Source organism: Ischnura elegans, chromosome 2 (genome assembly GCF_921293095.1).
Source record: "Ischnura elegans chromosome 2, ioIscEleg1.1, whole genome shotgun sequence".
Lineage (NCBI taxonomy): Eukaryota > Metazoa > Arthropoda > Insecta > Odonata > Coenagrionidae > Ischnura > Ischnura elegans.
The window spans coordinates 31,523,430-31,644,760 of NC_060247.1; the positions used below are offsets into that span (position 1 = coordinate 31,523,430).

At 36.6% G+C, this 121,331-nt stretch overlaps 4 protein-coding genes across 9 annotated transcripts; 3 read left to right on the forward strand and 1 right to left on the reverse strand.

Annotated features, from left to right (window-relative positions):
• Positions 1 to 3,421: 3,421 nt before the first annotated feature.
• Positions 3,422 to 9,260, forward strand: LOC124153537 (sphingomyelin phosphodiesterase 1-like). Of its 2 annotated transcripts, XM_046526765.1 has the most exons (4): positions 3,422 to 3,547; positions 3,772 to 3,956; positions 4,564 to 4,749; positions 8,735 to 9,260. In XM_046526765.1, exons 2-4 carry the CDS (start codon positions 3,799 to 3,801, stop codon positions 8,802 to 8,804), a joined length of 414 nt encoding a protein of 137 aa, XP_046382721.1. In that variant the 5' UTR covers positions 3,422 to 3,547; positions 3,772 to 3,798; the 3' UTR covers positions 8,805 to 9,260. The 2 variants fall into 2 exon arrangements, with proteins under 2 accessions (XP_046382721.1, XP_046382720.1); XM_046526764.1 differs by lacking the exon at positions 8,735 to 9,260 and having other exon boundaries at positions 3,436 to 3,547; positions 4,564 to 7,005.
• Positions 9,261 to 9,665: 405 nt separating this feature from the next.
• On the reverse strand, positions 9,666 to 17,201 carry LOC124153534 (F-box only protein 43-like). 3 transcript variants are annotated; one of them, XM_046526760.1, is made up of 4 exons: positions 16,995 to 17,201; positions 15,668 to 16,495; positions 15,213 to 15,368; positions 9,666 to 10,685 (listed from the first exon to the last, which is right to left on the reverse strand). In XM_046526760.1, the coding sequence occupies exons 2-4, from the start codon at positions 16,472 to 16,474 to the stop codon at positions 10,359 to 10,361; spliced, it is 1,290 nt and encodes a 429-aa protein (XP_046382716.1). In that variant the 5' UTR covers positions 16,475 to 16,495; positions 16,995 to 17,201; the 3' UTR covers positions 9,666 to 10,358. The 3 variants fall into 3 exon arrangements, with proteins under 3 accessions (XP_046382716.1, XP_046382717.1, XP_046382715.1); XM_046526761.1 differs by lacking the exon at positions 16,995 to 17,201 and adding an exon at positions 16,569 to 16,962; XM_046526759.1 differs by lacking the exon at positions 16,995 to 17,201 and having other exon boundaries at positions 15,668 to 16,962.
• A 229-nt stretch (positions 17,202 to 17,430) lies between these two features.
• LOC124153538 (DNA-directed RNA polymerases I, II, and III subunit RPABC4) lies at positions 17,431 to 21,643 on the forward strand. The gene is made up of 3 exons (XM_046526766.1): positions 17,431 to 17,660; positions 17,733 to 17,825; positions 21,374 to 21,643. Exons 1-3 carry the CDS (start codon positions 17,603 to 17,605, stop codon positions 21,394 to 21,396), a joined length of 174 nt encoding a protein of 57 aa, XP_046382722.1. The 5' UTR covers positions 17,431 to 17,602; the 3' UTR covers positions 21,397 to 21,643.
• Positions 21,644 to 33,365: 11,722 nt separating this feature from the next.
• LOC124153539 (protein MLP1 homolog) lies at positions 33,366 to 113,512 on the forward strand. 3 transcript variants are annotated; one of them, XM_046526768.1, is made up of 41 exons: positions 33,366 to 33,623; positions 44,370 to 44,509; positions 54,552 to 54,665; positions 56,321 to 56,634; positions 58,565 to 58,806; positions 59,532 to 59,767; positions 60,280 to 60,510; positions 62,068 to 62,250; positions 63,791 to 63,980; positions 65,185 to 65,370; positions 66,477 to 66,605; positions 69,359 to 71,156; positions 74,178 to 74,299; positions 79,988 to 80,167; positions 82,527 to 82,651; positions 84,293 to 84,554; positions 85,324 to 85,576; positions 86,229 to 86,449; positions 87,909 to 88,059; positions 90,763 to 90,929; positions 92,253 to 92,378; positions 93,764 to 93,913; positions 94,614 to 94,766; positions 96,467 to 96,572; positions 97,759 to 97,885; positions 98,269 to 98,383; positions 99,086 to 99,259; positions 99,517 to 99,629; positions 103,886 to 104,123; positions 104,599 to 104,766; positions 104,867 to 105,022; positions 105,767 to 105,874; positions 106,307 to 106,606; positions 107,225 to 107,279; positions 107,527 to 107,701; positions 109,499 to 109,667; positions 109,766 to 109,863; positions 110,270 to 110,408; positions 110,926 to 111,056; positions 112,059 to 112,176; positions 113,020 to 113,512. In XM_046526768.1, the coding sequence occupies exons 2-41, from the start codon at positions 44,388 to 44,390 to the stop codon at positions 113,101 to 113,103; spliced, it is 8,229 nt and encodes a 2,742-aa protein (XP_046382724.1). In that variant the 5' UTR covers positions 33,366 to 33,623; positions 44,370 to 44,387; the 3' UTR covers positions 113,104 to 113,512. The 3 variants fall into 3 exon arrangements, with proteins under 3 accessions (XP_046382724.1, XP_046382726.1, XP_046382725.1); XM_046526770.1 differs by lacking the exon at positions 69,359 to 71,156 and adding an exon at positions 71,863 to 71,956 and having other exon boundaries at positions 33,372 to 33,623; positions 113,020 to 113,338; XM_046526769.1 differs by lacking the exon at positions 33,366 to 33,623 and adding an exon at positions 42,576 to 42,805.
• Positions 113,513 to 121,331: the final 7,819 nt, after the last annotated feature.

Below are 121,331 nucleotides of genomic sequence, written 5' to 3' on the forward strand. Positions count from 1 at the left end.
AATGCCAATGTATATTAATTAAGTGAGACACATATTATGCTGAATATTTTTGCTGCTATTTTGATAACTAATAATTATTTAGTGAATAACCGTATATTTGAATAACCTTGTATTTATTGTTTATATAAATTGGGATATATATTTTGTTGGTCGACCCTAACTTTCTCTTGGGTTGCAATATGAATTTTGGGTAGAAGTTAAAACCCATTTTTGTCAATCGTTGATTTTTGATAAGGTGGTTGAACCCAACTAATGGGACAACCCAGGGTTCTCATGAACCCAACTGCTTTACCAACCCAATCTTGCCCATTTACTAAGTGGTTGGTTATTGTATTGCCTTACTTGGTTTTAAAAACCACAAAATATCTCTGATGAGAGAAGGAACATTTGAGTTTGGTAAAGATATCCTGGTGTTATACCAATAAAAATCTTCCCAGTTCCTTCTAGTCGCTGATGATAATTATTTGTAATTTTGATTCACTGTACACCGAAACAAGCATCACATTATGACACGTTGATTATTAATTTTATTTTCTTGCTATGTAATACTAAATAATTTACTCTATATCATTAAGCATTATTTCTTGTCTCACTCTTGTAATTATTTCATGTTACTCACTTAAGAATTCTGTTGAATTCCAAACATCACTCCTGAGGTTATTATTTACAGAGTGATAAAAATGTATGTTCTTGTCAAAACTATTTTTTGAGTGATATTTCTTGAAAACTATTGTCTCAATCAATAAACTTTTTATATTCAGTTCAATTCTAACCACTGAATAATGGTTTTTGTGAAATTCATGGGGTTTAAACAGTGGGGGTTCATCCAGTGAAAACCAGTGGACCTGTGATGCCTCGATAAGTTTTCCTGGCATTAATCAGTTCTTGGTGGACGTGTCTTGTCCACAAGTTCAAGCAATTTTTGTGGTCATTTTCCCACAGAGGATGTGGCATTTTTTTAGTGTACCCCCCCCCCCCCAAAAATTTCTGGTACCCCTCCCCCCCAGAAATTCTTCGAACTTCCTCGAACTTCCTCCGAACTTATCCGCAGAACTTTTCCCGCTAAGGATTTTTCGCGCTAAGGTTTTTCGCGCAAAATCCTGTCTCGCAAAATCCTGTCTCTGGAAAATCCTGTCTCTGAAAACCCTGCCTCTGGAAACTCAGCCTCTGGAAACAGCCTCCGAAACAGCCTCCGAACCAGCCCCGAACCAGCCTACCTGCAATGCAAGACTTATATAGGACTACTGCGGAGAAATACTTCTCCTTGGCAAGCAAGGGGAAATCGGTGCTAAGGCCTTAGTATTGCACTTGGAGTGAGAAGTTTTACCATTGTCCTATCACAACTCTCTCTCCCTCCAACACCTCACCCCAGTATCTCCTTCCCCTCCATGTGTTCCAATGAACTATCCCTCTGATTCCTCTGATGTCTCCAACCCAGAAGTTGAGGGGAAAATTCTGGGTGCTGGCTGTTGTCTCAAAACCAGGGAATGGTGTTTTGCGGAGCGGCCGTTTCTGCAGGGGCAGTGACGCATCAGTGGGCGGTTGTTGAATTCGCCTGGCTACCCCTCCACTCCCTGGAAGAAGCCCTCCCCTCAAATGCTGTCTCGCCTTGCATAGGCAAGCTCTTTTCTGGTCGTGACCTGCTGGGAGTCACATGTCTTGTGAGGCATGAGATTTTTAGAGCAATTTTCTGCTGGTATTTAGCTGGTAATGTTTCCTTTGGGATCATGAATTTACTATCATTGTTTTCTGTAATACTTCTGATTTTTTGAATACTCTACTTTGAATAGATATCGTACGGTAATAACTCGTAAATTGTTTTTGGCTACCTTTTTCTTGTGAGCTGTTTTTCTTGTTTGTGGAGTCTTACCCTGATCCAGCATGTGACCGACGGTTGGAGTATTTCCCTTGTCTGGACTTACGTGAAAAATCAACCAGATTTTACAACGTAATGTTACAATGTTCATGAACTTATTGGGTCTGAAACAGAAGAACAATGTGGAAAACAGTTACGGAAAATTTCTTGATCTTGTTCTTACTAATGTGGTCGAGAGTAATATTGAGGTGATTCGCTGTACGTTGCCAGTGATTAAAGAAGATCACTATCACCCAGCAGTAACCGCTCATTATGTCTGTGGCATTACAAAAAAAACAAAAGATGATTTTGCCAATTCATATAACTTTAAAAGAGGTAACTACTTGAAATTATACGAGGAGCTGCGGAGTAAAGATTGGAACGCAATTTCATCTACTAATGATGTCAATATTGGTTTGGAAATGTTTTACAGTTACCTAAATGAAGCGATTGATATATCTATTCCAAAATGTAAAATATTAAAGTACAAGTATCCTTCGTGGTACAATTACGAGGTAATCAAAAAAATAAAGAAGAAAGATAGACATAGACTACTGTTCAAGAAAACTGGGTCAAGTTATCACAAATCAAAATACAATACTTTGAGAATAGAAGTTAGAGAAGATTTTAATAAAGCTTTAAGTGTTCACTTGGAAAATATCAAATATGAAGTTGTCAACGGGAACTATAGTAGTTTTTGGAAATTTGTGAGAAAAAATAAGGCTAGTGGTCATATCCCTGAAGTGCTTACACTAAATGGTTGTGAATTTGCCTCACCAAGAGAAATAGTTAATGCATTTAAAGAATATTTTATGTCTGTTTATGTTACTCAAGTAGATCCCTCTAAGATAAAGTATGCTAATGAAACCCTTGCCCAAAACAATGATAATATAATCATTATTAGTATTAGCATGGATGAAGTGCTTGAAGCAATCCAAAGTTTAGATACCAAAAAATCTATTGGTCCTGACAATATCCCTACGTATATTGTGAAAGGCTGTAAAGAGATCTTAGCTCAACCTTTATGTCAGTTGTTTAATAACTCTTTAAAAAGTGGAGTATTTCCCACAAAATGGAAAACTGCCAAGGTGTGTCCTATTTTTAAAAAGGGAGAACGAAACGACATAAAAAATTATAGGCCTATAAGTATATTGTCTGTTTTTTCAAAAATATTTGAGGGTATTTTATGTAAGCGTATTAACTTTCTATTAAAAAATCGGATAAGTGATACACAACACGGCTTTATAGCTAATAGGTCAGTAACGACCAACCTAGCTATCTTAACCGATTATGTTATGAATTCCATGGATAGCGGTTCTCAGGTGGATGCAGTCTACCTAGACTTTAAAAAAGCCTTTGATACTGTACAACATAACATATTGCTAAGCAAACTGAAAAGTATTGGCATTGCAGGCTCTTTGTTAACTCTTTTGAGTTCATTTCTAAATGAAAGAAAACAATACGTAGTGCATCGAAACGTGGTGTCTGACAAGTACTCTGTTGTGTCTGGTGTGCCTCAAGGCTCGAACCTGGGTCCACTGGGAGTTTGAAATCTTCTACGATGAGGCTGGTGCTGACCCTACTCGTCCCACAAGCATAGCATATGTAGGACCTTCTGTTACTCCATACTTTGATTTAAATCCAGGTTATAGGATATACTATGTTGATGGAGATCACAAGCAAACCACTCGTGTGAGTAATTGATAATTTATAATTTCTTGCATTCTTGTAGTTTAATTGAGAAACAGCTTATCATTATCTGTAGTGATAAATTTTTCTCCTAAAATCAATGGTGATTATTCTCATTGAATAGTTTCAGCTTTTTTCTTTTCCTGTTTTTTGAACTTCTCTCTTTTCAGTTTTCACTTATTAGGATTAATATTTGTGAAACATTTATTCATAATTTTCACTTGCAGAGTGTCTTGGACCATGAAACATGGGTGATGAACCTCAAAGAAGCCAACTTGTATAATTATCCCATTTGGTATAAGCTTTACTCAACAAGGGCAGCTTATGGTTTGCCATCTCTGTCTCCAGCAGATTGGGATTCCATGTTACAGAAACTTACTGAGGATTCTGATCTCTTTGACCTGTATTACAAGTAAGTAACTCAAATAAGTTGATTTTTCTGTCTAGTTTGTACTTGTAAAAGTTGAATTATATTGTCCTGACCAAGGTGCATAGTTGATTGAATTTTTACCAAATATATTTCAATGTGGCTAAGTTCTGTCTTCTTAGCAAGCTGAAGAATTAAAGAAAAGTACCTTATTTTTCAAGTATTACAAGCAATATTTGTTGTGCTTACTTTTGTAAAATAAATGTAATGATTCATTGTTACTGCATTACCTGTGGCTATAAATTTGTGGTGCTAACCTGTAAGCGGCAATTTTAACTGACTGAGCAAAGTGAAGCCAATCAGGGAAAATTTATGGCTATATTTTTCAGTTACTATTTACTAATGTCAAAGTTCAATGAGGGTTTTTTAGTTAACAATTTATACATAATGGAATAAAAGGTAATATGTACACCTGAAGTCCATAACATGAGATAAGAAACAAACGATGCGGTGCCTTACGTGAAATTTGTCTGAGAAGCAAAGAAAGAGGATAATTCTGAATTAAATATTGCCCTAGAATGAGTGATGTGTGGAGGTGTTTTAAGCTAATATTTGAACTTTAAATATTTTTCTAATGTTATTTCCCTTGCAGGCATTACTGGAAAAACTCACCAGTCCGCCCTGTTTGTGATGCCAATTGCCGGAAAAGGATGCTCTGTGACCTTCGTTCAGGAAGGTCTCATGAAAGACGTTCTCTTTGCCAGGAAATTGAGAGCCGTGTGGATGCTTCCACAAAAACTGGATGGCGCTCCTGGATATTGAACGGCCTGGCCTTATCGTATGTGGCAAATATATTGTCTGCCTTCACCTGGGTGCAGGACACAATGGGTTTTCGAATAATGAACCCATTTTCTAGTAGTGACTAATTTAACTGTAGATTCAATTTGTGCTGTGGACTCATGGTGGTGGTTGTAAAGGAACTATAATTTTCTCGGAGCTGTCAAAGCAGTCATATCTTTACATTTATTTTTAAACACTGTACATATTTTTGTAAATTTGCATTTCTTGTTTCTCTGTATTCTTGATTTACCTTAATTGTTATACTATTCCACAATTTTATGAAGCTTGGTTCCTTAAGTTTCATTTGGAATAAACAAAATGTGATCCTTGGGTCCCTTTTCTTCTCCTAAGCTAGCAGAATGAAAGGCAATGGTTCATAATGGTGGAATAGCGATAAGATGTGCATTTCTGATACCCATTGAATTTTCTTCTGAAGAAAATGACAAAAACTTTGTTGCCACTAATTTTCATATATGCTTCACTTTTAATTATTATAACATCATGTAAGATAAAATGGGACTGCTAAAATTGTACTCGGTTTGCCGATCCATTGCATTTCCCTGAAAAAATCTCTGGATGTGGAGTCATCTTATTAATTGGGGAAGAAGAGAAAAAGAAGATGAAGTGGATTTGGAACAAAGTTCATTAGCTCTGGGTTCTTTCAAGAGATAATGTTCCTTTGCATTCATTAGATTCAATAGAATTGAACATTGGCTTGTTTCACCACTTCTCTTGTATATCCTATACAGTTCAATGTTGTATACATTGTTGACATAACCTACTTGTATAATTCTATTTTATTGAGAACATATGCTGATCCCATCTCAATTAATAATTTAAAAAACTGGTAGTAGAAGAGAAGTTAAGCTCAGTGGCATTTCCTTTCTGCATCTTTTACTTTTTATTATGTGAGTATTTAAGGTGGTGGGCATTTTTTGTGATATTTATTGAAATGGATATCAACTTAATTTTTTATACACAAATTTGCTGAACCAGTTTGGTAAATGCTGAATAAAGCGTGTCTTGCTGTTTTCAAATTTGACCATATGAAGAAATTTTGCATTGAGATAAAATTCTTGAATGCATTTTATGAAGCTGAGGCATTATACAATTGTATTTATTGAATATTTCGGCCTATAAAATGACCAAAATTATATACTTTTCAACGTTATAACTTTTAGTTGTAAAATTGTAGTTTTCTTTTACAATGAAATATATGTTTATTTGTGTCTCTGAAGTAATATAGTGATAAGGCTTTTATCTCGTAAAGCTTGTATGAGAAGTAAAATTACCTATGTTATGCTATAAAATTTTTTTAAAAGATTTGCTTGCTAAAGAAAAACAGTTCCATATTTCCCTACTTGGGTCCAAAAAAATAACATTTATTCCTAAGTTTTGAAATCTAATAGGGTATGCCTGGATAGTTGTTAACATAATAACTATCATCTATCTTGATTATTCATCTTCTTAGTGCTTATCTTATCATCTATGGAAAAATTAGTATTATCAAATTGGATTGAGTTATTCCATGGGCGTTTCTTCTTGTATCTATTTCTTAGTGCTTATATCACATTGAATTAGACAGCGATAGAAGAAAAATTTCCCACTCAACATCTGTACAAATTTACATTTTTGCATATTGGATCTCTCGTAGGTCTCTAGTTCTTATTTGATAGTAATATATATTCAGGTACTAATTGAAAGCAGAGGGGGAAAAAACTGTGTACATAAGATAAATGTACAATTATTTTTAAAACTTGTCTTCTTTGTTCATTTCTTTGTACCTTACGTAGAAGATTAGAAACTGTATATGAAAGGGATCTTATTATATGCATATGACAGTGATGGACACTTCACATGGGATCTGACACATATTTTTGTTAGTTAGTTATAAGCCTCGTTTTTCTAATCAGGTCTTATTTGTTGTTGTGGCTGGTCTCCTGCAACAAAGAAGTAATTTATGCCACTTTTATCATTAAATGATGTATAAATCATTATAAAGATTACATTTGTAACTTTTGACAAACTTAATGCATTATACTTTATGATGTGTGTATATATGTGAAGTAATTGGTGCCTTTTTTATGTGATAAAAATAAGTTCCTCTTGGGAATGGATATTGTATTTTTGCATGCCTTCAAGCATTTCTCCTAGTGTATATCCTCAAAAATATGTTACCAATGTGAGAGAAGTCATTCTTGATATGGAAATATATCATTTACATATTAAAAAATAAATATTTATTTTAATACAACTTTGGGGGTGGTATATTTAATAACCGTAGCTAGAAAATCATTTCCTGCCTTATTGAAGCTATCTCCAGCATGCATTACTATATTCCATTCTTTATCAGCCTTTGCACAAAATTCTTCAATGTTCCTGCAATTTCTTTCACTAATCCTGAGGTGGGAGATCATCATGACAGCAAAATTTATGTTGGTATCTTCATTTGTTTTACACAAATGTGAAGCAACTCATCATATAAATTCCGACAACTAATAAATTATACTTATGCAACCCAGTATAGGCTATCTATAAATACCAGGAATTTAAATAGCTCACTTAAAAAAAGTGAACTAAACACCAGAAAAATCTGAATTTCCGAATATCCCGGGTCCTGTGTGCTCCGTATTGTCTATGGTACATGCTTTTTGGAAGGAGGTAACCAACAGCTGGGGTCTCTAGCACCATGAAGTAAGGGCTGGGGGGATAGGAACCCTTTTTGGCATTAGCCAGGTTGTAACGATAGGCTCAAAAGGGACCAGGACTTAACGTCCCATCTGCTGGACAGAGTGGTGCACTGGAAGTGCCCTCCACATTACACTCAAGTAGGGATAGGGCCATCTCTGATAAGTTTCTGCTACTGCCAGGACTTGAACCCAGGCTCCCAGGGTGTAAAGCTTTTGTGATGTATTAGCAAAATTTTGCTTTGTTAATTTGGATGATTGAAGAAATGAAATATCCTCAGATATCTCATTTCTTCAATCTCCAATCTTTGTTTGCCTGCAGGTGGTTAAATGGATTTACTGAAAACTGACTTTTAATGAGAATATTTTCAAAAATTAATTTCTCTGCAAGCATTAAGTATCACCATTCTGAAATTTCTCCCAGGTAACAGAAGTAATCTTAATGCCAGAAATGTTAGCAATTCAAGCATGTTGTTCAGCCATGGGAAACATTGTACAGGAATGCAACGTTGTTTTTCTTAAGGTAACACGTCATCTGTGATGTTGCTTGTGAGTAAATAAGATTATTAGGTGTCATTTCCTTGCCTCCATATGAGTAATTGAATCCAGGAAACATATATATCTGACGCGATTTAAAAGGATTTCATGCTTTTTTACCGTAAAACCTCACATATGAGATTTTCAGGCTATGGTTCTGGCTTAAATCAGAACTATACAAAAGTGTATGACTATAGCCCAGTAGATAGACCAGTCCAGTTCTGTTACAGACCAGTCACAGAACAAAAATTAGCCTTTCAGACAGGTTACAGACCAGATCCAGATTAATTACAGACCAAATGTTTTTACCTGGGTAAGCCTTCTAAAAATAATGAGCAAGTGTTATCCTGAAAACTATACTCCTCCTCAATACCAACTCTTGATTTTCCACAGTGCCCATATTTCGGTCCCACCAACTGCGTAAAATCAAAGTTTTACTGTAATAGGAATTATCGGTATTAAAAATCCTTTTACCTCAGAATAAGCAAAATCTGCTTGAAACCAGCTCATACAATGTTACATATATAAACAAGGTCACTTGTGTTTGAGGTACTCACCCAGGTGACAGAAACAACCTGGTTTTCAAGCAAGCATGCTGGCAAATCATATCTTTGTTATAAAGACATGCTGATTTGCGAAGGAATGCCATGTAATTATCTCTTAATACTTCTTATTTCTGTCATGTGAGAAAGGTTATTTTGGTTTGGCTTTCACATCATTCAGCCAAGGGGATTCATTTCACATGTTCTATCATTTCAGGGTATCCATATTCATGGCTATTCCTGCACTTACATATTCCATACCCAAACTGGTATTAGGGTTTGGATAAGTAGGTCATATGATTACCAACATAAGTGTTTTACTGCTGTGATCGGGACTAATGAAAAGCTCAGGGGCAAAGAAAAAATTTTAAAATGTGAACAAAGTGAATTTCAGTGGCATTCTTTGAATGAACTTGGTGTTCAAGTCTCATAGAATTAATCCAAGGAAATTTTAAGTGCCCTCATCCAGCATTTAGAAGGAATGTTAGCATCAAATGCAAGCACGAGAGGAGTAAGTCTTTCCATTGTGTATGCAAATGTTTGCACACATGAATATGTGAACTACAGAAGTGGCAGGATAAAAAATGAGTAGACTGCTGGACTAATCCTGTGGAAAATAGCAACTCGGCTTTGGAAAAAGAAAACGGATATTACCTAAGAAGTGTAAGTGTGATAGATTTATAATACTCGCTAGCATTACAAGTTATGAAGAAATGTTGGAATACTTGAAAAAATTGTGACCACGTGTCTAAGTGAAAAAGACCTCAGGAGTTCTTCATGCAACGAAAGTCATAACTTTTTCTGTAATTTGAGAAATTATTTCTCAAAAATAACGTGATACTAAAATTAGTATTAACAGAGAGTTAGGTTTCCTGGGAATATGAAAAGAACAATCCTGCTGCAACTTAAATTATTTCCCAGCCCTTTAAATTAATAAAGGATCTGTCCTGTACCATTGCTCATCTTCGGATGGATTTTTCCTGAGACTGTGACAATATGAACTGCTCTATAAAAATGAAGAATATACCTTTCAAAGGCCTTGATAAAAAGCTCCAACCTGCGACCACTTAAATTATACTTGTAAATATGATTGTTAGAATTTGTTTTAAGATATGTATTTATGAAATTATTTATAAGTAAATATAAGATTAAAATTTTAACAAATCTTGTAAAATTTATTCTTCTTTAAAAATAAATACAGTGCAATAATATATTTCATTTACAGCGAGCTGAAACTGGGAATGTTCATTTTGGAACTTGCTCTTAGGCACTGAAGTGAAAAATATTAAAAATATAAGGGTGGTTGAGCCCAAAGAAATGAAAGTAGTTTACTGTAAAACTTAAAAGATCAATATGAACCATTCAAGCAACTCAAATGCAATTTACAATTCTACCCATTTTTACATTTGACCGTATTACCACATGGAATTAATTCAACTCATGTTGTTATTTCAAAGCCATTTGAAACTCATAAAATACTTCATTTGATCTTTTTAAAGTTTAAATCATGAAATAAAACACTTCCATACTTAACCATCCACACAAATGGCAAAGTGCCATTCTACCTCTGGCACATTTACAACACACAATAAAAGGTAATTTATCATGAATAGTTAAAATTAAAATATCCCATTAAAAACAACAAATCACATACATACTAAGTAAAACATTTTCAATGTCACCACAACATGAAATTAAAATTGAAAGAAATGCATTAGCCATATAAAATTCAAATTGGGCTCCAGAATTTAAATGGTGAGCAACTCTTTCACATATACTACAAACAGTTCATCTAAAAATCACAAATTCTTTCACATACATTATCTTCAAAGAGGATGGCATCACAGTCTGCGAAGATTCCTTTTACTTCTCTTGCTAGCTGCTAAATTCAGCTGTCTTCTGGTGGCTAGAAGCATAGGCCGAGGGGGAGATGGAGGAGAGGCAGCCTTTGGAGCAAAAGGGCAAGCCATGTACCTTGGAGGCGAGGCCGAATGAGAGTTGATGGGCATAGTGTGCTCCAAACAGTGGCATAAAGTGCAAAACCTGAACTGACATCCAAGCCTCGAGCACACACCTACATTGAGTTTTGCATCAACCAGGGATGGGAAACTACAATGTGGGCATGGTTTCAAATGCTGAAATTCATTTCCATCCACCCGTAGCCCCTCCTGTAATTGTGAAGTAAGATAAAAAAAATTTTTAAGCAAGATTTTATTCCGAATCACAAATAGCAACAAGCATACAAAATAAAAACATATTATTTCATCAACAAACAGCAGGAATGTCATGGACCAGTTATTTAAGGAAGACAGTTCAGTCAATATGCATTCATTGATTCATTTTCCGTAACCACTTCATTTTGGCACACAAATATTCCTCGATCTGCTCCTTTCAGAAGCTGCATCAAGTAATTTAAAAGGAAATGGTCATTGACTCCTCAGCATTAAGTGATGTTCAAAGGATACTGTCCATAAAATTTAGTTTGCTTTTGGATTATTTTATGCTAATTTGATTTAAATTGATAAATAAGTACACACTAGTTTTATTCCTCTTGTAAAACTACTATCTATGCTGTGGGTTAATAATTCGAGATTTGCATGTTAATGCTGTTTTACACGGTACACGGAATTGCGCAATCTGACATACGTGCGAAGGTGCAATCTAAATTGCGTCGTGTAAATCGGTGAATTGCTAGAACACATGCGAGAATGCGTGGATGCGAGTTGGCAAAATAGCCCGTTCTAATTTCGTTCATGCATTCGCGCAATTCCACGCCATTTTAGAAATTAATGCAGCTCTAACCTGCGCAATTCCGTGCCCCGTGTAAAACGACCTTTACAATCTGCCCCTCCTGACCACAATGAGTTGTGACCAAGAATTATTGAACTAAGAATAAACTGAAGAAATCAGTAAGATTCCATTCCATAATCAATATGAAAAGGTATACCAAGTTTAAAATTTCTTCTATCTAATATACTTCTATCCCATGTGTACTATGGTTTTCACAAATAATCATTTTTTCAAGATCAATGATTACTACAGAAAAGTCATTTCAACCCTTCACCATCTGCTTCCCAGAGTCAAATCAGGCCATGCTACTCATTCAGTGTGGAGCATGTCCACTCATGTAGCCTAACCAAAGCTGATACACAGACCACATCAATAGAAAGACCCTTTTATTTCCACTTTCTAATAAAAATTGATTGGATTCCGATGACTTTCCTCATAATCAGTTCCACAATTTCAGAATTTGAATATGCATTACATATAAAAATTTGTTAAATCCGGATTACATTCTGAAAACAAAATTTCTAAGAATTATGCGTAAGTTTAAAAATTATGAAAATATTTTCCAAGTTGCAACAATGTAATTGAAACAGCACCTTTTGAAAAATTAATGTGGAGGAAGCTAGAATAGAGGAGAGGAAAAGAGTAATGAGACAGAGAAGTAAGGTGAATGTAGACATAGGTCTAACGACAACCATTACTGTCAAAAGTTTTAGGACAAGTTTATTTATTTATTTCCATTACCCCATAAACAGCACAACGGCCTTTACAATGGGGAATTAACAGTTAACAATGAAGGACATTCACACACGCCCATGCCCTGGATAAGAGCATCCTACCCAGGCGGGACTCGAACCCGCGACCTTCGGTTTGTCAGACGAGGACTTTACCCCGCCGCCACCGAGGCCGGCGAGTTAGTGGTGCCACTTCCACTTCTCAAGGGAATTTTGTTTCCCTTGCCCGTTTGTTGTCCTTGGTTACAAACTGACAAATATGTTAACCCTTGCCCAAATTCCTAACTTTGATGTCACTCATTGCCAATAAAATAAGTATACAAAGACACAATTATTTTCCTTCATATAAAAAAACAAAATATTGAAAAATCATGAATTTACCAAATATTTCTTTAGCAAATGAAGTATTTTTGATTATGAAAAGTGTTAAAATTAGTTTAAAACCCTCTGCTTAGTACCCTGTTTTTCAAAAATTTCCCCCCTGCTTATGGACCCCCCAAGGTTGGCCTGAATCCATTGTCTCAATATTCATTTCAGTTCTTACAGGAAAATGTTATATTAGAAAGGTAAGCTCAGATGCAAATTGAGTATATATTGTGCGAAAGATCCACAGAGAAAAAATCATTCGCCTTGACCGGGATTCGAACTCGGATCCCCCGATTTCCGGTCGAGTGCTTTAGCCAGTTAAGCTACCAAAGCGTCATTCTTCCCTGTGGATATTTTCGGACACTACCGGACAAGAGGTTGCTGGACTGCAGAGCATATGATGCCACAAGCAGTCCAATTCGTGCGCACAGCGCCACAGCCGGAGAGCAGGCCCGGACATAGAACACAAAGAGGTGTTCGCTCTAGACTGGTTCAAAGTATACCGGGACTAGCCGCGGCGATAACTTTTTATCTTTTTTATTAACTTTTAACGTGATTAACTTTTATTGTATATATCACAAAGAAAAAAAGGCGTTTGGGAAAGTAAATTTCTGTGAGAAGTTGAGGTAGTGCCACAAACTTTTTCCAAAATTTCTTGAAGTGACTGAGCATCTTGCAAGGTTAAATGGCAGAGGGAAGATAAGAATGACACTGAAAGAAAAGCAATGGAAAAGTAAAATTACATGGTAATAGATGGCAAGTACATATGCATAAATGACGTTGATCAGCTCTGCTATCCTAGAAATAAGAGAAAAGAATAACACAGAAATCTTAGGCCTGTAAAATATATCCTGAAACAGAGTTAAGTTCTCTGGAGAATGAAAGAGGTAGTAGAACTAGAAACTAGTTCTACTACCGTGTAACTAGAAAAAAACTTAAGAAAGCATTCGAAAAGAAACTTTTTGAGTTCAAATAAATTTTATTTCACAGGTAGCAAAGTCATTATTAGAAATGTAAATAGTAAATAGGTTTGGTCAAAAGAAAAGAAATTCCTTGGAGAAGGCCAACTTGAGTTAAGGAAAAGGAAGGCAACTAGATATCCCATTCCTGAGATAAATGCCAAGTAGAGAGGGATTTGGATTGTTATCATCAATTATTTCCATCATGGTTGAATAAATATTGTAAGTAGACCCTAGCTTCAAAGTAGTTTATTATTTGAATGAAACGTTCCAATCAAATTATGAGTAAAGAGAGTAAGTGGTACCTGAAGTACAGAAATAAGGAAGATAGTTACACTAGCAAAAGAAATGCTTGCAAGAAAGGGGAATCAATTATGAGTCCAATGCGTGTAAGTACGAGTAATAGAAAAGGAGTGGTTTAGAGCTTTAATTGAAATTGATGTATTTTACGAATTGCGAGGAAACATGGGCTACATGGCAGGAAGATGAGAGCAATCTTCAAGCATCCAAGGTGTAGGGGTAGGTGAATGAATATCACTCATTAAGTGGAGAACTTTGGCCACCACTTAGTGAAAGTCTATTATACTAGAAAAATGGCACTGAAAGGTTGAAACCAGTAGCATAAAAAATCATTGTGGAATAGAATTTTGCCTATTTTTTCAAAAAGAATAGTACTGGCTGGAGAAGATACTGAGAATGGGCGAGGCAAGAGAATGCTGTAAAATTTGGTAATAGAAGAAAGGATATTATGTACACAAAGATGGGGAAATGAGTTGATACCTTTCCAGAGGGCTGAAGAGACATACCAAAAAAACAATGAAATCATGTAAGGTAATACATAGTTGATAGTTATCTGTGCAAAGGTAGAAAAATAACACAGATTCAATGAAAACCTACCTTAATCTGTAAATTGCTTACAACGAAGTGCACAACTGACTCAGACTAAAATGCCATGTATGATTCCACTTAACTGTCCTAAATATTTGTTTCACAAAAACAAACAACCAAAAAAACTGGAGGTACTACTAAAAATGCATTATTATGAATCAAGGTACTACAGAGGGGATAAATCTTCCCAACATAGTTAATACTGCCATTATTTCCTCACTCACAGCATGCTGTTCTTTGGCTGGATTCTAACATGGGAAATTCAAACCCATGGCATGGAGAGTAGAGAGAATCAAATTTACCAGGCAAAAGAAGGTGCTAGGTGAAAAGAAAAAAGAGGGGGGAAGAGAAAGAATGAGATAAATTTTCATCAAGCATTACATAGAATGTTTCAAAGGAATTATTACATAAATCAAGGGCAAGACTTGCCATGAAAAAATCATTTGGCAAAGCTGGGATTGAAACCCAGATATCCTGATTGATGGTAAGGTATGCTCCGTTACAGCACCTTCTTCTTCCATGGTGAATCTCAGACTGGATTAAACGAACAAGACTTGCTTCAGGGCTATTAAATGTGCCATCATTAAACTGATAAGAGGGTATTCACTCATGGCATGCAAATTGTGTGTTCTCCATCACTAACTTGTATGGTCAAAATATCAAGACAATGTAATGTGTTGGTATATAAGTCGCCCTTAATTAAGCCTTAGAATAAAATTCCATCACAAAGGAAATCAATTATCTTTCAGACTGACACTGGCAACCCTAACTTCCTCAGGAAACTTTTTCTTCTATAGTATGTACACATTTACATTCCAGTCATGCATAAATTTCTAAGGGTTGGTCAAACTAAGATGCATTACATAAAGGCTATTAGTTGCTCTTAATCAAAATCTGAGATTGAGAAAAACAAGGATATAAATTAATTTCTTCAAAATAGAAAATAAAACCAATAACTTACTTTCATGTAGAGCTCAAACTTGAGTGTTTTTGGACTCATTTTTGGTGGTGGAGTTTTCAGAATTGAGCCTTCAGGAGGAAATAACCTCTCCTTCTGGATGACACCCAATACAGAACGGTTTTCTTTGAGGAAAGCCACTCTATCTTTTGATGGAATCTGCAAGAATAAGATACAAATACTGTTTAAATAATTAATTTTTATAACGTTAATAAAAAGATGTGCAGGAAGGGCACAGACGCATGAGAGCTTTAAAGAAACGTTACTGGGAACCAAATAGGGATAAAACTGATTTCTATAAAGCGTAGAAAAGTGACAACCCCTACCATTGAAGTAAGGCTCACCCAACATTGGAAAAATTAGAAATACATATTTCACAAAATATAAGGACAACTGATTTTAAAGAAATCATTTAAATTAACCATTTCTCACGCACACAATTATGAATATCAGCTTACCTGAGACATATTCTCTTTTCTCAGTTTTCTTTTCTCGATAGCTGCCAACCTCCTTGAATTGGCAGTTCTATCACTCATAATAAGTGTTCGCCATGTCTTGCTCACGGCACTGCATGCCATCAGATCTTCACCGCTCAAACTCGATAGAACAAGGGACAATGCCGGAGCCATCATCCTCTCCTTGCCCAAGCACCAAAGAAAGTCTACATGCTGAGCACCGTATCTAGGGCGACGAGGATTACGATACTCGGGAAGTTCAGAAAATGATGGAAACTTTGTGATGGGAGAGGAATGGAGGGAGCCTTTCCGGGGAGGTGTGCGAGTTTTTTGACTGAGGGCTTGGGCAGCATTATGGCATAACTTTCCTCGGCTAAAATCCCTTGAATAGGGATGATGCTTTTTCGGACTTGGAGTGCTGGAAAGTTTCCACGGAAGAGACTTCGTTGAAGTTGAGAATCCATGCACAAATTCTTCATTTTCGTGAGTCTGCTCGCTACCCCGAGAATCTACCTCTTCTTCCACGATAATGGTAGGAATGAGACACCTGCCAGATACACGACGGGACGATCGCTCCTTACGGGTAACGTCTGGAGTCGATGAGTTGACTCCAGAATCGAAAAGCCTCTTCCGAACATCCTTCGGTGACAATGAAGTATCCCGGAGAGACCTCAAAGATATCCCTGATGAAGGTATACTGGAGTAACCACTATCCTCCGCGGACGAAGAAATCAAGGAGTAACGAGATGAGCATTCCGGGGTGACACATTGCATTTCTTCGGAACGGCCGGGTGGGCTCATGGATTTCATTTTGAAACTGGCTTATTCGATCTGCAAAATCAATCACGAAAAGGCACGACTAGAGACACGATAAATCTGAGAGCACAATCATACTAATGGGTACCACTGAGTGTTTGCAGCACGGACGGTCTGGCATCATCCCATCGTTTGCTAATGCTTTCGGGGCTGCTTTTTATAAAAAGTTGACGGGACTGAGACGGCATTTTACGGTTCATAAAGGGGCCGTCTCAGGCCGTGGTCCTTAGGCTATCGCCAAAAACTATAGTCAGCCAGACTGCCCCTGTTCTGCAGCGTTCAAAGATTTTATGCAAACAGTTAAGTACAAAACAACGTTTTAACAGGACGAATCAATATACTTTAAGTCAATATCTCCGCACACTCAAATAACATTAACATCAACTACACCCATTGCCTTGGCTACGAATAAGTTCACCTCGGCTAATGGCTTTAATACAAAAGTGTCAAAACGGCAAGTAGACTAACTCATGATTAATGATTAGAGTTAATTTGAGCAAGTAAATTTGTTTACCTATGCCACGGATAAATGCCGCGAAACTTAACAGACACGTAATCGTTTCCAGCGTTTCAAATCAGCTGTAGAGTCATTGTTCCTCAGCGCACCTTACCACCATATCCCACACATTCTCCCAACAACAACAAAACGCATTTTATGAAGCATGAAATTTCAAATTCTTCATCGAAAACCTGATTACCTATGGTTACCACGAGTTACACAACCGAAAACGTTATTATCCAATGAGATCAAACACCGGTGAAAATACCCCAACCCACCACAGTTTCGTGGTTTCGTTTTGAATAATCTAGTTTTATGAAAAACGTACGAGCAAAATTTTTGCCGCCTTGAATGGAAATCGCGAAACGTAGCCTTTTCGTTTCGAGGAATTATATTGTGTGGCTTATAATATTCTCATATTACATTTCCTAGCCTATCAGACTTCAAGTTTTTCAGAACAAACGAACATCGTATTCCGGCGTTTAACTGCACATTTGCTCCGTGCGAGAAATCTGGTGGTAGTTATTTTACATTAAGATTTTATTATCAAACTGTCTAATTGGAAATAAAATTTCATTTTGAGTTGAAATCACGAAAAGGCTATATATATAAACGTTCGAGCCATGGAATCCACCAAAGAGCAAACTCAACCTAAAACACCAATGGTTTACATCTGTGGTGGTGAGTACATTAGGGACTTAGTGTAATCGATTTCAATAGTATCACTCTTAACTACACTGCAATTATTTGCAGAGTGCCACCACGAGAATGAAATACGGCCTCGTGATCCTGTTCGTTGCCGAGAATGTGGATATCGTATTATGTATAAGAAGCGAACCAAGAGATGTATCCTTTCCATTCATATTATCTAGCTATGTGCTAAAGTGTGTTTATTTTGATATGGGATATTTATGTCTATATTAATCATCTTTATCGATGTCGAACATTTTCTGTTGGCCTATTTCGGATAGCGATGATCGAAAATTCCTTATGTAGACTAAAAACTTAACATCTTTGCTTAATGAGGTGAGTGCACTAGCTAAAATATTTCATCTGAAATTATCAAACTATTGCTCTCAGTAGAATCGGAATGAATCACTTATTCCACTACATTTTTTCTATTCATTTCTATTTATTAATATCTTCCCTCTAAAGTTCAGTATTTGATGTTGTGTTCAGTTCAGATATCAAGGAATATAATGGTGATGTATACCTCATATATATTGTGGACCAATACTGAACTTCAACAATGAAAGCTTCCACAGGAAAAGAAAATTAGCTTTTTAATATGTCTCATGTCATCCAATCCCAGAGATGCCATTGTTATGCTCTCAATATCTAAACCTGCCACATTCCAATTTCTGGGACTATAACCCTGCTTAGGGTGCCTCTTAAATACGAAACTTAATGTTGGATTTGAGGTTTCTGCTATGGCCAGTTGGCTGTTCCGTGCTACTTTTGGAATTGCTGTAGTTGTTATTCAGAAAACCTTTATTTTCCCCCGCTGAAGACATCTCCAGGTCGAAGGTAAATACCCAGCATTCTCACTGATATTTATGCTTGAGCTGGCTGACTGATGGGTATTGCCTTTTTTGTTTCCACCATTCATCTTCAAGGCATTATTACATGCCACCATAAGCTTTTAACTGTCATCTTTGTTGAAGTTACTTTATATTTTGTAACATTGATTGCCTCCTGAATTTGGCTAGGGAAGTATCTACTCTACCAGTTCTAAACCTTTCTCTGCAAAAAACATATGTAATGGTTGGTAGCAGACCAGGCAAGTTTGACCTGTACAATTTTGGATTCGGCTATCCCAAATGCTTATTGGAAAATGTGAAACTTAAATAATACTATTCATTATTTGAGAGATGAAAATTATTTTAACTGGAATTTGTTTGAAATGGGAGCATTCATACACCTGCAAACATGCACTTGTTAAATTTTAACCCACTTGGTCTCACAGATCAGAATTTGTTAAGTCATATTTTTATTCCAGATTGTCGTCACTTCATTAAGCCCTGAAGGAACAAGTGACTTTGTACGCAGTCACGCGCACGGGTGCAAAGTTAAATACACCAAAGGATGAAGTTCGCCATGAAAAAATATTTGACTTAGCCGGGATTCGAACCCGGATCTCCCGATTGCCGGTCAGGCGTGCTACCAGTTACACCACCAAGCCATCTTCTCAGAGCGAACTTCGGGATGGGTTTTACTGAACAAGATGTTGACGTCACAAGTCCACACTGTGGCACATGTGGCGAGGGTCGTGCTTACTAAGCCACTGTCGGGGAGAAAAACCCTTATTTTCCGCTGGTCTGCGGCGACGAATTTCAAAGCACTGAAGGAACAAGTGACTTTGTACGCAGTCACGCGCACGGGTGCAAAGTTAAATACACCAAAGGATGAAGTTCGCCATGAAAAAATATTTGACTTAGCCGGGCAATCGGGAGATCCGGGTTCGAATCCCGGCTAAGTCAAATATTTTTTCATGGCGAACTTCATCCTTTGGTGTATTTAACTTTGCACCCGTGCGCGTGACTGCGTACAAAGTCACTTGTTCCTTCAGTGCTTTGAAATTCGTCGCCGCAGACCAGCGGAAAATAAGGGTTTTTCTCCCCGACAGTGGCTTAGTAAGCACGACCCTCGCCACATGTGCCACAGTGTGGAGTTGTGACGTCAACATCTTGTTCGGTAAAACCCATCCCGAAGTTCGCTCTGAGAAGATGGCTTGGTGGTGTAACTGGTAGCACGCCTGACCGGCAATCGGGAGATCCGGGTTCGAATCCCGGCTAAGTCAAATATTTTTTCATGGCGAACTTCATCCTTTGGTGTATTTAACTTCATTAAGCTTTGATTTCTGTTATTGATAGGCTCACCAATCAACTATTTTACTTGAAAATCACTTTTGATAGTCAACATGTATTTCTGATCAGGACTTATCTAGATTGTAGAGTATGTACTGTGTATATGAAGAATAGTTCTCTGGCTAGTTGTAGAGCAATACATACATGTATTCATGGGAAAAGTTTAAGTTATTGCTTTGGTAGCTTCAAAGATTTACAGAGAAACATGTTTGTCTCAAATATTTGCTGAATGGACTTGCACTGTTATAGAATTCTTAGCTTTGATTAATCAAATACTTTATATGGATCTTTCGTAAAAAAATGTATGATTTGCGCTAAACCATGTAAAATATTATTGGTTATCACAAAAAATATTCTAATACATATAACCTAAACATGTTTAAAACTTGACCCTTGTAAACCTGGTATTCACTTGTGAAGGATTGTGAGAGTTGAGTGAGACTATTTTTTTCCTCACCCTGTTTGCGCACCCTGTGTTATTCGTCGAGATTCACAAGTGTTCAAAAAAATGAGGCTAGTTGCTCGGAGCTCAGGAATCACAAAATGTCCGAAAAGAAATGCACCAGGTAAAAATTTAGGTAGCATGTAGTTTTTCCCTGCTTACGTGAACAAGTGTAAATGTAAAATACTTGAACAAGGTTTTTTTTTAATGAAATTCTTGATCTGATTATTCTCAGTCTCACAGAATACCCCTTAGCTTTGCCACTCCTGGAATTAATCTTAAATTTTATATCTAGGCTTATGTTGACACCCTTTTTGAAAATGTTCCAAGTGAGGCCTGATTATTAGAACCCCAGTTTATTTATCCCTTGATGTTTAACCAGAATGTAGGGGAAGTAAATTTGTCATCTCTCATTAAGTGCTTCATCTTGATGGTTTGTGTAGGTAAGAGAAATTAGAAGTCACATTGCACCAAGCAACAGAAACCATGGACAGAAAAATACCAGTTTGGCGGTTCAAAGAGGTGCGCTAGGGCAAAACTGATTTGGAGAAGAAACAAGTGCAGCAATTTTTTTGCTAAAGTAAGCTGGCCGAATGGTTTTGAACGTAACTGAACTGGTGCACCAAGCCCTTGTCAGAAGCGCTCAAAAGAAAATACATACCAGGGTATTTTTGCTGATAATTGGTGTTGAGCTCTATAATTCAACTGTAAAGCCAAGTATGTATATCACAAGTAATTAATTAATAAAAAGTTAATTCACTTGCTTTGAACAAAACCAGTTTTATAATTACTTTTACATATACTCCCCCACCGAACACCATACACTAAAATGATTCTTTCCAAATGCTTGCGATTTAATTATTGAACATCTACTCGGAAATGAACTATTTCTATGTATTTCATGTAACTAATAATGCATTTCTATGATTTCAAAGGAATGACATTGGTATTCCAGTATGTGAATTTGGAGTTGCATACACCGTATGGTCCTTGCAATTAGTTTTCTTCCACTTGTTATGTATGAAGCCATTTTTTTACTATTTTATTGTATGTGTTAAATGAATTATTCCTTAACTTTTAAACAGTGGTTGTGTTTGATGCTCGATGATGGGAAGAGATTCTCGACAATCTGTGAAAAGTTAAGTACTGGTTCGCTTGGCATCATGTTCTGAGACTGTTGTTAGACATGTCCAAATGTGCTGTGCTTTGGCAGTAAACATGGAGAGAAACTTTGTGGATTGTGAATTTGTGTACAAAGAAGATAAGTGTGGTTTATTCCTCTTTCATTTGTCATAAAATATTCAAGTATAGTGACATGAGTGTTTTTTTTTAATAAATTGATTAATGTGATGAAATTGAGTGACTTAAATTTTTTTCATTGAAATCTGTTGTTTTTACATCTAGGGGTTAACCCCCATATGATGATTTTATTTTTAATAAAATGCTAGATTGGCTTGGAGTTTTGGAGTGAATTCACACTTAAGAAAATGTTAGATCGATGTACACATTGGGAAAGGAACTGAAAAATTATTTTACTTATGTTTGCAAGCTGTTTTAATTGAGGTAGTATTATGAAATGCTACTTTGTGTGTTGTCAATAGCCTATTGATATGTATCCCCTTGGCTGAAAGAGATAGTGGCTGTATGGATGGCTTAACTTTGCCTTCTGTCGAGGTGCAGGCAAATCGTGGGGTCTTTCTAGTTATAGAATTACTATTTTCTATTTATCACTTAAGGTTTTTTCCTCCTTTTTATTATCAAGGAATAATTTATATTTTTTTCTTCCAAAAAATCTGTAGAAAGTGTACTAATTTTTGTTTAACCAAAAAAGAATGTTTTAATATGGGTTCATCAAGAAGATTAAAATAAGCAGCAGACAAGGAGAGAACAACACCAAGCCAATGAGTTATTTTTAATTATTATATTTTGAATGGTGCATAAGGAAATGGAGTCGTTTCCTGTGGTTGAAATATGAACAGATTGCCCAAGCAATCCTAAGTATCAAGGAACAACTGTAGTCATGTGCAGAGCTATTGGCGGTCAAAACTTCACCTTACCTCGTGAGCTATTTGGGAATGAGATGAAAATTTACTTAACCTAAGTAGCCTTTGAAACCTAAGCCATCTTTTGGCCCTAAAAACTCATCTTTATTCACCAAGGTCCTGTATTGGCTCTGTATTTAATCTTCGCATTTACTTCAACAGGTGCTCTCCCTGGTGAAATGTAGGTCTCCATGTAAAATTTCTTTTTCAAAATCACTCCTATTCCAATCAGGTAAGTAGCCAGAAATTCACTCTGTGGAGGGCTTGCCAGCCTGGCCAGGAGGTCTGATTATGTTAGAAATCTTTTCCTTAAATTTTCAACTGTCAGTGCTTGATAATGCTGTCCTGGTTACCATTCCTGTCTCTTCTTCTCCATAAAACCCACCAGTTACCTCATTATGATGCTGTTAATTATCGCAACCCCAAAGAGAAGTTGAGGATATTGATGTGAATCAGGTAGGATAGAATGATAACTATTCTCACCCATGCATTTCATTTATCATTCAAATATGAAAGGAAAAACTGAATGTGGCAGACAGTCACCAACTTGAGAAAGGGGGGAAATGAAACCTCTTATGGAAATCTCCTCCCCCAACTATATGACTGATAACCTTGTGAATACTTGGACTGAGAATTGATTAATGGACTTTCGGCAGTCTGAGCCATTTCACAGAGCACAATGCTCTTTAGGATCCTACCATAGGTACCTATGATGGTAAAGCAAGCAGCAGATATCCACATTGTCACAGCATATATGCTACGGCTTTTTAAATATTAGGTTACTGTGTTATCTCATTATGCCGTGTTCGAGGAATGGAACTTTTAAGATACAGTGAAATGTCTAACTTTCAATCCCTCTGTTTCATGTTTTCTGTGAATTTCATAAAACTTTATCTGGTCCTTGTTAATGCCTCTCTTTCATTTTACACTCCTAAATTTTATTTTTTTTAGGTGGTCCATTCAAAAGAGAAGTATAAAGTGAATGTTCTCTGTTTTAAAGGGGCTATGTACACAATTGCTCTGTTGTCTTTTATATTTAGTGTAAGATTTTTATTATGCTTATTGAAGAATTGCATATTTTCATGGAACAGTTTTTCGAAGTAAAAAAATATTTACCTTACTCATTAACCATGCATATGCTAACCCTTTCTCATGAGAAGTGAATTTGGTTACTCACTTCCCACCCCTACACCATGGTGCCTATACACTTGCGATGTAAAGATCATTTGTGGATGAGAAATTTCCTACAAATCCCCTCTTCCTTCATTACTAGCTCTTTTGATGGAATAACAAGAAATCATGTTGATATTATATTTTGATTCAAAATTTTGCTTTTGTAGAACTTATCATGTAATAAATCATGCCTCTCGTAGTATATTCTTGCTGTTATTCGAATTAAACTATCCATTTTATTACTCTTATTTAGAATCAACTTAAATACAGTTTCATGAGCCCTTCCTAAACTTTCAGCAGCTCATTCTGTTCCATGAAACCCTCTCAGGCTTCCCTGCATTAAGCAAGTGGTCAACAACCTTGCATCATTTTAAAATGTATATACCACCCTGATTTCACTTCCAGAAAAATGATTTGATTAAATAGTCGTTTGACTTAATATTAGTTATTAGAAGAACTAAACAAAACAATTCAAGTGCATGTGGGGTCAATGAGTTATGTGTATGCAAAATCCATTGTTAAGAATCTTCCATCTGGTCCTGGACTTGTTCCTAGTTCGTATTTTTTTAAATATGAGTGATATGACCATTTTAAGGGTAATTTTTTTACTTATTTTTGCTATATGAAAGTATCTCTCTTATACCCTCTGAGTTATATATGGCTAATGTTTTATTGTGAAACTTTTGTGAGGGAAGTTTATAGTTTAAGGTGATGGGTATGTCATTTTAATTCACTCTACATATTTCATCTTTCCTCAGAAAGAAAAACGACCACTTTTTTGAGCTGCCTTAGCTTCAAAAAAATTATAGGTAGTTTTCCCAATAAATGAGGCCCAAGAATTACTCTTAGCCATTAGCATTGAGACACGCAATTGGACTGCAGTGTAGATTCTTTTTCATATTGAACAACACTGGGCAGAACATTGCTGGTTGCAGCGTCAACTTTCATCATCTATAACTTATCTAATATGAATTATATCATAGGCTGATGAAGGCTCTATATATCAAGAATAATTTAAATGACTTAATGACATACTTAGGTACTAATGAAATCATTGACTAAAACTTCAGTGGATGCAAAAATTTGTAACCTTTTGGTCCAGCCAGGGGCGTAGCCAGGAATTTCGTTCGCGGGGGTCCAAAACCAGGGGGGAAATTTTTTGAGAAACGGGGTACTAAGTATTGGGTTTTAAACTAATTTTAACACTTTTCATAGCCAAAAGAACTTCATTTGTTAAAGAAGTATTTTTTAAATTCATGATTTTTCAATATTTTGTTTTCTTTTATGAGGAAAAATGATTGAGTTTTTATATTTCAGGGGAGGTCCAGACCCCCTCCCCTCCCTGGCTACGCCACAGGGACCAGCATAGGAACAGAGTAAGCATTGCAACTGTCCCTGGAGCTGCCAACGTTTTATTATCATTATTTATCATCTCTATATTCAACTAAGAAAGTTTTTCAATGTTTTCTGTTTGAGAAATTATCAAGACTAAATTTTACTGAGTACTTTACATTATTGCTGTGAATTAATGGTATCACAATAGATTACAACTATATTTTACAATGGAACAAAGGAGGGAGTCATGGAGGACTCTGAACAATAACAAGCTCCATGGCATCAAGGACGTAATAGCAGCGTGGCCCTCCTCTTCCCGTAGCAATTAGAGAGAGGAGTTAGTACGAGGGTTGTACCAAAAGTAAGGTTCCCATATTTTTTACAAATACAAAACTATGTTTATTTATATTAATTTTCACATCGTTGAAAAGCTTATACTTTTGCCTATTTTCAATATAGTCTCCATTTTTTTCGACTCATTTTTAAAGACAGTGGTCCAGCTTTTTTATCCTTAAGTTGAAGAAGTCTCCCGCCAACCTGTTTAGGAAGTGTGCGACCTCTGCTCGGACTTCATCGTCGCTCTTGAAGCGTTTGCCACCTAAGAGTTTTGTTTCGGGGATATAATGAAACACCCACGCTTCATCTCCGGTGACGATGGAGACCAACAACTCCTCCCCCCCCCCCTAAAATTGTTGAAGAAATTTGCGAGCACAGTCAAGGCATTGCTGCATGTGTCCGTCAGTCAGCATACGGGGGACCCAGCAAGCACACATCTTGCAATAACCCATCGTTTCTGTTAAAATTCTTTCAATTGTGCCGTGGGAAGCTGCAGGAATGTGTTCAACAAGTTCACGGACAGTGACCCTCCGATCTTTGAGCAGCTCACTATTGATCTTCTGGACAATCCAAAACCGGCGGTCTTCCACTCCGTTCTTTATTGTGAACTTCCGTGCGACCCTCGGCAAAAGCCCTGCAACATTTGCGGACGAGCTGAAAGGACGTGCACTCTTCACCATAAAGTTCAGTCAGGTGCTGATGAATCTCCAATGGCGGTAACTTCCTTGCAAGGAAAAATTGGATTAGTGCTCGATCCTCACACTTGGCGGTAACGGGCATCATCACTTTCATTGTTGACGGTTGCTAAGCCAATAATGAGCGACACAGTGAATCGCTGGCTGGCAGACTCGAGAGTAGGGGAACCACTGCACACGGCAATGTTGTGGGATTTAGCGTTGCACCTTTGCTCAACATTGTAGCTCATTGGGAACCTTACTTTTGGTACAACCCTCGTACTCACACGGCTGAGGATAGGGCCCTTTGACCCATGCGTATCTCTTTACTGAAGAGAAAGAACATCCCCAATGTGATGATTGTAGGTGCCCGTTAAATATTAGACATATCCTGATAGATTGTGTTAAGTACCGCGACGCACGAAGACAGATTAATCTGGGGGAGACCTAGGAGCCCTTTTAGGAGACCACCCTACCAAATTATATTATACATTTCAGTTCCTCAAAGAAGTAAATATTTTTAATAAACGAAATTATGCTCACTCTTTGTACGAAGACACCATATGCAGTGGCTCTCTTTCTACATAAGTTTTGGAAATAAATGATACAGTAATGGTGCGAAATGACCTAGCCATCGATGCACCCTAAATTTAAATATTACTACTACTAAGTACTACCAGATTACAACTGATATGTAGAAAGAATAAGAAACAAATTAATGATTTATAATATGCATTGAAGAGATGCAATCACCCATAGAAGAGACCCTTGGATCAGGCTATTTATTGTGCATACGGACTGAATTGTACAAGCGACCGAAAACAAACCGACTTTTGCCTACCTCATATAGGCACTTCAAAGAAAAACATCAAATGACTTTACCACGTAGTTTCCTGGTAAATGATCATTACCTTTAGCAGTTATTTTGATGGATAATGTATAAAAGCACTTGACTCTATTGTGCTTAAAAAAAGAGCATTTTGGGCTGTAGGTTCTTGCAATTAATTCAGATTCTGCCAACGTTACCTAAGTAATCTCAGCTCTTGCAAGTAAAATTGCAACTGGAGCACTAAATCGCGAATTAAATTGCACTATCCTTGCGTTTAGGCAACCTGTGAGATTTTCCTGTATTTAGGCAACAAGAGTGACAGGAATCGTGGATGAAGTAGAATTGCATGCCAATGATAAATCAATGAAGGTAAGCAAGCTTTTAATGCTCCAAATTCTGTACAAAGTCAAGAATAGGGTGGTTTCCTGTTATTTTTTATTGCCTTAATCATAAGATTATTACTTCTGGAGTACATGCTTTTTTTCATGCATGAGTACATTTCATTCTTTTAGATTTTTAAATGACGATATCTATTTTTCGCGATTAAATGAAAAGTGAAAAATTTCAACCGCTCAAAAACGTGACGGCTAAGTATGAATGCTGGGAAAAGCCTGTGTGACGTCTGGCTGCTGTCATGGTAGGCCACCTGGGTGTGGGGCAATGAACGCTGCTACAATGCAGGCTGCTTGCTGCCGAGCATGGCAGTAGCATAGGGTATCCTGCTAGCGGGTAGCGCTTGGCTTAAATAAGGATTATTAATACCCTATCAAAATGAAGGAAACTTTCCGACCATTGGCAATTTTAATTGGTAATCATTAAGAAATGTTTCTCTGAGCTCTGTGCTTCATGTATGCATTGGTAATCTCAGACGATGTAAAACTCCTATCTACTCGTATAGAATCTAGGTCCCTGTGACGTCATGTGGAGTGGCATCGCATGGGTGCCAATCTGGCCTTTTTCAAATGAGGTTAAAATTGACCATTAACATTCGTCTAAACTGGGATTTCTAAAACCAAATTATTTGTATATTATGAATATGTACTTTAATGGTGGGTAACGAATCGCAATCAATGCCTTTCATTTTCTTTGATGAAGGAAACTACCCTATTTTTTTTAAATCTATTTTTTACTGGAATACTAGTGAGTGAAAATTCACTTCCTTTGCATTTGCAGAATGTAACAATACTACCGGAATTATTCTTATTATCTATATTATGGAAATTAGTTTGCTCCCCATTTCTCCACACTCCTGTTAAACATCTCATGCTGCTTTTGAATTGTCCCGTTATTTTTCATGATAAATGTGAAAAGGTTGACTTCCTGTTCAATGAATTGAGTTTCAAGTTTTCATTCCTTCAGGCAGCAATGCATATTTTTACTTTTTGTCTTGGGAAATATATCATTAAAAATAATTATAGTTATTTTTTACAATTGAATGCATGTATATATCATCTATATAAGTTGCACAATCAGCACTTGCAAAAAAATTACTCAGGTTACTTTTTTCATCTGTAACTTACTACTTATTTTAAAATTTTCTCTTGTATTTGAAAAATATTAGAATTTAATTTTTATTTCAATGAACTCTTTCATTTCTAATAGGGCCAGAATGTTAAAATATTTTCACCTTCATCATGTTTCATTCATTTATATTCCAGATGATTTTGGAGGCCTTTTTGCTGTGTTCATTTCCAAAAGTGACCATGTAGTTCATTTTATGTCTGAACAAATTTTACTCGATTGTATAAGGAACTTCTTATTGAAGTTCATCTCAGGTGAAGGCATGCTAGTTATTGACAAGGATTAGGAGAATGTTGTAATCTTTGTGACATTGGTAATAGTGTTATGGAAATGCTAGCCTCCAACTCCATCAGCTAGTCTTTCATCAATCAAGGTAAATTGAAAAATATGGAATTATGGCTTTTGATTTTCTGTACTTAATTAAATTGAACTAATTTTCATTATGATGTTTAAATTGAATAGTTCAGGCCAGGCTAAGTGTAAAATTTCATTTTTTCTCTACTCAGGAGAACCCTCTAAAAACATGCAGAAGAATCATTTGAATTGACCCTTTTATCTTAGACTACCCTGCAGGATTTCCTGAGCTCTTGATCATGGACAACAGAAGGTGAGTTTCTAATGCGATTTTTCTGTGTGGTCAGTTCTTCATTCTATTGTATTTTTTAAAATTGATTGATGATCTTGTAAAATATGATTTGCTTGCTTGTTTTTTTTTAGATTTTTTTGTATTTGCCGAGAAATTGCAGATTTTTTTTTGTTTGTGCTTAATGATAAAAATTTTAAAGGCATAAATGTTTCACAGAAGGAATTGAGAATATTGAGCCATAAATTTAGCACTGTGAAATGCATGAAAAGGAATCAGCAGTAACTCCCATTGAATACAATTATCCATTCACATTTTAAAAATGATTTGCTTAATTACATGCTGCTTATATTTATTGAACTCAAATATCTTGCAAAAGACATGCATGGGAAATTTATGATCTGTGTGCTTAGTTCTTCTGCTATCAGGATTATTTTGAAATTCCTTTTTAAATACATTTTTCATTAGTAATTAATTATTATCTTATTTTATACTTAAAATTTTCACAATCCATAATATAGTCAAGCCTAAAGTATATATTTTCATTAAGTTGATTGGGAGTCTAGCAAAATATCAGTCTGATTTGGATATGGTGGAAGTTTAATATTGTCATCTTCCCTGGACCACTCTGATTCTCAGTGGTGCTGACTCCATGGGGCCTGAGGGGGCCCGAGCCCCCCCAAAAATTCGTTATACAGATGTGAGGAAAAAATGTGTCAGGCTTGTCAATTTTCCCCAGAGTGTCCAGATATCAAGATTCGAGTGATCAGGGTTCTAATGTTGATCATTTGACTCTTCTAAAATGCTTAAAAAAACTTAAAATTCATTACTTACAAAATTTACCACCTGGGCAAGGTCCCCGGTTTGGGCCCCCCCAATATTTTTTGTAAGTCGGCACCCCTGCTGCTTGTTCATATTTACTAATTATAAAATTAAGGTCTTTCTCTGATTAATATTTTCAAAGTGGATGCCCTGGATTTAAAACTTAAGTGGCAATTTTATTTGTGCACCTCTTTTTTCAGCACTTGGTTCTGGGCCAAATAGGTATGTCTTAGGTCTCAGTCTTTCTTCAGATAATTGTGGGAACCTTAAATTTGCCTCTGAAGTAATTTTCTTCTACCACATCTTTAGAATCGTATTAGCATCATCCAAGAGGTATTTTGTTATCATTATATTCAAGATGACAGGTTTAGGTTTAAACAATTACCCGTGAGGAAAAGAAGACAGACTTAATCAAGTTGATTGTTTCTTCCTCAGAAATGATTATTAATGATAAATAGTCTCCTCACGTTGGTGATAGGGATTTAGCGAAAATTTTATACGACCCAATACATTCACAATTGTGGGAAACGTAAAAATGGTGTGTGATTAGTAGCTGCAGATTATTTTTAGGTCTTTCTAGATATGCCCGTAGTAATTGGCTCTACATATAATTCGACAGATACCTCATAGATGAAAGCAATTCAAAAGAACTTTATTTGCCCCCTAAGTTATGGCGTATAAGTAAATTATTGCAGTGGAACTGTTTCAAAAGAACAGCAAACCGTGAAGTGCTTGCCAGTACTTTTTTTCTGGCCAAGGGCAAAATTCCAAGGACTCTTTGATGAACAGCCCTTCAGAACTGTTTTTCTTGGATCTTTTCTGAATGTTTTCCGATTCCTAAGAGCATTCGTTTCTACCTTTAGTGTAAGTTGAATTGAATTCAGCTGTCTTTATTCTCGGATAAAGTTAAGTATGCACCCCTTTTTCCCTAATTTGGCTTCATTCTATATGACTGACAATATTGACTTATATGATTAACTCGCTGCATTGGCTTTCTTTTTCTTAGAAGATTCTGTTAAATTAATCTCTTAATTATACGACCATTCTCCGTGAAATAAAAGAAGATTGATTCGGGAATGGTTCGCGAAGCCTCAATGAAACTCAGCGTCGCGGTCCTCTCATTTGTTCACTTCGTATTTTAATTTTTTTGGTCCTGTCGCCGATGTTGAAAGAAATCTGGCACAAGCTATCCAGTCTCAGACCTTCGGAAACGTCGCGATTTTTTCCCTTAGGCCTCCCCTTCAAAACATCTCGGTGAGTCAATGTGCTAACAAAAGCGAGTGCTCGCAATAACCGTTTCAGGCTTGACTTTGTTGGGAGTTTCCAGCGTACAGAGTTTTAGAGCTCTTACAGCTGAAACATCACCCTTGCATCTTTATGAAGTCGAATGGAAAGGGGTTATCATAGTGTCATCCGTGTAGAATCGACATAGGAATTTCTCTCGCTTGCGTACTTGAGTGCCCGCTATAGGTTTCTCCTATTTATTTTTTAACTGTCATGACTGAATTTCATTTTAAGAAATATTTGGAGTCGAAAGTCATTGTTCAACCGTAACTCACCAGGGAATTGGCAAATTAGTATGTGTCAGCATCGCGTTTGGGGGAGTGCATGCGGTTTACGACACCCTTTATTTTCGTCGGAGGCCAGATTCTTGAGCCCTCCCCAACGTGCTTGCTGTTTAACTATTACTTATTCTCGTTTTTTAAGATAATGAAAAGAATTTTGTTTTACAATGTTCACGTTGACATGAGACAATAATAAAACCACTCTTTTCCTTTACTACGCTAATGACTGCTCGCGCGCTCGTAAAAAATGGAGCAGTCCCGGTCAAATGTAGCAACCGTATTTTCTGACATAACTTATGTACGTGCCTAAGCCTTATGTAATGTTAATCATAATGTAAGATAAAGAGACGATGAGCTTCATCTGTACAACTAGGCCTCGTAGTAAGTAAAAACTTTCCATCCGAGTGATTTTATGTTTTTATTACATCACGACCCGCATTTATTTTCTACCGTGAAGTTCATATTTTCCCTTTAACTCGCAGAAAAATAATCGGACCTCATTGCTTTTGGTCGATCCTTATTTTACATCAGACGCATGTAAAAAATCGTAATGACCGATGTTAAAATCGAATGAGATAAGATAGAAGAAGATAATTTTCGCTAATCGAGCAGTTATTAAAGTCATTAAAGAAAGTGGACGCCCATGGATCCAATCGATTTCAGGGAAATTGATTAAAAGTGAGGAAATAGGAAAAAGGATTTGTATTATTATATCATTTTATTATTTGTTTTTTAGGTTTAGCAAGATTAGAACGGCGTTCCTGGTGGACAGGTGGGGATGCTCTAGCGTTTTTATGCGACAGAGTTGTTGATTAAATTCGAGATGCGGCAGTCTATGTGATTATGGATCGAACGGAGACATGTCATCAACATGAGGACATGGACAAAAAAATAAAGGATTGATCTCGGACAGTGGCGTAGCCCCCCCCCCCCCCCCCCCCCCCCCCCGAAATATAAAAACACAATCATTTTCCTTCGTAAAAGAAAACAAAATATTGAAAAATCATAGATTAAAAAATATTTTTTTTAACAAAGTTGTGTTGTTTTGCGATTTTGAAAGTTTTGCGATTCTGAAAATTGTTAAAATTAGTTTAAAACCCATTACTTAGCACTCTGTTTTTCAAAAATCCCCCCCCCCCCCCCAAAAAAGAAATTCCTGGCTACGCCACTGATCTCGGACGAGAATGGCGAAGGGCGTATGATTGACACTGTATGAAGGAAGGAATTACGTTTGAAGACTTTTGTGAAATTCGGCGCTAAAAAGATTTTTTTTATGCGCTAACTCAAGACAGACGAGTGTGAGGTCCTCAGGAATTGTACGAGATATTCATCTATTAATCACGCAAAATCCTGAACGGAATATATCCCTCTTGTGCATTCAAGAAGTTGGCCTTGTCAGGAGCGGATTAAGGCTGTTGTTTTGGGCAGGGGGGCGGTTCATTACTTTCCGCGGCGCTTTGATGGCATACCTGTCAGCGATAATGAGTGTGAGGTCTGATGTGCGTTTACAAGGGGCTTTTTTATATTTATCAATATTTTTAAATATTGTTTATTTAGCTGGTGATTTAAACACTTATGAGGGAACCACCAAGGATAATGAATAATCTTCAAAATGTCGTGAAATTTAGGGATGGCTACCGCCCATAGGACACTTTTATTTCTTTCTCCGATGTATTTTTTATCTTACGCGGGGGAATTTCCTCGTAAGGAAGTTATTTTGTGTACGTGAATGTACTGAACTTGCGTAGCAATGTAGTGAGCCCTAAATTTTTACCTTATTTTAATTCACCTTTTATAGGTCGGTAACAATTTTTAAGTATTTATATGCAGAAAAGTTAATTTAGATTTTTCCATACTTTCTCAAAATGTGATATGTTTATCAGCAAACCTGCTGGCTTTCACATTGAACCTAATTATCAATTATTTCGCAAGCAAGAGTAGAGATGGCATACGGTTCAGTTCCGTTTTAATTAGGCACTCTCCCTGATATCAACGCGAGTAATAAACAGTCACCGGGTCTTTTTTTGCAAAATATAAATTTCTATGTCCCCCTTGTGTTCTCAGTCGCTCAACTTGTTTACGTGGACTCGCTTATGCAATAATTAAAGCAGCGCGCAGCCTTGAGTTTTGAATCCTTTCATGGAAGTAATTCTCTCGTTCGCCACCGGCTACGCCACTTGAAACATCAGAGCCACCCGTCGAATCGCACGTAAACTTAGTTTTCGAAAAGTATTACTGACAATGGCCATCGGAGTTGGAGTTCTGAAGTTTTGTGTCCTCGTATTCGCTCTTAACTCTTGTTAAGTGACTTGAGGATATCATTAGAGCAATATGTGATTGTCCTTAAAGCTGCAATTGTGTTATTTTAAATGATTGTTCACCTTTGGTGTGTAACCAGCCCTTGGTCTCTGCCCCTGATATAATCGACAGACCTTTTGCGGATTTCGTTGTGAAGGTAAGCTTCGAAGAATTAACTTGTATGAAGAAGACTTTGGAATGCTAAATAGTTTAGCTTTGCTCGTTTCTTGCATTTTGTTATTATTTTTGTTACGGGTAGATTCTCATGCCTGATTAAATTTGTAGGCTAATGGATATGTTTTCGCCTGCTGCGAGACAAAGGTTCCTGATTTGTGTCGAAGGACTTATTGTTTTTCCAAATATCGGAGTTCTCTTTTGGCGACCGCCCATTCCACGACGAATATCCCATGCCTCCCGTCTATTTATAAACTACCCGCGCGACGGAACCGGAGTTCACACGCACGCGCCCGTGTAGTAGGTAGCATTCGGGGACGGGAAAAAATTTTTTTTACCGCTGCCGTTTGGACAACATTGTGTTTTTAAAATTAGCTCCGGTTGGCTTTCGTGAATACTTATCGCCGGCAATCCGAAAAGGAACATTACTTTGTATTGAATAAATTAATACTTGATATTTCCATTGGTAAAACTTTTCCGACATGAATGTGGCCCTTGTGTTCAAGGGTTGCAATCGGTCGGTGAGAACGATGAATGTGTGGAAGATGTATTTATTTGTTGAACATAATGAGATTCTACCACGTATCGTCCGAATCAATTAGCATCGCTTTACGTGGGTATTTTCGCGTCTGGTCCGCCCGCTTTTGATGCAGGCATTGCGCCGGCGTATTCCGCGACAGGTATTCAATTTAACCGCAGTGGGTCACCGTACCATTTATCACGAGTTCACCGATTGAACCCCCCTGTATCGGATAGTTCATTACTCCCAAATCCGATTCTGCCTATTCCTTCCTCCCACCCCGTCCTAAGAGCTGGCCCCTAGCAGCTCCGCAAGGGAGGAAGGTGAGTTTATTCCTGGACCGGAACAACTGAGTGGCCTATATGCCAACATCCTCCTCTCCCCTCAGCCGGCGGCAATCCCCAACGCTCCTCCCCGCAGCCCCAATCTCTCCCTGCTTCCGATGTCGTGCTCCAATCATCTCTACGAGAACTCCGCGCGAATGTGAAATAAAAACGTACCGTGAGCTGCCTGTGATAAAGAATCCTCTGTGATCTCGCGATAACTTCAGAAATCAAAAGAGTTACAATATTTTTGTCAGCATAGGAGAGTTGAAAACCTATTACTTTTAGCGGGGCACATTGTTCTTTTGTACCTTTGCTTTGTAATATGTGGCCATTCAGGATTTAATTTGAATTTACGATACAGAACCCCTCAGCACGGTATGACCTCGCGGATTACTTCAGAAATCCTTAGGTTACATTGCTGTTGCCAGCGTAGAAGTGAATATACACCACTTTTTCAGGGAGTCATATTTTACTGTATTTTATGTGGCTCCTTATTAATTTTCTTCGTTGTTAAAATGGAGAATACTTCAGCGCGATATGATGTCGCCCATATTTCATAAATCAGAGGGTTATAATTTTTTTCCAGCGGAAGAAAGGTGAAAACTATGAGGGAGTACTTATAGCAGGAAGTCCAATAATTCTCCATTTGTAGGGCTCCTCTTTTTATTTGATGTTTTAATGGAAAACCACTCAACACGATGTTTCCTCGCTGATAATTTCATGACTAAGGTGTGGCAATATTTTTGACGGAAGAAGATGAATGAAAACCCAATATTTTTTACAAGAAATCTTATTTTAGTGTACCATGTTGGTTTTATTATCTTCATTTTACCACGTAAAGTATAATCTCACAATGGGATTACTTTTCAACCTTTCTGGTGAATGATGCACTTTTTTTTTGACGATTTTACGCCTTGTAGAAGTACAAGCAGTGTTGTAGCCATGAAACATCATCTGGCCGACATTTAAAAAACAGAACTGCCTAAAAATCCATTCCTTTAAAATTTATGGATTTTTTATTTTACCCTGCTCAGTGTCAGTATTTTCCGCCGAATCTTTCTAGTCATTGGTTTTCTCAAATATTCTGTGTCAAAATAAGGAATTTTATGTCAAAAAACTTTACTATCGAATTGCAATGGCTTCCATGTGACGTCGAAATGCAGAATACTCATATAAAAGCAGAGGGAACAAGCTCTTTATTTTATTTAAACCACGTTATGAACTTTTGAAATGAAATTCAACCAATTCAGGCGTGATGTAGTGGAAGTTCGACCAATTGAAATATAATGTAGTTGCTCTTTTCCTCAATAATATGGTTGCATAATAGTATTTCCACAACTTCATTGTGAAAAAGTTCAGTTACCTTTTCTTTCAATATGGTATGAACTTCCTCTAAACATTTTTTGGTAACTGTCAATGATACTACTTTCATTTTCGTGAAGCTGTTGGTACCTTCTCAATTCTTCGAAGGAAAAACTCTAATTTAATATTCGTCGTAAAATCTCGTTTTACTGGTCGATGAGATGTTGCGATAGCTGCGGATACCTCGTTTCGGTGGTGTTTTCTCGCGTAGAGTGATATAATCTCAATAAAAACAGTGTTCCTAAATTGCTTAAGACGACATAAAATTACGTCCAAGTTTGAAGGTGATATAGCACCTACCTTCCTATATTCATGAGGTCAATCAGATTTACGCTATTTTTTATTTTTTGCCTGAGCTATCAATGAAATGTCTGTGTCTGAAGTATTATAATTCTTTGGTTATTAACATTTTTCGAGGTTGTGTAACCCTTTATTCAGCATTTTTCACGTTAACCGACTTTTGCCTCTCATCTAGCCCATGCAATAGGATTCTGTCGTCATTCATTCTTATCTGAAAACCTAGGATTTTTCTTGCTGTTTATATTCTAGCGATATATACATTTAGAAGCATATGCAATTTTCCGCATTATTCAGTTGGTAGCGTAAAATTATTTTTTATGTGCATGTGCTTTCTTTATTCTTGCCGAAAATCATAACATATTTAAAGAAATAAATATGACCCATTTTTTTTAATTCACGGTGGCAATGATCAATGTACCGAGTGTATCGTTTCTGTGATTCATCCCCTACCTTCATTCATGAAATACGACTCTTGAGCAATCAGGTGCGGCAGTATGTTGCAATTATTGTTCATCTTGGACGGGAAAGCTATGGCGGTGTACGTAAATATCACCGAGAACTCGACTTCATAGGTGACAGTTGTTTTCACCCACACAGCTGTAAACTCTTATGGCTGAAGTCTCTCCAAGTCTATAGTTAAACTCTTGTGCGCCAAGATAGGTTTGACTGAATTCCACGTAGATTCCGTTCCTACCATCTCGTGTATTGTATGCTTGTGCATACGTTTTCCTAATCCTCTCAGCATTCGACCTAAATATTGTTCATTTCTCCTCGCTTTTGTGTTAAAATCATGTTTCTTTTATTAATCATGGTACGTAATTACCCTCTTATTGCTCACGGTGATTTTTCGTTCAATTATACTACATTTGTGCTCCAGTCAGGGACGAATGAATTAAGCATGAAAGTCATACGATTGAAAGTTATCAAGTTTGGTCCTTACTGGAAAGTTAATTAACCTAAACTTAAATTCATATTTGCTCCGCATTAATGTGACTTACATTCATCACTGGCTGTAGTGAAGTTTGAAATTCATTTAAAATAATTAACTTTCATTTTTCATAACCCCGCTGCATTTTAATGTCCGCGAGGATCTCGTGAGGTCGTAGTTTCCACGTGAACAGATATTGTTTAGAAAGACCGAGGATCATTAGCAAGTTTCTCTTCGAAGAATTTTCCTTGCACCGTGCCAAATAAATCCTAAAGTAGGGACTTTTATTTTTTTTCTTGCTTAACCCTTTCCGATCGCCTCGTTAACGCCTCGTAAGTGTTGCACAGCACTCCGTTCCTTGGAATTGTCGTGTAACTTCGTGTAAAAGAATAAACGGCTGTTGCAAATGAGCATTGCGAAATTTCATGGGCCGTAATGAAAGAGAATGTTCTGTAGAGTGATGCGAAACAGGAGGGAGCATATATCATAGGATGTTCGAAGGTCGGTATAGTACTTTTTTCCATCCAGATCCTATCTTCGGTCTCTGGTTACGCGTGGAAATGTAATTTAAATTGGCATTTCCTTCGTATTAATTAGAGAAAAAATTAGACTTTCACGACATAGCCTATTGTTCGGATTATCTTTTTCTGAGACAATAAGCGAGAACTCTAAGAAAAGAATCATCCTTTCACGTTTTTAGTGATGATTATAAAGCTTTATATGAGGGCGAAATTATGAAGAGATTTGGCAGAACCCTATTCCGTGAAATAGTACTTCGAACGTTTCCCAAAACATCCGGAAAACTATTGAAAGGGTCTATGCATTTGGTGCAATTTTTTCAGTCTAACCTTATACCTTCACTTCCGAGGAATGTATTTTTTACTACCATCATTTTAGGATTTGGTGTTAAAAACATGCTTTAATCAGATATCTTTGAACTCTTGTTTTAAAAGTCATATTAGCTATAAGTAAAGATTGAATAATTCAATCACTTGACAATGAATAATGGCGGAGATATTGATTGGTGACAAAGACAGAAGCTTCATATCTTCTACAAAAACTGATAATATTTGAGATCTCTCATCGTATACGTGTTTGATATCTTCCGCTGATTTCTATTTATTTTTTTCCCGTCAGATTTGTACATGTCTACGTTTAACATGGTTTCCAGACAAGAATTTTTGTTTAGCAGTGATGTCCAGATTCTTTAAGAGAATTTCTATTTCAATATACGCTTTTATGTAAATACATATAAAGAGATTGTATATTTCAAAATTATTCATCAGATAAAAATCAAGCATTATTGTTACGGAAATTTAATAAATGCTGAATTTCGTGCGTGGGTTAATTGGGGCATAATATCTTAATAAGTAGAATTCGTTTATTATTTGATTTTATATTATGGAAGATATTTGGAAAGTTCTATTTGATTATTGATATTGACCTTATTAGCAGTGCTGGTTTTTTGCTAGGTACTCAGTTAATCAATAAACAAACCCATGTTCAATTTGCAATTCCGTCATTTCGCTTGTATTTGTGTTTTTGTATTGACGAATTACTGATTTTATGGTTTAAAATATGATGTTGATTCATCGATGACCGAATGATCTTTTATGATTTCGATGACATCATGGTACTAATAGGATTATAATGCAGTAGAACTTAAGATGGATGATTTTGCTTCAGTACAACTATTTCCATTGAATAGGCGTAATTTCATTTCAAAAACTGGTATATGCATCCTACGTATCCATTTGAAATGAACGTGCGGCCCGAAGGTACGAAAAGGTTGATGACAAATAGGGTAGGCTTTCAATAGAATGGGACCTCAAGCCCTAACAAGTTTTCTACGTTACTGGATACGTTTTTCTGTTGTTTTAGTATCTATTATGGCGTAAAGTTTTTCATCCGCGCCCTTCTCAGACAGACTTGTGCTGTACAGTGTACAGCTTGGCAGAAGGGAGGTGCACTATTCGGGGCTGTAACCTACAGAATGCATTCTCGGGATGATGTGGAAAAAGTTGTGAAATAATATCCACAAAGCGAAACGCTGTAAATATGAGGAGGTTTTTCAGCTTATTAAAACAACTTGTCTGCTTCCACACTAATGTTTTAATTAGCTGAATATCAAATATTTCCACCGCATCACGCCGGACACTGTATCTTTTATTCAAAGGAGGTTTTTGTTATATTTAATTCTTAGATTTCGTCACCAAACACGGAATTGTAGATTTGTGAATCAGGTTTCTCACGGCTGTCGTGAAATTTCTCGCAAATTTGGTCTGTAATTGAAAATTTACTCTCCTTATTTCAGTTGAGAATTTTGTTAAATGAAACGCATATATTTCAGCATCGTAATGACTAATTAAATCCCTTCGGTTCCATCAAATGATAATAATGATTGTCATCATACTTATTTTGAACCATTTTTTTTTAGTTTCTTCATTGTATATTTTATATTATTTTTCTGAAACATGTACTCCCAATCAACATTTGTCAAGTTTTTCACGTATAATTTTGATTAATTTACAAATTAATTTACTGTTTCTATTGCATGGGTCTACTTAAATCCTATTCTCGGCCATATACCTGGTTTCTTGTTGCTGGAATGTGCTAGATTGCGAGCATTTCTCTCCCTCTTTCACCAGGGAAGAAAAAATACCAGATAATCCATTATGTCTCTTTGGGTAGTGCTAGTTGAAAAAGCTAATTCTGTCCTTCCTTCGGAAATGGCATCAATTTTTCGTTATAATGGCACCAAAACCGTTTGAAGATTTGATGTGAGGCATCGTATTGTAGTACATATTTACATACGTTTGAGCCGCATTGAAAATTTAGCTATGTCGAGTGACAAAGTTGGGCAGCGAAAGCCATAAATACGAGCCGGCAAAATTTCCAGTTGAAAATTTTATCTGGCACGCTGAACTGCTGGTTGAGTGCGCGCATTCGGGTGTGCATGCAATTTCTGCGTAAGCCACCGGTTTTTCTACTCCCTTCATCGCCTGCTAGGCAACGGCACCAACGTCATCTACATATCAATCGCCTGAACTCAGTTCTAAACCTGTCTAACAATTGATTATATTAACCTTGCGATGAACTGAACGTGGTAAGAAAATGGGTAATAGGGTCAATTGAATTATGAATGCATTAACTTTGATTATTACCGTAGATATGTTGAATGCAGACTTTCGCGGGGTGGTGCAGCATGCGAAGTAAGGTTTTCGGGTTGACCTCCATGTCAATTCATCTTCATGACGACAGCTACTGTCGTCATGGAGATGAATCGACGCAGAGGTCAACCCGAAAACCTTGCTACGCATTACCGTAGATATAATGTTCCCTTGTGATGTTATTATCTGGCAAATCCGTTCATTGCCCTTGGCAAAAATAAGACCCCTTTTTTAGTATTACTATAATAGTAAATCAGTTAATTTAATTAAGTCATTACGAGCGTGCTGCGCCCGCTCCCAGCGGGCTTCCCCCGCTCTTTTCAATGCAGGTCCAACAGAGGGATAGGCGCGTTTCTAATTTTAAAATGTAGAAAAAAAGGCAGGGTCTTTTGTACAAATTTAATTGGAATGATCATATACAAATTGAGGTCAGAGGACCTCTTTAAACACAACATTGGAAGTAATTACACTATCCTCTGTTAAACGCACATGATTACTCATACTTACGTATCAACAGGAGACTTGAATGTAGAATCAGTTGCATTTTGATAAAAGTTATTTAAAGAATGCGAGATATTGTTGCAAATGAACAAATGATCAGTTTGTGCGCCGTTAACGTCAGGAATATTTACCGGTTTTTGTTTTTTTTGTTTTTGTTTTTTTTTTTATTTAAAAACCAATTTTAAGAAACAATAGCAGTATTTAGGGAGTAAGATCTGCCGTCGCATATTCTCTGATAAATTCTGTGCATTTTGGTACCTCATTTGTAGAGTTTGGTTGCGTATATGTTGAGAAAAAGGTATCTACACAGTGGAAATAATATAGAAGATTTTAGTTAATTTATTAGTATAGTTGATGTTTGTAATATTTTACAACAGGTAATCTCTATCAGGGATTTTTGTAGGCTAGTGAATGAGTAGTTGAGGCCTTGAAATTTGTCTGAATGGGATCATGGATTAAGAAAAGAAAACGAGAGTTCTTTGTATATGTCCTTGGGCAGAGAATAAATAAATTTTCTGTCTGCTAAGGGTAATGCGAAACTTTTCGAGAAACGTTGGGAAATACGGTGAGAACAGTAAAATAAAAAGGGGATAGCCTTAATCGAGAGAGCTCATTGGTAGGATTACATCTTTCAGGAAAACGTGACGACATAAGTCCCAGGGATAAGAAAAGCTCATTAGGATCTGGTAAAAGATTGATCAAAGCATATGGGATAGGAAAACAGTGGTGAAGTGAAGAAATTATCTCTGAATAGAAAATGTGAAAGGACAAAGAACTTGGGGGGGATGAACAGTACGAGCGAGCCAAGGCAATAACGTGGCTTGGCGGAAAAAGGAAAAAGAGAGAGCTTGCGAAAGTGATGGAAGTTATATAATTGTATTTCGAGGATCTTCCAAAACGAAATTAATTTTAGGAATAGGACGTTATATTGTTTTTATATCAAGGGCGAAAAAGACTCCGAGATGTGTTGCGAAATAAATTTCTTTGCACAAACATGAAAATATTTGCATGCATTGAAAGACAAAAGTCGAGACTTAAAAGCGCTAATTTTAAGTGGGTTGATTATGATGCCTCAGAAAATTCTGGGGAAAAACACTACGTTGAGATGGATCAAGGCCGTTGCGGTCGGGAGTGAGGGCGTTCAAACCCACCCGCCCCCCCGAATGTTTGGAAAACACTTTTTTAGGTGCACCCCAGTGAATTAACCCCCCCTCCCCGAAATACATTCCTTCTTCAAGTAAACCCTGATTTTTCCATCTACGACCTTCAAATAGATTTAGCCCGAGATGTGAAAGGACGAAGGGTTTTCTGCTTAGTAAGGTATAATATGGCATCGAGAAATTTACGTTAATTAGTGATGGAGGTTTTAGGGTGGGTCGAGGGCCGTAAGCGGGGGCTTTCTTTTGCTTTGGGTCCGACCCCTTCGAGTGTAACAACAGAGGAGGTCCCCAAAGTATCGAAAGATCCCCACCCACATCCCTCAATCTTCCCCTGCGATGCGGCCTCACCAGATTCCCTTAAACCGTGATATGTGCCCCTAATCTCCAGTTTTATTTCTTTATTGTCCTATGTTTGGTGGGAAAACTTAAGTTATAAGTTACTGCTCTTTATTCGTTCGCATCCAATATGGATAGAGAGCTGCGATATGAGATTGGAGTATTATTATTGAATCAAATAATTTGCAGCGGTAGGGCGGCTTCAGGAATCTTGTGGAGGGCTTGGGATACGACATCGAACTGTTTCTTTTTTGCTTGGGCGGGGAAGGACGCCGGCCGAGAATACCGCCAGCCCAGAAACTCAGCGAGAGTTTTCCCGACTCACGGTCGAATCCCATATTGTCACCTTAGCATTCAGTGTGCGAAGAACTCATTTACGACGCCCGAGAATCATTCCGTCTTCCCTGGATTACGCGATTTCGTTTTTCGAAAAACGTGCCAGTGATAAAAACGACGTAAGTCGTTAGTATTTTTTGTGAGTGGTGCCCAACGAAAGGATATCAATACTGGGAATCGTCAATACTCCTGCCTACTGCCTGCTACCATGGAGCGAGCGAGCAAAGTAATTATTCTCAGTGTTCTCAGTCTTTCTTTAAGGTTATGTATCATTTGCACAGTAAAAAATTGCACCATATAGCTCTAAAAATGGTTCAATATAATTTTCTGCAATTGGTAACTTAACGCTATGTTTTTAAAATAATGTTTCATCAATGATCTGATACTTGCTCATAATATGATGAGTGAATGGTTATTCAGAAAATTTCCGTAGGAGACTGCTATCAATGCGTTTGCAAAGTCGTTGATACAATCAGTTTACAAAACTATCCAACTAAGCTGGCAAAGTGAATTGATTTTTATCGTGTTCAAATTTAAGTATATTCTTCGCTTATTTGACCGGATTCAATCCAATGCGTATTGGGTTTTGTGAAAGGCTGGAAAATGAATAAGGCGATGTTTGCATTGGATAATTGGAACTGGAGGTTAAATCATGAAAATACTAATAATAATTCATAAGATTTTCGTGATTCTGGAAATAGATTTTTCGTGGGGATTGCTAAATACCCTGTCTAATACCGTTAAAGCGGCCTGCATTTTTCCTGAACTGGTAGGAAGCTATAATCTTTGTACCATTGACTTTTTCAATTCATTTTTATCAATTCACTCGTTGAGAGCTACTTAGTATATTAAATTATTGAATTCGTTATTTTGTGTCCAAGACTGAAAGCAATTAGCAAAATTGAAGTTTAGGGTTTTGAATCGTCCTCATGGATGATTTTATTTCATTTGAATCGAACTAAAATGTTTTTATTCCTGAAAACAGTTACTTGAGATACCTCAAGTTAATATAGACCAAAACTTGCAAGTCTTTATTTGTTAGCGAGTTTAATCTACTTTATTTTTATTTCTTGTCAAGCGAGTACTAGTGCAACAAATGCTTGTTGGCCTACATTATCGTATAATTGTCATCCTGGGCTGTAAGGCACTGTAACGACTCTGTGGGTTGTGGTCTAATGGTCACCGTGATGCGTAAAATAATTTGTGCAAAATTAAGCTGCCGGCAGGCCTCAAGTTATGACTATGTGAACGAGGAAGTGGTGATGATGGATTGTTATCTTGGTTAGTTTTAATGTGAATGCGCCCTTTAAAAATTTTCTCCTCAGTTACAGTTTATACCTATAAGTGCAGTTCTCTTTGCTGCCAAGTAAAGCTATAATAAGCCGGATAAAGTTCATGCAATATCCATATTACTAACATTTTCCTCAATCATCCGGAATTTTTAAGTACTTTCCAAAATCATGGTTATTTTCAACTGATGGTAAGGTTTCAGGTATATTATTGTGATTTTTTTTCTCTTCTAGAAAAGACAGCGTATGGTAATTTCGCATTGTTTTTTGTATTAACGGAAATAAGGACATTTCATTTAAGTGTTTCTTAGTATAATTACGTGGGATTTGAAAATCTGTACTTTGCAGAATACTTACACCCTTACTTCCCTTCGTTCATCAACGCTTGTGTGCTGTAAATATTTCCTGTGAAACCCAATTGTCCCCCGGTTGTAATCTATAGCGTTATTTATTGTCAGTGATCCAATATTCCTTACTAATTTCGATCTTCTTGTGTTGCAGGGTTCTTATTAGTTCAGGATGTCGGGGGGTGGAACCAGGGGTATGCAACATTTGTACACTGGGGCGAAGGGAGACCCATTGTGTCCCCTTGGGTTCCACCCCCAAGTAAGATGGCCCACAAGATGCAAGCGGTGTTTCAGGCAAGTCTTCGTTGTGCTTTAATACTACTTTAGTTCTATCCTAATACCTGGCCCCATAATGCATTAACAGGCATGAGTTAATGTGTTAATGCATGCGCATGAGAAGGGATGCCAAGATGCGACATAACCACCCACCTTGTACGAATTGAAACCATGTTATGACAAAGGTTTCCGCGGTGATAATTAGATCTCTGCATTTTTCTCGGGTTTTCCTCCGCAAAGGTTGGCTTATGGATAACAATTTCACTGTCAATCCTGCCAGCGTCAGGTCTACCTTTGACCTGAAGATGTTGGCAGGATAGCCAGCGAAACTGTTGTACGCAAATCAACTGACGCGGAAGAAAACCCGAGAAAATCCAGAGATCAACTGAAGCTATGATTACATGATTTCCAATACGGCACAAATCAACTTGCCTGCAATGGGTTCTTCACCAAATTATCACTCGTCACTTAAATCAGTTTTTTTCAATTTGAAATGGCATTTCACCATCGTTAAATTTTGGTCACTGTCAGTATCTGCCCATAGGTAGCTTTCGGAGTCCACCTGATTCCTTTATCTCGGCTTCACCAAAATGCTATTGGTCCAAAATATTCACTCTTTTGCACATGTACCTTTTCCGAAGATGATTATTAATCATTTATTGCAAGCGGTCACTTATGTTGTGTTCAGACTCAACTCGTATTTTTTTGTTATTGTCGATTTTGATTTGGTTTGAATAATAAGAGACCCGTATCTTTCCGTTTACTGATCCTCGGGTTACTTCTCAAGCTATTTATGGTGAAAAATCGACAGTCTTAACCTTCCTCAGATAAGTTGATGACGTCATGATCTTGTGCTCAGAGGGCCACCGCTTTTTCTTCACTCGTCATCCTCGCTCATTTGCCTCTCGTGGTTCGTTGTTCTTTGCAATTTTGAGAGCGATTCATTTCCTCAATTAGTAGTTCTCCCTGATCGAGTGTATGAACCAAAATTCCAATGAAGTCACAAACTATCTTAGTCTTGAAAGTCACAAACTATCTTAGTCTTAGTCTTACACTAGTCTTGAAAATGGTGCAGTGTAACCGAAACTAGTCGGTAATAAAGTGTGTGTTTTTGTGTAGAAAAGCTAAGTAATTTCCTTCCAACCATAAAATATGGAATTCTACAAAGTAAAGGCCTCAACAATTCAGTGCATCAAGTCACAAACTCATGGAAAGTGGGTTGCAACTTTCGCGTGTTTTCATTTAAAATTTATGACTGAATGAGTAGGATTTTTTCTTCATAAATATTCTTTCCCTTTATTAAGTGGATTCTTATAATGAACTGCGATTTCGGATCTTAGTGGTCGACCCCATTTTGGATGAATACTTACTGAGCCTATCTTTAGGGCGTCCTTAGCTCTTTCAACGATTTTCTCTGTATTGCTCGGTGCTTCGTATGGTAATATTTCTATTCATGGGTAGAGATAAAAGCTTTGGCAACCTTTGAAGATGCACAGTTTGTCTCAAAACTTTTCTGAATGGATTTGTACACTCATGGAATAAAAATTTGTTTCGATCATTACTACCCTCTGAAACCGTTCATGCAAGCGTACTTGAGCTCGTACGAAAAAAGTGTGAAAATTCCGCTGAGGGAAAATCATTTGCCTTGATCGGTAGTCAAACCTTGATCTTCCCCAGTGGCACAGCGAGAGGGAGTTTTGGGGGATAACCCCCCCCCCCCCAGAGCTCAGAGAAATTTTATGTTTAATCCATTTTACTTAATTGGGTTGGTATTACTATATAATAGTGTAAAGATTAATAAAATATCACTCAGAAAGCCGTAAAACTCACGATTTTGAACCATTTATCTTAAAATTCCGCAATTTATTAATCTCGCACCTACCGCTTATCCTGGTGGGTATTCCATACCCCCACAAACCCCGGTATTAGTTGCACCTAAGCCCCCCCCCCCCCAGCCTTAATTCCTAGCTGTGCCCCTGATCTTCTCTATTTGCTTTCGGTGAAAGTGAACGATTTTTCCTCCGTATAATTATAGCACTTATGTGCGCTTGCGGGTGACTCGGTAAAGTTACGTCGCTGTCTGCTCCGCGGTTAATTTCTTCACTAATGTACTTGAAGTCGTACAAATTAATGTATGGCTTTCCCCGTTAAGGACTGAAAATTGAATGTTTCACCGGTAATTCCCAACCTGCAGTATCTTTTGAGCTCGCGCATCTAGGCAGGCTCGTGGTTCTCTGGCGGTGGTTACCTTTCACCTTCCATTCCATTAATATCTCCTGGAAGATATGATTTTAATTGGTTCTTGACCATACTTGCCATCTCCGCCCAAATCTGTTCTGCGCGTGTTTTCTTTTTTTTTTTTAATTTTCAGTTGCCGCTGTCAGTCATATGCGTGTACTTAGAGCTCTCTGACTGTAATGCCATTTAACAGTTGTGGTTAGATAGTAAAAGCGGTGCGTACCATTTCTTCTTTCCATAAATTAGGCGATGTCGCTTCTTTCAACCATTAATGTGATAGTATGTTTATTCGTCTAACTTAGGTGTTTAGTTTTCTTTATCTTCCATAATTTGTGCATTTTTAAAGATTTAATTTAATGTTTTAGTATTTACAGGCGATTTTCCCATATTTTCCACGATTACATAATTAGATACACGTATTGTTATGAAATAAAATAAACAATATCCGCAGAGTTGCTTTTTGTTAATTTTAATTTACTTTATCTCGAAAGCGCAGTTATTTATGTTTTTTGTATCACATGATTTAGGGTTTTGCACATATTTTTAATGTTTATACATTATCAAGTCTTGCATTAATTTTTGGGAAACCTTTGACGGTCAGAGTCTGACTTACTCTTTTTACGCGTGTGTTTACTATACAATATTTTTCTTCGTAGACACTACTGAAAAATTTCTGTTTTCATGAATTTACGGCCGGAGGAAATTGACCTTTTAGAAAAAGTCTTAGAAAAGGATTACCTTGTGCTTTATAAACATAGTTTTAGGCTTTTAGGTAATATTGGTCCCATATAAATTGAATAGTGATGAAATTTCGCACACAAGCAGTAGCCTTTCATTCTTTTTTTTAAATCTTTTAGGGACAGCTAGACCGGAATAACAACGGTAAAGAAAGACCTCTAAATCCCTTATTTAGGGTAATTTATGGAGAGTGGAATAGAAAATGGATATGAAAATATGGATATAATAACGTCAGTGGATTTTATGAGTTGAGTGGAAGCGTCATCCAACCAATCTCAGAGTTTTTGATTGACGATGATAATGAGTTATGAAAAATCCGGCCGAAAGTAGATCATTTATGTAACTACTATCGAAGTCGTTGTGGGAAAGGCTTTTTACGCCACAATTATGTTAAATTCTTCCTTACTCGGTCATTAAATTACCAAACAGTGCACATCTTATTGATAAACTTTTCAGTATGTTTTATTCGTGGCTGTCGGGAAATTATTTGGGACGAAGGCTCTTAATGTAGCTCGTGAAAAACATTTTCGTTTCTCGCTGGCTGTAAATCACTGCGAGAATGGAAGTAGGTTCTTGTTTCCGTTCCAAGATTATAGCTTCTGTGTCGGTGATTATCGCGACGGGAGTCACCGATTCTTGTGGACACGGCTGTGGACTTCGGGAAAGCGGGGCTGTACCCATTTGATTCTCTTTCTTGATGAGTATTAATGCATAACCTTCTTGCTTGGGGACGATTTGGGGCTGGTAATTTATGATTATACTTCGCAAGGGGCCTACAAAAATGAAAAAGGTCCCATAAAGTATAATTTTAAGTTTAAAAGGCTATATACGTATGTATTATATTAAAGAAATTATTATTATTATTGTTTTTGTTATACATTTAGAAATTTCTAGGGTATTATGTTACTGTATTTTCAACTATGATTAGGAGTTTTATAGCAAAATCCTCTAGATAGTACAAATGAACTTCCGGCACAAAAATATAACAAATATTGGAAAAAGAAATCGAAGACGAAATAATTTAATTAGTGATAAATTGGCGAAACAGTTCTCAAGTTTTCAGGAATTGTTATGCTTAGAATCCTATCCACTCAGAAAATGTTGAATCCTTTCCGTGAAGCTATTTTACTGATTATGTGTATCTTTATATTAAAATGTATGGGAGTATTATGTGGTGCTTTGTTTCTGTAAACGAAATCTTTTCCCCGAAGTTACGCGGGGAATGGATTAAAGACTTTTCAATTTAAAACATCATTTACTGTGCGGGAGTAATTCAGAACAGTACTCATTCTTTCATTGACATAATTTTGCTTCGTAGGTGACTAGGGAATGGGCGTGAGATGAAAATTATCCGCAAAATGTGATATTATTGCAAGTATAAAAACTCTTCTCTACAGTCACTCTGACCTTACTCACTTAACCTTATCCTAAAAGGTCAGCGTGGCCTATAACACAAGCGTGGTCTACACGGCTAAATTTGACATAGAGTATGATGGAGGAGACATTTTCATTTTATTGACCACCACCGATATCAAGAGGCTCCCTAAACCTCCTTAAGGGGTATTACTCCCAGACCCCGTTTTTACCCAGTTGGTTTAAGCCTACATCCTTCACTGGAGGCTTTCATGATTATTTGCCGAATAATTTGAAAAAAAATTCAAGATTAAATTTTCAGAAGTTAATTTTTATATATCTCAACAGTTTCTACGCAAAACAAGTAAATATTTCAATTCCATTGTATAAATAAATTGCTGTACTATCTCCAAAAGCAATCCCTTTCTCTGTTCGATAACTTGCTTACATTAGTTCATTACCAGAACCAGCGTACTTGCGGGCCGCCGCATGTCCGAAACGGCATGGCTTCTATGGGCACGAGTACTTTTCTTTTCTCGAAATATTTTTAATTAAGAAATACTTTTGTGCTGAACTCAAGCGAAGTACTATAACCAAGTACTTATATAATCATAAACGTAAAATTCATAATTACTGTTGATTGTAGTCGCATTCGGGGTGGGTGTAGTCCTGCAAGTCTCTAGTCTCTACAAGAAAATGAAAGTAGATACACTGATTGTAGTTTTTATCAATTCCTAAGGACCTCGATAATGACTGGCTTGCACTCAAGACCGGGAATCTGTTTCCTAAATAATTTAATGGGATATCAAAGTTTTTTATTCCACTCTTTTAAATCGATTTTGAGTGAAAACATCATTTTTTATAGTTGAATTTCCTGATGAATCCGGAATTGTAATCGAAGCTCACCTTTTCTAATGTTATGCACCACTATAATTCGAGATACACGGCAAGGTCGGTAAAGGACCTTTACGGACCTTGATACACGGTTGCCCTAGCACTTGTTTTCTGTGTGGTTGAAGCGGTCTGATAGGTGTTATGCAAGCAAAACAATGCTATCAGTAGCTTTGGGGATGGCAATGCATTTATGATACCCCGTCTCTTTTAACCTCCTAGTCACTTCAAGGCTTCCCTTCCGCCGCTTTATTTTTGAGTTAATAGCCCGCAGAGAGGTTGTCGAGAGCGCTACCAAAATACCTACCGGCAGATATCGCAATCCACTGTTCGAGGATTTTGATCTTGTTCAAAGAATCAGGGCCCCCCACTGCGGTAGTGAATGGCTTGCGCATAAAATCGTTCCAGGCTTGACTAGGTGGAAGTTTGATGTATCCATGACAAAAACTACAAATGGCAATTTCCACTCCGTAAATCACAACTCTACTACCGACCATGTTTTCAGCACTTTAAAAAAGACATAATATGTTGAAACCAAGGTCAGCAGTAGAGTTGTGAATTAAAGCGTGGGAATTACCATTTGCATTTTTTATCATGGCTATGGCTTGCATTGGACCATCGAGAAAAGTTTTTGGAGAATCACTCTGTCTCTTTGAAAGTTAAAAAAATCCCTAAGTGCGATTTTAAAAATCTTATGAAGAAATATTCACTAAACCAACTAAGCCATCATTGGACAGGGGTGTATGTAATGGGGGAGCCCAGCCACCCCGTTTGAGCGTTTTATTTGACTGGTGCCCGCCGCATAGAGTTATCCTGGTAATTCCATTCATTCTTCTAGTATCATCCTTCTTCCATTTTTTTTTTATTTCACATTTATTTCTTATGCAAAATTTCCGAGCGTGTCTTTATTTAAAATCGCTGAACTTGAACTTACATTGACATCGCATCCCCCCGAACTCTCAGGGATATAATCCGCATACTAATAATTACCAAGTGCTGCTAAAAATTATAACCCCCTTTACTGTAATTATAGAAGTGTGGCATTTCAAATGTTACAATGAATGTCAGACGTTCGGTGGAGCGTAGAAAATCAGGTCTTCTGTTGTTCATACAATAAAAAATTAGCCCGAGGATGCAGCGGTATGGCGGAAGGGTTGTTTTTGTTGACGATTTTTAGTTTTGGGGAAATGCGCCATCATCATTGGGATGCCCCCCCCCCTGCAAAGGATTGCCAAGGGATATTTTTCCTGCGGGCATTTTAGGGTTTCAGTAGTGTCACCAGCATCTAAGGTTTCCTCTTGTTGACAGAGCACAGCGTAAAATCCCTAATAAAATGACCTCAGCGGGTGTGTCTCGGACCTTATTCTTTGAATCAGCTTTTTCGGTTAATTTTATCCTTACGGATATTCAACAGATTTAATTTAAGACGTATAAGCTTTTATGACCATTGTTGTTTCTTTCGTGGACAAAATTAGGTGACAGATAGAGTATCCTTCTCGGTAATACGCGTTGGTATTGTCAGTGGGGTTAAAGGTTCCATGATAACTGTGAACCTTAGCGGAAAAGGTCATGTTTTTGCGTTAACGTGTGGACTTGTTTTTCTCTTGCAACTCCTTCCTAAACTTCGTTAACTTTGATTCATTTTTGATGCATCAGTCTATCACCATGTTTCTCTTTGAAAGTTCAATAACTCATCCTAAGCGTATATCTCACCTTAACTTCAATGTTATTTTATTCTTTTTCACTCATGTATTTATGCGTTCTATAAGATGCCAGTGATTTTATATTCATGATCTTATGGTTTATTCTCAGTATTCAATTTTATTTTAAATTATTATTTAATATTTTTTTTTTAATTAATGACTCTTTTAATTTTACAATGAAATCGCACCACTACATGTTTATAAGGTTACTGAGTGGGAGAGAGGCTAATTTAGAAACCGAAGGTTTCGTGGGGAAAAATACATTTTGGACACAAAGTCAACGCCCGAAAATGTCATGAAAGTAAAAAGATGATGTGTACTGTTAATGTCTTGCCAAATAACTACCATCCGTTGTTAAGCGTATCATATCAATAAAGGAGTTTCTTGTAGAAAGCGTAAAGCCGATATCTTTCGACCTTTTTGCCCCAGAAACGTTTAGCAATGAAACATTGTAAAAATGCCGTAATCATGCGAATGCTTTCGTATCTTCTCTCCTCCTTGAGGACGACAATCTACTTCGATGCCCCTTTTTTCATGTGCAAGTTTTTTTCACGAAATGAATCGGAACCATCATTGACAAGATTGAAGTAAAATTAATGATAAATTTTCGTGATGATATATATTTTGCTGTGCAGTGCTTTTTTAACTTTCTTGCTGAGATAGCCCCCTAGCGCGACCATTCATTTAAATTAATGTAGAATAAAACAAGATATAATTTAATAGGCTTCTTATGTACTACGACGAAGTGAAGCCTAAAGGCATGAGATATATTTTTGTTGATAAAAGTTATTGCAGAGCTACCATTAATGGTGATTATGTATGTAGCCGTGGTGATTATGTATGAGCTGTTTTTTTAGTTTAGTGCCAACGAAATTGGCACATTGGTCGAACTCGAATTGAAAGTTCTCGTTCGCAATAAAATATACTAAATTGTATTCATTAAATTGAAACACGCTGGCGTATTTATAATTATAATACGATTGATTTTCCGATATTTTCTTTCGATGTATTTTAATATTCGTGTTCAATCTGAATCAAGTCATCATTTTCCCGATAGTGGGCAAAATATTTCCCGTCTGAAGCCATGATCGGCAGTCGCCGAAATTTCGCGGCCTAACGTTCGGGAAGATTCCCGAGTGCTATACCTGCACTTCGACTTCCTCTGGCTGGTTAACGCGGTTCTTATGGACCGAAACACCAGAACTTGGCAAAAACACCCATCCCTTTGTTTAAGTCTACGATTTTTGAGGAAACTGCGATCTTACCGCGGTATTATGCTGACGACAATACCCCAAAGCGCACGGAAGTACGAAAATTCCGCGAGGGCAAAAAACGTCAGCTTTAACTTCCATCCTGCGTTTACTGAAAGCTCATTTATCGCATCAAATGCCACTAAAACCTCTTGAAATGAGGATTTTCTTGTAAATAGGTTGATCGCTTGGAGCGAATGGAGTGCTCTGGTTCGATTGCAGGTGAAGGCACATTTTTAATTCCATGTGGAGTTTTTTCACGGTGAAACTAACTGAAACTAGGCCGCCCTGGATTTGCAGGCAAGTAAGCTACCCCAAGTATTATATTTTATTTCTTACAAAATATCAATTTCTAATGCATTATCTATGACCCTGAATGCATACTTTCCGAGCTGTCTTGAGCTGTGCAGGTGTAAATGCAGGCCCTCCCAGAGGGGTGGGGAAATTAAATTTGGGCATGTGCTTCACTCATTGTTGGGAGCGTTTGATGCATAAAGGGCCTGATTTTGAGTACCGATAGTGCTTTTCCCTGGGGCCTGACATGGCTCTTGGTGTCTGAGGTTCAATATACAATGCTTTTTGTCTCATTTTGGTCCCCATTTATTGATTTGTGGTATTTATCAAGGCCTCTTCTCTTAATTGTATTTTTTGTCCATCTGGCACCCTCTTTATAACCCCTTCTCTTTTCCTATTCATCATAGCAATCAATTGTAAGATTAACTTTGGCAACCTCGTATATTCCATTTGCAGGATATGGCTGTGCCATTGCTGTTATTCCTTTAATGTGATGCTGTGCATCATTTCTTGTATTATTTCATTCCTTAAATTGCTTAATGGGGATATTCATGCAGCTTATCTTGTACAAATATCATTCTCCACCCGTCAATGAATGATCCCTGACTTGATGTTTAATTACCAATTTTAGTGATAGTATATTTTTATTGGTTTATGAATTTGTAGATTGCATGTTTATAAATTGTATGGTATCATTGCATGCTTGCTTTGATATTTTCCTCCAACTTAATTGTTCTGAGTAGCTTTTTAGAGTACATAGTTCATTTGTAGGATTTAGTCAAAAGTATTTATATTCATGTATATAGGCAAGTTTTGACAATAAGGTCTTCATCTGTCTCTCCTATTCACTTTTTTTAATCATATTGACTTTAACTTTTAAATTCCATGTATATTAATATTATATTAAGTTTTAGGTCACAAATTCATGAATGTAATAATCCTCCAATAGAGGTATTTTCATGTTTAAAACAGGGTATATTTAATCTTGATCTCTAAGTTCCATATCAGGCTGGATGCAACTCTTAAACAGCATTGGTAACAGACTACACTCCTGTTTTCACCCCTTGTTTGCTCAAATTGTTTTGATAATTTATTAATAACCCCTATTTGTGCTTTACTTTTCTTATATTTGTACTGGAGCAAGCAAGGTTTCCACTGTCTGTCCGCAGTCCACTGTTTATCAATGGGATCCACTCAAGATGAATTCATTCATTGCTTAACCTGTGTGAAGAGTTTTAAAGAGTTCATGACCCCTAAAATTTAATCTGCTCCTCTTGCTGAATTTCTTGTTTCTGTGTTCTCAGAACTCTCATGTCTGGATGTCTCTCTCCCATGACTGTGACCTTGAGTCAGCTCCCCTCTTTAGCTGTGTATGTTTCATTTTGGATCTGAGGTTAGACTAAAAAAAAGTTGGATTTGAACACATGATAAGTTCAAAAACAGATCAGACATTGAATGTATGCATTAGAAATGTAAAACATTCTACATGTTTGTTTTCTTGAGAGATTACAATGTCTCTTTTTCAAGATATTGATTGTCCTAAGAGTGCCCCAGTATTTGAGAAGTCTTCAGTAATGCTGTACTTTATTATAGGGACTACAAGGACCATGGAGGGGGTGGCAGAAAGGAAGATACCTCATTGAGGAAGGATGAGATGACCTCATCCACACCTTTACTTTCCTCAAATTCATCCACATCCTCATCTCGGTGAGTAGGCGGGTCTTGTGCGAATGAGCTACTTGCATAATCATTTCATGTATGCTGTCATGGTTTCAATATTATTGAGACTTGTGAGTGTGGAAGTTAAAAGGATTAGAAGGAAAATTTCAATGCCATTGTTATTTCCATTATCAAATACTGCTTATAGTGGGGTATGACTTCTCATGTATTGCCATTTAATAAATTTCAACAATATGAGAATGGCATTGCAAAATTTTTTAAATTTTAATGGCACCATGATCTCTCCTGAGCCTTCATAAATGAGAGAAATAATGCATAACTTCCACCACTTTTTGATTTGTAGAGAATTCTATGTATACAATCCATTTTAAGGTACATATATTGTGTGTTGATGGTGCATACATGCATTTTTAATAGACTGTGTGATGTGCAGTGTGGATATCACCTATGAGGAAGCTAAGGACCTTGGTGCGTATTGATCCTGATGTAATAAATTGTGGATGTGGTAGAGTTGCAGTAGATATAGAAACTTATGCTTGAAATCCTTGAGGTGAGGGCATCGATCAACTGTCTTATTGTCTAAACACTTTTGCCTAGGGACACCAGCAAATATTTTAGAGTTGTTGCATGCAATTTTCAGAGATATGTCACAGTTAATAAAAAATCGATCTTAAGCACGGCATGTGGGGAAATATCTAGGTAGGGAAATACATATGTAGCCATACCCATGTTCAGCAGGCTGGCCACAACATGATCAGCTCTATGGCTCTTGGCCACCATGTAAATGTGGGTGAAAATATATTTTAGATCCCTCGTTTTATTCTAAACTTATCACCGCATGAATTTATCCTATTGTTTATATTTGAAAAAATCATACCGAGAATGTATGTCTGAAAAAAAAATCATCTGGCAGTCTCCTGTGGGGTTATGCCATTTTCATTGCAAATAAGTATGTAAAAATTACATATACTTTCAGGATACATATTTTATCTAATGCTGCTCTGATTCTGTTATTCTACTATCTGCCCCCATTAATTTGTGCAATTGAGGAAAGGTTTTCAAATTCATGCATCACACATTGAGGTGCATGTGCTGTTATCAATTTTCTTGGGCTTGTTGAATTAGAAATGGGATTTGATGACTTTTTTGACAGATAGGTGACGCATACTTCTTGATTTAAAATGCTAGTAGAAGTTAAGTACATTTTTAAAATTTCCTTGTAAGTCAAATTTCTTTTTCTGTCTTGAATTCAAAAATAAAAACAATGAAATAATTTTTCTAATTTTTTACCTGGACCACAAATTCATGTGGAAACACATATTTCATATCTTATGAACCCACTTGACGAAGTCCTCAGCTACTGCTACCGACCAGTGTTTTTAATTTTATGCTTTATGATTTTTAAATCTTAGAGTTTGTATCGTTTTAATTTTTAGTAAGTTTTGAGTTAGTAGTTATTATTAGCTATAAACTTTAATGGCTTCAACATTAAAATCCAACTCAAATTATGTACTGAATTTGTGTTCAAGAATCCATTGTGCAAAGCAAAATTATTTCTTGAGATGCTATTTTATGGTGACCATCATTTTAATAGAGAGAGATTTCTTTTTATAACCACTTGATCTTTATTTTTTTCCATAAAAAAGTGTGCAATCTTGAAATTTTTTTCTTTTCTGCTCCAGGTTTAGAGATGGCCAATCAAGTGATGCTGGTGGCAGTCGAGGTTGGAATTCACCTTCCTATTCATCGCGGTTACCTCCAGGCCGTTCATCTGCTTCCTCATGGACTTCAACGCCTGATTTGCAGTCTCTTTCCTCAGACACAACTAGTAAAGACTCAACATCGGCAACTATAAGGCTGCGGGCACCTTCCTCGTCAACATCGTCGTCCACTCAAACTTATTCCTCATCAAAACCTCCCATTCCACCATTGTCATCATCATCGTCGTCTTCTTCAAACACATCATCATCAACATCCACCACTTCAGAGGAAGATGGTGATTCATTTTCTGAATTTAATTCTTCCACTCTCATTTGAAAAAATATGAATACATGTTAATTGAGCTGATTCTGAGTGGTACATATCTATTTGTGGTCACTTCATGATGCAATGAAGGACAGCTGCTAAAATGGCCGATATAGGACCAAATTAAGGGAAGGGGCAATAAGTGCAATGAAATATTTATAACTATTTATTGAGGTATTTCAGGGAGAGATAATATCCTATCATATGAGGGTGTTCCTTTCTCAGGGCCATGGTGCCCTTTATCCAGGATTTGACTTAGACTTCTTCTAGGGAACGGCAATTGAATCATTGATGTCTAAGTCAGCATCTGAATATCAAACTTCTGGACCAATGAGGAAATTTTATTTATAGAGAGACTATTAAAAATCAGTTCCAGTGGTGGTTCTTGGATCATGTGAAAGGGAGGCTACAGAGCAGTCCATGGGGTAGGGTTCACCTGCAAGAAAATGGAGAATACAGAATAATATGGATTTCAATTCTTCCTGTTATAATCATAATGCTACATTAATCAAACTATCAAAACCCCCACCCCCTATTGCCACCGCCACTGAGCAGTTCTATATATATTAATTTCTCTCCACAAATTTTGTGTATTGTTGCTTTATTTTAATATTTGATTTTATTTGCTCAGATAGGCTATTTAGTCAATATGGAAGGTAAATATCAAGCCAATATGTTTTAATAAATTTAATTGGAATTTGAAACTTTGGACACTACCTCTGAAATTTGTTCAATTGTCAAATTGGTGAAGATTTTGAGATATGCATCAGTAAGATACAACATAATTTGTTCAGGTTAATATTTTAAGTGGCACTTAATAAGTTATTTTTTATCTACCGTGAATGTTTTACAATGATTCGGAAAGCTCATTGTGAAAATAATTATTCAGTATCATGAATCATATAAGTATAGGAAAAAATATTTGCCTTGAAAAAAATTACATTTTTTAATCATTTATCATTAGCTTTTACTTAAATATTTAGGGAGAATGAAGAAGTAACTTCTTTGAGGCATAATGAATTAATTATGTAGCTATAATTTGGTCATAATGAAATAATATAATCGAGAGTCAGTGGCGTAGCCAGGAATTTTGTTCAGGGGGGGTCCAAAACCAGGGGGGAAATTTTTGAAAAATAGGGTACTAAGTAATGGGTTTTAAACTAATTTAAGCTAATGATAAATGATTAAAAAATGTAATTTTTTTCAAGGCAAATATTTTTTCCTATACTTATATGATTCATGATACTGAATAATTATTTTCACAATGAGCTTTCCGAATCATTGTAAAACATTCACGGTAGATAAAAAATAACTTATTAAGTGCCACTTAAAATATTAACCTGAACAAATTATGTTGTATCTTACTGATGCATATCTCAAAATCTTCACCAATTTGACAATTGAACAAATTTCAGTTTAATTTTAACACTTTACATAATCTAAAAAACTTCATTTGTTAAAGAAATATTTTTTAAATTCATGATTTTTCAATATTTTGTTTTCTTTTATGAAGAAAAATGTTTGTGTTTTTATATTTTGGAGATTTTATTGTGTTTAGATATTGTGTTTTTATATTTTTATATCTTCCGGACCCCCCCCCCCCCCCCCCCCCAGGGCTACGCCACTGTCAAGAGTATGCTTGATATGGTAACCTACTGGTGAATACTGTTTTTAAACCTGTGTTCACCTGATTGCAATATCCAATTTACCCCCAGAAGTTGCTTTTCATGACACAATGACAATTATTCATTTATGGACCATGATTTTATGCCTTTATTTTTTTAATTTTATGTTTATTCATCATAAAATCATATGCTAAATTTTATGAAATATTCCTGCACGTGATAATTTTTCCATAGCAGTTTTTGTCACATGTCCTCTTAATTTTGTGTTGGCCTCAGGTTGGCTCAAAAGATATCACGAACGGCGGCGTGCTGGGGAGACAGCTCAGGCTGCCTTAAACTCAACTTCTTCATCACCATCCAAAACTAGTGAAAGTAGTACTCCATTAAGGTCAAGAAGATTGCTGGTTCAGGAAGTAAAGACTGTAGACCACACTCCAAAGGATTCCACGACCAAATCATCTGCCCCTGTTAATCCTGATGTGGAGTTCATTATTCGTGTAAAGTCATCTACCCCTAAGGTGAATATGCAATTTTATTGAATAGCTCTCCTCATAAACTTTTCCTCCTAATTCCTAATTTGACGTTTTCTGGTTTAATTTTAATTGTAAATTTCAATATTGGCAGAGTATTTAACCTTTGGAAATATTACATCTTATGAAAATCTCGAAGATGTGAAATGGTTTGCAATGAATGAACAGCTATAGTGGCTAAGTATAGATCGAAAGCAATTGCAAGCATCAATGAGCCAGGTGTTCATTTCAACTTCACAAAATATTCCTGTCCCTGGTAATACCCAGGAGTATCTGTGCACTTTTCCCTATAAAATGTCTAACCCAAATGTGTTTACTGATTTTAAAGGCACCATTGAGAGTATAGTTATAATGGATTCTATCACTATTCCAAAATTTGACATTTAATTAGTCTGCTTGTAATTGAAGATATTTATTTAGGAAATGCCTTTTTTTGTGCTGACTTTGAACTGTCTTACAAAGAGGCTAATGATTCAGAAATGTATTTTTTCTCAGAGATGTGAAACATAATGTGCTCAATTTTTCTTCCTAGCATCAGCAATTTTTGAGCCATGTTAGAGGGAAATTAAGTTTGTTAGGTTTGAAAATAATTATTTTTTTGTAGTTGAATTATGTAATAATGAATTTAATGAAATAGAAAATCATCGTGTAAATTGTTTCATATGATTTCTTATGTTTTGGTAAATTTTTCATTGATAAATTTGTTGTGGCAGGCAAAAGAAAAGGAGAAAGCCTCTGAGAAAGAAAGTGAAAGTGAAGATGATGATAGTAGTGTTGCGGCCACAGACACTACAGATACCACTTTGGTGGGTGGTCAAGGAGAAAAATCATTTACAGAAGAAGAAGTCGAAAGTCTTAGGCAAGAGTTGGCTGAATTAAGGACTAGATGTGAAAAGGCTGAACGAGAGAAGAATGATATTCTTTTAAGGAGGGTTACAACAGCTTCCAGGTAATTTAATGTCCAGTTGAGATCCCTTTGTGTCTTCTTCTTTAAATATTTATACCTTAAGTCTACCTTTAAAATCGAATCAGTGTTATTTGTTTCATGAAAATTAGCTGTGCATTTTATTGTTATAATTCAGGTGATAATGGCACGTAAAACATAACCCTTTCTTGGTTTTATCATTTACCATTTCCATTTTCAATGGCTCCACATATTAGCATTGTCATATAATCCAGGAAAGTGTGTTTAATGGCTGATAAATCTCTCTTTGGTGGGTGGATTGCTTCAGGTTTATGAAGTTGAACCTTTCAGTTATTTCCATCATTTAGTTACAACTATTCTACAACATACAACAGCTTTGTTCAAAGGCTTGTTAGAATACAGGGTTAACTGGATGAATATGATTTTAAAAAGTGGAATATTTCAATGAAATATTTATGGGTCTCTGGGGTACAATGGTGCAAAGTTATGATTTCTGGCTTTCCACAATACCTCTATATATATTTTGCTTAACTCAGGACTTCATCATCAGAGTTACTGAGGTTGCAGCAGAAAGTGAATGAACTTAGTTCTGCTAAAGAGAAACTTGAAGAAGAAAAGCGAAGTTTAAGTGTTAAAGTGACGGAACTAACTGATGAAGTGGAAAAGAGTAAAGTGAAGAAGAAAAAGAAGAAAAAATTATCCGAGACAAGTGCTGCAGCAGTAGCTATCAGAAGAAGGCGTGCCCTGCTTGCTGGACGAACATTTAGGTCTGTGATATTTGATTTTTGGCTAATTTTGCCATTTATTGTGTGTGCAATGCTTGCCATGTTTTATTAGCTGTGTCAACCCTTAAAATGCTGTGTAAACCTTAACCTCCTGATAATTTTTGCTAGTGTAAATGCATACTCTGCTTTTAACCCATCCACTGTGGTTTGAAAGTGGTGAACTTATCCTTATTACAAATTTTTTAATGTCAATATTAATAGTCATCCTGTCGAGTGGCAGATCCCGTTTTTGATTGTCCCACGCAACCCCGCCACTTAGCAGGGTCCACAGTAAATGAGTTAAAATATTTTCTCTCCTATTCTATATTTTCTCTATCATTCCTATAAGAAAATGAATGATGACTGCTTGCTCTTTCGTATAACAGTCTAGTGTAATGATTTCAATGGAAACTGTCCTAATGAAAAGGAAGCTTCTTGGGTTATGAATACCATTGTCCCCTTTTTAAGAGCCAGATTGACTGAGAGTTCACTAGGGTTGTTACAGGTCAGGGTATACCAGTAATCATATCATAATCATATCATAACATTATAATCAGGGAATACTGAGGAAATATGAGATGAGTGTGGGAAATAACGGAAATATCAGGGAATCTTGTCCTTGGCGTTGGGGAAAATTTTGTTTAAACAGGTAGATTGAAAGAACCTGTCAGCTGGCTTTGGCTTTGAGCTTTAACTGTAAATAGGTTAGAAAAGTAGATAAATTTAATGTTTTTTATATCATTGTTGTTTTAAAGATTTAATTTGGTGTGCAAGTTTAAATTTGAATCCATATTTTTACTGAAATCTACTTAACAAGTTTCTGTTTTTCTACACTCTTATTGTGAAGAAGGACTTTTGAAAAATTATCTGTGTATATTTTAATATTTTTTTTATAAAATTTTATTGACTCTTAATCGTCAAAATGTCATGTAATTATTGAAAGGGTAGCATGAAAAAGTGAGGAAAATGAAGATTTATATCAGAAATGTGTCAGGAAAAGGTTGGGGACTTTAGGTTCATGAATTTTGTGATAGCCCAGTTCATGTACCTACTCTTCTTTCAATATTGCATTTAATGTTGATTGTTGGCTTTGAATATATATTATGGTGAGTATTTCTATCAAATTTTAACTCCATTAGCTGTATAAAAAAATAGTTTCAGGGCCTGCCAAGCATTTATTCAGAATAGGTATAGGAATTTCCTAGAAACATTAAGAGCTTGGAAAAAATGTCTAGTTTTAAATTTAAGGCGAAGGAGTTCTTTTTGATACATTTTTTTTTCTATTGACAAATATTTAACCATGTAAATATGTTCTGTATGGGTAATGTTTATTATTATTTCCTTAAATGTCTTTTTTTGTAACTAAACATTGACGTGCCGTATATCATGGAACATGTATGTACCAAGATCTCCAGGCAAATAAATATTATTATTATTATCTGGTATGAGATAAAATCGGGGCTTTCCTCGCATGCATGGAGAAGAGGCTAACAAATCAGCTATGTATTTTTTCTCCAAGATGTAAAACTTAACTGTTGAGGTATTTTTTTCTGCTTATAGTGAGGAAGATGAAGAAGAGGATGATGATGATGATGAGGAAACTAAACGAAACATTGAGGATCTCAAGAATAAACTCACTGCAGCTGAGCAGCTATGTGAGGAGCTGATGGATGAAAATTCTGAGATGAAGAAGGAAATACGGGAGCTGGAGGAAGAGATGGAAGAAATGCAGGATAATTTCAGGTACTGATGCTACATTTACATGCAGATGGTATGCCATAATGGACTATAAGTAGTTCTGCTTCTTTAAATTAAAGTATAATACAAGGAAAGTGTTTCCTATTCTTAGTTGGTAAGTTGATCTCAGATTGATCTGAACTCTTTCAAATCTGACTGTCTATATATTCTGGATTCTCCAGCCATTTTTTTTTTGGAATGACCACAGGTTCAATTGTCGTCTTGATTTTTTCTTTGGGTTGAGAGAAGTTCAAATGTATGCATATATGCCACCTTTTTATAGTGATGGCTATCCATTCGTTGAGCATTGAGTAGTTGGAACTCTCTTCCACAATTGCTGTTTGAATGGCCTCGTCTCTGGCAAAGTTCTTCTCATTATGGATCTCTTAAGTCTTCCCTCATTTTACTTGGATGGTTGTTAATATCATCACTGCAAATACCTTTTCAAGAACCTACTTCAGACCTAAAACATGTCGAGCATACTGGCTGGGAAAATGTTTCACCAAGCATAAATAGACATGTGTATTTGAACTTTAGTTTTGTCAGTCTAAGCCTGCTCTAGCATGAAAATCAGGACTTGTCTGCTAATCCATGAAGTTATTGTGTCCTATATGATGCAGTCTTCTTGTTGCGTGGGTTCTTTTTTCATGGTCAGTAGTTTGTTCAATTTTTGAAGTAATTTCATAGCAATGGTTATGTCTGTTAGTGAAATCAACTGTGCCCATTTTTTACCGCTAGCTTGCAAAATAAGACTGGGCCGTGTTACTTAGGCTAATCAATGCATGCGAGAAACATAGAGGCTGAGATTCAACTTGTTCAATTGATTTATCAGAGAAGTCTGTAATTAGTGTTTATGATACTGATGTGAGCTTGTTAATTCAATGGGTTGTTTTTGAAGTGCCTTAAATTACAGCCTTCTTTACCTACTCCTTATTTTAAAACTAATTGTCTGTATTTTGCTGTAGAGTTTCAATTATATTTCAAAGCAATGCCTGATACAGTATTCTAATACATTCTATTAATCAAACAACTGAACCAGTAGGAGAAAGTTGTCCTCTTTCTTACCTGTGATGTATCATGCATTTACCTGTGGCACCAATAATTTGTGTTGCTGATATTATTGTCATTCAGATTTCGAAAAGTGATGCATATTTTTTATATATGTACCTTATTTTTTGTTACCGTAAGGTTAATGGATAGTGTCCAAATACCTCCCACCTCACACCTATCTTGACAACTTGGGAGTTAGTACATATGTAGATACATATTAGCATAACACACCAGAGGAAGTTTTGGGTGCAGCCACCAATGATCCAATGTTCTTCCTTATTTGCCCAAAGATCTCATCTGTGGACTACCTTGAGGGTCGTTTTTCTTTTTCTCCTCCATTGTATTTCTTACACTAATTCTGTGTCTTATGATTTTGTCTATCCATTGGGTTGTCCTCCACTGACATGGTAGTCCACAGTTCATTTCTTTTTCCTATTTGTCTGTACTTATTCTTGGTCTTTGACATTGTATTTAAGAATATGATTTTTTTTCTAAGGGAAGATCAAGTGGATGAGTATACAACTTTGAAAAAAGAGCTTGAGCAGACAGCTAAAAATTGCCGAATTCTCCAGTTCAAATTAAGGAAAGCTGAAAGAAGGGCAGAAACTCTTGAAACAGAGCGGAATGAGGCTGTCACTAATCTTGCAGCCCATTCCGGTACTGGATCCACTGAGAAGCAGAAGAAGGTAGGTGTTGTTGGTTAAATCTTCCATAAGGATTTTTTATTCATTTACTGCTTCATTGCGGAGAATTGCCTAGTTTTTAGAGTCAAGAAAATTATTATGCTTTTGCAAAAATAACTTTCTATGCAAAAGTGTTGAATTATGTCAAACTAGTCAAAGCTTAAGAATACATGTTATGTATTTACCATTCAGCTTTATGTGCAAATTTAGTATATGCAGTGTATTCTATAGGCAGTTACAAACATTTTTGTACATTGGCTCTCTTAGACTAGATGCACTTAATCATTTATAGTTGGAGCTAAAAATTTTAATGGAAGCTTTTGTCCTCTGAATCATTGCATAGATTGCTTGAGCTTTGATCTTCGTTATAAAACCTTAAATGCTTCTTGATTATTCATGGTAAAGCTGCAATGCCAGAAATTCCCTAGTACTGCAAATGTGCTTTTTCATCAAACTCCTTTGAGTTATGATAATAAAAAATTTGAATTTTGGATTAACTTAAAAATTTTTGAATACTCCGGTATTAAACATTAACAATAACAAATGAACATGAAGTTAAATATTTTCTAAATTAAATATAATATGATGACACATTCACATTCCCTTGTGCTCATCTATATATATGAAAAGGCCAAAAAACCTAAACACAAGAAAGTGTAACTATAATTTTTGATGTTTCTCATCAAACATTTTGTGGAGAGAGTTTTTAGATATTCTGAAGTGATGCTGGGTTGAAGTACCTACATATTTAGTGAGTTTTTGTATTTCATTGTGGAGCCTTGTCTTACCCTCACTCACTCAGTACATGGGTTTTGTTTCGATAGTTGAGGGTAGACCTCACCCATGATTAAGTCTCAGGTGAGTGGATTTAACTGCAGAACCTTTACCTGGGCCATCTTAAAATACAGGGATTTTTGCAAGGCATGTCCAAAGGCTTCTTTCTGGATGTGAACCTATGACTATATGATAAGTAATGCTGTGCTCTGTCCAAAAGGCTTCCCTACTCCCCATAATCTCACCTGAGAGATGCCATTTTATCATCTGAATGTGAGCTGTACTTTGTTTCTGGCTGCTTTTACCGTGGATAATTGAGCAATTGTACCAAATACAGTGCATAGTCGTCAGTGCTCAATACTCTAGTGGAATGGAAAAATTTGTTTTTTACTCATGATTTAACACACTTGCTCTTTATAAACTACTGCTGTAGCTGGAGCATGATCTTTCTCTGGCCAATCAAGTGGCATTGAGACTTCAGTCAGAGGTTGAGACTTTACAAGAAAAATTAAAGGCAGCGGAGGAAGGAAAGAAGAAACCTGGAGTGAAAACGGAGAAGGAGGAAGTTTACAAGAAAGCGCCAAAGCTTGCTGTTATTGCAAAGTCATCTTCTGGAGAGGTTGGCTATTGCCTTGGTTTTTGTGTGTCCATTGAATCATCTACTATGCATTTCATCGAACGACTAAATATTCATAAAGAATGCATAACTACATTGCATCATTAAAATAAACATGTTTTTTTAGAATATCCAAAATTTATTATGCATTGTATTGTGCTAGTGATCATTTCCTATAACATCTACCGTTTAAAACCTGGAATTGCTGTATTGTGTAGAGTATTTTCTTGCTATTTTCTCTGAAACCTCTATTAATGCAAAATTAAATGTTTGTTCGTAATTAAAATTTGATCCACCATTAGCATGTTACTTTGCATTGCGTTGTGTCTGTTTGTTTAATATAATATTAATAATTCATGCTTAAGTAATCCCTTTCAATTTTTCTATTTGGTTATTGAAGTTGCCCATCCTTTGCCCTATCATTTGTGCCTATTTCTGTATTGAAAGGAAGGCATTTCAAAGCAGTATGTAATACACAATATTTTGGTGCACATACTGAGGCTAATATGGGACATATCTTGCATTAACTTGTCTATTCATGAGTATTTGTCTTAATCACTTCTCTACTGCGAGTTTGTATTTTTTTCGTGCATTATTTTTGCATTAATTTTCATTTAAAATACCAATGAAATAGACCCTAATTTTAAGAAAAATTTGTTTGTGAGAATTAACTGGTGATCATAGCTTTATTTGCTATTTACATGCTGAGCTCTCTTATTATTTTGAATCCATAAGCCTTGACTTGTGTCGTGATATGACAGGAAGAAATGAAATTGATTATTTTTGGTTTGAAAGGTATTCTTGAATTGAATATATTGAATATGTCTCAGGATATCATAACTTTTGTCATAAATATTTTTCATGGATTATCTTTGCATTAATTTTCATTTAAAATTTGATTTATTCTTTGGTAGTATTTAATTGGTTTTCAATCAAAAATTTACCTTGCTCTATGATGCATCTGCCCATGCAAATTAATGGTTTCCTACACCATTCATTAAACGTGCTAATTTTTAAGTGTTTGCCTTTCATTTGATTTCCAAGTTGTCTGTAATTGATGAATGAAAACATTTTTGATCAAATTGACTTTGATGATAATATTTTTATAGCGTCCAACCAGAGAAAGTTTAACGAGAGGTGGATCTCAGGAGGATCCCGTACAACTTCTAAGGGATCTTCAAGATTCAATGGAAAGAGAAGCTGACCTTCGTGAGCAGCTGAGATTTGCTGAAGAGGAGGTAAATTATAAATTTATTTTATGCTTATCTTCATCCATATTTGTAAAATTTTAGCACTTAGTTATATAATTACTGTGGACTCTTATTTTATCTTGTCATATCCATAGCCTTTAATCTTTTTTCTATTATTCTACATCATCTGAGTCTTGAAGGATAACTAGGTATATATCGCAGAATTTTGTGTGCCTAATGGTGTGATAATATATGTATGATATTTTCATGAATCACTCCTGTGAAAATCTTAATCACCTTGAGCATATTGAAAATAGGTAAATATTTTCAAGTATTTTGCACTATTAAATTGGTATATGTTACAATGCCCTTGTTATCAGCTTTAAGACGTTTTAAAATTCTAAAAGACAATTTCTTGCCAATAATTCCTGACCTCAATTTATTTTATAGCATCAATGCTCAGATATTTTTTCTATTTTAAAATCAAAGACTTTTTGCTTCTGTTGTCACTAATGTTAAACTTAAGGTGCTTAGGATATGATATTCTGTATTTTCCCTTAAGCTGGAGAGATGTATGTGTATGCATACAAGGGCAGTAATGTGAGAATTGTGTTGAATATTTCATCCTTTATTCCTACCTGCTCCATCAGTCCATGCTTATTATTATTGCTTTGAGTACATTTATTATTTCCAGAGGTCATAAACACGAATTCTCCCATATTGTCCTAAATAGTCCATTTCTCAGAGTAAATATGAACGTATTAACAAGGGAATTTTTTACTTCTGTATTTGTAACCAAGATTGTACAAATATAATCACATGGTATGTATTTTGATTGAAAATTTTATTTTAATTACATTTAGCACTCACAGAAAAAGATTGGCATCAAGGTTATAATTACATAAATCCATTGGGAGGTTTACATACCCTTTCCATTTCAATTATGATATTTAGGTTAAGAATTTTTTCCTCAGCTTTTGGAAAATGGACAGGTACCTTGAGTGATCAGTTTATATTTACTCTGAGATGCATTTATGACTCTTTTTGAGTCATATTTCATAGCCATGAGCTCTTGCCCTTTCTTTCTCTAATTTCCATAATTTGTTTCTCAAGGCATTTAATTTTGGTAGTCCTCAGTGATTTACATTTTTGGCCATTTGCATCAATAAATGGCAGTGGATTTGGGAGTCTTTAATAGGTATAAATTTAATTAGAAAATTGAAAAAATTTCATTAATTGTTATCCTTATTTAAAAAATTTATAAATGATGATTGATTAGAGACACAACGTCATCCACTTGCCAGTGGTGAACTTTTGTCAATTCATATTGCAAGTGCACTTTGAATTAAAAATTCCTATTAGGAAAAATCATTCACCCTGATGCAAATCCAGGTAGTGGCAAAGAAATTTTCCCGTAAGAGAAGTTTTTTGCATTATTATGTAGTACTTTTTCTTTTGAAGCTATTTGTTTGAGCAGTTTTTTTCTGAAGCTAGTAATCACTTTCAAGGACACATTTTATGTTGAAATATCTCTAATAGACTTCGATTTTTTAGTCACAACAAAGGAATTCATAATCTACATATGAAGTGCCATTTTTACAAATATTGATTGTAATCACTGAAACATGTATAAAATACTAATTGGAGCATGGGTGTGCTTATTTTTTCTTGAATTTAAATTGCTTAGAAAGAATTTAAAAGTAGAAGCATTACTTCTTACGGTATTGACATTCAGTTGCTTTTTGAAGTATGCGTATGCCATTTTATTAATGCATTTTTGTTAGAGTAGATTCAATGCAAGTACATAGAAAGCAGTAAGCAATAGTTTAATGTATGTATTTATTTGTGCAATTGTCTCTAGGTTAATAAAACGTCATTAGCATGAATTCCAAAATTTTCTATTCATACTTTAAAGAAGTGAGTCTTATAAGCTATAATAGATGTATTTCAAAAGGCCCATACCCGATTTATAATTTTTATGTTTGTGAATATTCCTAATTTTCAATTCGATAGCTGAATTTTGCTATGAAACGTGCTGTTTAATTTTCCAGCAACATGTGGTACCAGAAATATGTACTCGTCTACTGCTTGATATCCAACCGATTAATTTGAATCATTCATTATTTTTTCTTCTGTTGAATGTATTATTGCCCTAGTTACACCTGTGGTTTTAAAATTTTACTATCTAAAATCTACTCCGTTTGAAACATTAAGTCACAAATATGGCTTTGCCTTAGTATTTTAAATTAATCATACGTAATTGAGGTTTTAAATCTTGTGCAATGTGTAATGCAACTTTATAAAATTATTATCTATGTCAGTGGTTCTAACCCATAGAATTCTGCAGACACTGCACAATTCTCTCACTTTCCACTTTTATTTTTTTCCTTGTTGTTGACCAATGGATCTCCTTTGCAGACCACCATTGAAACCTCTGGTCTCTGTACAGGATAGAATTACTTATGTATTTCATTGATAGGCATTTTGTATTATTTAATTTATAGGTATTTTTCTTTGTTCTGGATGAAGCCTCTTCTTTTGAAAAATGTTATTTTTAATGCAATATACCATGAAATTGATAACAGTTTTTTTTCTATCTATATCACTGTTTTCATTATATTCAAGGGTTATGAGGGTTTTTGTCTCCAATTGATGCAGTGAATTTCTGAGCAGGAACATGTATTTAATTACTTTTAGTCATAGATGAATAACTTTGTCTTACAGCTCTGTATTATTTTATCATTTTTATCCCATTGTGGGATTTTCTAATGCATATATCTGTGAATGAATTGCCAAAACAGCTTCGAAGAAGACGAAGTTTTGTGGCTCCACGACTCAGCTGCTGTTCCCGAGCTATTCAAGTTGTGGGGAGTGAGCTGGAGTCCATATCATCCTCTTGGGAGCCTGATTCCCCACCTCCCCCTCTTCCTCCGAGACAGAATCAAATGCCTGTCCCTCCTCTACCCCCTTTTCCTTCCTCGCCCAAGTTAAAACCCAAAGTCATTGGCACAAAGTACTCGCAGATGATGGGAAGGGAAAAATTAGACACTTTGATTCCCACTCTCTCAGCAGACCATGGAATGTTTTCCAGTTTGAAGCACCCATCTGTCGATTTACTTCCACCTGATGCTTCTCAACTTAAGCATCTCAATGAGCTTAATTTAGGATCACTAGACTCCAAATTTAAAAAGATCCTATTAGATGACTCTAGTGTGCAAACAGATGATAAAATTTCGAAAGAAATCCATACAGTAAAGGACTCAGGCATTCAAGTTGGTTCTGCTGTACAATTGCACAAATCTGAACAAGTTGGTGGTAAAGACTTTGGTACTCAATCTATTATTACATTTTGTGAGATGGATAGACTTTGTTCATTGATCAATAGGGCAACTTATCATGCCGAAGTCCAAACATCTCTCACACTTGTCAATCTCAATCTTAGCTCTGCTATCTTGGGTGTCCCAACATGTGAATTTGGAGTGCAAATTTCACCTTCAGATTTTGACCTGAAAAGGTCAGAAAATTCTCAAATGGCAGGTACTAATGTTAGCCTCGGGATACAGACTACTCCAAGTAATGTTGTAACCAGTGAAGTTGCTGTACTTACTGATAAAATATTGAATGCTGAGTTTGGAACTCAGACTCCTTTGATCATGAATGATACCAAGGACCTCATCTCCCCAGTTCATGTTGACGTTACTAATGGGATGAGTTCTCAGACATGTTCAGTTTTGAACAGTTCTGAATCGAACAGTTATGAGTCAGCAGTGATTGTTGCTCCTACCATTTGCTCTGTAAATGGCCTGGATGTATCACAATCTCAACCTGATGTATGCTCTCAGAATGAGTCTCTAGTATCCATTGACACAGCTGACAAACTGTTGGCTCATGAGTCTCATGATAATTTATTACCAGAGCAGACTTTTGTTACTGAAGCAGTTGATGATCCCTCGGCTCAGTCAAATCTTGATAATTCATCACCAGAACAGAGTTCTGCTACTGAGACTGTAGATAAAGTCTTGGCCGAGGTACCTCTTGGAAATTCATCACCCAATCAGACATCATCGGAAGCATCCCACCCATCTAATTGCCTCTACCTGTCTGAATGTCAGCCATCCCCACCTCTGTCTGAGCGAAGCCAATCTCCATCGGTGACCATACCATCATTGCCATCATCAGGAAAGACCACACCAGAGCTGGACTCACATTTCACTTCCCGTCATTCTCATTACTCACCTGCAAGCAGCTATTCAACTTCTCCCCCTTCACTCATACGATTCCGTTCACCAACTCCTCCATCGACACCTAGTTTTTATTCTTCAATGAGCTGTTCAATCGGTGTGCAGTTCCCTCTTGATGGAGAACACGAAGGCTTTGCTTCTAATGACGCTTCTGAGGAAGCATTTCCCCTTCCTTCAAAGACCTACACTTCTATTGGTGTACAATGCTCTCAGAGTCCTTCATCACGTCCGTCTTCCCCAATGGCTTCTGTCTTGCCATCCTCCATCCTGGCTCCTCTACAGCAAATATCCCTGTCCTCCATGTTCCCATCTCTATTAGCCTCAACTTCACCAATGGCTGCTTTTCTATTGCCGTTAGGTAATGAAGTCTCTCATTATCCCAATAGCTTCATAGAGTGATGCCTTTACCATTAGCTTCTCAAAAGGTGTCTGTGTGTTTTTTATATCTCAGATGTGAGCCAAAATCTTTGCTTCTTCCTATATGCTATGTGGGTGAACTAAATATCTGTTCAATGTTCATATAAACATCTCCTTTTTCCATCTTCAAAATGTGTTTGTATCCAAAAAGGCTTTGGTGATCAATGGAGTCAATATGTGCTTATAACATTTGAAAAATTTCCTTTGTGAAATAATATGACTTCAGTATTCTTTATTGCTTGATTAAGTTTTTTATTACCTAACTACCAGATTATTTGCTCTTATGTATAAAATAAATATTGCCTACTATGCATATGAGCAATAGTCTCACTACTTTCTCTATTTTTATTTTTGATGCACTGCATCTCGTTGATGCAGTCAACATGTTTACGAGAAAGATTTTTTAATTCTACATAATGAAGGGCTTACTGTGCTTGAGTTTTTTTTTTACCATTTTGTTCTTTTAGCAGTGTTGCTTTCCATAGCTGTGGATGCTTCCTGTAGCTAGCAGTTAAAAAATTGCCATCAAGCAGTGTATTTTCAGAAATGGAGAGAGTTATGAATGTGAAATTCAAGCGTTTGGGCATCTCTAATCAGTAAAAAAAATATCCAAGAATATTATCAGTTTTATTGTTGTATACTTACAGGCACAGAACTTGCGCAAGACGTTGTCTCGGGTGGAAGACGACAATGAGTCCTTGGTGGCACAACTGAAGAGAATGGCTGCTAAGTCGAGGAGTAGTATGTCCCCTTCAATTTCATCACGTTTGAATGACTCACAAACACTTTTTTCAATCACTAACAAAAGTATTTGGAAAGTATTCAAATTACGACTACATTCTCCAGAGTATTTTGCAGAACAAAATACATAATATGCCTACTATGGTTCTATGTATTACTTTCTGCATTATGTTATAGAGGATGAAATTTTTCTTGTTACCCTCCATACCAGCCATATCTCTTCATTCTAACTGTCAAGTACTCATTTATAGTGGCATATCTTTTGAAAGTTCATGTTGATTTCAGTAGACATTTTCTTGTACCATTGCTAGCAGTTTTGGCAGACCTAGGGTAGTTGGCCAGTGTAACGAGTAAACAGGAATTATATGATGTGTTATGAAGCTCTTATGTTTTGATGTTTAATTTTATTATGTGCAGATATCCACTAAATGCTTTGCATCTGCCGTCTTGCTAATAACAAAGTTAAGCTTTGTCACTAAGTAATTTTTTCTCTAATGGCAGGGACTTTGTTTCACAACTGAGCATGAGTACACACAGGCAGTGATGTAACCCTGTTGATAGTTGCACTATTGCACATCCTATTTTGTAGCATGCTTGTTTTACTGTTTAAAATCAGAATTATAGAATCACAACTAACTATTGAATGTCCTTGTTAATGTTCAAATCCTTAGGTTAGGGTCACATTCATTTTTCTTTTGCTGTGTGTTCTCCTGTTCAATCCTTTTAAAATATTATCTATTGAATTCTATTCCCTTGACTATTCCTTGTCAGGAGTAGTCAGCTTTACTCTGCATGTTACTTTCCATGGCTACCCTACAAATTTCTGTTGATGAATTTCAACTATGTTCAGTAAATATACTCAGCCTTAAGAATGTTATGTGTTTTGAATGGTTTTGTGAGTGATTGCTGTCATTTTTCCATAAATTAGTTCATATCAGTTGTTATTTATATCCCTAATGATATTTTTTTTGAAGAGATCGTGGACATCAACTTTTGTTTGGCTTTATTTTTGCATACATATATATTTACTTACATGGGGTTTTTGTATAAACCCCATTTCTTACAAAGACTTTACAGTAGAGTGATGATTACATGAAATTTGAATTTTACCAACTATGAATTTGATTATCCATCTTTCAGTCTTTATCTAGCGTTCACATTGCCTCCTTCATAATCCCCCAGTCTGCCTTTCCTTTCCTATCCTCTTTTTGCATCTTCTAGAGGTTCAGTTGGTTCCTACACTTTTGAATAAGTCCAATTCTACTAAAATAGATATATTGTGCCCACACACTAGGTTTTTCCCCTATTTTATCCCCATAATATGTTTTATGCAACCAAATGTGAGAGAAAATGGCTAAATTGTGTAAATGAGCATTTACTTTTTCAATACAGTCAGCACAGGGGACAAAGTGAAAGTTGAAACAGGAACTTTTCAGAAAATGATTGTGAATGGATTATATATTTTTTTTCAAGTTTTCATTTTGGCTTTCTTGGCCATTATCATGGATAATTCAATTCATTGTGATGTTCGATCATATTCATTTTTACACCAAAACGAGAATGATTTTTTGTTTGGCTGGTAATACGTGTGATTGAAGTAATTTTTTTTAAATTTGCTCAGGAAATAGATGTTTAAATTATTATTTTTGTTGATCAGTGGTCAATAAATTTTGTATGACTATTTAATAGATTAACACAACAAGGGGCTGTATGTTTGACTATTTTTGTCTATTATTTAAATTGTTGGATATATAATGGTTTGAAGTTTCTAATTTTTCTAACACATGTCGTTTCATTATTCCATTTTGTCTGTTTTATTAGCTCATTCGATGTGGCAAAACTATATGTGAAGTGGCTTGAAGAAAGGTTTTTTCTCTAATTTCACTCTTTTAAATGCGTGTGAAAAAATACACTTCTAATGTATTTATAAGGAAATCTGATTCAATAAGTTCATAAAATAAAACATTACTAATAATATTTTTTGTGACATGCTGTGGACCAAATTTTTGATGCGAGCAATATATTTATTGAAAAAATATTTTTCAAATTATCTGGCACCTACATATCTTGCGTGCTCTGAAATGGTGTTAAGTGATTCTTCATTTGGCTCATAGTAATTTCTAATTTTATTGTTGCAGCAGATTATTCGAAGGAATTATTCTTTTTATTTGGAGATTTAGAGTTAGTGAATATACTTACTGATCGAAAGTAAATTTTACAGCACGAAAACAAAGCCCCAGTCCAGCTCGACTCACTCCAGAACCTTCTCTGGAAAAAGATGAAGGAATATCCGAAGATGATGACCCTGCTGAGCTGCGTTTACAACTTGAGCTGAATGAACAGGTGTGTGAAATAATAAAGTTAATAATCATTATTTTTTCTTTTCTGTGTATCATTTTTGTTGTAATAAATCACTCACCTACTCCAAGAATCATTATGTATGGTTAGTATTATGTACTGCTTTTCAGTGGCAGTATTAAATAATAGTTTTTGATTCTACAGAGTGGAAAATGATGATTCAAATGTAATACTTACAAACATCTGCAGCTTTTGACATTTTTGTTTTACTTTTGAGTAGATAGAAAGTGTTTCTATGAAAGGAAGACTTGATTTTATGAATCCATTTATAACATTCAGTCGCCTCATTAAAATGTATAGAAGGGTACTGAAATCTCTCATCTCCATCATCATGAATTTTATGGAATAAATTCATCTTGATAGGAAATGGAATCATGAATCATAGTATTTCAGATCACCCTGTTATCCAGTGTCCTAAATTTGCATGGAACCATTTTGGCAGTTCAAGGTGCAATAAACTTTGCCCTTTTGATTTACCAAGAATGACAGCACAAAGGATATAGGTCCTCAGAAAAGGCACAACTAGTGATGAATCCCTCCCCAGCTCCAAAGCTATGCTTGGCTGTAAACATGGTTGTATGTAGATGGGTACTTCTTTGCACTACTCCTTGCACGCTGATCTTCTTTAAATTGTAACAAATTAAGTATGTACTCTAGATATCTCAGTGGTATGTGCAGTGGTGCAAAATACCAAAAGTTCCATTCATGGTTCAAGGTGAATTTTTCCTCTTGGCGATTGATATGCATTTCATTGTCTTTTATGTGGTTGGCATTATGTAACCACATTTACAACCATGGCTTACCCTCCAGCTGTGTACCTGATGATTTTCATGGGTTAGGCTACCATCTGTCCATTTTCTATGTATCCAATGATTCCCATGGTCTCTGGGTGTAATGTGAAAATTAATATTTTGTAGGGTTTTGCATTTTTACGTTCAAGTTGATGATGAATGTTTGTTTTGTTATTTTTATTTACGTTGCCAATATCAAAGTGATTGTTGTACGGCCTTGGGATATAGAAGACGAATAAAATAGTTTTTTGTAACGAAGACTTTTTTTCGTTTTTGACAGATTATGAGACTTAAACACTAAGTGTTGATGCGAAGCAAAGTTTTCTTTTGATGGTGTGAATGGCAAATACGTTTGAGGTTAGAAGAAGTGAACCCCATAATTGTTCTTTGTAAGTTCGGAATCATCAAAAATGGCGGAAGAAAAGAAGACGTGTATCCCAATACTCGACAGCGATAATTACGATGTATGGGCTGTAAGAATTGAAGCTTTTTTAATGAAGAAAGATTGTTGGGAAGCGGTAAAAGGTTTCCATCCATACATAGCATTCGGCAGTGATGGAAACGAGATAGAAATGGAAGACGAAAGCCAACTCCCACCACAAGAGGTTAGGCGCCGTCAGCGACAAAATCAACAGGCCAGAGCCATTATCATACAATACGTAGATGATTCATTTTTGGATGATATCGTGGGACTGGACCTAGCGAAGGATATGTGGGAGGCATTAAGAGACATGTGCACCACTTACGACGTGTTCCAGGAGATAATGTTCCTAAAGGAAATGGTAAATACCGAAAAAACGGAAGACCTTTCCATGATGGAGTACATGAGCAAGATCCAGAATTACAACCGTAAAATTACTAAGTGTGGCATTTATCTCCCGGATAGAGCACTGGCTGCGTTCTACCTCATGGGTCTGCCTCGAGAAAAATATGCTGGGTTTATACGAAGTATTTACAGAACAAATGAAGGAGACATAACATCCAAATATGTTAAGTCCCAACTCCTGCTAGAAGAGAAGAGAATGAAAAATGAGGATTACGCGAAGACAGAAGAACACAAGGTTCTCAAGGTAAAGAAGAAGCCAAACAGACCTAAAGTAAGCAGTGAAAATAAATCACAAAATGCTCCAAAGAAACCTATTGGGAGGAGATACATTTGTTTCACATGTGGAAAGGAGGGGCATACTGCAAGATTTTGTCCTGCCATACAGAAGCAAGATGAAGAAGAGAAGAAGTCATCAGCATCAGTAGTATCAAGAGGCTATAAAGTACTCTGCATGCAAAGAAATCCAAACCATGCAAACAACGGCATATGGATACTGGATTCAGCAGCATCGGATCACATGAGCCCTAGGAAAGATTTGTTTGTTGATTTCAAACCCCTCTCTGAAGAAGTAACTGTGGGTGATGGTACATCACTAAAAATAGAAGGTCAAGGATCAGTGACCATCCAGATGTCGAATGAATGTGGTGGATGGAAAATAAAGTTAACTAATGTGTTATATATTCCTTGCCTCCAAGACAATTTGATTTCGGAAGGGAAATTAGAAGAGAAGGGCTTGACCATTGTGAGGAGAGACGGAAAGACTACTGTTAGCGACGAAGAAGCTACTCTGTTCCAGGGGTATCGCGTTGGTTTCCTGTATTACCTCACTACTGAAGGGAGTGCTTCTATTTCACAAATAAGAAAAGAAGCTGAAGAACATGAAGGTATGAAAGCATGTAAAATTGCAGCAACAACATGGCACAACCGTTTGGGACACCTGCACCATGAAGGGATGATGAAGATAGAACCATTGTGGAACTTAATGAGTAAGAAGACAGAAGAAGAATGTGAAGCATGTATACAGGGAAAGTTTAAGAGACTGAAATTTTCCTACAATGGAGAAAAAGACAGTAAGACTACACATATCCTCCAAAGGGTCCACTCTGATGTCGTGGGGCCTATGCCCTGTGCCTCTTTGAGTGGCTGCAGATTTTTTGTCACTTTTATTGATGAATTTTCTCATTTCACTGTTGTAGTTCCCTTGAAGGCCAAAAGTGAAGTCACTGAGCAGTTCATAAAATATCAGAAAATGGTGGAAGTCACACATGGAACTAAAATACAGGAGTTCCAGAGTGATAACGGTGGGGAATACTCATCAAATGAATTCAAGAAACACCTTGAGAAGAGTGGAGTCCTACATCGTCTCTCTGTACCATATGTCCCTCAGCAGAATGGTCTGGCCGAGCGGTACAACCAGACAATTTTGAATACCATCCGTGCTATGCTGCAACAATCTGGTATGCCAAAACATTTTTGGGCTGAGGCCCTAAAAACCGCATGTCATTTAAGAAATCATTGTCCATCAACAGCAATAGATTCTGAAATTCCACTAAAGAGGTGGCTTGGAAGAGAGCTTGAAGAGAAGGATTTTCAGTACCTAAGGGTGTTTGGTTGTCAGGCTTGGTATCGAGTAGTCCATGGTGACAAGCTAGATGCCAGAGCAAAGGAAGCAGTGATGCTGGGGTACCCAGAGGGCACCAAAGGCTACAGATTGTGGGACCTCAATACAAGGAAAGTCATTATTAGTCGAGATGTCATATTCAATGAGACTGTGTTCCCATTCCATAGAAAGGTAAACAGTGAGAAAGGCGACCAGACAGAAGACACATCGAGTGAAGAAGAAGAAGTTGATGCAGCCCTCCCGACACATATGCCACAAGCCATAGCCCAGAGGCCAGGAGAGGAAAATGCAGAAATAGAGGCCCAGGTCCAGAATGAGGAACAAGAGCAGGAAAATCCTCAAGTCCTGAGGAGGTCAAATCGGCAGCGGGTGCCCAAAGGACCGTGTGAATGCTGCAACGTCACCCGTTCTGTCCTTGGAAAGGATGATGTCCCAACCAGTTACCGCCAAGCCATAGAAGGATCTCAAGCCGACAACTGGAGGTTAGCCATTGAAGAAGAATTACGGAACATCGAAGGCCAAGAGACCTGGGACATCGTGAGAAGACGACCGGATATGAAAGTAGTGGGCTGTAAATGGGTTTTTGCTCTTAAAAGGAATAACGAAGGTAACATTGTAAGATTTAAGGCAAGACTTGTGGCTCAGGGTTTTACTCAAACATACGGTGTGAATTATCATGACACTTCCAGTCCAGTTGTTGAAAGGAAATCAGTTCGTCTGTTAGCCTATATTGCTGTGGAAAATAATTGGGAAATAGATCACCTAGACGTGGTGGGGGCTTATTTAAACAGCAAGCTGGATGAGACCATATATATGTCTGTTCCTGAAGGGGTGGGTGTAAACAGAGATTATTTTGTTTGTAGGTTGAAGAAGAGCCTTTATGAAGCCTCCGTAATAATTTTAAGAGCCTTTATGGTTTAAAACAGTCAGGGAGAAATTGGTATGAGTTTCTCAGTAAGATTTTGGTGGAGTTAGGGTTTGTGAAATGTATCAGTGACCCTTGTGTGTACTTAAGGAGCAATGTAATTGTGGGAACATATGTTGATGATTTCTTGATTATAGGTGAGAAGGAAGAAGTAGGTGTGTTCAAAAATGAAATTGCATCCTTAATTCAGGTGAAGGACTTGGGTATGGTGAACACATTTTTGTCCATCCAATTCACCAGACCAAACAGGGGAACTGTCATTTTGAGTCAGAAGAAGTATGTCATGTCTTTTCTCAGAGATTTTTATATGTTAGAAGGTAAAGGTGTTTCTTGTTCACTACAAGCAGGTGCAAATTTTGAGAGTAAAGGAGAAGGAGAAATCTTTTGCAAGGAGAAATACCAGAGTGCAATAGGCAGCTTGTTATACTTGAGTACCAATACTCGTCCAGATATTGCAAACGCAGTGTGCAAACTTAGTCAATGCTGTAGCAACCCCACTGTAACAAATTGGAATGGAGTTCAACATGTAATGAGATATTTAAAGAGTACATGTGATTATCAACTTGTTTTCAGGAAAGTTGAAGGTTTTGCATGCTATTGTGATTCAGATTGGGCAGGGGATAGAGATGATCGAAAGTCTGTCACTGGGTATGTTATCATGCTGGGAGGTGGAGCAATAATTTGGAAAAGTAGGAAGCAGAGAAGCATAGCCACCTCAAGCACGCATGCTGAGTATATTGCTATTTATGAATGTGTGTGTGAAATCCAGTGGATGAGGCTGTTTTTTGGTGAATTGAAGCAAAGCAGCCTCATTCCAAAGACCTGCACCATTTTTTGTGATAACCAAGATGCCATATACATTGCCAATAATGACATTGTAAATGAGAGGAGTAAACATTTCGTGGTAAAATACAACTATGTCCGAGAGGCTGTGAAGGAGGGAGAGATTTCATTGAAATATGTGAAATCTGATAGTAACATTGCAGACTGTTTGACAAAGAGTTTGTCTGGACCTAAGACATTATTGTTTGCCAAAGAAATGGGCATAATTAAGTTGGAGTAAGAAACTCGCAACTAAATTTACAAAGTTATGTATGATGTTTTTGTGTTCCTTTCCATCATCCTCGAACGAGGGGAGGTGTTGTAATGTGAAAATTAATATTTTGTAGGGTTTTGCATTTTTACGTTCAAGGTGATGATGAATGTTTGTTTTGTTATTTTTATTTACGTTGCCAATATCAAAGTGATTGTTGTACGGCCTTGGGATATAGAAGACGAATAAAATAGTTTTTTGTAACGAAGACGTAAAGAAGACTTTTTTTCGTTTTTGACAAGGCTACCATCTGTCCATTTTCTATGTATCCAATGATTCCCATGGTCTCTGGGTTGCCCTTTTACCGCATAACATAAGTGTTACCCATCCAATAACATACCCTCGGCTATGCGTTCATGGTGATGTTGCAGTATAAATAGCAAATTCAAGCTAGATTTCTTTGCTTTGTACTCTCAGGAAACAGCTGTTCTGCGGCGTAAAGTTGAAGAGCTTGAGAAAGAAGGTGAAACTACCAAAAAAAAGATGAAGGAATTACAAGATAAGTTGGCTGAGAAGAAACCAATTCCAACCAAAACTGCTATCTCCACTGACTTAGGTTCTGGGAAAGGAAGTGCAATATCTGAGCAAAAAATAAAGGTAGGTACAAGTTTTTGAGAGCATATACTGAATCAATGTTAATAGATAATATTCACTATTTCCCTACTTGATGTCCACCCCACAGTATGTAAGTGTATGTGTCAATGAAGTCAGGGCTGTAACATTTTTTGTGAAAACTAAATTTAAATCAGATTGATTTAAATTGATAATATCTCTTTTGTAAGTTGTAATCCACTGTCTTCAAAATTACTCTTGAAAAGCATTTATAGATATTTTGTTTCAATGGTGTTGGCATGAATGGCATGCATGATTATGAAGTATTTAAGGCTCCCCTGGCTATTTGGTTGCAGGAAGAGTTTTTAGGTTTCTCTTTGGAATTCAGTCGGGAGAAGCTCTTCAAATGTTATAAGTTTTACTGCCACTACTTTACTTTATAAATTTTTCCCAATTGGGTGCCTGCACCCTACAGTGGGAGTGTCAGTAAATGAGATATTTGATCCCAATGCAAATGCATATCCTTTTTCCAAAGAATGGAATAATGTTCTTACGTCAGAGGTGTCTGTGAACAGAGGTTTCAGAGAGGAGGAACGGAGGAACAGAGGAGAAACATTTTGATTTTATACTATGCCCTTGTTTAAGTTCCTCAAATATGTAAATGAAGTTTTTACTATCTAATCCATAAATCTAATCAATTTAAGTATGGGGGAAGTTTTTGGTGTATATATTGTAGTGGTCCCGATCCACCCCCTCCCTCTCTTTGGTTCGCGCCAATTTGCCTTCCCAACAGGATTTAACCGGGGATGGTGAGTCGGGGTCCTACTAGATTAAGGTAATGCTGCTTGGCCATGACGGACAATGGCACCGTACGGTCGAAGAGCGATTGATGCCCCTCCACAACCAGACTTTTGTCGCGTCAATGAAATAAGGGCACAGTTTTGGTTCCCCGTAGTTACTCCGAGAAGCGATCGGATGAGGGATGTTTCGATGACTTTGGCAAGATAAACGAAATACGTCCTTTTTACAACACTTTTAATAAAAAAAATAAAATGACAGAACAAAATAACCCTCCAAAATACACACGGCGTCACCTTCCAAGACATTAAAAAAAAATGATTAACCCTCCAGAACACACACGGCGTCACCTTCAAATGCACGAAAAAAATGATTAACCCTCCAGAACACACGCCGTCACCTTTAAATAGATAGAATAATGAACCCTTCGAAATACACACGGCGTCACCTTCAAATACACAGAAAAATGATAGGAAGACCAGATTGTGGGCAGGGCGCATGACATCATCCCAAATGAATGACCGTGATTAACACAATTTCTGAAATGGATAATTTCTTTTAAAGTTCATTGTCTTTGTCTTCTCTTTCTGAGGATTTTACTAACAAAGGGAGAGCAAAACACTGAGGCAAATTATGAGGGTTTGCAATTCGAAGGAATATGCAGGGAGTCAATGGAAAATGAAGCAGCGGGAACTTTCGGAACATGTTGCGACGAGAATTCTTACGACGTTTTTGTTGAGCGAGGAATGGATCCTGCAGGAACCTTGGGCGTTGGATGGCGGGTCAATGAGACGGCGATTTCCGCACTAAAAATTTGCCTGGCACACCACTGTTGTGCAGGTTCAACTCGCTGCTTCCTTGGGTCGCGTTCTCGTGCCTTTTCCTCTCTCGGCTCCACACCGATGGCAGACTCCCTGCTGCGACTGCTTCGACCTCGACTCAGGTTGCTCTCTCCTTCTCAAAACCTTCACTTTCTTATCCTCAATCATCTATCTCTCTTTTTCTATCCTCTGGGAAAGCATTATATAGGTCGCATTGCCTCCCATAATGCACCACACACTCGGTTGTCTGCACTTTCGATACTCATATTTTTTTTTTCAGCAGGTATTTCGAATGCAGACGACCAACATCACTGCACTGATTTTGCACTTCATAACACAAAACAAAAATAAACCCAGTGATTTTTACATGTAACAAATAATGTACAATTTTTGACAAAGATCAGAAAAAAAATAAACCCCTCTTGCCAAAATCATGAACATCTCCCACGATCGGCTCTCAAGAGTACATATCAAAAATTAAAAAGACTGTGATGTCGTCGGACCATCACAATATAATCTTTGAAAAATATCTTCATTGGATATCTTATTATAAATTTTATGTTATGTGGGGCTGGGGATTATTTTTAGTAGGTACTGTACTGTTTCGATACCTCAACTGCAAAAACGCTCAACAATCGCCCACCGAATCAAATCCGCTCATCTAATAGCCATAGTAGTACTAGATGAGTGGATTTCATTCGGTGGGCGATTGTTGAGCATTTGTGCAGTGGAGATATCGGTTTGCTGTGGATCTTTAGTTTATCTTATTATTATATCCCATTTAGGTCCTTGAAGAAGAAGCCAATGAACTGAGAAGGAAGTTAATTGAAAAAGAAAGGGATTATGAGAGACTCAATGCTGAGCTGACCCTGACCCAGAAAAGATCAAAGGGAGTCCTACAGAGGAGCAGGTATGGCAATTACTGATGTAATTACATATCCAAATTTTGCATTTCTCTCTCCTGCAGATATTTCATAAAGGAAGAAAATTTCTCAGTTTAATTTAGAGATCTCAGATCCAGCATTGGGCAGATCCACATACATATGTGCAGCCAAATCTGCCTAAACCCTCAGCTCCATTCAGCGTTGCATTTTAATAGCCAGGGATGCTAAAAATAGAGGGGGATGGAGGAGAGTGGTAAATGTACAAAGCACACCTTTGTATGTGGGTGGGGCGGGGCTCATGGGGTTATGTTTGAGGAATTTCAAAAATACAAGTTACGTGAGAAATTACTGACATTATCAGTAAAAATGTGTGGAGAGTGACTCCCACTACAATTTGTAGCCTAGGGAAATATGCATAGAAAGTTTTTGCAATTGAGGTGAGGATGAATTATATGTTTTTAAAGGGATGAGCCAACAAGCCAGGGTGGGTTGGCAGCCTCCTTAATTGCAGTTTTTTTCCTGATCAAGGCTTATTTATTTCTCTTGTAGAAAGTGTAAATTTCCGCTTCTTTTAGCAGCCGTTTTCATGCCAGAAGTGGCTAGCAAATACAGAGTATGATTTACTTCAAACATCCTCGGAAATACTTAATCATAAATTTTATTGAATATTTAGATTGTCTTCTTGTTGAAGCTTTCAGGTGTGCTTGTCACAGCAATAAATAATTTAGGGCTATGTCATTGCACCAATTTTGGGTTGATTCCATCATTTCCCGACCAATGATAGTCACTTTGTGAGCATTGATGTGGTGACATAGCCCATAAATCTATTATATCATACAGATTGGGTTTATAATAGGGATATACGGATGAATGATTTTTTTATCCATATACGGATCAGATCCTTGATTTCAGCTGTCGAACCTTTGGATATTATTGAATACAAGTGTATTTTTTATTGCATGCTAAAATATGAAGCTATTGAAGTTATAAAGTACCTTTCATACTATATTCATCTCATGTATGAATTAAAATTGTAAATATATTATCGAATAATATACTTGTTAGCTCATCAGAATAGCTTCTCACTCAAGAGTGGGCATAGGGCAGAGTAGGACCATAGCTGCATGCAAAGAGAGAATTGGATCTCATTTCTTCCTTTTACTGGATGCTTCTTCCAATGCCGGCCTCGGTGGCGGCGGGGTAACGTTCTCGCCTGCCAAGCAAGAGGTCGCGGGTTCGAGTCCCGCCTGGGTAGATTTCCCCGATCCAGGGCATGGTCGTTTGTGTACGTTTAATTGTTACATTTGTTGAACACCCCGGTGTAAAATGGCCAATACGAGCTGTAACCCGGTGGTTTGAGAATAAAATAAAAATAAGATTTTAACGTAAAATGCCAGTGATTTCTTCAGTGAATTTGGATTTGATCTCATTATTCGGTGAGATGTAATACCTGTGGTTATTTGGATACATCATATCTTATCCAACAATTGAAAATACATACATTAGTTATTTTCACTTCTCCTGCACTTTCGCTTTCATTCATATTGACATCTTTTGATAATTGCTGTACTGTGCCATATCATTCTATGGTATATGGTAATAATTTACGAATAAGTGCTGTGCATTTAGCCTCGAGGTGATGTAATTATCTCTTCTCAAACTTTTAGATCTTTAGATAGTGGTGGGGGTGGTCCAATCGATCAAGCAACGTTGGACCTTAAGCGGCAGCTACAAGTTGTTGAACAGGAGGCCAACATCCTGCGCTCCAAAACACAGGAACTGGAGGCTGAATGTGAGCGTGTGACTGCAGAGAACAAGAAGCTTTCACTTTCCAAGGCTGCAGCAGGGAAACGAACGGCTGAAATAAAGACTTTGCGAGAACGAGTGAAGGAGTTGGAAGCTCAACTGGGAAATACTGAGGGAACCAAAGTAAGTATTGAAAATTTTATGCCCAAATTTTTAAAAAAAAGTTTCAAACACTCATTAAGAATTTTTAAAAGATTTCAAACAAATAATAAAAATAGAGCACCGATAAAAACCATTTTAGTGTGTACTGCTTCATGGAATGATCTTTAAATTCTCAATGCTTCATTCCTCCTGCCAGTATTGGCATCAGGAAACTGAATGAAATGTACCTGTTTTTATCTGGATGTACCATTGGAATCCCAACCATTGTTATCTTTGATTTGAAAAGTAAATAAAACCCGATGTATAAAATTTGTTTATACAAAAAGGAATAAAATCTGTCAAGGATATATTGACTCACCAAGGTGGTCTAAAAATAATGAAAGTCCTCAATTTTGCATAGCAACCCCTAATTCCAGGATAAATGGCCAGAAAAATATTTTTGCAAAATTTCAATACAACTACTAGATGCCTGAACCATCCACTATATTGTTTTGCCGTGAGCTGAGTTCAGGATTGAAAGCGAGTTCACTTAATTCTATAGGGTTGGTAATGTGGATTGGTAGAATTTTTTTCCCTTTCTGCAAATACTCAAGGTGTGATCTAGGACTGGGTTTCATGCATATCAAGTTACACCTCTGCATTGACTTTCATTAAAATAATAAACTTCAATAATTCAAGTAAGGCTGAGAACTTCATAATATTTGCCATTTTTGAACCATTATAGTATCAGATTTGATCAATTTTTTAAAATTACACTCTTTCAAAATTCATTCTTTTCTGTGAATTTTAGACGACTGAAGAAGAATCAAAGGGAAAAACATCTGAGTCCGGTAAAAAAGACTCTGAGAGTTCATCAGATGTTGAAGCATTGAAGATTAAGCTTGAGAAGGCAGAGGCTGAAGTGGAGCAGCTAACAACTGAACTGAAGAAAGCAAAGGATCCAAAGAGTGCCCTCTTACGTAAGAGGACTGCCAAGAGACCAACTGACTTAACTCCAAGGTTGCAGCTGAAGAAGATGGTTGAAGAACTGGAAATTGAAATCGGTGATTAGCTAGAGGAGCATTTGCTCTATCTCATATCTATCTACTGAGGGAATTGTCAATATTGATTCTGGGTTCCCTTAACACGTTGCGTACGGATGGCGAGAATTCTCATCATTGTTTTCCCGAATGTTACGGACGGATGACGAAGATTCTCGTCATTTAGGCACGTCAACCTAAACAATTTTAAAGCGTACAATACGTATTCGTTAGTACATTTTCTGTTGTTGTTCGTTATTCATAATGAATTGATACATCATGATGTTTGATTGGGTAAAGTTATATTCTAAACATTAGCTTTTTAACCACGTTTAAACCAAAGGCATTACGCCCTAATAGGCACATATTTCCAAATCGGCGTTCCTAGGAATTTAAATACCCCGGTACGCAACGTGTTAATAAATAGACATTTCACTCCTATTTTTACATTGCCATTTTATTATTGATTCAAGATGTACCAATTAAGGCATTTTTAAATAATTTTAATTTGTAACATCTTATAACTAGCGATTAGAGGGGGTAAATTTACTGCTATAATCTTGTGAAAAATCTTATCTTATGGCTCAACCAGTATTTTGGTACTGCTGATAGCAATTTGTTGTTTTGTTACATCATTCAATAACTAAAATTCTATGATTTGATATTTTCATTACAGCTGAGTTGCTTGTTGTTCTGAAGAATGCTGACGCCGAAAAGGAAAAATTATCAGAAGAGCTGAAGAAATCACCTGGTGTAGACAAAGAGGCTTCTGCTAAGGAGAAAGAAGAACTGGAAAAGGAGAAGGCTGAAAAAGATAAATTGGCCAAAGAACTTGAAGCCACAAAGACTAAGTTATCTACTGTTGAGAAAGAGATGAAGAAAGTACAAGGGGAAAAGGTTAGATTATTCTCTTCAGAGCAAAACCCATAAATTTGATTGAAAATTCTGGTGGTGTAGGGTTGGTTGATACATCGAATTTAGGGAGTGGATGGAAATTTTTTATACTGTGGAAGTTGCTCTCCAATTAATCATAAGAGTTAGCCGAGTTAAAAAGATATATTCTTGAGATTCCAAATTTTTTATTGTTGACACTTTTTACATGGAGATTTTTACATGATATTGTAATAGATCACGGGTCTATTATAATAATATCGTGGAAGTTCTGCGGCGCGCGTTCGCGATAAAGGTATCTAAATACTGGGGATGGATTGACCTTAGTGCAGAGCACAGCACAAGATAGAAACGACCTCTTACAGAATGATCGGGTTTACACATTTATTTTCAGAATTGACTATACAAACACAAAAATCAAAGAAATACCCTTTCTTAGTTCTAATGAGGGATGAATGATTTGACTTTTATGGTGATACATAAATGAATCAAAAAGACGAAGAACACTACCCCACCAAAATTACCTAATTCTAATACAAAACAAATCAATAGGATGAATGGATGAATGATGAATTTACAAATGCCAAAGAATGTACAGGGTCCTCGTCCAGTTGTGCGAAATGTCCAGCACAATCGCTTTGAATATGCAAACCTCGTGGACGGGAGATTAGTGATACAACTTTTCTTATTGAATGTTGAAAAAACTTGGCAAAGGGTTGCATGATATTGTTCCACAAATCACTAATTTCGAGTGAACAGCACTCGGGGTCTCTTCTTGAGGAATTATGTTGGGTCGAGCAGGGAGAGTGGATAATGCACTATCCAGGGAGAGGAGCTGTTGAGTATATTACTGCGTCAATGGTGTGGTTCTCTGTCGAATCACCGCTTCGGCCGTTGAGCCCAACAGGCTTCTCTCTGCCTGCGGCTTCGAAGAACAGCGGGTGATTCCCACGATGAGTCGCGTACTCCGACTGAATCCTTATCTCCCGTTGACTCTCGCTCACCGTGCGCTGGCCTTATCTCGGCTCGGAAGGTCTCTCTGCTTCCGCGCACTTCCAAACACAAATTATCCTCCGTTCTCCTCGTGAACACCCGTTATATAGCGGCGTTCACGTGACATACCAAAAAAAATGACACTCGAAAAACCCTTGAACTTGATGGGGACGCCGCTCTAACAGTGCTGTGCCGCTTAATTTAAATGAGCGATGGCTCAAACCAAGGACCGACCGCGATGATAACATTGAAAAAACGACGGTGCAAGTCGTACCGTCACAATATAGAACTCTAAAATGTGATATGCTTTGGGAATTCAGTCATGTCTTCCACTTAAAATTTACGTGACACTAGCTGCAACAAATGTGAATGAGGATGTTGCCTGATGTTGCAAAACATGATTATTATGAGGCTGAAGTCTTTTTAAATCTCAAAAAAATCATTCCTTTCATGATTATTCATTTTCTTTTAGGCGGGTGCTGAAGAAGAGGCAAAGAAAAAGAAGGATGAAGAAATCCGCAAGCTCAAAGAGAGTAAAGCTAAGGTAGAGGCAGATCTCAAGAAGACAGAGAAGGAAAGAACAGACCTTCAGAGTGAGCTTCAGAAATTGAAGACAGATAAAGGTAAATATTTAAATTACATACAGTGAGTCCTCGTTCTACGTCACCCCGTTTAACGTCATTTCGCAGTAACGTCACGAAAATTTTACGACCGTGATTCGTTTATCGTCCCTTCGCTTCGCGATAACGTCACGTATTTTAAATTTCGCGCGAGAAAAAAGGCGAAGAGGCAGGCGTTACAGGTTGTTTGTTTCGTGGGCGGTAATACGGTCAGTCTATTCAAAGTGTAAAACGGTGTGTATATTGTTGATTGCGATTACGGTTTTGGCAAATTTTAGCATCAGAGACATTTCTACGAAAATGTCCAAGAGAACAATGTTCACAATAATTTTGGTTCCTGTTACTGCGACGATGTTTCAGCGATGATGATGCCCAGGCGACGCCCGCCCGCCTAAATTCGCAATTAAAACCATCTCTTCGATTTCATAATCCCAGTTTGCCCGCCCTCGCTCATTTCCGCCATTTTGATTTCGCTCCTGACCGGTCCGAAAAGAAATTCTCGTAGCGAGGGTAGGGCCTATGGACCGGAGCACCGGATCCCTGGTCTGTAGCGTCTGGTAGCATTCATTGGACTGCACTATAGCAAAGCCGAAAAGCAAATGCGGGAAGATACAAAAATGGAGAAGGATTTACGTCACTGCTGCTATTGTCGTCGATGAAGACAGGAACTCGTATTTATGCCATAGTTTGACATTCCCATCGTAAAAAATGTCCCAGATATGATACGCTAAAATTTTTTCGCATAGGAATTGTGAGGTCTAGGAACCGATATTCAATTTTTACATTGTTTTTATGGGATATTATGCTTCGATTAACGTCATTTCGTCATCGTCACATTTTTCAGGAACGGTAGGTGACGTTAAACAAGGACTCACTGCATATATGTACTAGGAAATTTAATAATGCATATCCCTTTGTTTCAAGGGATACAGCCACTTCCTAAGGGTAGTATCCCATTTTGTATTTCCATTCATCAATTCTATGTGCAAAAGACATCAGAATCATTGAAGTTTTTAGAAATACAAGAAACAAAATTTCCATGAGTCTTAGTACGTCTATCTTTGATTTCTAAGTACATTAAATTAGGGTGATTTTCTGGGTGAGTTGCTAGCAATAAGGCTAATCGTTTGTACATAAGTAAGAAAATTTTTTAAAGTCATTATTAGATTATTTTCAGCTAACAGCCATTATGTATTCTGGGACCCCTGAGAATTATTGGTAGGTCATTCAGTTCTTTTAAATTAATAAATCGGTAATAATTAATTTAGTCGAATAACTATTGACTCAAATTTTTGGATTTGGTTCTCTAATTGTAGTGTCTTTTCATCTTCGCATAGGCTTAAACGAAAATGTCATAAAAGTTTCCGTGTCTTCTTCTCAAACCCATTGCTGAGGATACTTCTCTTACATTTATAATGCATGTAGTGGTTATAAATTAAGTCTGGCTATCACTGGTTTCTGGTTAACCTTCAGCAGTGGGGAAAATACATTTGCTTGCAACTTTGGAAGAAATGTACGTGTACTTGGTGGGAAAAATGTATCCCAACAAATTTGTTCCGCCACTACTACTCAGCAGAAAAATTGGCTTCTTCTGCAGAGGGTTATTATTTTTTATAGACGAGGGAAATTCAAACAAATCAAACCATATCCATTTTTTCGTCATCCAAATAGCAGATAAACAGGCTGTATAGGAGCTTGTCTTGGGACAGCCCCAACTCTGTGAAAAGATTGTGCAAGACTTGTGATTTACTGAGCAGCTGAAGATATCAGACACACTAAACAACGGAGTAAGGATCACGAATGCAAATATGCAACCAGCAATGCACATTGGCGTTGAAGTTAGCTTGTCTGTAAGGATGCATAAAAATTATAATTTGTTATTTTACTATTTATTCCAAATGTGTTGACTGATGAATGATTTTGGGTAGCCGCATTATTATATAATTCATTTTATGCATTTCCATAAAAAGGTATCTATTCTCTCTGGTACTAAGTAAATTAAATCAGATTTGAATTTTTTTTAATTAGTCAGCAAAAAAGATAGCTATGGATATACATATGTATTTAGAAGCGTTGAAGTTCTGGAAGATTTTACATTCTGAAAGGTAAAATTAGTTTCAACCTTCAAACAAAACTACTAATACATTTTCTTTTTGCAGATTTTTAAAATCGCTTACCGACATAAATTTATTAAATCTTAATTCTAGTAAGTGAATTGAGACTGTGAATTTTTAAGGTGAATTTATACTTTTAAAATAGATAGAAAATTTTGTTGCTGCATCAAATAAATCGCCAGAGTGTTAGTGGAAATCCTAGCCTTTATCATTAGTAAAATTACACAAAAGAAAAAGGAAGGGAACATTATAGGGGAAGTTATTAAAGTTTTCATATATCTGAATCGATGTACCTACTCATTGTTTTCTGATCCTTTGGCAAATAAAGGATTCTATTCTATTCTATTCCACCTGACACAACACAATTTGTTTTTCTTTGACTGATTTCAGGTACTTATCACTATTAATAAGAGGTTAAAATCTTCAATTTTTGAAAATTATCTGTGTTTTGCCCTGTGGATAACTACTGACTTTTTTTACCTTCCACACCAATGAAAAGTTCCACCCAGTCAGCCTGTCGATGATTAATTTAATCAAGGTAAATGAACCGTGCATGGTGAAGAATCAAAAAATCATAAAATTATTTTCTTAGATTCAGCATCTTCAAAGTGGGAAGATGAGCTGAAAGAAATGACTGAAAGGATGGATCAGCTGCGGAAAGAAGTTGAAACTGAGAGGACCTCAAGTGAAGAAGCCAACACCAAGTTGAATGCAATGAAGGCTACAGCTGAACAGGAGAAGAGCAAGATTGAAAAAGAGGTTGGTTTCACACAAAAATTCAACTGTAGGAGTTATTGCTAAGCCACAGTTTAAAACTCTACATGAATGTAATTCTTCGTAAAAACTTTCGCGGGTGCTCGTCATTATGATTAAAAACTTTTGGGCTATGTCGCCGCATCAAATCTTGGATGGTCCCAACGTTTCCCGACCGATGCTGGTCGCTTTTTCAAGGTATTATGAAGAGATGGGAATTTAAGATCTTTTATATAGTTATCTGCATCAGGTGGTGGGGGGAGGGGAGCCGGAGGTTGGGGGAGTGGGTAGCTGCTTGTTTTTTCTTATTACGGGTTGCCAAGTACGGCTAATTTTAATGCCGGTGTCTATACTGAAATTATTCTTATCTTCTTTGGATATTTCAGAGAAGCCATTGTAATATCCAAATAAGATAAGAATAATTTCAACAGAGACACTGGCATTAAAATTAGCCGTACTTGGCAACCCGTAATAAGAAAAAACAAGCAGCAACCCACTCCCCCAACCTCCGGCTCCCCTCCCCCCACCACCTGACGCAGATAACTGTATTAAAGATCCTTAATTCCCATCTCTTCATAATCCCTTGAAAAAGCGACCAGCATCGGTCGGGAAACGTTGGGATCACCCAAGATTTGACGCGGCGACATAGCCCAAAAGTTTTTAATCTACATGAATGGTTTGATTGGGGATGTCTTGGAATTTTGGACACACTAGTTTTGCCCAAGTTTTAATGGTGTTTTGGACATCATGTGCTGCTGTTGCTTATTTTGGTTGATATCTTTGGGTGAGGCCAAGATGAATGTAAGTTAAGTTCAAGAAGTGCTAAATGGGAACACCCCATGGTATTGTTTAGAGTAAATGCAAAATTAAAATAAATTAAAGAAGTAAAATGTTACTAGTAGCTGTAAAGCAAATGATAAGCTATCACTAAGTGTTTGGTGGTTGACAGTTCCAATGCTAGAAATATTTCCTCTCTTCAGGGAGGGGGGTTGTGTGCAGGCCCTCTCAGCTCCCCCCTTTGATGTTATTTGTATCAAAGCATGATTTTTTTGTTAATTCCCTGTGCTTAGATTAGTATTAGCAAGTTTCTAAGTTCAATTGAAGGGATGCAAAAAGGAAATTTTCTGAGGAATAAATTGAATATATGTAGAGAATCGCCCCAGTAATAAATAGGCTGAGCATGTGATGGCAAATTCTTGGTGCAGTGATGAAAATAAGCATTTGGCCTTATTTTCTGTCATTAAAAGTTTTGCTGCAATCCACTTTACTCTTTCAACGTGTAAATTGAGGGCCATAATCATTTTCTTTTCAAATTGTTTGTTTCATCAGGTTGCTGATAAAATAAAGAAACTTTCAGAGAGTGAGAAGAAGACCAAAGAAATTGAAGAGAAACTCAAGAAGGCTGAAAGGATTGGGGCCACCAGGAAGGAGAAACTTTCAAAACTTGAAAAGGAGGTATGAAGAACACATTCTAAGAATATTTCCTTACATGTGTAGTATTTTTTGTCAAATGTCAGTTGATGTTAATGTCATATATAATTTTAGATGATAATAGTCCCCTATTCTTCTTGTACTCTACGTAAGTTACTTTTTTGTAGATCATTATGCATCACTTAAACCAAGCTTCCAAGATTAATACCTACTGCTTATTGTTCTTCTTTCTCAAAGCCACACACTTAGAACCTTTTCATGTTTTAAAAATGATACTAGAATGACAGGAATGTTTCGACAAAAATCTGCTGACTTCAAGGTGATCAAAATGTTTGTGCATTCCTGAAATTCTGCCACTGGCAGAAAATAAATTTTTTATATTCAGTACCTATCACCTCATTCATAAAGTGGATAGTCCCTTCAGTACAGTACTGTATTTATATCACTGCATACAATATCAAAGTAGTTTTTGCTGTGTTCTTTGATATTTTCTCTCTTTATCGAACTATTTTGGAAATTACTGCCTTCCCAATGGTTAGCCTCAATGGTCAGTTTTGTATTGATTAAGATTTGTTTTGGACGTGTTGCAAATATGCAGTAGTGATATTTTAAATCGGCAGTCATTTTATTTACTTCATGGAATAATTACCCCTAACATACAAAAATCATGAAATCCCCAGTACGACACTGATTCATGTTTATTGAATTTTTAGCATCAAATTTAAAAAATATATTTCTTTAAGTTGTAGAAAATCAATAATTTTGATGTTGATAATTAGTGGGATTTCTAAAGATTGTGGAAACTTATTGATAAATACTTATAAGCTAGCATTGATTTGAATACAATAAAAAGTTAAATAAAAATAAATTTTATATAAGGAGCAAGTTACATTTTATACATGTATATTACATACACATCAAGTGTCATAATCATTGACATGTGAAAAAATAGCTCAGAACTATAAGATAGTTGCAGTAATATAAAAAAATCTTGCTTTTTTTGGATGATATTTCAAGAAAAAAGGTGTGTGGTTTACAGTAGTACTTTGTGTCAATATTTTATGTATTTTCATCATTTCTGTCTTTTCTACATTCTTGCCTTATTTGCTATGTTCTTTTGAAATGCTCTTACTTCAGAATACGTTACTCTTTTAAATCATTTTCTCTTATCATTTGTTTTTTTATAAGTTTATATAACCTTTTCTATCTGTTGAATGTGTATAAAAAGTGATTACGTATATACATCAAGCTTTGAGTCATATACTCATATGTATGATAAACCTTGGATGCTGCTGCAATCTTTTTGTCTCTTAATTATTCTGTTAGAGTCATTATTGTGATACATCATGCACTGCATGGTTTAGCTAACATTAATGCATGGCTGACTCATCTTGTGATGCATGATGAAGGTCCAAGAAGAGCGAGAAAAAGTTAAGCAGTTGGAAGGACGGCAGAAGGAAGTTTCTGCTGGATGGCTTAAGGAAAGGGAAGAACTCAAGAAGGTCTCAGAAGAAGCACAGATCAAAGTGGCTGAACTGGAAGCACAAATTACTGTACTGGTGAGGATACTAGTCTTTTTTAAGAGAGCTGTAGAATATATCTTCAGATTGCCTAATGCTTAGTGTGTACTTATTTACTCCCAGTGCCGTCACTATAGTCAAAAATATGTTTTTGATAATATGTCAATATATTGACATATTATCAAAAATGTTTTTAACATGATAATATTTTAGCATAGTAAGGAAATAGTATGGCAACTTTACCCATAAGTAGTTTTTTAACTAAAAATATTCAATACTATTACTATTTTTACATTAAATTTATTTTTTACGAGTTGTTGTTGATCCAATTCTTTACAAATAGTGGATATTTAATATTTTAATTGAGTAAACTTCAAAGTCATTGATATTTAATCTTCATACCAATGCAATTTCTATTAAACAAATAAATACATAATATGTAAGTCTTGATGTTATTAGTGCCCAATTGCATGAAATGGAATACATATGGAAATAAAAGTGAAATAACTGATATCAAATTTGTCAAATGAAAAAAATCAGACATTGGGTATTATTTTCAGTGTTGGATGTTTAGGATTGGCTTTGGCTGACAATATGCTGTCTTCAGTCTAGTAGACATATACAGATGTGGTCTATGTTACTGAAGATCCTAGCTTGGATTTTGCAACCCAGAAGGAATATTACTTCAATGGCTATATGATAATCCATTTGTGGTGTTAATTTGCCGGTAAACTTTCAGGAAGAATCTGTGAAAGATGAACAGAAGAAGACCCAGGATTTGCAGAAACAGGTTGGAACGTCCCAAGGTGAAAGTGAGGTTGTCAAGACTCTTCAGGATGAATTGACTGATCTGAAGAAGAAATTGGAGGAAGCTAATGAAAATTTTGACAAGGTATGTATTACTTTCATAAGATTGAATCAGTTTCTTAGCATTTCACTAAAGTTGCTTAGAATCTGAGTATGGGTTCCTTGAATCATTTTCTTATTTGCAACAGGTAAAAAGAAAATTATTTCAATAAAGAAATCCAAATGTAAATGTACGCTCTCTTTCATGAAATATTATTGTTTATCTGAAAAATTAGGAAAATCGTAAAAAAAATCTCTTATATTGCTTGAGAATCCCCAGTGACGTCAACCTTGTCAAAACATGTCCTGCTGCCATCTGAAACTGAGCTATCAACACAAATTGGGATGGGTAATTTAATCATGCTTATTCAGTCTGCTAGCCCAGCTAGCACATTATAAGTCATCGAGATAAGGTGAAAGGAAGAAATTAGGAAGGTGCTTATCAAGTAAGCTTGTTATGGGTTTTTTATGGCTGGGCCGACAAAGATCCAGAGTAATGGCAAAATGGATGCCATACTTTCCTCACTTTCGTAGGTGTTGTTTAGATTCCATCGTTTTTGAGCATTCATTAAGGGATTTATGTATAAGAATAATTTTTCCATTCTTGGCACTTCTATAATATGAGTAGAAATAACATCATACTGCCATAACTTTAAAATCATTCACTTGTATGAACTGATGGCGAAACGACGGTCGTAATAAAAACACATAATTTCACCATAATAGCGACGTAGAATAATATAAAAATGGCGGAAGGAATCTCTAATATACATATAGTAGTCATCGGGTTATCAAGCCATAAATTAAATTTCATAAATGTTAAATTGTGTGGATCTTGAATAATTTCAGTTTTCATGCACATACCCGACAAGTTTTTCAACATAATTGGATTTTAAGGTGGTAACTATACCATTCTCCATTATCAGCTGCCGTGGTGTAGTGGTCAGGGTACAGAGCATCGGATACGAAGGTCGTGCGTTTGGTTCTCCCTGTTGTTATTTTTTTTTCTGCCGCAAGGATAAAGTACTTGTATTATGCTTTATTTCTTCACTAGCCGGTCGCTTGTAGTTATTAATTTTTTTCTATTTACGAGAAAATCTGTTATCAGTTGTTAAGCCCTTATAAAGGCTTGCTTAATTTCACCGGTAGCCTTTAAATTCATTTCGGGATGAGCTGCGTAGCATGTGTAGTACGCTGTTCAGCCGCCTTTGGCGCTCCAACAGAAGCGACTTACGTTGCCTGAGGATATTTCACAGCATTCCTTACCTATTCTTTCCTAACATCTTACCCTTGCCTTATATAAGCCCCTTAGCTTGTGATAAGCTGCTTATCAATTTTTTCCATAATAAAACCATAAGAAAGGGTTAACTCTCTTACTTTGTGCTATCTGGGAGGGAGCTAAAATTTTGTGTCACATATGTGATTATGTGATGATATGCAATGGATAGGAAAGAATTGCAATATAATTTTGACACTCCTTGATATTTAATAATTCTTGCTTGTACGTAGCTATATCAATGCCTGACTAATAGATTTAGCTTGTAGTTCGCATTAACAAAATCTCAAATGACTCTGGATTTCAGCATCCTTTAGAAATCTCATTAGCTGATTAACTGTGTTTTGTCAAGCTTTTATAATGCAAATAGATTGCTTTGGACGCAATTGTCTTTTTTCTTTTACTTTTCTTCCTTAATCAATGAATTTACACTCATATTTTATTGGAAATGTTTTTAATTTATCCTGTAGAGCGAAAAACAAAGGAAAGCAGGTGAGGAAAAGTTAAAGAAAGCTGAAGCAGATCTGAAGAAAGATAAGGGAAAAGCGAGAGAAGATCATTTGAAAGAAATTGAGAGTAAGCACTTTTAATTTCATTCCAATTGGTTGCACATTCTGTTAATTTCACCCTCTATTAACTTTTATATTAATTTTGTATTAAGTGTGATTGAAATTTTTCTTGTGAATTTAACTTTTCTTCACAGACATACTTATCAAATTATAAATATCACAGTGTTTCTGCAACATCATTGCACTGAGATTGCCAAGGAAAATTTTCACTTTGACCAATACATCAACTGAGCAATCATAACCTTAATTTATTGAAATCAATTTCCATAAAGCCTGTGATAGCTGAATGGTCTAATGCTGAGGTTGTTGCTCATTCAATTTGACTAGAAAACATTCAAGTAATTGTGTTAAAAATCTGCATAGGGATTATTCAACCAATTAGATTCCGGTGTCATTTCAAATGTAAATTGTTGAGAAGAGCACTGGAAAGGATCCATAGTTTTTCATATTACGCGCTATGAGCATCAAGTGCTTTATTTTATAAAAATGTAAATATGTACTGGTATTTCTGGAATTTGCATGCCTTTTTAACATTTTCAAAATATTATACTGACTGTGATTATAGTGATTTTTTAATGCTTAAATTTTTATTATTAGTTCTATCTTTTTGTTTTATGAGTAGCCAATTGTGCTGATCAATTTTGTAAGATTATTGGTATTTACCCTTTTAATGCAAACTTTCTACTTGAGATATTTGTGAGAAATGCGTAGGATTAGTAAAATGTAACACTTTGGGTAAAAAAAGTAATATGAATTTTTTTTATCTTATGATAAAATTTTAAATCTAATTTTTACTGATACTTTGATTGCAATTAAGTTTAGCAATTCTATTAATGGTGTGCAAAAGTGTGAATATATAAGCCTGCCACACTTTTTGCCCTATATGTATACAAAAGCTATGCTGCACTGAGAAGATTAATTTCATGAAAAAATTTTTTCATTAGCAAATCTTCGAAAGATGAATTTTATGTTATATACATATGTGATGGGTAAATTATTTTTCTCTGCTACTATTATGAGTACACATACATATCCTCTTTGCCATTTTTCTTTGCTTATGGTGAGTAACTAAACATATTTAAGTTACATCATTAATAGGAAATAAAATTCTTATAATTTTTAAGCATTTATATTTTAACTAATTCTTCTAGTGTGTTATCTCAAAGTTGCTGATTAACTGATTTTATTTTTAGAATTGGAACAACAGCTTGCTCATGAAAAGCAGGAGTATGAAGACCTAACATCCAAGTATGAAATGTTGGAGGAGGACTATGTGGTGACTAAAGCTCAACTAGTGTCGGAAAAAGAAGCTGCTGAAAGGTAGTTGACTGTTCAGGATGTTATTCTAATTAAAAAACAATGACAATTAAGGAATATGGAATTGAGATGAAAATTATATTTTTGCTTCAAGGCAATCAAAGATTCATTAAACACTTTAATATATTATTTTATTATTGTATCTTCCAATCACTCAGATTAGTTATTACTAATCCATATACTTCCTATCACTCTGATCATAGTTACCACTAAAATAATTTAATCCAAAAGCTGTTCTCTGCATTTAATGGAAAACTTCATCATAATATGCATAACACATATATTCAGGGAAGTATGGTAGAGTATAGTGAGGTGACCTGTTAACTGTGTTATTTTTGAGTAATATTAAAGCTTCTAATCATTTTTGTGTCCTCCCTCCCAACCAGCCAACTGTTAGTGGCCAAGCATGAAATGGACAACCTTGATGAAGAACTGGAAACATTGCGCGATTCCTTCAATTCTAAGCAGGAGATGTGGATTAAGGAGAAGATTGATATGCAGGTAATGAATGAGTCAAGTTTTACGTAATTGATTGTTTGATGAAGATTAAAATTTTCTTTTAAATCACGATAATTATAATTAATGGGCAAAGTGAGTAATAATTTTATCATTTTGATTTTCATCCACTTGATTCTTACATTTAATCTATGATATCCTCTTTATTACATTGATAACTTCAGAACTAATATAGTTCTATAATTTTGGAAGTCATAAAAATATTTGGACTTTTATAAAACATCCTTTTTTCAATACCTGTGAAAGGAGTCATGAAATATATCTTGATTTAATGGCTTCTTTGTACGTTAATATATTTAGCATGTGTAAGTATGCATAGATGTATTATCTTGATGCAAGAATGGCAAAAGGATGACGAGGGAGGTGACGAAATGATACCATCCCTCTTGTTGTCATTGAGCACTTTCACTGTTGTCATTTAATTCTTATCTATAGCAATCCAGCGTCAATTATGAATCCTTTTATATTATAAGTGTTAGCTAAAATTCCAAGTCATGCGCTCATTGGATTGCAGATTACCCGACAAGATTGTTTTATAGCCCCATTACCTCTCCTTGGGCTAGGCTTTTTGATGTCCCATGGCTTGTCTGTATTTTGAACACATGTATTTCTTTGTTACTTTTATTTCAATGGTAAATGCATATGTTGTACCTATTCTGATTTTCTTATTTGTACAATTTCATCTAGGAGCGCTTGAAGGAGGCAGAAGAGAAGGCTAGCCGTGCAGCTAGCAATAATGACAGTTGGACGTTGGAGAGGAATAGGCTGCGTGACTCCTTGGAAGAGAAGAACAATGAAACTGAGAAACTTCGTAGAGAAGCTGAAGTTATCTCTGATCAAATGGATCACCTTAGAAGAGAGGTAATGATGATTAATGCATATATTTCACTCAATACAATAAAGGAGACTTTCGACGCAGTTGATTTTTACTATACATGATTCAGTCAAATTATGATGAATTTGATATTTACATAGTCACCATAAAAATCATTGCCTGTAATCAGTCTTGTGATTATATCATCCATTAAGGTGTGGGCATGATGTGCAGTTTGGCTAAAATATTTTTTTAAAGTTAATGTTTGAAATACTCAAATTTTTGATTCTTGAAATACTTACAGAATGAAGAATTGAAGAGCAAATTGGAAGATTTTGACAAGGTTGTTAAAGTTCAAAGGAACATGGCAGCAGACACTAGTGCTCTTGAAAAACAAGTGAGAGAGGTTAAAAACAAGTAAGTCTTATTTAAGAAATATCTTGTTTAAATGTCATGGTTATTCCTTCAAAGATATATGTAGCTAGTTCTTAGCATACCTTTAAATTCTGACTTTTCTATATTTTCTGAAATTGCTAACTAATCAAATATTTCTTTTATGGTTCTAAACCATTTTAAGTTGGAACTTACTTTGTTTAATTAATGCATTCAATCTATATCAATTTTTACGAGTTAAATAATACAAGGCCATGATTAGAAATGTGTTTTGTTGAGGATCATATGGGATGGAGATTCGTGAAAAGTTAACTCCCTGAAAATTTTAGAGGGGGGCTGAACACCTTGAGCCTCCTCCCCCAATGTTAGGTGTGGTCTTAGTCAAATGTATGAAAATCATATACAGTGTACAGCATGATCATGCTGTATGCCATAGTGCTGTTGACATAGGGAAACTTCTTAATATCAATTAAATGAGGCATTGCACAATTTTCACTTAATTTAGCGGTGCGCCATGCATTTTTATGTCGACTGAAACACTATTTGGGTTGCAGTATACAGCAAAATGCATCTTGTGCTAATAAATCAATTGGAAAATTGTACAAGGTTTCATTTAACTAATAATGTAGAAAGTAGGGATGAGTCGATTCCAAATGTCGATTCTCGATTCCATCGATTCTCGGGCACGGAATCGGAATCGAGAATCGATCGCCTAAAGTCGATTCCGATTCCATCGATTCCAGGAAGATAAATGTTTTGAGCATAGACTATAAGTTTGGGGCACAAAGGCTGCCACACTTCTAAGCGGTCGCGGTGTCAGCCTTGCCCGCGCGGAGGATACGCCCGGCACGCGGGTGCTGCGACTAGCATACCTAAGCGGCCTCGGAAACATGAAAATGTCGGCAAGAGCGACAAACCGACGAACCCTGAAAGGGCGCGTGATCATGAGCAACTCTAAGAGAAAAAAAAAATTGGAAACCTCGGGATCGGGAAGCAATGCATGCGTTTTCCGTTCTTTTATTAGCCGCTGGTCACGGCAAATCAAAGTATTGCGATTACGAATCACATTCGAAGAATTCATCTCGACCACCAATTTTAAAGTATAATAGATCGAAATATATTTTTTATTATTTTCAAATGATATTTGAAGTCTGATGATAATAAAAACGTGCAGAGAGCGAGTTTTCCTGTGAAAAAAGTTTCTTATAAATACGCGCTGAGAGCGGGTTTTTTTATATACGTAACTTTTTTAGACTAACACGCGTCTGCGTCAATAATAAAAAAATTAGACACATTCGCGTTTGTATAGCCCAGTTTCATCAATGCAACTCTTGAGGAAGTTGATACTTGCTTGGCATAAGCCGCCGCGGCCTCCGGGCGGACTCGACAGAACAGACATAAGCCGCCACCGCGCACCCGCCAGGCTGCTCTAGTGTGTATGGATGCAATGAACGCTACATTCTTGTTTAGCCACCGCGGCCAAACGAGAATGTAGCCACCGCGGCTATTGTTATTTTTAGGGATGGTCGGATCGGATACCTCGGATCCAAATATACGCGGATATTGCCCTTCATCGGATCCAAAGTCGTGGAAGACATCGGATCTGGATCCGAAATTTTAAATAATAGATTCAGTGAATGCAATGTCAGAGTGGAAAGAGTTCCGATTCTCTCTTCGAATGCGTCGTCGCATGCGATTCTTGTCCTACTCATCAACCGTTTTGTTTGAAAGCTCTGGCAGAGGTTGCGAGTAGAATTTCAGCCGTGGCCAGGATTTTCAGCCAGAAAATAAAAAAGGCAAAATACGACTGGCACATAGTGTGACTCTTCCCAAGAGATTGAACAATCATCGGAGGAATTTCAGCGCCGTAGGATAATAACCACGTCAAAAGTAACTACGTCGCAGATTTCAGAAAACCACCCTCGGCCGTCCACCAGCCCGTGCCTCTGTTGTTTTTTTTGTATCCGAAATCACACGGACCAAAAATCATTGTCTTCTAAGGAAAATATCAAATCACATGAAAACAATTGAAGCGTGTTTCATCCCTAACTCGCCTCACCAACTGACCTTTTTTGGGCTACCTGCTTCAATTCTCTGTTTCTAGACGAAAAATGCTAGGAGAGTGACTTTTTGGGGCCGAAGATATCTTGATAACTTCGACAATTAGATGATATGCACGGGATTTAAAAAAGAATTAGACCAAACGAGACGCATTCCTGACGATATTTCTGTTTATTTTTCAGCTCTTATTAATTGCCACTCAGTTTTCTATCTACATTTCTACAATTACACTTTACTGATTGTCCAAACAGCATAATTTTCAAAGAAACAAGCGCAGCATTAACCCCTAAAACAATTAGAGACGGATTGGAAACGCCAACTACGTACATATATCACGTAGCGCGCCCGGCTTCGCTTTGAAGGCAACGACGTCACTGAAGCAAGATCTGATTTCTTCGTCCGACTCCCTCATTTGTAGCCTTGTTGTTTGAAATACGGAGGGAGCGCACTCCTTCCTCTCCACCTCTCCTTCACGTGCTCCTTCCCAGTGGCGTAGCCATGGGGATGGTCCGGACCTCACCCCCCCGAAATATAAAAACACAGTTATTGTCCTTCACAAAAGAAAACAAAATATTGAAAAATCAGGAATTTACAAAATTTTTCTTTAACAAATTAAGTTTTTCGATTATAAAAAGTGTTAAATTAGTTTAAAACCCATTATTTAGTGCCCAGTTTTTTTTTAAATTTCCCCCCTGGTTTTGAATCCCCCCCGAACGAAATTCCTGGCTACGCCACCTCCTTTACGTGCTTCTGCTGCCCACTTCTTCCTCATGCTAAGTGGTTGAGCACCTCGTCACACATGACGTTAATGCCGTTTTAAATACTGTTAATTGTTTTGCTAATTGCACAGTTGCAATTCAATTTAATGATACGCCGATAAAAATGTCTTGCGTGTAAACATTTCCACTGAGATAAGGAGAACCAATGAATGCCATGTGCGTGCACTGTGGCGTAAGTTATCCCGAGGATGTGCTAAATCCACCTCATCATACTGAAGCATTTTCGGATGAAACACAAATCCGTAAGTGATGAGAAAGTAAAATTCGGGGGAAACGTGCATGAGGAAAATTGGAATTAAGTCGATGGCAGGGGGGTACCAAGGAATTTTGTTAAGGGGGGATCAAAAACCAGGGGGAAAATTTTTAAACAACAGGGTACAAAGGAGAGAGTTTCAAACTAATTTTAACGCCCTTCATAATAGAAAAACTTCATTTTTCAAAGATTCATTTTTTTTCATTTTTGTAAATTCATGATTTTTAAATATTTCGTTTCCTTTTATGAAGGAAAGTAATTGTGTTTTTTATATTTATATTCCTCTCGCTACGCCACTGGTCAGTGGTTCATCCTAAGATTTTTCCTATTTTCATTTCCAAACCCAAGCGTAACAGTTTAGGCCCTGAGTATGTGAAGATGTTTTTAAAAAACAACTTTAAAGCCCATAAAATAATTTTTAATTTATAAAAATATTAGAATGTGAATGAAAATCTAAGAAGCATTCCATTGATTGTATGTACCCACAATAAACTTGAATAATGACTTTGTTTAATGGCAGGAATTTGAAAATGCATTTGGATTCGAAAATATCCGATTCGAAAGATCTCGCTCCAAAAATCCTGGATCCGTCCATCCCTAGTTATTTTATTCCATTCAATTCTTAAATTTTAATGACGGCGATGCTACAGATAAATCAAAATCCCACCAGTTAGAATGAACAAGAATCGATGGAATCGGAATCGAGAATCGGGAATCGATTTGAAGGAATCGAAATTGGAATCGGAATCGAAAAAAAGTGGAATCGACTCATCCCTAGTAGAAAGGTTAGTGTTAATTGATAAATGTAGTTCACTCAATTTCTATTTCTCTATCTGTGCATGGATATCCCGTTTCTACTTTTTAAAGAATATTCTGTCTTGATGGAAATATTTTCTATTTATAAATTTTTCCCTAGTTGAATATCAAATTTAAATGTTGTTATTTGAAAATTTTTTCACAACTGTGCCACGGTAGATGCTTAAAGATGTTTGTCTCTAGGTGTTTGTGTCTACCAGTTATTTTAATGAAATTTCTGTAAATTTTAATGTGCAAAAATATGATTTTTAGTAACAGTTTTGTACTTTTCCTGAAATATTGAATACATCCTCTGCAGAGGGTGGAAATGCTCATTATTTTTACAAATAATTTATGTGAAATCCACTGCATGAAACATTAAACTTTTTTAGCCTGAGTTTGGAAGAGAAAAACCACAAGGCTGAAATTTCTGCCATGAAAATGCGATATGAGAACAGGATCAGTCTTCTCTCTGAAGAGTTAGAATCTTCGCAGAACACGGCGGCCAGATTTAGGAGGGAAAGGGATGCTCAACGTCACCTGTTGGAAGCTGCCCAGAAAAGCATGGCAGAACTACGTAAGAGTGCTGCAAGTAGAACTAAAGGAACAGAGTCACCATCTGATGAAATGGTAAGTAATTGCATTCTTTACTAAAGGTAACACGGAGCAAATATCATTTGGCCGCTGTTATATTTTATAATGTCCTTCGTATAGGTGTGTCATTGGAAAATTTTTAACCAAGATAGGAAGCTGAATTTGACTTTTAGAGGAAATTTCAATTCAGCTCTAGAAGTCTGTTGCTGACCCTTATTAATTTATTTTGCAACCACAATATTTTCTTTTATATCGAAAACTTTCACTCCCTTGTAAATTTTAAATGCTTTACCTATATTTTATTTTATTCAAGTCATCTCTTTTGAAAAAATATGTGGATAATTCAATGTGCATTCACAATAAATGAGGTATCATTTGGTTTTAACGTAATTTTTCTGCCATTTTATATGAATTAACGTAAAACTGATGGCTTGCTTAGTGAGAAAGATAATGAAGCATCTATGATGTGTATCATGCTAACCCAAACTGAATGACCATGCATTTTTTGAAGGGTGAAGATGTAGCTGGCAGAATTGCTACATTAGAGCAAGAAGTAGCTTGCCTGGAAGACGAATTATCAGAGGCTCGGTTGGATAAATCTCGCCTCAAAACTGAGCTGGTCAATGAACGTTCAGCCTGGGAAGTTAAAATTGCTGAAATGCAGTCAAGAGTTAATGAGGTAACATTTTTACGAATGATTTAATGGATGATATTATTCATTGTTTTACTTTACTTGTGCTTTGTTCTGTACTATGTGAGTATACTTTCTATGTTTCTAGCTTGAAGAAGATAGGATTCTGTCAAGTGGCCGTACAAGAGTGGCTGGTGTTAGGACAAGGATGGAGTTGGCATGGCACAAGGAAAGAGAAGAACAGCATCGCTTGCTTCAAGAGACTTCCACTCTTGCTCGAGACTTGCGCCAAACTCTCTTTGAGGTAAATCCTCATCAATATACATGGGATCATGTTGTTCAAAGATTGTTCGAAAACAAAGTGACTTAACACATTCAGTGCCAAGCGCGTCAATTGACGTGGTCCTGTCCAAGCCGAGATACAGAGCACGTCAATTGATGTGCTCTGCCAGTTGGGCTGGGTGCCCTTTCTCCACCTCCGTACGTGACTAATATCCACTTCCGAGTCTTCTGATCATGTGCATGGCCTTCAGCAAACTTCCCTCTTTTGACCTGTGTGTGCCGTTCGTAAATAGCAGTATTCGAATGGAAATTATGGCACGAAAACCTCTCTATAATTTTCTTTCTTATTTTATCGGCCGATTCTGACGACTTCCATGAAAATCGGGCCTGCATTGAATGTGATAAGGCATTACACTCATGGTTTTTTTTGTGCTGTAGCATAATTTTAAAAATTATTTTATGAAAAGATAATGATTTAAGTCATAAGCTTTTGTGTATGCAATAATGGTTACATATTTGTTTTTATGGGATTCATTTTGCATTTTTTTAATAAATGTTTTGCTGGATCGATCCAGCCTCTTCGAGTTATTTGAACTGAGCTTCCATACTCTCTGTTCATTCTCAATTATTGGGGTCTTTTCGTTATTTTTTTGCTCCCAGCTTAGTATTGGGAAATAGTGTATTTCCCTCAAAATTAATCTCGTCAATGGTAACCTTTTTTAATCCATATGCGCAAAATTTAGGAGCTTTTCATTGTCTGTATCAGGTGGAAAGGGAGAGAGATAAGGAAAGACTTGAAGCGAAGAAGAAATCAGAGCAGTTGAAGAGGTCTATGGAAGAAGAACAGGAAGAAAATAAGAAAAAGCTGGTTGAGGTAAGGCTTAATGTCATATTAAGACTGTGCTAAGAGTAAAACAATGTGTAGATTATTTTTACTACCATTCTTTTTTCAGTTTTTGAGTTTGAAAGCAGGAAAATAATTTATTAAAAAAGCAGAGGGTTAATTCAAAGTAAAAATGTAAAGCTGATTAAATTGTTTAGCCAGCTGGTCCCTTGTTAAAATCAGATAACTTTTAATGTATAAAACCATCTCTTATGTTAATACCCCTAATGTGTCATTATTTGCAGTAAGTTGTTATGTGATTGAAATAACTTACCCAAAATAATTTGCTAGAGGAAAGTTTGGTGGTAGTGTTTGTTCTTATGATAGATATGCATCCTTGTTATTTCTGAATTGTTGCATTGCCATTCAAAAAAATGCCCATGATTGAATGAAAATTTACATTCTTCTACGTGGAATACACAGCTTCAAAATGATCTCTTGGAACTGAGGGATGCCCATGCAAAATTACGCACTACCAATGAAAAGTTAAGAAGAGACAGGGAGAAACTTCAGGAGCGTATTGAGAGAGAAAGAGAAGAGACGAGGATTGGACTAGCTGCCAAGAAGAAGAGTAAGACAGAGGAGGAAAAGAAAGTTATTGCACTTCTTGACCAGGTGGATGCACTCATGAAATTAGCTCCTGAGCTATTCCCTCAGGTGTCATCGTCAGCTCTGCAGACCACTGGTGCTCCAACAACACCACTTATACCCAAGCGCACAAAGGTAATTGGAAATAATAGTTTTAAGTCATTAATTAGTCAGCAAGGGCTATGGAATGGGTGAATCACTATTTGAGGCTCTCAATTTTCGAGAACTCTGATTACTGGTTAGTTCACGTTGAATTGCTTCTTTCCATCGTAAAAAAATGGGTTAGAATTTTTTTAACAAAGTCTGCTGGCATAAAGTTTGTATTATAGTTTAAGAAATAAAAATTCTTGTACTGATCTGAAAGTGATATCCCAGTTCAGAAATATCTAGTGCCTCTAATTATTATCCTCTAAGTAATGAATTTATCTCCCCTGAATTGGACGTAGTTTTATTGGCATTAAGTGGAGTGAAAGTATACGTACCATGAACTTTAATTGTGGAGGTAGTGATTGGCAATTCCCAGCTTGACTTTATATTGTCTATTTGTCTTTTTCTATTCACCTGAGGGTTTTATCATTTGATTTTTCTTGTTCAAACTGGTGTACCAATGCATTAAAGATATTTTTTTGAATTCTTTGCTAAAACCCTTTTTGTTATATGCTGCAAAGTGGATTTTAATATTTGAAATTTGTTGATTTTTATATTTTTTACAGCATCACTTTACCATTTTACAAATTGTTATTTCATTTACAGGGACCAAGGTCAAGGGAAAGTTCTCCTACTATGGAGAGGAAGGAACTCAGGAGAGGTGAGTGTTAGCAATTTTATTTTAACTTTGTTCATTGATGAAAATGTTCATGTGCCATATTTAATTACTATAATCATTAAAAAATAAACATCTAATTCAGGTAATTAAGTCATCATTTGAATCAGTGAATGGTAAACTATTTACATGTTGACTTATTTCTCAGTGTAAGAGGGAATACTTGAAATGCTAATTTGTTTATCATTCATCTTGAAGACTTAATTCTTACTCCCTTCTTTATCTCTATCAGAGGGGTCTGTAACTTCCCTCAATGCAGATGAAGAAAAGCGAGGTCATCAGCTGCAATGGGCACTGCAACGATTGACAGAGGCCACAGAGGAGTTGCGAAGAAGCCACCGTCCAGGGTACGATGATGACAGGGAAGGAAGTGTCAGTAGCAGTAGAAGGGGGCTGGGCATGAGGAGGTATGCATACCTTATCTAGTGAGCTATCATTTTTATTTAGAATTTTATGAAATATATATCAGGTCCAAGTTTTCCAGTATAGGTGAGCACTTCGAAAAAAACGAAACACTGGGAATGTTTTAAACATTAGAAAAAAATATTTTTCATTCATTTGACATTCAAGCTCTTTCAAAGAATGAATGCCAAAGATTCACTACCGGCACTGAGATTTGATTTTTGATTTTTCTGATGTCATTTCCTTGGTGAATGCAATTATTTCACTACATATTTCAATATGTATTTCCTTTTGAAAACTTATTATCAGAAAAGGTAATGAGTCAGAATTTTTTGCTCGGGTAGAATTAAGGCATAAATAATTAGATACCATGCCTTTCCAGTTAAAAATAAATGGAATAAAAGAAAAAAAACAAGAAAAATTTTTTTATATGAAAGTAACATTTTTTTAGTCAATGTTTTAAAACTTCCATTTGTGAAAAACATTTTTTTCTCCTCACTAATTTCAAGTCATTCCTGATGAAGAGCGATGCGTATTTATTTATGTATTTATACGTATGTTATTAGCATTCATAGGCGGATATAGGGGCAGGCTTGGGGGGGACGTGCTCCCCCCAGACCTTTAAAAATATGCAAGATTTTTAATATGGTCCCATTATCATTGCCTACGTTTTGTATTACGAGGTATTATGAGGTACCCCCCCCCCCCCCCCCCAGAACAAAATCCTGGATACGGCCTTGCTTGTGTCACCCCCCCCCCCACCCCCCCCAGAAAGAAATAATCCTGGGTCCGCCCCTGTTAGCATTATATAAGAATGTAAAAAAGTAAGTTTGGGGAATAAAACACCAGATAATGACAACTCTTGAAATTGTAAATAAATGCCATTCAAGGGTGTTTTTTTGTCTGCTATTCATTGCATATTTAAACATTCAGCAGTTTGATAATTCAAGATAATTGCAATAGAGCGGCAATTATCTGTTGTTTCAAGAAACAGTACATTTGATTATCTCTATCAATAGAACCACCAGATCCCTAAAACAATCCTCTAGGTACTCCTCTATTCCTACCCTGCCCTATTTTCTTTTACCTGCCTCTATCATTCTCATAGCAAAAATGTAGTTTTTCCTTGGAATGGGCTCCTAAAATCCATGGAAATCACTGCACAAAATTGAAAGTATATTTTTTAAAAAGATCATTGATGGATTGCCTGGGTGTTTCGATTACCCACTCGGGCTTCCATATCTTTTAGGATGGACTGTCAATGCTCCTCTGTATGACCTCTTTGAACCCTAAAGTATGAGATAGTCAGAATATTTTGTCTTATGTATTCATTGGTTAATTTACTAAGCATTAGAAATATTCAGTGAACATTTCTTGACTTAAAAGGCACCTGAATATATAAAGAAAGAGATAAGAGAAAGACTATATCTACATTTCACTATTTTTTACATATGGCATTGGCTAATTTTACTTTTTCTGCAATACCCTTAGATATATACATGCTCATTAACAATATTTGATAATCAATATGCTTTATTGTGAATGGATAATGCAAGTCAATATTTTCAGATATACTTTCTTTATTTCAGTTTAAGCAGCTGTATCAGGAGTGAAAGTCCTTAGAATTCATTTAATTTACTAGTAAAATCTCCATTTGACTCAAAAATAGTGTTGAGTAATTTTTAAATTGTTTTGATTCTTGAATTTAGAATCCTTGTAGCTTATATTTGTGTTGGTCTTTTTTTACGGGGACCTGTAGTATTTTTTTGTATGATTCTGTTGAAATACCCCCTTTTTTGTAGAGCGGCATCCACCGAATCAGAACCTGATGAATCTACTCGCAAGAAGTCGTCCACGTTGTCTCGTTTAGGGGCTCCAGGAAGTGGGACAAAGAAGAAGGGTAGTCTGATTCGCAAATCCATTTCTTTAGAGCAAACCAGCGGACATGCTGTTAGTTCTGCTTCTGAGCAGGTATTTTCCTAGTTATAACTTTGAAGGATATTATTTTTATTATTGAACGACTGAATGATTTTCTCATTTTTTTAATGTGAAAATTTTTACTTTTCAAGTCTATTTGGAAGACTGATGCTGACGGAAGTACTGGCAGTTTACAGTCCATTGAAGCTGCTTCTGATATTATGGATGATAGGTATCCTAGTCTTGACAGGTGGGTGGTGTGAAAAAGTAGGTATTCAATTGCCTAAATGTTGTTGAATCCATCGTTCAAGGCAAAACCTGAAATATTTCTCATCTACATACTTTTTCCGTTCATAATTATTGTATTTTTGTATAATTTTTACTTAATTTACCTATGCACAAAGGTTAAGAAAAGACTTCGCTGTTTCACAAAATAAAATATATTTGTGACCGGTTTCGATACAGCGTATCATCATCTGGCATCATCATCAGCCAGATGATGATACGCTGTATCGAAACCGGTCGCAAATATATTTTATTTTGTGAAACAGCGAAGTCTTTTCTTAACCTTTGTGCATGATGAAGGAGTTTCACCATGTTACACCAACCACCATCGCACTAATTTACCTATTTAAACACTTTAATTTCTGTTTTAGGCTTTCAGCTGGGTCAACTCAGAGTGAGATTGGCACCACAAAAAAGAAAAAGACTGGAATTTTTGGAAAGTTGAAGAAGCTCACAAAATCGAAAAGTATAGATGAAAGCAATTTGAGAGATTATGATGGATCCACTCAGGTAATTAATGAAAGGGTAAAATTTATCTTTTTAAAAAAAACTTAGCTTTTGGGTCAGAACTTAATTTTTTCAGTCAAGGCTGCCATGAAATTTTAATGCATTCTCGCAAAATTTTCAGCTGCCAAGACAGCAAAAATAATCAATATCTGAGGAATTAAAAATAAATATTAATTTCGTTTGTTGAATATTATTTATTTTGAGTCTATTTGATGATTTTTCACTTGAATTTATTGGCTGAAATTTATATAATTTATGGAGGAATCTATTGTTTGATGGAATGCTGTGAGTTTTCCTTTTCCTCTGGAAATCTCTCATTTTATAGCTATGACCTTTTTCTTAAAATGCGTGAGTGAATTGTTGAGATAATGCCTCGTGTGCCTAATGAGTAGTTCCATGCCCAGTTCAACTGTTTATTGGTGTGTCCCTTGTTTCATAATGTGCACAGGTTGACGTTCCCTGTCTTGAGGGTATTTAAAAAATCAAGTTTTTCCTTATGGAGTCACACTTTTCTCCTCAGGGTGGTTCAGTTATTGGATCTGGATCTGATATCAGTGTGGGAGCAGAAGAATACGAGGAGAGAGGGAGAGGAAAAGACTTGAAAGGGAAAATCAGTGGACTATTTAAGAAGAGTGGATCAAGAAGCTCAAGGTGAGCTTATAAGATGTACAAATCCTTAAATCCTTAATGTTGTGGCAATACCTTAGAAACAAAACATCAATAAATATGTTCAAAGTTTAGAGGTATGTCAAAATTATATATATATATTTTTTTTTCTTTAAATGATATTGCATAAAAAAACCTGATTGTACCTTTTTTATGTATAAATATTGTGTATCGTTTTATTCTCTGTATTTTATATTGTTCACATTTTTTCTTACATAGCCCTGAAGATGATTTAAAAAATTAATCGAAACGTTGGCTGAAAATTATTTTATAAATGACCTAAACTCCAAGAAATACTATATTACAAATCCTTTTGCCACTAGTGCATTATTAGCGCTTTATTTTTGCTGGATTTAATTTTAAAATAAGATTCAAAAGTGCGTAACTGTATTGGATATTATCCTAGCAGCATTTTATGTCATTTTTCTAAGATATCAATTTTACATTTCCAACACCACTTTTATGTCTTCATCTCTTAGGTGAAATAAAAGTGATATCATTTTATAATCACTTAGGATTTTGAAATTTTAATGACATATCAGATGACGAAAAAGTGGTTACAAAATGTAGACCTATGTATTAAAATTTGATATCACCCCTGTTGATGGCACATTAATACCAAGGAAATATTCCCTGGAAAAGAAAAAGTAACTGACAAAACTTGGCCGGTTAATATTTTTAAAGAAGCAGTCCAAAAAGTAGTTTTCAGACATTTATGACACAATAATTTCTTCTTTTTATCATTTTAGTGATTTCAAAATTTTAATCTAAAATAATTATCTCTTGGTAATCATTTTTTTCACTTGTTAATACCTATTTTCAATTAAAATGTTAATACTGGTGCATAAATATCACTTTGGTGACAAAGAAGTTATAATTTCGGATGTGTACAAGATATTACCAATTATATATTTTTAATGTAAAATGATATCGAAATGATAAAACTATGCTGCTTGTCTAGCTTCCTAATTCTGAAATTATTTCCAGCTTGGAGCGTGGTTCTTCAGATAAAGTGGGTCCAATGTCATCAGCCGCATCTGACCATGGAGCTTCATCAGCGCAGCGACCCTCATCAAAATCTGCATTGTCGAGGCCTTCTCCAGCGGTAAGTCTGTGAATAATCCATTATTGCTGTTCTAAATTATAGCAGGGTGAATGGCTGGTCTACAACATAAGCTATAGGATTGAAGCTGTAAAGGAACCAAAATCCCCTTACACAATGGACATAAGCCATAAGAAAGATTTTCAAGTTCATCCTTATGGCTTCCATGAAGCCGATTAGAGGGCATATTAAGCATGATGTCAAAACTAAGTTCTATATAAATTGACCATAGCTTAAGAACTGAAAAATATTCTTATGGCTTCCATGAAACCAATTAGAGTGCATATTAAGTATGATTGGTGTCAAAACTAAGTTCTAGATAAATTGACCACAGCTCAAGAACTGAAAAATATGTACAAAGCTTGGCATTTCTTTGGATTAATATTTCATCGTCCTCATGGCAATGGAGAAGTCCAGCCCTGAGGACGATTGAAAAGAATTCCATCAAAATATTGGCAGAAATGTGGAGCCTATCTCATTTGAAAGCGCGAGGAAAATTCATTGCAGTATTTAAATTTGAGTGATATTTATTGAAGCAATCACTGAGATTACTTGTTGCATTAATTTAGGTAGTTTTCCTCACATTCCTACAAAAATTAGTGATAGAATTTGAAAATTAATCGGTGATAATGAGGATGGATAATAACTAAAACCAGGAAGCAAGAACATGCTAGAACTGAACTGGAATCAAAACTGAGAAAAAAAATTTATTAAATTTCATCCATAGCTACCTATAGTTTCAGTTCCTATTCCAGCAGGGCATTGTAACTTTTGATTATTTTTACCATGCTTGCGTCCTTCTTACTTAGTGTATAATCTGTTTGTATTTCTTCATTTATCTTTCAGAGGAGTGATTCTAGCCACACGTCAAGTACGTCAAGGCCTCTGACTGCTTCTGCGACACCCAGAGCAGTAATTAGCAGGAAATGAAATTACATCGGTTGAATGTTTTACAACTGATAAATTCCCTTTGATAAAACAAATGTTAAGATTATTTATAAAGTCTGTGATTCCATTTTCATTGTTAAGTTGTCACAACATGGTTTTAATTGTTCAAGTTATTGCCACAGGATGTGAAATGAATCAGAATGGTTCTTTGTTGCACATACGATCCATAGTGTGTATTTGTAAAATAAAAACTAAAATAATAAAATTTGAACATAAAGGAATGCTCAAATTTATACAAAAATTGAAAACCATTCATCAAATGAAATAAATTGAATGTGTTCAAGGCACTATAGCATTATCAGTGCTTTCACCCTGTAGTACTTGCATATGGGTTGAGTACACCCAAGCACTTTTCAAATAACCATAATAAATACTCTTTTGTTACCAATTACTTCACAGCTTCTCTGCAACTGTGTGCAGAAGTGATTTTGACCTCTCCTATGTTTTCTGAGCTCTGATAATAATGTTTCTCAGAAATTGTCCACATTTTTACCTTCTGGGTATGTTTGACCCATAGCAAGTGCTGTTGTTACATATTCTGGATTTCCTTTTCCATCTGATCTCATCCTTAGCCTCATTTTAGATCTCATGGCAGCTCTTTGTCTTTAGTAGTTATTTGGCTTGGAGTGTACAAACTTCATATAGGTGTGTCATTAATGGTTATTTTCCTAATAACCAGTCTTTTTTTTCAAAATATAGCCATAAATAGATAATCTATAAAACATTTTTTTTGTCATGTGTGTATGTTGCCTTGGCTCTCTCGTCCTCGTCATCTGAAGGAGTATGGGGAAAGTCATGCAAAAAAAGAAAGAATTCACATGTCACAACAACCACGCTATATTGTTAATTCATTCGCATACCCAAGCCGACTGCCCCAAGGAGCCGTCGTCCCTGTCGTCAGTGCTTCTGTTATTGGATCGGGTGTATGGCAAGATCACGTTCATAGCTTGTTTTACCCAATGTTTCAGCACTTCCTGTGGCCGAAGGGGTTGGGTGGTTGGAACGTGCGAAACGAAGGGATGGGGGAAGCGCTGACTTTGGATGGGAAAGGAAGTGAGGCAAGGAATACGACAGCCGCCTCTCACATGTTCATGTTTGTCAGGGGTGCCGGCTGGGAAGCAGGGAAGGTTGTTGAGACACAGAGAGCCGATGAAATTTTTGAGGGCTCGAAAAACCTTGCTTGAGGAGACATGTAAATGGAAGTAACATATCAAATCAATAGAAATATCGGATTTAAGTACAATGGGACTTGCCACGGTGAGAACTTTGTGGAGTCACCCACAATGTCGTTGAATGGAGGAAAAGTGACTTCTGCCACAAATAATAGGCATAAGAAATGAAAAATAAACGACCTTGGTAAATTCTCACTGGAAATTTTTATTGGTACGACACGTTTCAATGCTGAGGCATCATTTTCAAGTGCTGTCGGAATTCAGCCTCAGCGTTGAAACGCGTCGTACCAATAAAAATTTCCAGTGAAAAGTTACCAAGGTTGTTTATTTCTCATTTCAATATGGATTTTCACAAAGTTAAAGCCGATTTGATTCATTTCTATAGTCATGAGAATTTTGAGTGGGAGAGAGCGAGTCATCTATTTTTATGGAGATTAAATTACCAGGTTTTCGGGGTGGGGGTGAGCCAAGGTACCAGGAGGTGAAGCACCTCTGTGTTTGTGAATACAAGGAGCAACAGTCCTGAAACTACTGTCTAAATGCCAAGGTCAAAGCTAGTGAAAGGGAGGATGGGAATAAGGTATTTTGACCCTCTAAATTATTGGGGAATGGTCTTAAATGAACCCTGGCTCAATGTCTCCCTACTCCCTACGACCTGAAATGAATTATGGGTGATGGTGTATTTTAATCACCTTGGTAGTACATACACCAGTGGAGAAGAGGATACTATGGAAGAATTAGGGGCACTCAAAATGCTAGGAAGCAAAATTCTTGAGGAGTAGAGGGATTCATAGGGTTTATGTTTTGTTTAACTTGCTTTCTATAATCATACTCCATATTTCCTTGTGATATTGTATTCAAAGGCTTAGAAAGATATTCAATGGAATGATGGAAGAAGTTGAGGAACGTGCATCCTATTAAATGAAGTATAAACTTAAGTATAACTTTTTAATAGAGACATAAATATAACTGCAGAGACCTGCATCAACAGCAAGCAACAGGATTTTGGACCCACGTTATTGGACTCCCACATCCACTGATTCTCAATCACGTATGGCACAATTGGTTTTTCCTAGAAGAAATATATTGGTGATGTTCTCTTGAAATGCACTTAACATTATCATATTTGTTCATACATATCAGAGGAAAGATATGCATTGCCGTAATTTCTTCCTATCTCTTATTTCGATTTTTATCTGAAGTGAAATAATGGTGAGTGTGGGAGTTTCACTCACTCTTGGCTGGTCATTTTTGAGACATCATTTGTTTGAATTTACACTTTTGTCAGTAAAATTTCCAGGATATATAGAGTGAATGAGGAAATTATGGATAGTTCCTTCAGGGTAGAGCGCTGAAATTTAATCAAAAGGTCTCGGGTTGAACTCCCAAAGGAAGCCTTCAGGCACCCTTGAGCAAATACTTGAGCATTGCATAGAGGAAGGAACTATCCCCTCTATACTGAATATGTGAACTTCACACACCTATGTCTTTGACCTCCTATGTTTTTGACCTGAGTGAGCTCCACCACCACCTGTTCATATTAACCTACTGGTTGAATGACTGTGTGATTGAGTGAGTGGACCCTTGTCAACATGTACCTGATTATCAAACATGAAAAGTTAATCTTAGTATTTTCTTGCAGGTAATATTTTTGTTTTTGGCATACCAACGAATTTTGATAAATTCTAGTCTTAACACGCAGAAAACTTCAAAATGATGGTGTGGGATTAGTTATGCCTTCATCATGATTAAAGGTGATTTAATGGGTTGAGCAGTAGGTGTTGTCTAAATCTTCAATAGGAGCGATAACATTAGGTCTAAACCTTTCCCGTCTTTTGCTTTCAGTGAGCTCCACCACCGGCTTTCCCGGCTTTTGACAGCAGCGGATCCAGTATAGGGAACAGGGGGGCTTGCGGGCTCTCCTCTATATATTCGACATCTGAGCAAAATTACCATTTATCTAGTGTAAATTGGATACCCAAAAGGGGGGCTACCCCCTCCCCCATCTTCAGAAAATTGTAGGATGTTTCTTCTTCATAGAGATATCTTTCCTCTCTGAACAACCATTAAACTATTGTTTCGCTAGTAGTGGCCCACGTCGCCCTAATGACGGCGTTGGTATTTCCCTATCCTTTCTCTTCCATCCCTATCCTTATCCCGCAGGCGTCGGTCAGGTAACCAGGCGACTTGGTCCCGGCCCCGGTGGTTGTACCCTTGACAGGGCCCTCCCTGGGTCCTCATCTGCAACACACCCTACCCCAGCCCCCTCTGGATCCACTACAGACATTTGAAATTCCTTCCTGCACCCCTACTCTACGGTGCCTTTCGTGATCTCGCTTGCAGTTACAATAGGATCGGCCTTGAGCAAGCAAGCATAGCGGCGAAAACCTGGAGAGTCAAAAACGCCTCGTTTGCTGCGGTATTCAAGTCCAATGAGGATCACCTCTCTCAGTGGCGCAGCGAGGGGGGGGGTTTTAGGGGATAAACCCCCCCTCCAGAGCTCACAGAAATGTTTAAGTTAAATCTATTTTACTTAATTGGATTAATATTGATTATAGAATAGTGTGAGGATTAATAAAATATCCCTCAGAAGGCCGTAAAAATCACCATTATGAACTATTTATCTTAATTTTTTCCGGCGGAAGGCCTCCGCACTTCCCGCTTACCCTGGCGGGTATGCAATACCCCCAAGCCCCCCAGTATTAGTTGCGTCTGAAACCCCCCCTAGCCTTAATTCCTGGCTGCGCCCCTGACCTCTGGTGCAGGGGCTGTTCTTCTATCCTCTCTCCACGGAATCCTCACTCCTACGTTGCTCCTCAGTCCCAACCACTACGGCGGTTCATAGTGAATACCTAGCGGAATTGTACTGAACGAGCTCCTATCGTTCCTCACTAAACACGTTGCATGTGATAAAGGTTCTTCTGTTGATACTAGTGAAAGATGCAGTGCTCCGATTAGATTAAGTTTTATCTCACACATCACATCGGACCATCCTTAAATACCAGAAAGGAGATCAAAGCTGTGATTCGGAAGTAGGTCAGCGATGGAGGTAATCATTAAAGAGGACACATCACTTCCGCACGTCTTGTGTTTTGCCTTGACGTACTCATGTTGCTCATTTAAAACTAATGTTATAATCTCGGAAATTTCAAGGTGTAAAGAGAGAACCCGTATCACCATTTGCCCGTATTTCAAAAGGTAAGGTGTGCCTCAGCATTTCCTCAGAAGTAATTTATTTTTTATATTTTAGATCTAGGCAGCGGTTAACAGTGGTACATTCTTCCTGATTCGTATTTTTCATTACAACGTAAGTTTTTAACGAGTATTAAGTCACGGAAAAAAGGAAAAATAATACGACCGGTCGAAGAGCGTCGTTTTGAAGCCAGAGGAATAACTATTGGGTTGTATTGATGTGATGAACTGAATAGAGTGTAGTTGTTCCCATTCCTGAGAAAACGGATGGACTTTTCGTAAGGAGGGAGACCGAGAGGAAGAAAACGAAGGGAATGCAGTAGGAGGCAGGATCCTCGTGGCTAGAGCTCGAGACAAAGGTGAGTCATAAGTGTTAGCTTTTTTTTTGGTGAAGAGAAGAGGGGGAAAATGGCTGGAATCGTTTTTGTGTTACTTGGCGGAATCCATGTTTGTGTGGGAAATCCCGGGGATGAGGGCAAGGAGGCCAGTTATTTCTTTACACCGCGTTCCCAAGACTAAAAATATATTTGGGGTGTCTATGCACAATTCTTCTTCATATCCCCTTGATCGGTGCTCTAGCTGATATTGGATCGTCATGAGCTCTGTAGTGCAACCGAAGAGTAACCAACTGTCCAGGTAGTGGTTCAGCGACGGGGGGGGGGGGGGGGTTTAGGAGATTAAAAACCCCCCAGAGCTCAGAGAAATTTTTAAATTTAATCCATTTTACTTAATTGGATTGATATTGCAAATAGAATAGTGTAAGGTTTAATAAATTATCCCTCAGAAAGCCGTTAAACTCACAATTTTAAACCATTTATCTTAAAATTCCGATATTTATTATTCTCGCACCTACCGCTTATCCTGGTGGGTATTCCGTACCCCTACACACCCCGGAATTAGTTGCACCTAAACCCCCCCAGCCTTAATTCCTAGCTGCGCCCCTGTGTCCAGGTGCGTATAAGCCAGGTAAATTTCGGAAGGAGGAGGCGAGACTCAGGATAGACACACCACCTCCCGATTTCCAGAATATTTTCCTTTGTGGCGACTGCCCGCGGTACATGTGCTGAGTAGAGGCTTTAGAAGCTTATGGCACACAACTTTTCGATGTAGTTACATTTCACAATGACAAGAAATTACCAAAAATGAGCTTGATTTTCAGCAATATGCAATAGGAATATAAAGCTGATTTATTAACTGGAGTGTACAGTTCCCACGCGTGTGAATTAGCTACAAAATATAATTATAGGCAAAGAGCATATCACCATAGCTCCCTCCCTAAGCAAATTTGTGGGTACGTGTCTGCCTCTGATAAAACAAATGAATAACCTCGTACAAAGACACTGAGAATCGTGACTTTCAGCGTCGGCCGTTGGTCCTATTTTGACGTGAACTCAAGGCCATAGCATGGTAGGAGGAGACAGTGGCGCAGCGAGGGGGAGGTTTTGGGGGATAAAACCACCCCCCAGAGCTCAGAGAAATTTTAAAAGTTTGATCCATTTTACTTATTTGGATCAGTATTACTTATAGAATAGTGTTAGGATTAATCAAATATCCCTCAGGCAGCCGTAAACCTCGCCATTTTGAACCATTATTCTTAAAATTTTTCTGGAGGAGGGCCCCCGCAACTCCCACTTACCCTGGCGTGTATGCAATACCCCCACACCCGTTTAGTTGCGCCTAAAACCCCCCCTAGCCTTAATTCCTGGCTGCGCCCCTGGGAGGAGAGTCCCAGCCACCCCCGAAACGCCTGGAAGTTAGTCTTACGCATACTCCTCTCTAACTGAGCTACCTCCCGCTGTTCCTCCCCTGTAATACTGTAACCTCTCCCTAGATGAATTTTTTTCCGGCCAAGGTCTTGCAAATACGAGACTTGAATCAGGCTCTCCCAATTATACTGCCACTTACACCAACATTTAATCCATTTTTCACTTTCGTCGTTTCAAATCTTTCCAATGCTTATTATCTTTATTATTTCTTATGTCTTCTATTATGTCTTATTATCTCTCCGACGATTTCGGCCAGACGCAAGAACGTAGGTGAGGCTTGGTACACTTCGCTCCCAAGTTTGCTGTTCAGCTTTTCTAAAGAATTTCAAGTGGTATAAGAAAATGAGGCCAAATGGAATACCAACTCATTTCAGAAAAATGAATTATGCTCCGAATAATTATAACTAATAGCTGAACGGTTGCGTCAGAATAGTTTAATGACGAAGTATTGAGGTTAACCAGTGGCGAAAATAGACAGCAGTATTTCCGATGCATATAATTCCTCGTTTATGACCATTTAGCTGCAATACGACGTTAATTTTTCATAGCGATCGTAACTTTTGGTGGTGGTATGGTTAGATTTGATATACTTTAGGACAATTTGTGTAACACACGGGCCAGAGATATCGGAAACCTGCGGCTAGTGAGTTAGAGGTCCGTAAAATAGCTTTTCATTTAATAATCAAGATAGTGAACGCGTACATTGCATAATCAGGGAGAGAATTAAATATTCTATTTATCTTTGCATGATGCTTTAGGTGAATTCTGGGAAGATCAAGGGAGGGATATCAAAGGTCAATGTTTTGGAGGGGTGAGTATGCATTACCTCTCACTCGGCGATTATGCGTCTGAGGTATGATATGAGAAGAAAAGTAGCCTTTAAATATCCATCCATTATTTTAAGAAGTGTTCGACAAACTGGTGAAATAAAAACTTACTTGGATAGCCACCGTAAAAATCGATATATTTTCAATTTTTCCATAAATTACCGAGAAGAGGGCGGCCACCTTCCCCTAAATCCACATTCTGGGGGAAATAATCGCTTTCGAACAGATTTCTCCCCATTTCGTCGCATAACACTGGACGGCATGAAAATCGGCCCTGACATGATTCCTGCTGATTCTCATGTAAAATGACCTCCTAAATCCGAATCTGAACTCCGTTTTTCTCCATCACCCACCATTTTCGGGGGAGCTTCCCCCCTCCAATTTTTGCCACTTTTCGGTCATTTGGAGGAATTAAAAGGATTATTTTAGCATTTAAATTTTTCTAGGGTTTTTTAGGGGTGCAAAATCCTAAAACAATATTCATGCTGAAGATGTAGATTTGGGGGGAATTAGTCTCCGTAAATTGTGTAAAAATGCATTAAAAATGACCAATTTTGCGATTTTTTCGCAAATTTTCACGTATTTTAAAAAGTTTCCAGCTTCCATTTCACATCATCCTCCCCGAATGATAAAAATATACAACAACAAGAAACAGCAGTAATAATTAAAATGTTTTTCTGCATAGCATAGCAACAATAATTAAAATATGTAGCAATAGCTAGAAAGATTCACTTTACTACGCTGGCCCTCGCAGTGCCTCTCTCGCTCAGGCTTGGACGGCAATTATCTTGATTTCGCAGCCAAAAAAAGGAGAGGTAATACTTTATCATTACACGAAAAATATAAGATTGAGATTTTATATTCTTATTGGAGTTAAAAGGTATTCTTTCTCCTTAATCATGGAGTTCCACGAAGTATCAGCCTCTCAAATCAACTACGTTTATTGAAGTTGTCATCTTTCCTCTAGCAATCGCAGAGTCAACTCTTTCGGTGCTCTGGACAAGGATCATTTTTATCCAAATAGTTTAAATTGTGCAAAACAGTAAAAGTTGTTTTACTCCGGCTTTTTCCAAATGAATTCCAGTATGTGGGCTTGAGTAGTGACTATTACCGTGATTTAATGTGTAATTATGTTACGCGTGTATAAAAATCATCCTCATCACTTCTACTATGTTTGCGGTAAATTGACTTAAACATCGCCTCTTTCTTTAATTGTTGAAACTGCTTATAAATTTTACTCTGGCTGCAAAATT

Excerpts from the sequence above, each read along its gene's own strand:
- LOC124153538 (XM_046526766.1), top strand. The coding sequence starts at position 17,603 with ATGGAATCCACCAAAGAGCAAACTCAACCTAAAACACCAATGGTTTAC. Across the intron at positions 17,661-17,732 it reads AATGGTTTACATCTGTGGTG|AGTGCCACCACGAGAATGAA; the intron begins GTGAGTACATTA and ends AATTATTTGCAG. Across the intron at positions 17,826-21,373 it reads TAAGAAGCGAACCAAGAGAT|TGGTTGTGTTTGATGCTCGA; the intron begins GTATCCTTTCCA and ends ACTTTTAAACAG.
- LOC124153537 (XM_046526764.1), top strand. The coding sequence starts at position 3,799 with ATGAACCTCAAAGAAGCCAACTTGTATAATTATCCCATTTGGTATAAG. Across the intron at positions 3,957-4,563 it reads CTCTTTGACCTGTATTACAA|GCATTACTGGAAAAACTCAC; the intron begins GTAAGTAACTCA and ends TTTCCCTTGCAG.
- LOC124153534 (XM_046526760.1), bottom strand. The coding sequence starts at position 16,474 with ATGAAATCCATGAGCCCACCCGGCCGTTCCGAAGAAATGCAATGTGTC. Across the intron at positions 15,369-15,667 it reads GAAAAGAGAATATGTCTCAG|ATTCCATCAAAAGATAGAGT; the intron begins GTAAGCTGATAT and ends TTATTCTTGCAG. Across the intron at positions 10,686-15,212 it reads AGTTTGAGCTCTACATGAAA|GAGGGGCTACGGGTGGATGG; the intron begins GTAAGTTATTGG and ends TCACAATTACAG.
- LOC124153539 (XM_046526768.1), top strand. The coding sequence starts at position 44,388 with ATGTCGGGGGGTGGAACCAGGGGTATGCAACATTTGTACACTGGGGCG. Across the intron at positions 98,384-99,085 it reads AGGAGAAGATTGATATGCAG|GAGCGCTTGAAGGAGGCAGA; the intron begins GTAATGAATGAG and ends AATTTCATCTAG. Across the intron at positions 107,280-107,526 it reads GAGGAAGGAACTCAGGAGAG|AGGGGTCTGTAACTTCCCTC; the intron begins GTGAGTGTTAGC and ends TATCTCTATCAG.